A 144179-nucleotide genomic window follows, 5' to 3' on the forward strand; every position below is an offset into this window, starting at 1 on the left:
CTAGAACCTTCTTAAAAATAAGTCCGGGACCAGACAGATTTTCTATTGGTTTCTACCAAAATCCTTGTAAATTATAATCACAAATGGATGACAATTGTATAACTACTAAGGTCCCAGTTCAGGAAAGTGTCCTTCAGAACAGCACTAAATCACATGTTTAACTTTAAGTTTCAATGGGAATTAAGCACTTGCTTAAGTGAAGCATGTCTGCTGCTCCCTTTCAGACAGTTTCTCATCTGTGTGTTCTCTTATTTTTCCTCCAAGCTTGCCTAGCACTACTTTCAGCATCTTTAATTAAATCTCAATCTTTCTTCCTCCCCCACACCACTTTTCTGTTCTAGTTTTCCTGTCCTCCTCTGTGTCTCATCATCTTCTCTCCTGGCTTCAGCTACCACCTCTATGCTGCTGATTCCCAAATCACAGAATCATAATATTGTAGGGCTGGAGGATACCTTGAGAGGTCATCTAGTCCAGCCCCCTGAATTGAGGCAAGACCTAAACTAACCCTGACAGGTGTTAGTCTAACATCTTAGTAGCCAATGATGGGGATCCACAACCTCCCTTGAAAAACCTATTCCAGTGCTTAACTATCTTTATAGTTAGAAAGTTTTTCCTAATATATAATCTAAATCTCACTTGCTGCAGATTTTGCCCACTACTTCTTGTCCTTCCTTCAATGGACATGGAGAACGATTGATACCCATCCTCTTTATAACAGCCCTTAACCTATTTGAATAATGTTATTAGGTTTCCCCCCCTCAGTCTTCTTTTCTCAAGACTAGACATGCCCAGTTTTTTGTTTTTTTTTAACCTTTCCTCAGAGGTAATGTTTTCCAAAGCTTATCATTTTCGTAGCTCTCCTCTGAATTCCCCTCAATTTGTTCACATCTTTGCTGAACTGGACACAGTACTCCAGCTGAGGCCTCACCTGTGCCAAGTAGTGTGGGATAATTACCCCAGGTCTTACAGATGAGACTTCTGTTAATATAGAATGGTAGTGTTTTCACAACTGCATCACACTGTTGGCTCATATTCAATATGTCATCCACTATTCTTTTCAGCAGTACTACTGCCTAGCCAGTTATTCCCCATTTTGTAGTAGTACATTTGATTTTTCCTTCCTAAGTGACATGCTTTGCACTTGTCTTTATTGAATTTCACCTTATTGATTTCAGACCAATTTGTCAAGGTGATTTTAAATTATAATCTTGTCCTCCAAAGCTATTACAGCCCCTCCCAGCTTGGTGTCATCAGCATACTTTCTACTCTATTATCCAAGTCATTAATAAAAATAATGAATAGTATCAGACCCAGACAGACCTCTGTGGGACCCCCACTAGATACATCCCTCCCATTGTGGTAAAAAGTCATTGATAACTACTCTTTTAGTATGGTCTTGCACCCACTTTATAATTTTATCTGAACCATGTTTCCCTAGTTTATGAGAACGTCATGTGGGAGTGTGTCAAAAGCCTTACTAAAATCAAGATGTATCCCATATACAGCTTTCCCCTTTTCCACTAGATCAGTAACCCAGTCAGAAAAGGAAATTAGACTGATTTAGCATGATTTGTTCTTGACAAATCCATGTTGGCTATTACTTATAAGCCTGTTATCCTTTAGGAGCTTACAAATTGATTTAATAATTTGTTCCAGTATCTTCTACTTCTCTGCAGTCAGCTGCTTCATTTAGTCTTTTATCTCTAGCTGCCTCTGGCATTTCTGTTTGCAAGTCCAGCCCCCAATTTCAAACAAGGTCTCTAAAACTGAACTTTTATTTTCCCCCTCCTAATCTAAATTCCCACTAAACTGTGCCACCACACAGCAGGCTATAAAGGGTCATGCAGGTGTGCAGCCACAGGGAACTGGAGAGGAGAGAGGTAGGGGATGGACAGGGAGGGGAGCAAGTTGGAGCATGCAGGGCTGCCATGGACTTCGGCCCTGGAACTGCTGCCAGCAGGGAGAGGGCTGTGACCAGAGAACTTCCCCTGGGGAGTTCTCTGGCCCCAGGGCAGCCTGAACCCCAAACCCCTCATCCCCGGCATCACCCCAGAGCCTGCACCCCCCAGCCAGAGCCCTCATCCCCCTGCAGCCCAAGTCCAACCCTCTACCCTAGCCCTGAGCCTCCTCCCGCACCCCAAACCCCCAGCATGAGCCCTCACCCCCCCCACACCCCAACCCTCTGCCCCAGCCCTAGCCCTGAGCCCCCTTCCATACTCCGAATTCTCAACTCCACCCCACCGCACATTACCTCCATAGTGGTGCACATAACAAAATTCATTCCACAGATGGATATAAAAAAATTAGAGGGAACATTGCTCCTAATCCCTATATCCTTGACTAACTATAACCCTCTCCTGACGGTCTTTCCTATCTAATGTCTATTCACTAACCTGTGTGCCTTTCCTATCTGAAATTGGTGTGAAAAACCACACTACTAGAGTCACCTTTCTCTCCCACTGCTTCAGCCACCTCAATTCCTGAATCTCTCTATTGGCTTCCTGTCTTTACTATACCAAACTAAAGAGTTCCATTCCCCTTTTCAAGCCCCAACCACAATCACACACACTTCTCAAATCTTATTGACCAGGACCATCTCCACACCACAAACTTTTCCTAAGCCACATGCCTTACCTTTTCCCCTCATTTCTCCCTTCTCTGATTCACACATCTTATTTTATCTTGCTGTACGACACAGTCCTTTTCTAAGCACCGTTTTCCTCCTTCAGATGCATCTTTAAGATGCATCTTTAAGACACACCTCTGCAGGAAACCCCTCCTTTCTTTCTTCCACTCATCATTAATAATCTCCTGTAAAAGGATGACAGGATCATCTTGCTGCCCCACCCTGTTTGTGGGTGTTGGAATCCTGCCAGAACTGGAGCTTCATCACGGTTTACTCATCGATGCAGGTACAACCCATTAAATTCCACTGCTCCTGGGGAGAAGGCTTGACTTGAGTCAAGACACCTAAGTCCTTCCATTACTTCTTCTAGATAATAGGAATAATTTCACTAAATTGATTGGCAACAAAAATGATTAGGGGTTTGGAATGGGACCCATATGAGGAGAGTGTAAAGAGGCTAGGACTTTTCAGCTTGGAAAAGAGGAGACTAAGGGGGGATCTGATAGAGGTATATAAAATCATGAGTGGTGTGGAGAAAGTGAATAAGGAAAAGTTATTTACTTATTTCCATAATGTAAGAACTAGGGGTCACCAAATGAAATTAATGGGTAGCAGGTTTAAAACAAATAAAAGGAAGTTCTTCTTCACTCAGCACATAGTCAACCTGTGGAACTCCTTGCCTGAGGAGGTTGTGAAGGCTAGGACTATAACAGGGTTTAAAAAGAGAACTGAATAAATTCATGGATGTTAAGTCCATTAATGGCTATTAGCCAGGATGGGTAAGGAATGGTATCCCTAGCCTCTGTTTGTCAGAGTGGAGATGGATGGCAGGAGAGAGATCACTTGATCATTACCTGTTAGGTTCACTCCCTCTGGGACACCTGGCATTGGCCACTGGCAGTAGACAGGATATTGGGTTGGATGGACCTTTGATGTGACCCAGTATGGCCATTCTTATGTTCACTTACCTTTGTAAATCATTTTGAGAGCTACAGCTGAAAATCTATTTAATATGTATGAAAAGTTATGATGACATGCAATAGGTAGTGTTTTATAATAGTGGGAAGGATTTTAGTCATCTGTTGACAAAATGGTTCTCAGAAGCTCCATCATAAGTTGTTCTCCAAAGAATTTAAGACATTCTCTTAATTCTATGTTTCTGTTCCCGAGATGCACATTTGCACTCTTAGTCAGGGTATTACGACCTCATGTTTGTTATTTACTGGACTTAAATGAAAATCTTATCTAAAACTTTACAATTTTTAGTTTGGGGGAGGAAAAACCAGGAGAGGGGAATTTGGCAACAATGGTAATATTTATACTACATACAAGGATGACAGTGGTATGGTAAACTAGACGGCTAAAAGGATTAGTAATAGAACCTTGAACACCATAATTGCTTGGCAGTAATTGAAAATGGTTACCATCTGATCACTGTTTGGTCTCCTTTCCCAGTTTAACATACAAGAATGTAAAAATTGCCATAACAGATCAAACACTGGTTCCTCTGGTTCAGCAGCCTGTCACCACCAGTAATCAGATGATGTGGGGAAAAAACCCATAACAGATGATAATGAGATAACCTATACATAGACGTTTCTCCCGCCTCCAGTCTTTTGCTTTGAAGTAGAATGGTTAATATCAGTTATTTTTGGTCTGGTGCCAAACCACCATAAATATTCTTATCCATACCAATGTCTAGTCCTTTGGTTCCTGCTAAGCTCTCATTGTTTAAAATATTGTGTTGCAGGGAGCTTTCACAAGTAGAGATTCTGACATGCTGTACCTTTAAGTAGCACCCTGTAACCCCCATATTCATTATTCATGTATAGTAGTGATAGTTCATACAAAGCTTGCCATGTAAGATATCAGATGAAAGGTCATAATCTGCTGAAACTCATTGTTCTGTCAAACTATGTATATTGGTAGTGTGTATGAAGCTATGCAAGTTTGCTGTATGGTTATTGAAATATGCTGCGAGTTTGGGAGTTGCCCACTGCTAATTCTCCAGTGACAACAAAGGAGGTGACCCACATTATGGTGGCTGTTAAATGACCATTAATCAGCAAAGAAGCTGTAAATAAGGGATTTACAAGAGTTGTGTAAGCATGACAATGGGGATTGCTTAACTGAGTCAGCAAGGCCCACCAGGCCATGTCTGGGCTAGTATTTTCCAGACAGACTATAAAATAAGGGACAGTGGCATCATGTGAGCACCTCTCTGAAGTCAACAAGAACGCTGGGAAGACAGACTTGAACTGAGGAGACTGTTCCCAGGCTGAGAAGGAAAGTCAGCTGGTGTATTAAGGACTGTAACCTACCTACAACATCCAGTGGGGTGAGAAAAACTGCTTAATCCAGATACTGCTTAGACTAAGGCTACATTTATACTACAAAGATAAAGTCCACCTACGTTAGGTTGACTTATGGCCACCGTATTAATTGCTGCTGTGGCTGATGTCCACACTGCCCTCCTTCTGTTAGTAGTGTGCACCCTCCCCAGGAGCGCTTCCAACTGACTGAAGGGGGGCAATCTGGGGGACTGAGAACTAGGGCTTGCAGCTCCTCGCTGGGGCTTCTCGCCTCTGATGGGGAGGTCCATCCAGCTGCCCTGCTCCCACTTGGGAGCAGGGAGCCCGGGCACAGCCCAAGCTGGGAGCCTGGGTGGCAGCCTGGTTTGGAGTGGAGACTGGGCAGCTGCCCAGGAGCCAGCATTTTTGTCAATTTCACGGCTCCCGTAGAGTCACGAAATTGACACAAATGACAGCCAATCGCGGATGTAAGGACACTGCATCATCCTAACTACACCAACGTAAGTCCTGTGCCCCAGGTGGTTTTATTATGGCAGCATAGCAGGGGCGTTACATTGGCAGGAGGAGCATTTTAGTGTGCAAACCTCCACTGTTTTGACAAAAGCTGACTTCTGTTGACAAAACAGCGTAGTATAGACAAGGCCTAATAAGGTTTAGTATTTAGACTGAGTGCTTTTTTTATTTTCTTGAGTAAGTGTCTGACCTTTATGTCTACCACTAGTAAACACTAACTACAAAAAGATAAAACATTAAAGTAAATTAAAATCAACTGAGTTTAACATGCTTGGGAAATCTGCTCAGGTTACAAAGGCTGGTGGCATGCCCACTTTCCTTTGATGAAGTGGCAAACTAATTAGTAAGTTTGCATGTTCAAGAGAAGGTCTTGAGCAGTGTCAGATGCTATTTCTGGGCTGGAAGACTTGGGAGATTTGCAGGTGTTTCCCTATGTACAGTTCATTAGGGGCTTGAGGAGTCTTCATGCAACTTAACTGGGTGTGCCCTGCATGCTGGTGGCTGAGTGATAGCAGCTGGAGGGGTTTGCTGCTTGTCACTGGCAAGGCATTGTGGAGAGACAACCCAGGTTGGGAAGTTAAGGGGGCACAGCTGTCCCACAGTTCCAGGTTGCACCCTGCTGGTCCCATCACAGTGATACATAGTAAAAAGCCAAAAAAAAAAATCTTAAATTTGAAATTTGTCATAATATCATTGAATAGCCTCTTGTTCTAGAATTGAGAGAGGGGGAACAAGAGCTCCTGATGTTTTTTTCCTAAGTTAATTATTGCATCTATGTTTAAGTTAGTGTATATTTCTATCATGTCACCGCTGATTTGTCTCTTCACTTTGTATAGTCCAATTTTTTTGGATTTCCTCTCACAGGGTGGTCTTTCCATGCCCCAATTTTTTTTGAGGAGTTTCCTCAGACCACATCATAAAACTAGCATCTGTTCGGCTGTCCCTGAAGAAAGGCAACAACTGTGTGAATAGGGAGACAACCCTTACAGCCCTCAGAATATTCCCTCAAAGGCCCATGGATAAGGGAAACTTGCACAGCCCCTGGTTAGGCTGAGCCTGCTCTTTAGAGAGGATTTTATTTATGTCTCTCAAGAGGGATAGCTCAGTGGTTTGAGTGTTGGCCTGCTAAACCCTGGTTGTGAGTTCAGTCCTTGAGGGGACCATTTAGGGATCTGGGGCAAAAATTGGGGATTGGTCCTGCTTTGAGCAGGGGGTTGGACTAGGTGACCTTCTGAGGTCCCTTCCAACCATGATATTCTATGATCTATATCAGGATGACATGTTTCATGGGTTCCAAGCTCAGGTGTTGTTCAAGGGTATTAATGTAGGTGTGTGGAATCAGAAATGTACCTTCCTATGCATGGTCTTGGGGAAGGGAAAAAACTTAATGGAACTCTCCACTAACACCTTTGAGCTGCCACCATGGGCATGCACATTCTCTGGCAACTGGGAGTGCCGAGATTGACTCACCCAAGCATGCTGCAGCCAAGTGAGGCAACAGCAGTCAGCTTGCAACTTCAGGTAAAGCCATGCTTTGATGTTAATTCTGAGCCGCTGCCAGTTAGTGTGAAAAGTACAGTTACTAATTTTATAGTATGGCATTCTCTATAAAAATATCTGAAAACTGCTTTACTGAAAAATTTCTCTAGAGGTCAGTAGAGCAACAACAATGAAGCTATGAAATTAAACCTACATAAGAAAGTTCTAAAAGCCCAGTTCATTGTCCATGCACCTTTATCAAAAGTGATTTGTTCTTGGAATTTTAACAGTTCTGTTTTAATCTGATGCTGAAACATCAGTATGTTTGACCCTCCCTGGGGATGAATCTGAAGATTTCTTTACAATATATCTTTACCTCCAGAGAGGTTGATTAAGGGACTGTATTGGATCTCAGAAGTTATGGGGCCTGATTTTTCACCCAGATCTCTAGTGGAAGGCAAGAGGAGCAACAGCTGTACCTCAGACTTCATGCTTGCTCTTTGACAAGTCACTCTATTGGGGGGCGAACTGAGGCACTAAGTAAAGTGGGATAAGGGCCTACATTTTCAAACATGGTAAGTGAGTTTTGGGTGTCCAAGTTGAGCTGCTTCATAGGGGCCTGATTTTCAGAAGATGGCCCCATTTAAGTTGCTTCAAACCCTGGGCACTTTTGAAAACTGGCAAAAGATTCTTTCACATGGGGCCACCAGCTCACACAAAAGTGACCACCACACAAGCCTACAAATCAACATTGGAGTAGAACTTATTCAGCAGCTTTGATATGTAACCTGACCAAATACATTTTTTTCCTAATTTGTTTTTCAATAAAAATAAACTAAACAGCGTAGGCAAACATTACAGCAAAAACCCCTTTTGGACTTCAGGCACCATTTATCAAAACTAGGGACCAAATTAAGCCTGAGGATTCAGACGCAAGTGCAACTGCAGTGGAAGTTTGAGCCACATTCAGTAAGGATGACAAGCAGCTGTAAGTGACAATACAATAGATCTCACACCAATGTGTAAAACTAAAGCAATTTATGCACCAATTGAGTGGAAGCGTGTATGCATGGGTTCATGAGAAAAAAGCAACTGCAGGGAGTGTAAGATAGTCATCCTAACTTTCTCCTTTGCCTGTATCTGCTCCAATGTTCCTGGGAACAAATTAAGCTCTGGCATAAAATTTACATAGGAGTCACATACTGCCAAGGTTCAATTTAATCCCCACAGCATATTAGATCAGCAAAAGGTACACATTTTACAAACCTAGTGAGAATGCACCTTTGGTGAAGGCTACATTACTTAGCCATTCACGCTCATTTTCTGAGCAGCTTTCACTGGTCATTTACACCAACATCACTTAACAGTCAAGTTCCAATCTTACATTTACCTGTGTAAATCCCAGGTACTTCCTCAGCAGGGTCAGTTTGGATTTACACCAGTTCATCTGAGACAAGAGTGTGGCTGTTGGCTCTATTTTTATTCAGATTTACAACTGAATGATTGAGTGGTGTCCTCCTGTGCGTAGGACACGGGCTCATGATGATTAGACTCCCAGGGTCTCCAGAAACTAGGTATCTGACCTTAGGCAATTTAACCTTCCCCACACACAAAAAACCCTCTGAACCTCAGTTTATTCATCTGCAGAATGGGGTCAAATACTTGCCTTCATCACAGTGTTTTGAAACTTAGTGTTTGTAAACTTCCTCATGTAAGAATGGCTGTAGAATTCATCTATAAAGAATTTCTTGTTCACAGAAATTCTCAGCACTGTTCACCAAAGTATTTCTTCCTCATCCATATCTTTGGGGATCTCCTCTTCATGTGGGGCTGGGATAAGTTATCAGTTGTTCCTCTACTATTGTCGGCTGCCTCTGTGTATGCTTGAAAGCTTGTCTGTCACCAACAGAAGCTGGTCCAACAACAGCAGCAAAAAGATTACACTTCACCTACCTTCTCTCTCTGTGGAGTCACCTGCAGTCCCCCCAAACAGCTGAACTCATCCTCCTCCCATTCCAATAAGGACAAAAGATAAGCTTTACAGATTAAAGATAAGGTTAAAGCTGTAGAACAATAGCAGAATCAACCTAGTCCTACTCCCTAGAACAAGAATCAAGTTAGTTTTTCCTTGACATGTAAGAAACTTCAATCCTTAACTTTTCCTTTTCCCAATGGCTCAAACAGACAATGCATAGTAGATTCTTTAGCTGTCTCTCTCAAAAGTAGTAGGCATTCACAATGATAATGTAGGTTTCCCTGTTCTTACAATTGACAGCCTTTCACAAACGCTGGAAAATTTCTTGCTCTGTAGTTATTGTTTCCCATTTATCTGCATGCTTTTTTCCCCAGTTGTAAAGAACCCGAAAGATAAAACTGCTGTAATAGCAGGTCTTGGAAGGTCAGGTGTATGCCATCTGCAATCAGCAGTATTTATCTGCAGCCTCTTTAAGCCAAGAACATTAACTTGTGGCTGCCCCAGTACAAACTGGTTTCTTGTTTTGGATCCAAAATAAAAATTCAGAAAAAATGCACTTGAAGAATAATTTCTCTCCTTCTTAACCATTACAGTCTTTGAGCCTGTGCTCATATTGAACTAGGGTATGTCTGTCAAACTTCCTTTTCCTTCTCAAAAAGAAAAAAGTCAACCTTTGGTTTGACACAGCCCATGATGCATGCACAGATTCTACAAGAAATCATTTAGCCCCAGTGAAAGGATTTGATAGATTGTGACTAAAGGAGAAAGTCACGTCAGAGGTAAAGAGGAGACAGAAAAGAATGTTCCCCTGGTTGTTACTAGTGTACTAACAAAGTTGGATCCACCTTAACTGGGGAAACAATTGTAAATATTTTGAATATGCATTGTCTCAAAGCACCTCAAGTCTGTTCTTTTTCGTTTATTCGTTTTCTCCCCAGATTGACACGGTTTTCCTTTTGACAAGGAAGCTAGGCTTGTAGCCTAGAGTCATTGCAACAGTCTCATACAGCCACACGATTCTGATCTAAAATGACAGAGTAAATCCAGAATGAGAGTCAGTGGAGTTACGCTGGTGTAACTGAGAACAGCATCTGGCCCATGAACTTGAAACACCCTAGGTTAGTATTGACAGTAAACTTCAAGTGAAAGAGTTACTCCACTGACTAGTGGAGTTACATCTCTGTAAACCTGGGTGAACAGTGTCCGATTCTGTAGTGCTGGATTTACATTTGTGATCAACTCTGCATTCACCATACATTTCACTCGTATAAAAGCTCGGAACTGGACCTTATACCCCATCCATCTGATATATCCCAAACCACGGTATCCAGGTTCCATATCCAAAATGGAACGTATCTTAAAGAATTTTGCAGCAGTTTCAAGTGCCTAGCATTGTTACTGAAGAAAATAATGGATACCAGCAAACATGAAAAAGCTAACTAGACCCTGCAGCCAATCGATCCCCGGCCACAAGAGCTGCTGCTTCAATAGGTGCGTGTCAAGGTGTGAGCAGTCCTTGCACGTGTGTGGGGCACTGGCTGTGCCCACCTTAACTTCCCCAGTCAGGGCAGCAAGGGGTTCACTTTAATTAGCAAGGAGAAGCCGACATACACTAACAAATGGCATGTACCTTTCAATAGGGTTTCACAACAGGAGAAAACAAAAACCGTTCATAAGGTCCTCACTTTAGAGCCTTGAGGCAGATCTCAAAACTAACAATTCCAAGTCTCTAGTTAGGGCAGCCTCCCTACAGTCTGAGAGGAAGCAACCACCACCCATTGCAGCCTACATAGCTTCTACTCCCCCTTGTCTTGTTCAGCATCCTCTTCCTGTTTATATAGCACAGAACAGGGCCTTCCGATTATACACTTGGCTGTTCTAGCTATAGGCTTAAGCTTATCCCTTAAGGGAGTAATATGCTCCTTTCACAACGTCCAAATGAAGAGGGGAGGAATGAAGGAAGCTAATAGGCAGAGAGCAAATCTAATTGTTTTTTCATACTCTTCCCCCCCACCACCCCATTTGTATCTTTTCTTGTTTTTGTTTTTAAATTGTAACTGGTAAATGATTGAGCAAAATAGGGTTAATTTAATTCAGTTGTGATAGGATTACATATTTTTGCATGGGAAGGGAGATTAAATTCACAAGGATCAAGGATTTATCAAAATAAACTGTTTAAATCAAAAGCAGCTCTACAAATCAACATTTTATTCTACAACCCATAGTCATGGGAGTACTCGCATGACAAAGGGCTGCAGTATGGTCTTTAATTTGTAAATAAAATTGGTAGTGAGCATTTGTTTCAAGCAGGTTCTTGAGCTTTTTCACAGTATGGACTGCAGTTTAATAAAGAGATTGTCCATGAGACAACCACCACCCTCCTTTCAGCCAGGATTACGTAATAGCCCAGCGACAACTAGAATTTTTTAAGTGGAAAAGTCCTAGTAGGAAAGTAATGATACTTTGAGCTGTTTTTAATGCTATTTAACAGCTGGAAACAAAATACAAAAAGGAGCCCGTACTACGTGACTAACCAGGTCACCAGCACAGTGCTCCTTAAACCACCAGTGGTTCACTGACCACACAATTTAAGAACCACTGGTTTAGATAATTGACTCTGGGTGCTGTTGCATGAAAATTGGCATAATGATACTTACCTTCCTTTGTAAAGTTTTGAGATCCAATGAAGGGGAGCTAAGTATTATTGGTTTAAATACACACACACCCCCCACCATGGAAACTGTTGCACTCATTTTTGTTGTCCGTTTATTTCAATAAATGCAAACCAGCTTTGCAGTGAGCAGTGAAGTGACATGTGAATCCCCCCCACCCCCAAACCTCCATAACATTATTAGGTGCCATGAAGTTTTATTACAGGCTTGCTGAGGGTAGGGTGACCAGACAGCAAGTGTGAAAAATCGGGATGGGGTGGGGGGCAATAGGTGCCTCTATAAGACGAAGCCCCAAATATAGGGATCATCCCTATAAAATCAGGACATTTGGTCCCCCTAGCTGAGGGCTCCTGGCACCCTTTACTACTGACTGCTTCCTCAAGTCAGTCTTGAACAAAGGAGCCCTTCTGAAACTCTCAGTAATTATGCAGCCCACAGCCAACTGCTATCAAAGAAGGGCTTCGTTCTTTTTAATTGCTGCATTTGAGATGTCCGGTAACCATTTCAACAGCCATTCTAGCAGTGATGAGATAGAATGGGAGGATCCCTGTTCTGGGATCCTTGTTTGGGTTGACCAAGATCCTTTAGTGAGTCAGTCCAATAGAAGGGATTGCCGGATTCTCCACTCTACACAGAAATTCTCTGTAAGTTCTTAGTTTCATAAACAAAACAAAAGCAAAAATCTTATCAAAACACATCAGCCAAGTTCTAGTCAACAAAAAACCAACCAATTATTTCAGAGCTCTATTTAGCTGGGGCTAAAGACGATACCACTTTCTTCCTGGCTCAGCAATTGACCAGCTGTGGGACCTAGGGCAAGTCACTTCACAACTTTGTCTCAGGTTTTCCTCCCACGTCAGTAAAATAGGGATAATGATGCCCACATCCTTTGTCAAGTGCATTGAGTTCTGCTAGCTACTTAAGTGCCAGGTAATTATTATTCAGGGTCATGTACACTGACTGCAGTTTATATTCTACATCCTGAGAGCGAGAACGCAACTAAATACAGTACCATAAGTAGGGCAGGTTTAAGCAGAGGGAAGGGAAGAGCGGCGAAGAAAACAAACCCTTACAACAGAATTAAAGATTTTCTTTAAAAAAAAGGTTTTAGCCATTACATTTGCAAATACATTGTTTCAATTATGAACCATTACTGTGCCATCTTTCTGACAAATGGTTTAGGAAGATTTGGGGGGGGGGGGGGGAGAGAGGGATCAGGGCCTTAAGTAGTGAGTCTGCGTTCAGTTTCTGACTATAACCGAATAACTAACACTGTATCAGTCACTCTGAGCACAAAGGTTTGTGTTCTCTGTGTGCGCTTCAGTTTTGGGGTATCGTATCCAATATGAGAATTCGAATAGGCACAAGTTCGGCTAACCTGGGAACCTGTTGATAGTTGAGCAACCTTTACTGAAATTTACCGTTCACAGAGCTGTGCTTCCAATTCCCAAGCTGTAGAATAGGGATCACATTGCAGAAGTCAGCCTTTTCACTACATTTTGTTTCACTGGTTTGGGGATTTGAAATTTCATTTTAGGGAGCAAACGTACAGCAAAATTTTAGAACATTAAAAATTTGCAATACAAATCCAAATTTACCAACAAAATGTTTGAAATTTGGAAATATAAAGGGCACATTGTAGGTAACTGGTGGTTGGTAGTTTGGGCAATCTGTTTTGTAAAGGGTTTCAGAGCTTCATGTAAAAAACACGACGTAAGAGGGAAACAAATCGGTTATTAGTATCCAATCACAGAATGGGCAATGCCACCCTCTCCCCTTGATTCTGGGTTGGCCCTTTAAGTTTCTTGGCCCTTCGTGCCTAGAAGTGAGGCTAGAACCAAGTTATTGCTAGGCATCCCTGCTTCCAGCTTGAGTAAGGAAGCAGAGAAATGACCACCCCCCACACACAGATTTCCCTGTTCTGTGCCCAGGATGATGGGGGGCAGGGGGAGAACAATTCACTATCACAAGGCTTCTACAATGCCTGGCCAGAATATTGGGGGGTGGGGGGGGAAGATGAGACATGAAATGCTTCTGGGCTTCTGCAATTGGGGTAGGAGGGAGAGTACACATAAGAGTGGCAGTTGCTACATCTGTTCTATAGATGTAACCAGATCTCAGGGCTGCCTTTCATCTACAGGCCAATGAATGCCAAAACTATGCCCCCTGAAGCACTGTGGTCAGTACAGGGCAGACTCCTCCGTCATTGCCCTCCCGTACCACAGCACAAGCTGCCAGTGTACATCTGCCTCCCAACCCAGTGGGCTAGAAAGCAAATCAGCCTCCTATGGCCTCTCCCTGCTCTAAATAGGATCAAGTCAAATTTTAAAATGTTAAAAAGCTCTGAACTGTACCAAGCTCATGAAATGGGGAAAGGAGCCTTCTGATCCAGAGAGGTAATAAGTTGTGCTTTTACTGATACACGGGTGTCTATACAGCTACCATCACACATCACCTCTCAAGTGGTGTTTCCCCTACAGGGAAGGGGAAGCAGCAGGGACACAAACCTTCAAAGTGAGATTGAGTGTTTTTCTAGGAGGCCCAGATAGGGTAAATAAGGGCTGTGAAGGAATTTGACTGTCAACTGGACAGAGGGGGATTGTTTTGAGAGTGAGAAGAGGGAGGAAATTGCTTGTTGTGTGTGAGCAAGTGTACATGTGACTCATCTTTTAGATTGTAAACTCCTCCAGGTAGGGACTAGTTTCTGTTTATGCAGTGCCTAGCACAATAGGATCCCACAGCATCGAGTGCTGGTCACTTAACAGGATACTGGAGCAGGGTGTGGTAATACCCATGTTCTCTTGCTCTAACCACTATTCATAGTAATAATGATGGTGTTTATGGGAAAAGGCTAGTATCCTGGAGGTGTCACTATGGTGAACTGTAGTGTTTGGATCAGTACTCGAGAACACTGCAGTACTGTATTATTGTAATGGCAGACTACTCTCCCTCCCTTCAGGATAGACCAGATTAGGCAAATTGCACTACAGTTACTCCCCTTTTATACATTTGTGCCACTAAATATTTTCAAGCGACAGCCATTGTCCAAATATTTTTGGAGAGACAGACCGGTAACTGAATTTACCGGTTGAGTAATGCATAACATTGTCACAGCTGTAAGCAGCTTAGTTTTACTCTTTCCAAAGTAACAGGCACTAGGCAACAATTAGTTTGAGGCAGCTCTGGTTTGTTTCTGTAATCCTGATCACCCAAAGACTTGCTTCAGGGTTGTATATATGCTGGCTAGTAATGGTCAGCAGATGGAAGGTTGCTTGCTGCAGAAACCCTCCTATGAACAATTTCAGGCTGCCACAGCTGCTCAGCAACTATGAAAATAAGCCCCTTTGCTTTTACTGCATCCACTACTTTGAAGTGATGCACTATGCCACGAAGCTCTTGTGAATGATCCATACTACCAAAGAAACAGGGGAGACCAACAGTAGCAAGATGTCAAAGAGCAAAGAAATCATTCAAGGCAGTATTTTGAAGGGCGCACTGTGTTGTCTTCCCATTCTGGCCCGCTCATTTTTTTGGTGGGAGGTATTAAGGGGGAATAAAGAAAAAAAAATCACATGTCCTGAGATTCTCTTGCCAGAAGTATAAGCCTTACTTGAACACTCAGTATCAATATCTACAGCATGCAACTGAAGGGAATAAAGGTTAAGGTGTCTAATTACACACCAAAAGCATTTAAAATTTATAAAACTGGGATAAGGGTGTGTCAAATATAAAGGGAAGGGTAACCACCTTTCTGTCCCCAGTGCTATAAAATCCCTCCTGGCCAGAGGCAAAACCCTTTCATCTGTAAAGGGTTAAGAAGCTAAGAACCTCGCTGGCACCTGACCAATGAGCAGACAAGATACTTTCAAAGCTGGGGTAAGGGAGGGAATAAAGGGTCTGTCTGTGATGCTTTTGCCAGGAACAGATCAGGAATGCAGCTCAGAACCCCTGTAAAAAGTTAAGTAATCTAGCTAGAAATGCGTTAGATTTGTTTAATGGCTGGTAAAATAGCTGTGCTGAATGGAATGTATATTCCTGTTTGTGTGTCTTTTTGTAACTTAAGGTTTTGCCTAGAGGGATTCTCTATGTTTTGAATCTGATTACCCTGTAAGGTATTTACCATCCTGATTTTTACAAAGGTGATTCTTTTACTTTCTGTAATTAAAAGTCGTCTTTTAAGAACCCGATTGATTTTTCATTCTTCTTAAGATCCAAGGGTTTGGGTCTGTGTTCACCTGTACAAATTGGTGAGGATTTTTATCAAGCCTTCCCCAGGAAAGGGGGTGTAGGGCTTGGGGGGATATTTGGGGGAAAGACTTCTCCAAGTGGGCTCTTTCCCTGTTCTTTGTTTAACATGCTTGGTGGAGGCAGCATAGGGTTCAAGGACAAGGCAAAGTTTGTACCTTGAGAAAGTTTTTAACCTAAGATGGTTAAGAATAAGCTTAGGGGGTCTTTCATGCAGGTTCCCACATCTGTACCCTAGAGATCAGAGTGGGGAAGGAACCTTGACAGGGTGCTTTTAAGACAAATACATTAATCTGAGATCATACTGAGGAAGTTGCTGCCACACCTATATAGTCATAGCTTAATTCAGTGACAGCATTACTTCCTATCAGAGAAGCAGTGTGGTCCAGGGGATAGTTTCATCCTTATTATATCACCTTGCACTGATAAGCGCTGTTCATTCTGAACTACAGGCCTACCTTTGAAAGGTGATCTCCATTTTTACATCCATAAATAGTAGCTGCTATGTTATGCTGGCAAACAGTAGCATACAAATACTAGCAAAAGATACACACACAACTACTAAAACGGCAACTAGGTTCACACTGAAAAAAGCAGAAAGTCAGACCCTAAAATACAGCATCATGGCAAAGCAGCCATCTCTGCTTTGGATGGGAGTAGTATCCAATTAGTACATTGAGCAACTGTGGGAGAGAAAGGTGTAAGAAATTTTTGATCAAGGACACTGTGGCAAATCCATACACTTACAAAAAGTAACATTGGATCATGTGTTCCCAGAGCTGACAGGACCTCAGTTATTAGTGGTCATGTAGGAGACTCACAAGATGTACAAGTGCCTACAAAAGATGAAAGGCTGAGCACATTTTGTCATGGTCTGGAACTGATGGCTTCCATCCAAGTGTTTCAGACTTGAAGCTTAGAATACAAAGCCATACCAATCCAGATTTCATACATTTATAATTTAAATTCAAATAACCCTATGAAGTTAGAGGGAAAACATTTAAGGCAATTACGTTATGAGGCACCATGATGTATTGTCAGAATGAGAGGCAGGAGTGCTATTCACAACTCTGCAACTGGCTTACTGAACCAGCTACGTAGCCTCTGTTTCCCAATCTGAAAAGCAACAGTACTTACCTGGCTTTGTAAAACACAGATCCACACATGGCAGAACCTAAACACACACCACATATTAAATACTTGACAAAGAAATAATTTAGAAATATTTGAATGCAGTGGCTTACTGGAAGCAGTACTTAGAGCTGGCCAGACTCAATTCCATATCATGACAACTTTCACGGTTTCTAGAGTTTTCTGTTCTGCATTAGAACAAACCACCCCTTTCAAGCATTTCCACAAAATGAAATGGTCTCAAGATGGACAGGTTTCTCTCCAAGTGAGATTCCAACCCGGACCTCAAACCTTCCCAACAAAAAATTTAGACAAAAACAGGTACGTCGCCGTGAAACGTTTAGACTTTCATTAAACAGCATTTTCACACACAAAAATTTAACTGGAAGTGCTCACCAGCCCTGGTACTTAAAATTGAGAAAAATCTCATTGAGGTCAAAGATTAGCTTGTCCTCAAGGTTAGCCACTGTGGTTCCTATCTCTGTTCAGCATGAGCCACAAATGCATACCTCCCATAAAAATGCATGAATAGGAAGGTTAGTTTTGCAAACTTCAGGAAATTGCTTCATGAGTCAATTCTGGAAAAAGCTATAGCTAACCTACTGCAGTAACAGCAAAACAATTTGGCCAGTTCAACGCCGTGTTAACGGTCTGAATATAAGTGCATGATTTTTGCATGTGGCTATCTGGTTTGGCTAGAAGCAAAAAAGCCCCAAACCTATGTTCAGTTTGATACTGTAGTGTTTTGAGTTCTGACTAGATTGTTAAATAAATTCTGTTGGGGGGAGGAAAAGGGAGAACTTGTAGGGGTGCCAAGGCATGTGAATCAATGATTGGAACCTGATAACATCTGTGTCAGTCTAAATAAACCTGGTTGCTATAATCTCTAGCACTCCAGCTTGGTGTATCCCAGAAGTTTGTTTGCAGGGGCCTCAATCCTCCAGAGGAAACTGAAAATTGCAAATAAAGTGTTTTTCACAAGATAATTTCCCTGTTGTGACTTTCCCTCTGCCCCTCAACTGGGTTCAGGAATTTACTTTCTGAATTTTAAGTGGTGGTCTCTAAAATCTGATTTCTTGCCTCAGTTTTGGTAGCTGTCCAGAGACTTCAGGGGCTGTGGACGAAGTAAAACGCTTTTTAAAAAAGCGCATTGTATCAGCTGACAATGCTGCAGCTCATATTTTGTATGGCAAAAAGGTGATACAGACAGGGCGGATCTTATGGAGGAGGGAGTTCAAGCTGTAAGTACCTACCTCACTGGTGCTCCTGATGTAACACTTCAGTCTTTCCAAGAAGTTTGAGTCTTCCAGCTCCTTGTGCTTCCATTGACTAATATTGGACAGACTAGCACTTACAAAGTTGTTTTCCTCCCCTCCTATTGAGGATCAAATACCTATATCATTTGCTAGCCAATCACACAGTGGTATCTGAGATTAGCCAGCAAAGAGGGACTAAGTAAAGTTCAGACAGAGTTTGATGGGTCTTTTGCTTTAAGAATTCTCAAATGCAATAGGACAGTTATGGCTTTCCACTAAGATTGCTATGGTGGTACACATAATACAGCTGTACAGGTTGCATATTTGCTGCTTTGTTAAGACCTGTGCTTAAAAACAATGCGGGTTATTCTTAAATCACAACTTTCAACATAGTGGGGAGTCATTGTGGGACTGGTGTCCCAAAAAGAATCCCAGGACTTTTGGCTGACTCAAATATATTGGTAGCGAAGATTTGATTCCAAGGCTTGCTTCTACAGTTTAATTAGCTCAAGGGTATGAATACGGGGCTTTATTACAGCATAATGCCAACTTGTTATTTCTGAGATGTTAATTCTGCATATGACCCTGCTGTTAATGACTTCTGAATGAGGGGAAGAGCTTCTTACAAGAAACTGATCTAAAAATGGTCTTTGGAAGTGATGGATATTTGTATTTTAGTTATGCCCATTGGCAAGATTTGTATACTTAGTGGGCTCTGCCTCAACACACCATCCACAGGTGTTGTAGAATAGTGGCCAGGGATTGTCAAAAGCACTGAAGTTAGATACTTCCAAGCCTCGTCAGTTATCACATGCTGTAGTATATCCCTGTGCATGGAGCAGATGTTACCTAACAGATGGCATGAGGACTAGTAGTGTTAGCATGAAAGTACTGAAGCTTAACTCAGAAAGATTAGAATGCATTAATGATTAGTATTAAGCCAGAGTTATTAGAATACAGGATTGCTTCTTAAGTCAGTAGATGGAGGATTACATACTAGTCGCAATGGAGTACGAATAGGAACGAAATGGAAGGGACCATAGATGTGTAAAAGCCGATGGGCAATTGACTGTAACACCCTTTGCACTTCTGTAGTGTCTTCCAGCAGACACGGTCACAGTACTTCATGGAAATCTTCAGTTATACACCACTCTCGGAACAGGCACAGAGAGGTTAAGCAACTTGAAGGAAAGACTCTGGTAAAGCCAGGAAAAGGACCCAGATCCTCCTGTGCTTTAGGCATAAGCCTATACTCCCTTGATTTTAATGAAAAAATAATTCAACTTCAGGAAGCTTTATGAAATATTGGCACAATTCCAACATACATGGTTTCCTCAGATCTCTAGTGTAGAACATCCTGGTTTCTTGGTGTTATTTGTACAGCGTTACTTTAGAGCAAGTTGTTACGTTCTCTTGCTACTTGGCATTCCTTTGCTGACACGAGGAGGGGTAAACTGGTATTACACAGGTTTCAGAGTAACAGCCGTGTTAGTCTGTATTCGCAAAAAGAAAAGGAGTACTTGTGGCACCTTAGAGACTAACCAATTTATTTGAGCATAAGCTTTCGTGAGCTACAGCTCACTTCTATACTTTCCACAGTATGCATCCGATGAAGTGAGCTGTAGCTCACGAAAGCTTATGCTCAAATAAATTGGTTAGTCTCTAAGGTGCCACAAGTACTCCTTTTCTTTTTGGTATTACACAAAATGCAGCACCTATTATTCAGGTCTGTTCTCCAGCCTTTTCAAATGTACATTACTCAGACTGACTAGTGTAGCATTAAGATAGAATTCAGTTTGGTTTACATATGGTAGAAAAAACTTCTAGAATACTCAGTTATGAGCGGTGGAGTCAGCGGCCATATTATGAGCGGTGGAGTCAGCGGCCATATTAGAACAACTTGTTTTTTTTTACATCAATTAACATTGCACAAGTACTTAAAAAATGGAAGTTTATTTGTCTTTCAATGGCTCAAATAGCAAATAAAAAGAATTGGGTAAGGCATCAGCCTAAGACAAGTGACATTTCCCGTGTCCATTAGCTTCATTACACCTCAGTTCCCAGTACACATTTCTCAAAGCAAAGTCAGTGTTAGTGGTTAGACTCCCTGGTTAAATAGACTGAAAATGAGTACACAGTAAAGATGAAGACTGGCCTACTTGACTAGAGTTACATGAGTAACTTTAATTCTGCACATGGTAGTCTACTAAATGTACATACAAAATTCCTTATGGATAAATACTTAACATGACAAATGTAATTTTTAAAGAGCTGAGTCCCTACAGCATCTATTTGTTAGCGTGTAAAGTACACATTTGTTACTTAGTTTGCTTGAATGCATTTTTGACTGTCAGTTATAGGTTTACACATGTAAAAGAGTAATAGTTTGTGGAATCAATCTACCCCTTCCTGCTCAGATCCTGGCTTATTTTTAGCCAGAAGATACTGAACACTAACCATGGGCTAGTATTCTTTTGTTTGCTGACACAGGTGAGGCAACACATTTTATTTGGAGAATCTGGACGCAGCTAGTAAGTGTTTGTCCTACAAAGCATATTTGATAACACTAACTAGAAAAGGCTGCTACAATGCTCCCCATTCTGAACACAAACTAGACTATACAGTACAAAACTTCCCAGTAGCTTCCAAACCACCACATCATGTTCCCATAGCTTAGTATCATGAGGACAAAAGAAGAAGTTACTGAGGACACACCAGAATTTCCCAAACACCCTAATGCAAAACACATTAGCTCTACTGAATGAGCTCCACTCTGCCCAACTCAGGGAGTTAAAAATCCAGACACCTACAGACATTAACTACTTGCAAAACGGTAGTTCCAAAGTGCCAGCATGTTAAGTGGTAAGTGCCCATTTCAGGCTTAACTGCCATACAACCTTGTAACCTCAACCGTACATGTAGATTCCAACCCCTTAATTTTAAACTACCATATTGTTTACTAAATCACAGGTGACAATATGCTCTGGGCTATTCAAAATATCCAGAGTATGGCACACATTAAGATCAGACACTGCTAGCAGACAGCTAGTTAGGAAGACCGTTCACACAACTGCACTCCAAACTAAAGGATATTCTCCCACACTGATGCCCGGGGATGCATCTGTCTCAATGCATCAAGATGAAAATATAGCCTTAACTACGCAATCTGCTATTTCTAGGTTTTGAAATTAAGGCATATTCAAATGTTTCCATTTAAAAATGTACACCACTTTAAATTAATCCGATAATGCAGATCCACAAGGGAATGACTCAATATAACTGTATGCAGATACACTGCCTGAATCATTGTCTCTTCTGTAATTTGCATAACTCATCATGGCAAAACAGCTGTATACCAGTTTGGTATCATGTTCACAATTGTAATTTGCAAGGCAGTAGAAGACAAGACAAAGTTGAAGATTTAGTGATACAAAATTTATGCTTTACAAGAAACCACAGAAAGTAATACTTCCTTCTGTTTACTGTTAAAGACTGCCTATGAAATACTACATTCAGAAGAACAATGATGGTAGGCAATTATGAAATGGGTTGAACTTTGCTTCTCTTGAAGCCACATTACATTTTTTTCAGTGAATTTAACTCAGTGCTGTTCCAATTCATGCTTTTAGTGATATATTATGATTTCCAAAATGTTAAATTTCAGTCATTGAAGCCTTTGATGGCATGCTTATAAATTATGATTATTAGCATGGTCAAGGAAGGAAAGGAGTTGGGCCTTTGATTATAAAATACAACATCTTTCTCTGATTCTCTTAGCTAGGCTTTTCCTTTTCTTCTTTCCATTCTTCTCTTTGCTGTCTTCCATCTTTCTGGCTCTAATTTCTCTCATTAAATCAAAAAATACCTAAAAAGAAAATAAAAGTTAGTTTACATGTCAATGCACTTATAACATGAACACGTGCTAATTTAGGTAACTTCACATAAATATGATTACTTGAGATCATGTGTCTGGATCAAAGTCAGCTAAACACAGTATGTCTAGGTAAAAGGGACAAATCAGCCCTAAGCAAATCCTGCAAGAGAATTATCTTACTCTTTCTAGCCAAAAAAGCTGCATATCCTTTGAAGACAAGAGGGAGTGAGGCTAGCTGCCCCCACTGAGCTGCATGTGCTCCTGGGATGCTTATATGAGCTCCATAAGAGCTGAACTTCCAGCCTGAAGCATAACTCTGCCGTCCCATGCCCCCATGCATGAGATTTCAAGTTTATTTCCATTTCCTACTAATCAGACGGAAGAAAAAAATCCTTTGCAGTTCACATTACAATACCAGAGATGTGAAAGACAAGCAGAATATCTAATTTTCAAAGTATCGTATTAGAGACTTAAACAAAACATTTAGTATTGGTTTTCCAGGGCCCATCCACATTTTAGTCAAAAATGCAATTAGAGTTCTGTTGAGGATTGGATATATCTATATTATGAAGGGCCCAGTATGGTTCCTTGAGATTAGAGTTAGAAGAAACCACCAGTCTAGAAACAACTTCATTATCCAATGCAAACTGATAAGTTATCAAGCCTCAAGTAAACGGTCTTTAAAATAATTAAGCCTTAAGTTACAGCCCAAAAGCAAGTCTTTTGGAAGGCGAATGGAATAGCATGCTGGAGAAATTTGAGATCTCTACAAGTTTGGCGAAGAATGCAATTCTTCAAGAGCCCACTGTCAATTCAGGCTTTTGTAAGACTGCTTCAAGACGACTGAAATGAACGATGCGAAGCACAAAGGGGCACTGAATTGGTCAGCTTCCAGGTGCTACAAGAACATTATTCTCACCTTTGCAAGTTGACTTCAATAGGCATATGAGAGCAACGGACTGCCCTATTCTATGCAGTTTTCCTTTTGGCAACAAGTTCTCTATTTTCAACTGAGATCCGCCTTTTCTGGCAGTCCACAGAGCATTGTGAAGCCATATTGTAGGAGAGTAGGGTGATCTCTTCTGAAGTGGTGCACAGAGTGAGCTAGAAAACCAGAGTTCTGTATATCCCACTACAGTACTCTTGTTCTATAGTTATGTTCTACATAGAATTACATTTAAGAAATTAGGTTTCAGAGTTGCAGCTGTGTTAGTCTGTATCCGCAAAAAGAAAAGGACTTGTGGCACCTTAGAAACTAACAAATTTGAGCATAGGCTTTCGTGAGCTACAGCTCACTTCATCAGTTGCATCCGATGAAGTGAGCTGTAGCTCACGAAAGCTTATGCTCAAATAAATTGGTTAGTCTCTAAGGTGCCACAAGTACTCCTTTTATTTAAGAAATTAGTATGTGATCCAGGTGATGATTAAAAACGTAATGAGCAGGACTGTTACCCGTGTTATCCTTAAGGTGTTTGAGGAAAGAATATCAAGGTTCCGTTGACAAAAATGAGCACAACTATATACTATATGAAATTTTCATTAAGAAATAGATAAAATGGCCTTTACTTCTAACTTTGGCTTGAGTTACTCATGTATCTAAAAAGATAAAGGAGTACTTGTGGCACCTTAGAGACTAACCAATTTATTTGAGCATAAGCTTTCATGAGCTACAGCTCACTTCATTGGATGCATAAAACATGTATCTAAATCTGTGCTATGAGAGTTTGACATAATCCTCAACTTGCTTAAGTAAATGATACAGTATTTAGCTGCCTAGGATACTTAACCTACTTCTGAAAATGCATTTAAGAGTGAAGAGCCTTCCTGGCACATTGTATAGCTTTGCCAGTGCATCTAAATTCTGGACTACAGCACTCAGCTTTGGATGATGAGAGAACCTTGTGTCAGATACCAAGCTATTCCTCTGATTTGTCCGCTGCAAGGGATTTTGTAATTTAAGATACCATTTTGTGGGCTGGTTTCCATTTCACCACGAAGTCTGAAAATCTTCACAAACTTGTAAGGGCCATGGTTTAAGTGCTTATAGAGCTGGAGATAGAGCTGCCCTTTATGGCAAATCATGTGTTGATCTCGAGAGAGCTGGAGTGTTAAAGTAAAATTAGTTTTGTGTCATTAAAGGATGCACAGGGAGATTGTGTCTGAATTGGCAATTTTGTAAGGCAGTTGGTATCTATCATAGCAATTCCATGCACTAAGAACTAGTACATGCCAATTTCTGTTCTACTGAAGTGTGACCTGATTGTGTTTTGCTGCATGTAAGTGAACTGCACTTAGCCACTGACCCAAAGACACTAAATTACCATTTGAAAAACTGTTGCAGAACCAGTTGCTCTAGTTAAGAGTTAAAGGGAAAAAACAAACTTGATGGTAGACAAAACCATTATTCCAAAACAGTCCACTTTCCATGTTAGGCCATCAATTTGCAACTGGTGACCTGACTGACATCTTAGATATGATGATTTCCACTGGGGATTTTTCAACAGCGTGATCAGATTTGTATGTAGGTCACCAGAGAGGAGAAGTTAGCACATTAATCTAAGCTACTCAATTCCTTTCTCTCAAATGCATTTGCTTTCCACAAGGCAAAATACTGTTAGCAACCCAATACTGTGAATTTCAAAAGAGTTACTGAAATTTAGAGTGCAAGACATTAATTCTTAACATGAAATTTAACCAGTTTTACTTTTGGAGACCAGATTCAAGCATTGTCCCCCATCTCATTGCTTTTGTCTCACAATAAATGGTGACTACACGGGTCTTTTCTTGCCCATTTCTGAACCAGGCTGCTTCTCTGTATCCCTTGACCCTCATGCTGCAGTTCTCAGTACAATCTAAGCGGTGAGCCATTCATTCTCTCTCGTCCATGCCCAGATAGAGTCTGGGACTGAGGGAGATCAAAATCCTTCCCCTATAAAGCCATTCAGAACGTCAATGAACAGTCCAGCCAGCGTTCTTCCCTTCCTAGAGGCTACCAGTCTTCTGGTCACATTCAAAGTTTAGGAAAGTACTGAAAAACAAAAATGTCTAGGCCAAGATTGACTCATTACCAATCCCTTGAGACAGCCTGACTTGCCTCCTCAACTACCCCTTCAAAATCTAGCCACGATTGTTAAACCATTTAGTGAACTGGTGGTCTGTTCAGTTCCAAACTGTTGAGAAAGTAAGGATCCAGAGTGCATGGAAACTCGGCTATCCACACTTGAGGATGCCCCTTTAGAACATGGTTGAAGCACACTGAAGGGGCAATGCTGGCAAGCTTAATAGTTCCATCATCATTCTTGTACCTGTTCAGTGGTTAAAGGAGATACAGATCTCTACAGCAGTTGGTCCAGGATTATTCACAAGCATACAATTTAGCTTTTCATGACACATGAAAGTAGATATGGAAAGCAGTATCCATGAAAGATGATTCAGGGCTTTTACAGAACCTTGATTTTTAATATTTTGCACTTAAAGGTCATTACCTTGTCAACATTAGCTCGCGTTTTAGCAGAAGTTTCCACATAGTTAACGTTCCACTGATCAGCTCTGTTCTTGGCTTCCTCTACAGAAACTTGCCTTTTATCTTCCAAATCTGATTTATTACCAACCAGCAGAAAGGGAACATTCTCATCTTCTTTTACTCTTAAAATCTGCTCCCTGAAGGAGGAGGAAAGGAAGAACATTAAAATCTACAGAGGTATTCTTCCCAGAAAAGTCCACAAAAAAGGGGAGCATTTTTATTTTTAACTTGCTACAGTGAATGCTCATTTACTCCTTTTAGAAAGTTTAGAGGGTGTGCAGTGTGCAACTACATCATTGTTCACTCAAACTATGACCCACTATAATCTTTTCAGCAGTACTAACCACCTAGCCAGTTACTCCCCATTTGAGTAGTCAGGCATTTGATTTTTCCTTCCCATGTGTAGTACTTCCCACTTGTCCTTACTGAATTTCATCTTGTTAATTACAGACCAAATCTTCAATTTGTCAAGGTGGTTTTGAATTCTGATCCTGTTCTCCGAAGTGTTTGCAATCCCTCCCAGCTTGGTTTCATCCACAAGTGTTCTCCACTCCACTGTCCAAATTAATGAAAGTATTTAATAGTATCTGACCCAGGACAACCCCCCCCCCAAGGACCTCACTAGATCTGCCTTCCCAGTTTGGCAGAGAGCCCCTGATAACTCTGAACAAAGATCCTTCAATCAGTTCTGCACCCCCCCTCCTTATAGTAGTTTCATCATGTACTTGATCTGTTTAAAGAGTTAACCTACAAGAAACTCCATGCCAACATCCTGCTCAAATCCTCTCTGAAAGCAGACAGCTCTAAACAATAAGTTTCCAGAAGACATACAAACGTGAGTTTTAAAAAAAGTGAAATTCAACTATGCCTCAAAGCAAAGACATATTATGCATGTTAGATAAATTGATGGATATTCCCTTTAATAACTAAGGCATACCAGTTGCTACAATAGATTCCACTCAATTGAGTGAAGAAAAAAAGCAGAACCTGCTAGCAACCACTAAAAAGCCCACATGTATAGCCCAAGTGTATACAGCTTCTACAAAAAGGAATTGAACTAGTAAGCTAACATTATGGGGAAACTGCCCTGTTAGAGCTCTGTGCCCTAACCAACCACACAGTTTTACAGAAAAGGCAATCAAGTTTCCAAACTTCCTGTCACAATGTCCTTCCTTCGTGTTCTGCTCAACAGCATTCCCTCAGATTGATCAGCAATGCCTAGGAGCTCAGATATAGACTGCTCCCAAACACAGCATGGTAGTATTCTTTTAGCATAAATATTAAAATGTGAAACCTGCTCTAGAGATTTCTTCCAATAGACAAAGAATAGTCTTACAGATGAGCTGAAAAGGATTAAGTTCTCTACCCTGCAACCTCTCCCCTCCATGCCCAAACTAAATATCAGAAATACCAGGGGCTGTTTTTTCCCCCCGTTTCTGTTGTGTGTTTCAGCATGTATATATTGCCAATTCACTTTAGCTGGAAGTGTACTGTTTGAATCTTTAATAAACATTCTTTGTCTGAAGTTAGTGTAACATTTATTTAACATGACTAAGACTGTTTTGATGACAGTTTCTTCCTCTTATAGCTCAACATATATTTCATTTCACTAGTTCTAGTCAATTTTGCAAAGCAGACAAGATCTGAAATTCTAATTTAATAAGGAGTTGAAAACCATTCATGCCTCCTTTATACATCAAAAGTAGCAAGAAAGGACAAACCCATATCCCCTCCTCTCTTCCAGGCCACCTTTAAAGTTTTCCTTAGGCTGATTTCCAGTACTAATTTTGTTTTGACCCATGAAGATATGTTTAGTAGGCACCAACTGTGTAACTGTTACCTTGTTCCTCATCTCTCGTCTTATACTTAGACTGGAAGCTGAGCCAGATACCATTTTTAATCTGTATAGTGCCTAGCACACTGCAGCCTTAGGCCAGGGGTGGGCACAACCTTCCCTACCCAGCCCTCCATACAAACAGTCTGGCCCCTGCCCCCTATCTGCCCCCCCAAACCCTCCCCATCGGACCACCTCTGCTCCCTGACTGCCCACCAGGAACCTCTGCCCCTTATCCAACCCCCATGATCCCCACCCCCTTACCACGCCACTCTGAGCAGCAGGAGCTCTGAGCCAGCCACACCGCCCAGCCGGAGCCAGCCATACCACTGCGCTGCCCGGCAGGAGGGGCGGACCAGAACACTAGTGGCAAGGCAAGCGGAGGCTGCGGGGGATGAGGGGACAACAGGGGAGAGGCTGGGGGCTAGCCTCCCTGACTGGGAGCTCGGGGCCGGGCAGGACAGTCCTGCAGCCCGGATGTGGCCCACAGGCCGTAGTTTGCCCACCTCTGCCCTAGGCACTACCACAACACACACAGGCAACCTAGTTCTGCTGCTCCCTCGGGCGCTTCAGACACTTTTCACAACATTAAATGATTTAAAGAGGTTTTTGACCTTTGACTTGCCAGTTAAACTGAGCACCTATAAGTTACTAGTGCCTGTTTAATACTAACGTTATCATTTCACTATACTACTAATGATGTAACCCATCACCCATACTTAGTATTTTTCCTATTGTGCAGCATGCCTGAGAGCATTCTTAAATTGATACTGTGTGTTTCATATGGTAGATAAGTCATTTTTATTGATTTTGCTTCTACAACACTTCTAAAATAAGTTACTTTCAACAAAATGAGTTGCCTTATCCAGTTCTGTAGCTGGGTTCTGGAAAATTTAGTGTCAGATTAATTAAAAGAAGGGACTCTTATTCTAAATACAGATGCAACAGGTTCTTGTTTCATTAGACCAAGCTGAAGTAGTTCCAGAGCAGAGGTTCTCCAACTGTGGTCTGTGGACCACCAGTGTTCCACAAGCTCCATTCAGGTGGTCCGTGGATCTTTCCCTCTAAGGTGCGTGTGTCCGTGGCCGCACACGAGAGAATGAGGGGCAACCCACCTAATTAGTGGAGCCATGCAGGCATGGCTCCACTAATTAGATGCCTGGATCCTGGAGAAGATGCACATGTAAGGTGGGGTGGTGGCCTTAGGTGGAATAGGAGGCAGGTGGGAGGGGTCAGTGGGGTGAGAATTTGGGACATGCAGGGCTGTGGTGGCCAGAGAAAAAGGCAACTTTTCCCAACCCCAGCTCGGGGGCTGCCGTGCTGGGGGACAGAGGGCACATCCATTGCATTAGAAAGGTAAGACAACTGGTATTAAAATAGGAATTATGGGCTTATTTGTAGAATGGAAAAAAGTTTGTATAGCGCTTTTATCCAAAGTGCTTTATAAGAGTTAATGGTACAAACATTTGGAAAGATCATGAAGTGGTCCACCGAGACCCTCAGCAATTTTCAAGTGGTTCACGGGAAAAAGGTTTGAGAACCACTGTTTTAGAGCAAGTAGTAGAGAACTTGTTTCTGCAGCTACTGCTGAAGCCTAATGCTATCTGCATATATTACAAGACTCAGTTTTTCTGTCTGCATGGGGTTTTTTGGGGGGGGGAGTGAATCCCTTCTGACAGAGTAACTTACTATTTGTAATATGTTGCTGCAACTGCCTTGAAGTTGTAATGTAATCTGCCATATTCTGAACTGAAGAAAGTTACTTGCTCTTTAAAATTGCTTCAGCTTAGACATTCCTCATGCAGCTTAGTCACATCCTTTCAGACTGAATGGATGGGGATATATGCACAACTGAAGAGGAAGGTATTTTCTTGACTTTAGGGCACAATTTTAATATTTAGCATTTTAATTACTGTTTTAGCAATGGTATCACACCATCCACTTGCAATGCTCTTTAGTTTCATCCTCAACCCACAGACTCCTATTCAGATCATTCTCCCTCACTTGAAGAGGATGCTTCAAGAGATTGACTGCTTGTGCCTTGCATTTCTTCTGCCGTTACCAGTTTGGAACCTTGTGGGCTGTCTCCCCAAGAGACTTACTTTGGTTTTCTCTTGGAAGAGTGTTAAAATTCCAGGGGAAACTAAATAGCTATAAAGAGCTGTTTACTCCTTTTCACGGCCTGGCCTTGCTAGATTGCACTGGGGAAGTTTGTTTTGTTTATTTTGAGGAAGCTGGTTAAATGGAATGCTTACTTAGCGGTTTTTGATGGCACTTTATTTCCAAGAACAGAAGGTAAATATTTAGCTCAACTGTTGATCCCTTGCAGCTCCAAACGTTGGGGCCCACAGGAACAAACAAGATCGCATCGACAACGATACTTCAGTACCTTCTACTTATTTATAACTACTTAATAGTAAAAGCATTTGAGTAATCTCATTATCCTTAGAACATTCTCTATTGATGTCCATGGTTGGATGAACATCAATAACCACCCTCACGAAGTCATTGTGAAGTGCTGTGTAATGTTGCCAACACAGTAACTACTGTTAGAGCCAATAGTACCAACTCAGTATGGAAAACTTGTTAGCCAGAGCCCACGAATTTGGAGAATAAATCCTGCCACATGCTGCTCTCCAGGATACTTATTTTTCACACAGAAACTGAGTATGTGACCTTTTGCACAACGTATATTCTAGCACATAGCAGCCAGATGTGCAATCACTGGTCTCTGTTCACTCCTATTGGTACTTGACAGGTTAAACAGGGAAGAGAACCAAAAAAGAACATGGTAGAGAACTACAATGGGTAGAACAAGCAGAGAGTAAACTAACAGCCCTGGGACAAATGCAGTTTGGGATCCAAACTGCACAGTAGCTGTGCAACCTACAAGACAGTCTGGCGCTTACTATTTATTGGTAAGTGTGGTCAGGCCCATCAGTTTGGATAGTAGTGCATCTGTTTATGAGTCAGTTCAAGTGCCCAAAAGCCAATGAATTACATAGGCAGGCAGTCTTTTGAACCTTGCCACGTACCTGCTCTGACAGTAGTACTAAAGCTTTGTTTCATAGCATCTTAAAGACATTGGGCCAAAAATACCTGATCAGCAGAGGAAAAAACACACATGGCTGCTGTAAGTCTTGATGTCAGACAATACACAAGGGTGCAGTCTATACAAACTTTCATAGATATGAAACAGCAAAAAAAGGACTACAATAAAAGTTATTGTAAAAGAGGAATCTGACAGGTGATCAAGACCTTATTTTATGAGCTCACTAAAATATACATAAATGTGTAATTTCCCCATCAGTTTACCTGAAGTCTGCTGTAGCTGCAAAAGATTCCAGCTCTGTGATAGAGAAGACACACAGAAATCCCTCTCCACTTCGGAAGTAGTTGTCTCTAATTGCAGCATAGTCCTCCTGGCCTGCTGTATCTAATATGTCTATTTGGACTTCTTCCCCATCCAGAACTACCTTTTTTCTGTAGCTGTCTGCTTTGGTAGGTTCATAGTCTTCCACAAACTAAAAACAAAGGAACAGTATAGGATAAAGCCATATTAATATTCCCAAATAAGTGTCTAAAATAAACAAACATCTCCATCTGGATTTTTAATGTAAATACTAGATGAAGTAAGTTTTTCTGGGTCAGTAACAACTACATAACTCATTTATTCAGGCCATAAGAGTACCTACATTATGGTCAAATGAAGACTTGACAAAAATTAAGTCAAGCCCATCTCATGCCAGCAAAATAAGATGCTCTGTGAGGTGTATGGGCACCAGAGGTTTTCACTTCCTGCTATTACCCAAAAATAAAAATTCACACAATTTAGGGCATCTTGTCTCAGTTTCTGTAGTATTCTAGAGCATCAGCATTATACTTTTGTTGTCTGAATGTCAGAATGTCAAGCTGATTTTGAATGGAATTGGAATATTGTTTATTTCTTGCAAGTACTCTGAAGTCACTTAAGGCTATGTCTACACTGTACACGCCTTATGGTGGCATTTAGAATATATACATTGCAATTCCCTTTAGCATGTATATAAAAAGCAATACAGACCATGAGGCACTCCTTAGGCAAACACATGCCTGAATCTTTGGGGTATTTACCCTACATGGCTTTCTATATGCTCAAGCAGTGCCTCCCCATCTATAGAGCTATTTTTAGCAGTATAGTTCCCCCTGCCACCCAAGCCTTTCCGCCAACAGGTGTAGCTACACACCACACTGTGGATGCGGCTGGCTTTTCACTGCCGAGCATAGCTATGCATACCCTACACAGTGCCACCAGTGGTGCGCACTATAGAAGTGCCCTAAGACTACTTAGCAAATCCATGGTAGTATTTTGCCTTGACAAGTGGTAAGGGAGAACAGGAATCCCATTTCTAATCTTTCAAAGAAGAGGTTGAGGAGCATCCCTTAATAGGGTGCAGATCCCTTCTGAACCAAATCTCCTTGATGAAGGTTGTCTAGAGCCCTGAGCAGATACAAAATCTGCATATATCCGCAGATTTGCAGGGTTCTAAGGAGGTCATTAGAACATACAATAGTTGTTTATATAAAGAGTTTGGGAAGGATTACTGAAGACAGGGAAAAAAAGCACACTAACTTAGTTTTTGTGCTGTTGCAGAAGCTAGAGTTACTCATTCAAAGTATGCCCTCAAGTACGATCAAGAACTTGTATGTGCAGAAATTGTTAAAGCTGTAATAGTCAAAAGGAACTTAAAGCCTCAGTTTTGGTAATGGGAGAACCAAAGCTTTTTGAAGTTTAAACACTTGAATACAGCTCGAACAACATTAGTGACTGCAAGGCTCAAATAAGGTAGGGAATACTACTCTATGAGCTCTAACAGGGCGAATTGACAAGTGATCTGAAAAACTACTGACTTACGCTTTGACTAGATTTATAATCTCAAAAAGGGAAGCGAGTTCAAGAAATCCTAAACATTTTTATATTCAACTTAATGGGTAATTCATATAATAAAGCTTTCAATTCGTCAAGCTAGTTTATTTGGACTCTTCAAAAACTAGTTTTAAATGACCATATCAATAAGCTTAATGCTATTCAACAGCCATTTCATCACTTATTTCTGAAAATGAAGTAGGATGCAAGACATTTTTATTGTAAAGTTAGATTCTTACCTCATCATACATGAACTGCAGTGTTAAAGCAGATTTTCCTACACCACCACTTCCCACCATGATTACTTTGTGTAAAGCCAAAGAATTCTGACCTTTGGGCTTATTTGCAGCCATTTTTGGATTGCAGCTATGTGACAGATGTAAACAGAATCTAGAAGGGGAAATAAAGTACTTCCATTAGTTAATGCTTGTGTACTGTTTAAACAGATTAGTTTCAGGGACATATGTATTCAAGGAACTTGTTTCAGTTATCCTTAGTTTTCTTTGAGTGATTGTAAGGTATGTGCTGCATGTCTATATGGTTCCTACTATTTTCACAACAATGATGGAGATTATCTGTTTAAAAAAACACCACCAACAAACAAGGAAAGCCCTCTCCCATGGAACAGCAGTGCAAACTAGCCAAAAGTTGAGATCAAAATCTATCACCTGCTTGTGGAGTACAGCATGTTTTCTTGAATGCGGTAAGAGTCATTTGTGTGGTCAAACTAGCAATACTTTTAAGCAAGTTTTCTCTGACGAAAACTCACTCATTATCACACAAGAAAACAAGCTGTACTATACCAGCAAAGGAAGGAAATGAGAACTCCTAGTAAATTAAGAGTGCAGTTAGCATAGTCTTTGAATGTAAAGTGAAAAACCCAGATCTGAATACAACTTAACCCCTTACCATCAAATGGCATAGTTGTGGCAAAAAGTGGAAGAGCTTAAAGTATATTTTAGTTTAGAACCAAATCAATTTGCAGCCTTATGATGCAAAATGCTATTACTGTGCATTCAAGTACTACATTAGGGCCCAACTGTTTACAGCAAGTAAACTCACGTATTATAGGAAGTCAGCAAAGGGTCATTCAAACTCCAGTAGATCTTTGTGCTCCTTTAGTTCGGTCCCTTCCTGATGGTTTAGGTGAGTGAGTACCATCCTGGCCCCTTGTTCAAGGGGGACTGGACAGTTCCCTTTAGAGTCAGCCAGTGCACTCCTAAAACAAGAGGGGGTCTACTATATAGAAGTGAGGTGTTCCCATCCTTCTAAAATATTAATGTTTTGATTCCTTCACTCTCCTTTGCTCCTTGGATTAAAATACCAAGTTGCAAACTCATCTTCAGATGGTGCAGGCTTGGGGGGAAGGCAGCGGCGCCACTAGGACCCAGAGTGTAGAAAATTGTGTCTGCTGCTGGTGCACATGTATTCTCTGCTCTAGATGCAGAGATGATGGAGTGCTGTGCTAGAAGGAGGACACAAGAGACATAACAGGCAGGCGAAAAGGTGAGAGGGAACAAAGCAGCAGGAGCTGTAGGAAGAGAGGAGGAGGAGCCTCTATGTACCTCGCTAGCATCTCCAGGAGCCTGAACTGATTAACAGCTTCTCAGGGAGCTTCCTATTTCCTACCTCTTCCCTGCGCCCACTTGAGGAGAACAGGCAGTCAACTGAAGTAGTTGGAGCCAGTTAGGCCCTTAAGACACTGATATCTTCCCTCACTCAGGCCCTGCTACCAGCCTGCTTATTTGTCCTTCAATTGAGTGTTGAGAGCCACTATAGCTAGCATAGAACAGCTGTCATGAGTGAAAGAAAACACACCCCTCTGGGGCAGCATTCAGAAAAAGAAAGCAAAGGAAGCTTTCTATCTAGCTTTCTACACTGGTGAGGCCTCATCTGGAGTACTGTGTCCAGTTTTGGGCCCCACACTACAAGAAGGATGTGGATAAATTGGAGAGAGTCCAGCGAAGGGCAACAAAAATGATTAGGGGTCTAGAGCACATGACTTATGAGGAGAGGCTGAGGGAGCTGGGATTGTTTAGTCTGCAGAAGAGAAGAATGAGGGGGGATTTGATAGCTGCTTTCAACTACCTGAAAGGGGGTTCCAAAGAGGATGGCTCTAGACTGTTCTCAATGGTAGCAGATGACAGAACGAGGAGTAATGGTCTCAAGTTGCAATGGGGGAGGTTTAGATTGGATATTAGGAAAAACTTTTTCACTAAGAGGGTGGTGAAACACTGGAATGCGTTACCTAGGGAGGTGGTAGAATCTCCTTCCTTAGAGGTTTTTAAGGTCAGGCTTGACAAAGCCCTGGCTGGGATGATTTAACTGGGAATTGGTCCTGCTTCGAGCAGGGGGTTGGACTAGATGACCTTCTGGGGTCTCTTCCAACCCTGATATTCTATGATTCTATGATTGAAGCAGGAAGGAGCTCTCCTGAGATATATAGACATGTTCAGGGTGAGCCTTCTGGCCCCAGTGAGGATGTGATTGGTGAGGAGATGCCTGATCTTCCAGTAAGTCAGAGTGCAGGTGACCTGGCAGCTACTGCAGCATCCATATCTCCATCTCAAATGGATGTAACCATGCACATTCCTGAAGAAAAGTGTAGATCAGAGAAGAGTGTAGATCAGAGCAAGGAACAGCTGCTGGTGAGTTTAGTTCCTTAAGTTTAGATGATACAGGACTATAGACCCACTTGAGCAGTAGCCTGGGGGACTTCCTTGTACTGCATGGGCCACAGCAAGTGAAAAAAAACTTCTATTTTCATTGTCTTTGGGGAACATGACGTTTGCATCCAACACATTACTGGCATGAAATCCCCAATGGTGACAAAGTAGAGAGGCCATGGCTTATGTACTCAAAGACCCAGAATGCTGCCCACTGCTTTTGTTGCAAACTCTTCCAGTCAAATGTTCCAGCCACATGGGTTCTACAGGAACAAAGGCCTGGACAAAATCTGACTAGAAATCTGGCATGCCATGAGAAGGCAGCAAATCACCAGAAAGCATTCCATAGGTGTAAAGAGCTTGAGATGAGACTAAGGTTAAAGGCCACCATAGATGATCAGCATCAAGAGAAAATTGCATCAGAGTCTCTTTACTGGCAAAATGTTCTGAAAAGGCTCATTGCCACCCAAAACCAGATCAGCTGAATGTCCCAAACAATGGAACTTCCTTAAAATTGTGGAGCTGATGGTTAAGTTTGATGCTGTGCTCCAGGAGCATCTAAGAAGAGTCACCAACCAAAAAATGTACACACACCACTACCTTGGAAAAAATTCCAAATGAGATCACACAGTTACTGGCAACAAAAGTCAAACAGAAGATTGTGGCAGATCTGAAGTCAGCAAGATATTACTCTTATTCTTGACTGCACACCTGACATCAGCTATACGGAACAAATGACTATGTTGCGTTTTGTAACAGAACCTAGTGAAAATGTCCCTGCAATGGTGACTATCAGAGTATTTTCTAGAATTTATTGACACTGATACTACAGGAGCTGATATGACAAATGTGCTTCTTAAAAAGCTGGAAGATATGAAAATGATAGCTGACATGAGAGGTCAGGGCTACGATAATGGTGCCAACATGAGAGGAAAGAACAGAGTAGTGCAGACACAGATCAGAGGGTTAGACCCTCAAGTTTTTTGTCCCATGCAGTTCTCATTCATTGAACTTGGTGGTCAGTGTGCAGCATCAGCTTCTAATGTGGCTGCTGAATTTTTTTAATTTAATTCAAAGCATCTATGTATTTTTCTCTGCATCAACTCATCGATGGCAAATTTTGAAGCAACATCTGCGAACGTCCTTTCTGACACTGAAACCAGACTGCCACATGATGGGAAAGTTGAGTGGAGGCGATAAATCCCATCAAACACCAAATTGGGAAGATAGAGGATGCCATAGTTACCATTATGGAGGATAATGCTATGACAGGAACTGTTCGTGGGAGAACAGTGGCAGAGGGAAATGGAATCACCAGAAACATACGTAACTTCAAATTTCTTTCTGTGTTGCTTGGCGTTGTGGTATGACATACTGTTTGAAATAAATTTTGTAAGCAAGAGACTAAGGTGTTGACCTTGATACATCTGGAGCAATGGAACAACTGGACAAAGCAAAGTCATACCTACAGTCTTACCGGTCAGATGAGGGATTTCAAAACGTTCTGAAGAGTGCACAGAAGTTGGCCGAGGAACTTCACACTGAAGCGGTTTTCCCACCCATTCAAGAATACAAGAGTCACCAAAGACGACGACATTTTGATTATGAGGCACAGGATAATCCCCTAAGAGACCCCAAACAACAATTCAAAGTTGAATTCTTTAACCAGGTGCTAGATTGTGCAATCCAGTCAGTTCAAGAATGTTTCATGCAGCTCAAGGAACACAGCAATATATTTGGGATGTTGTATGATATTCCAAAACTCTTCACTATACCTGAAGACCTACACCAGCAAGGCAGGGCACTAGAGACAGTGCTGACACATGACGACATGCACGATATTGATGTGAGTGATTCAGGTGATCAACTGAAAGCCCTTTCAAGATACATTTCAGCAGGATCAACTCCAAAGGCTGTTCTGGAATATATGTGCACAAAGATGACGACCACCCTCTTTCCAAATGCTTTTGTTGCTCTGTGCATACTTCTAACACTTCCTGTAACCGTTGCCAGTGGAGAATGCAGCTTCTCCAAGCTGAAGTTAATAAAAACACATCTACGCTCCACAGTGACACAGGAGAGGCTGGTCGGTCTTGCAATGATCTCAGTAGAGCACGAGCTGGCCCAGACTGCGGGCCTTCAGTACCTTCTTGCAAACAAGAAGGTACGGAAAGCACCACTGATTATTCAAACAGATAAAAATGCCAGTGTTTACTATGCAGACAAGAAAAGTTAACACTTAGATTTGCTGTTCAGGCGTTTGAAAGTTACTTAAAATTTTTGAACAAGGCATTTTAAGTTGTTCTTTCTCCTTTATTGGGGTAGGTAGCAGAGCAGTACTATGGGAGGAGGAGAACAGGAAGAAGGCAGAATTGAGACCTTTCAAAGTTTTGGCCCAAGCAAGGGGGCATGGGGGCATCATTTGAGCTCCCTGCCTCAGGTGCCAAAATGTTGTGAGCCAGCCCTGGTAATATCCAACAACTACAGAGTGACAATATTTCTGTTTTTTACAGAGTCAATTTTGGATGAAGACGTGTATACATTTAAAGCCTGACAAAGTACTTATGTCAGCATAAACTGTCACTCAGGGCTGTGAATAAACCACCCCCCCCCCCATGCCATAGTTACATCAACATAAGTGTTCGTGTGCACAGCGCTATGTCAGCAGGAGAATTTCTCCAGTCGACATAGCTTCTGCCATTTGCAGAAGCGGGTTTTTATGTCAATGGGAGAGCTCTCTCCCATAGGCAGAGTCCTCACCAGACAGGGTGCAGCTGTGCTGCTGCAGTGCTGTATGGGTAGACATGGTCTTACAGCAAATAAGACTGGACACTTCATGCTAATCTCTAAGAAAAAAAATCTTTCCTACAGACACTGGGTGAGTAGTTCAGCTGAATTCAATGGGACTACTGACATGCACATGTTTCTGCAGGCCATAATTACTGCCAATACCTAGGAATTTCTGATTGACTGTTAGGACTTGGCTACACTTACATTGTATAGCGCTCTAACTTGCTGGCTCAGAGGTGTGGAGGTGGATTACCAGGAGCGATGGGAGACCTCTCTACCACACTTGCACTTCAAAGCACTGCCGCAGGAGCGCTCCCGCGACAGCGCTTTGAAGTTTCCAGTGTAGCCATGCCCTTAGACTACGGTGTCTTTGAAGGCATCTGCAATACTTTAAAGAGATGGTCAACTAGGAAATTCACATTTGTCCAAAAGCGACACCACTTTAAGAGTACTATACCTGGGAGTAATTGTTAGTTTCAAATTACTTTGTGATAGCACTTTGTCTGTAATCATTGTTTCCTCTATAGTCTATTGTTTAAAGGCCATTAAAATTTATATGCAAGCAGAAAAATCCTTAAGTATTCGCAATTAAAAGAGTGTCAGAAGCTTTTTTTGTAGTCAAGTCATTTTCAAAACCCTTGACAGTGTCCCTAAAAGCTTAACAGCTTGAATCAAGGAAATAGGTGCGAACTTAAATCAGATTGGCTAACCAATTAGCACCATGGTCTTTGAGTCACCACATCATCCTAGTTATTGCGGCGCATTTCAAGTACCAGTGAATTGCATTCCTACAAATGGATGAGACGAAGATTAACTTAGATACAAATTTTGCTATATAGAGTTTAAGTCTTAGAGATCATTTAAGTTTGTCATATACGATTACAATATAGTATTGTTTGCTATGGGAAGAGTTCCCAGGTCAGTATTCAGTTTTTGTATTAAGGTCTTAATTAAATTAGTAATCCAGAAAACAGCTCAACTAACTAAACTAGCATGTGCTGAACACCTAAAAGGACTAAGGGAGGAGTTTAAAAAACAGGAAATTAAGAGTCAGCTTTGAAAAATGCAAGCTAGACCGTGGAAACACATTCTGGAACAAACATTCCATGAGACAAAGCTGAAAAGCACCAATATTAGAAGAAACCTGAGAAGCCACAGCAAATTATGGAGGTGCCTGGTAGCAGCTCCATACTTATGGCCACATTTGACAGAGGACTAGCGAGGTTTCCTCTAGAAGTACGTGGCCAACCAGTGTGAAGTTTCACAGTTTTTAATTCCATTTGAATTCATGTAGTTTGGTTTTTTATACATTTAATAGTATATTAATCAGGGCTCTGGCTGAAGTGTTCCCTGGGCAGCCCTACTTTTCATTGACATAGAAAGAAAAGGGTTATCTACATAAGCCATGGTAAAGAGGTCTGTCCCAACTTGATCTGGTGCAGTGGGTAGTTTTTCAATGTTGGATTCAGGCCCCTTTGGTTATTATCCATGCTAACTGAAAGCTTATACACTGCACACAAGCCTGATTGATGAGGGCTGAGCATACAAAGCCATATCATTATGAGTTACACTTGATTTCATTCTACAGCAGAGAAGAGTTCATGTGCAGCTCCTGATGGAAGACAGACCTCTGAGGGGGATAATGCAGTTGCTGACTGTGTCCACTTCTCCACCCACTCCATTAATAAAGACCCAGTAAGATTTTTAAAAGCTTCATTTTGAAGCATTTAGAGTTGCTACATTGCTCACCCCTACCCCACACCTGATAAGCTTACAAAAGCAACTAAATTAAGGCAAGACAACCATTCCTTCATCCACAAGGACATAGCTTACCAGCACAGCCATACAACGTAAGGTCTGGTGCATTGTCTACCTGAGGGAAATCTGCCTTCCCTCACCCCCTTCTGCAGAGCCCTTCACCATATTTTTCCCCTCACACTGCTAGGTGTGGATCTCTGTAGTAACTGGCTGTGTTTGAAGAGAGAAAAAAATCTAGTAAGTGCATATATGCAGGAAAGGTGAAACGTAGTAATACTTATGGTTGTGATGTGTGGTACTGGGAAGGTGTGTGTTTGTGGCCGGAAAAGTAGAACTCAACTGGCTTAACTTAGTTTCCTTTTGTGGAAGTAGGTATCCTGTGTAGCAACCATTACTGCTTCAAAAGTGTTGTATTGTAGTACCATGTCACAATGCCCACTGTGTGTAAAGGCACAATGTCATCTCCTTATTCCCTACAAGTTCTCAGATCCTACCTCCTCATTCCGTTCCATGCACCTCAATACCAGGAAAATGACAGGCCAGAGTTCAGAAAGCAATGAAAAGCGTATTGTCGAAACCACAGGTTCCCAAACTTGGTTAGTGGCTTGTTCAGGGTAAGCCCCTGGTGGGCCGTGAGACGCTTTGTTTACTTTTATTTAATAGTGTTAAATATATTTAAAAGTTTTTAATTTATAAAGGAGGGGTTGCACTCAGAGGCTTGCTATGTGAAAGGGGTCATCAGTACGGAAGTTTGAGAACCACCGACATACACCGTAAGTCTTCAGGAAATGTCCCTCTTGGGAGTTATTGGGTAGAAACAAGGGTCTGATGGGAACTATAAAGAGACTATCGGACTACATGGTGTTTAAAGCTTTATTAGAACCTATTCCTATAGTGCTTAAATGCATTAGTTACAGAAAAATTTACAGACTATAAAATGCATATTTGCTTCTTCCTTGATGCATGCCTGACTCTTGCACTGACAAATTTTCAAGAGGCACAAGCTCCAAAAAATGCCTCCCAGTTTATCAGGAAAAAGTCCTCCCACTCAGCACGCTGTGTTCCAATTTAGGTTCAACAAGTCCATGAGGAGAAAATGTTGGGTAAGTTAAGCTTTATTGAAGCATGAAGCACGCTTGTTCGTTTCAGAATCTTCTCATTTGTAGGAATAAATTCCTTGTATTAGACTAGAGTAAGTAGGACAAAAGTTTCAGAAAGTAACAGCAAAATAGAATTAGCTATAAAACGTGGGCATCTGACCCATGGAGATAAATTACAATGTGAACTTACATTCAAGATTTCTGGTAGGATTTTTTCACATGACTTGTCAGTTATTTCTTTCCTCTGAGGTCTCTCAATGCACTATACCTGCTGAGCTTTGTCTTAGTCCTCTCCCTTTTGGACTATCTTCATAGGAAATTAGGCACACCCATTCCTTACAAGGGCCTCATTCCTTTCTCTACTAGCTGAAAAATGTAAACAAAGGAAACATGACCACGAGCAACCCCTTTGTTCATGGCAGTGATGTCATTTTTGCCTTGCTGGAGTAAGCTCCCCCATCTTATTGAAATAAAGAAAATTTCTAGAACAAGTTGAGAACTCTGTTAGCTAGTTTGGAATAATAAATGTATTCTGGATTCAAGTTTAACAGGAATCACTTTCAAGTTATACTGGTGAGTTCTCATGCCTGCACCTCAGAACTCCCCTCCTGTGTGCCTACGAACACAGTAAAACCTCAGTTTGATGTCCCTATCTACTTAACCCAATACCTAATCTTATTTTGGCTCCTTGAAAGCTAGTGGGGGGGAGGGTTAGTAGTACAAAAGCATGGGGTTAGAAATTGAGGTATTCATGTTTGTGACATGAATACTGATGTCAGATTCTCCAGTGACAGAAGGATTTATATGATCACTGCATAGTTTAGAAGTAGCCAAAACTTATGAAAATTCCTTTGCTGTGACTGTCTGGCAGCGAACCTAGACACAGTTTGCCATCTTCATACTCTGTAGTTGAGAAAACATGGTTGTGGAAATCTGAACCCTGCAGATAAAGTTCAGGAAATCACAAAGGCAGTTATGGGATCAGTAACTGCAGAATGTTGTGGATGAGAATTACATTTTTAGTACAAGATTTTAATTTTCAGCCACTGTAACACATTCAGGTGGCTTGTCAGTGCATAAAGAGGAATCTCAAATCTTAACACAGTATACTGAGGATACAGAATTTGCTAAATTAACAGGGCTGGCAACCTGAGAATACTTCTAATTTATATGACATTGAGAGAAATGGAAATCATTCAAACATCTAAATTAAAGAAGCTCTTCAGGGAGTTTCCAGTTTGCTTCTCATATGTCCCAATAAGCTGTAAAGTTTCTGATGTCCTGCTATCCTATTCAGACTAATGATACCATCACAAGTTCCTGGATCATTTTGGGTATCAGAGTTAGAGTAAAAGTTTATAACAGCAAAGGAAAAAAAACTTCGTATACACTGACTGCATAGAATAGGTTTTCTAACAGAATAAAAGATTTGCTTTGGGATAACACCTAAACATGAAAGTCAAAAATTACCCAGGTCATTTATTCACTGCAGGAGTTAATTACACTGCTACAGAATGCAGTTCTTTAACCAGCTCTGCTTCACAATTACCTGAGTTTCTGGTAAACTGCCTATTGTTGGCCAACCAATGCGAGGTCTTAATTCCATAAAGTTGAGTGTAATGTGTTAGCTTGAATGCTGCATCCAGCTACATGGAATATTTCAGGGAGTGTTCTAGACCGGAACAGGTAGAACCCTATTAGTTTGGTGATAAAGCCAAAAGAGGGAAATTGGGAACATTAAGTCCCTTGAATCTAGTTACAGCCAGCAGCTTCAACCACATTGTAATGAGAATGGGGGACACTGAGGTTTTGAGAGATGGGGGAATGGAAGGAGCCTCTGGGAAGTGGCATGAGCTCAGCCTACAGAAGCAACTGATATAAAGGTGCTTTATGACTGGTTTAGCTCATTTCCCTTCCTGCACAGTAGTAAGCTACACTGGTATAGAGTACCTTTATACTGATAATTGTGTCCACTTTGGGCAGTTGTACCAGTATAGTTAAAGCCTACAGGACCCAAGCATTTTTAAACATTCTGATTTAAGCCGCTCAATTTTGGAGGCATGATTTTTGAATACTTGGGGTTGACAGCTATTCCAACTAGTACTAGTTTAGTTAAACTGGTGAGAATCTGTGTGGAACCTTTTGGTTTAGCTTAATCCTGGTCCTAATTAATTTAAAATAACCCTAAATAAGCCATTTAAACCACAATAAGTATCCACATAGGGATTTGCAGTATTTTAGATTGTCTAAATTCAGTTAAAAAAGCCGCATCCTTCCATACAGAGAAAGACTATACAAATCCCAGGTACATAAGGTCATGTGTCTTGTCATCTTACCAAAAGACTTCGAGTCATGCTCAGCCCAAGATCATCTGCATCATCCTTCTTTGGGATTTAAATCGGCTTCCACTGCACAGGATAATCAACGCATGGGTGACAGTTCACAAGCTCCCACAGGTGCCTGCAGCTCTACTGTTCTTTAAAGTTCAGAGCTCAACTCCTCACTATCACTGAGGCATTAACAGAGACAAGACAAGTGTCCATTCTACCTGGATGTTTCCTAGTAATGCAGCTGGTTGAGTACCTTTAAACGTCAACTCCTTTGGGGAGCCAAGAGTTAGAATTAAGCAGCAACTTCCTAAATGAAAGGAGGTGTATTTTTCCAAGATACTGAACCAAGTCATTGTTAAACTAAGACAGTCTTGGCACACTACAAGAGAAGATTTCTGAGAAATATTTCATTAAGCTACTTCCTCAGTCCCATCTAAAACAGCAGGAAAATTACTGACTGTTCAAACTTTTTCATAGAATGGACATTAAGGTTCTAAAATTTGAGACCTAAGTGTTCAACTTAGGTGTGCAGAAAAGGGTGCAAATAAGTTGTTAGTTTACTTATAAGCTATTCATGCAAGAGTTAGCAATGCCCCTCTGTTAGTAACGGTTAAAGTTGTGAACAAAACAGGCATTTCCTAGTTAACAATTGCTTCAGATGTTCAAATCTATAGTAATTACAGTAGATATGGTTCCAAGTTCTTCCACTGTTGACAGGCTAACATCATATACATAACCTTTGCCCTCCCATTACTTTATGAACTTCCTTGTACATATAACAAGGTGGGTTTTCCAGTCACGTAAAGGATATTTCAGGCATCTAGGCCTTTGCAGACCAGGCTTACTATATTTTGTGCATTTGAAGTAGATCCCAAACCACCACCACCACATTTTGGACTGAAGTTCCAAATTCTGTACCTTTCAGATATTAATTTTAAATTTAGTCTGTACATGCTTGTGATTTGATGTCAAGCTTACATTTGATCATTTCAAATTTGTCACCACAGCACCTCAAAAGCTTTAGCAGTTTTTTCATTATATTTTATCCTACAGTAAATATGAAAAGAATCACCCCAATGGACGGTAAAGCTAATTGTTTTATCACAACCTTGTCAAGGTGCCCCACAAAATGCCAAAAAATATAATACGGTGATTTCATAGTGGAGCCACGCAGTGATTAGAACAAAACCTAAAGGCATCAAATGTGAAGAGATGGCCTGAGATGACAAGGAACAGGCACCATATCCTAGGAGTCCTAAAAGTAAAGGATTGGTTACATACAGTGAAACTATAGGAAAACAGTGTAAATTAGCACTAGCTGAATACTCAAGCTGATTTCTAACCAGTTTTCCTAGTACTCCATGGCATATTTGCAAGACTTTGTACAACCAAGTTGGTAAGAACTAAAATGGAAAAGGTCAAACAGGATAGGACTAAGGTTACTTCCAAGAGCAAGCTTACTTTAGCAGCCCAGGCAACTTTAAAAGCAACAAAAAAACAAAAAATCCACAGGTATCTCCAGACATGACAGTTTACATGTTACTAACTTGTGTCTAGGTCTGTGCGCACAAAAGATAAGTATACTAATTAAAGAACATTGGCTGTGTCCTAGCTTCCCCCATGTAAATTCATCCTAGGAAGCGGCAGTGCCAAATTCAACATACACTAATTTTCTTAAGGCATTTGAAGATTACTAGTAAAATGGTGGGCAAGTCTATGCTTGTTTTAAGGCCACAAATCTACAAATTTACAAGCAAAATCACATTGGAAAGATCCATCGTGAAGAACTCTGAAAATATGAGAGGCATCATAATGTTCAGAACAGTTCTCTCTACATAAACCATAACCAATTCTTAGACAAGCGTGCTCAATATAAAGTAGTTCATATGATATGTTGTCAGATCCACAGGATCTGTGCTATGCCCTACCTTTTAAACAGACCCCTGATCCCCCTTCAGCGTGCCAGACCCTACAAAGTGTCCCACTATTCCCTAAACAGTAGGCCACATGGCCACACTGCTGCCCCAAGACTGAGCATCTGGGATCCAGCATTCCTCTTTCACACCATGAGCTCTAACTAGTAAGTCCAACAGAAAAACTCTTGTTCAGGGACATTTTGCCCTTTTCAGAGATCAATGCACCTATCTGTCATGACACCAGACAGCCTTTTGAAAACAGAGTAGGGTTTTTTGTGCATTTGTTTTTTTAAAGTAAACTGGAACACATTACTGGGAAGTTTTTAGGTTAGTAGTCTATAGAAGCAAAGGGTAAGACTGAGCCAGGGCTCTCCATGGAACCATTTTAGTTTCCTCTCTGGTTCTGTCCCTGTGTATCTCAGTCCCAGAGAAAAGAAAAGGAGTACTTGTGGCACCTTAGAGACTAATAAATTTGAGCATAAGCTTTCGTGAGCTACAGTTCACTTCATCGGATGCATTCAGTGGAAAATATAGTGGGGAGATTTTCCACTGAATGCATCTGATGAAGTGAGCTGTAGCTCACCAAAGCTTATGCTCTAATAAATTTGTTAGTCTAAGGTGCCACAAGTACTCCTTTTCTGTTTGTGAATACAGACTAACACGGCTGCTACTCTGAAAGCAGTCCCAGATAAGCGGTCATGTCTGTCAATGCCAGCTCTTAGCCTGTCACTTCTTGGTCCATTGTTCTCTTCCTGCTGACCCATGCTGACTTCACATTGTTTTCTATTTTTAGGTGTCAAATATTCATGGGGTTCATGTCTTTCTAGATCCTCCATTAATATAGGTCAGTGTCAGCCAGTCCTTAATGACCCATTTACCCCCCTCCCCCCCCCACAGTTGTGACATAGCCACCTCATGTCTCCTGTTCTGCACCGAAAGAGCAACTTAACCCTTTTGCATCCACTGGGTATCAATCCCTAATCAAGTCACTACCATGCATGAAAACGACCGAAAATTCCCACTTTTTCCACATAGGAAGAGTAACAGTGACATGAACACAGCCAGAAGTGTCAGTTCAAGAACAGTTGCATATATACCACCTGTATTTGATGCTTGATCAAGGACAGCACAAAAAGCAGTCTATTTTGTGACTAAACTAGGGCTGTCAAACGATTAAAAAAATTAAGCATGATTACTAAAATTGCAATTAATAGTGCAATCATGCTGTTAAATAGACCACCATTTATTTAAATATTTTTGGGTGTTTTCCACATTTTCAAATAAATTGATTTCAGTTACACAGAATACAAAGTGTACAGTGCTCACTTTATATTTTTATTACAAATATTTGCTCTGTAAAAATGATAAAGCAAATAGTATTTCAATTCACCTCATACAAGTACTGTAGTGCAATTTCTTTATCATGAAAGTGCAACTTACAAGTGTTACCTAACTGCACTCAAAAATTAAACAATGTAAAACAAGTCCACTCAGTCCTACTTCTTGTTCAGCCAATTGCTAAGAGAAACAAGTTGGTTTACATTTACAGGAGATCATGCTGCCCACTTAATTACAATTTCACCTGAAACTGAGAACAGGTGTTCACATGGCATGGCAAGATATTTATATGCCACATGCACTAAGATTCATATGCCTCTTTTCAGCCATGGTTCCAGAGGACATGCTTCCATGCTGATGACACTTGTTAAAATGTTAACTAACTTCTTGACAATTCTCCCCCAAGGAGTTCAGTATGTTTCCTGCTTTGCTTTACCCGCATTTGCCATATAATTTCATATTATAGCAGCCTCAGGTGATGACCCAGCACATGTTCATTCTAAGAACACTTTCATTGCAAATTTGACAAATGCAAAGATACCAATGTTAAATTTCTAAAGATCGCTACAGCACTCGACTCAAGATTTAAGAATATGAAGTGCCTTCCAAAAAATCTAAGGGTGAGGTGTGGAGCATGCTTTCAGAAGTCTTAGAAAAGCAGCACTCTGATGCAGAAGCTACAGAACCCAAACCACCAAAAAAGAAAGTCGACCTTTTGCTGTTGGCATCTGCATCAGATGAAAACGACACACTGCTTTGGATAGTTATCAAGCAGAACCTGTCATCAGCATGGATGCATGTCCTCTGGAATGGTGGTTGGAGCATCAAGGGACAAATGAATCTTTAGCTCATCTGGTATGTAAATGTCTTGTGACGCTGGCTACAACAGTGCCATGCAAAGGCCTGCTTCTTGCTTTCAGATGACATTGTAAACAAGAAGCAGGCAGCATTATCTTCTGCAAATGGTAACCAAATTTGTTTGAGTGATTGGCTGAACAAGAAGTAGGACTGATTCGACTTGTAGGCATTAAAGTTTTACTTTCTTTTGAATGCAGGTTTTTGTACATCTACATTTGTAAGTTCAACTTTCATGATAAAGAGATTGCACTACAGTATTTGTATTAGGTGAATTGAAAAAATAATTTACAGTGCAAATAAAAATATGAAGTGAGCACTGTACACTTTGTATTCTGTGTTGTAATTGAAATGGATATATTTGAAAAAGAGAAACATCCCAAAATATTGACTAAATTTCAATTGGTATTCTATTGTTTAACAGCACGATTAATCATGATTGAGTTAATTGCTTGAGTTAACTGCAATCAACAGCCCTAGAACACACACAAAATCAACACATGGAAATCTGATCTTGCATTCTGCAAGTACAGTCTTGTGGCCATGAAGTTAATCCTGCCTAGATGCAGGAGGAAAGACCAAGAAGGGGACCATATAAATACGTGCCTCATGTGTTTTCCTGGAAGAATACTTAAACTAGATCTCAAGACATGCATGTTTGTTGCCCAAGCTTTGCTCCCCACTTATTTGAATGGCAGGAAGAGAGGCATGTGAAAGTGTCTGATTATCTTCTCAAAGAGAGTATTTTCATAGTGTCATGAAACTACTGTAGTTTTATTCCACATTCCTATACATACAAAAGCTATGTCACATTGACAATCAAACTCCTTCTGAAGACTCCCAATTGCTTTAACACTATTACTGTTTAGTTTTCCAAAGTAATACTCTGGAACATTAACAGTTAGATACACTAAGAATGTCCCAAGATCAGGAACAATGTGAATTACTGACCACCACAAATATTAATGCCAATATTTGTACTTTGCTTGAATGAAAAAGTTTAACCCCATCAGGCTGAATTGCACCTTACTAGATAAAATGAAAGTTTGTTCGTAAGTTCTAAGACCATAAAGGACCACTGATCTACCCAGAATGCCTGTATAACACAGGCCAAATAAGTCTATCAGGTGAAGTTATCCATGAAGTTTGTACAAGTTCCATCATGTGATAGCTAATAAAATCAAGAACTTGTTCTACTCAGGCAAAGGCCAGAACACAAATGGAAGTTACTACACCTAACAAGTCTACAATATGCCAAAAACCTTGGTGAATTCAGTAGTGTTTAGCCAACCTACAGTAGGACTGGTTCACAGTGTTTGGTTCTGGCACTTACAATGGCATTGCTTGGCTATTTTTACATATACACAACATAGCATGTCACAATGAAAACCAATTCTAATGTTATTAGAAGTGAGTGAATAATTTTGCTTAGTTAGCAATCCATATGGTATTAGGACAAAACCATCAAAACACATGACCCTCCTTAACACTTTCAGGATATTTGTACAGACTATGAAATTAAGCATCAGATTTATATAAATTAATAGAAATTGTGGCAAATGACCAATGCTACTGTGGTGCGTCCCGTGCTTTTCCTTAGCATGGTGGATCAGGTGCTCCCCCTTGCCCCTATTCTTGGGCATTGTGGGTTCTGCTCGTGCCCTAGTGGGGGAGGAAGAAGAGTGGGGAAAGGACCTGCCCCCTACCCTGGGTTCCAGCCCCTGCAGCTTTGCGGGCTGCCTACCCTCTTTCTGCTTGGGCAGAAATACTGGTTAACAGTATTCCTCCAACTCTAGTCAACTCTCCTTCCTCTCCCTTGTCTGACTGAAGCAGGGGGGTTTATTAGGTCTTGGGCAGGGCCTTAAGTGGCTCCAGGTGCTCTAATTACCCTGTACTAACCTCTCCTTAGTCCACAGAGAATAAGACTGATCTTCCTAGGGCTTATATACCTCCCATCCATCACTCTCCTGCTGCCCTCTGGCCCTCCTAGATCACAAAGTAGAGAGGTCATTTAGTCCAGCCCCCTGCACTGAGAATCAGGTATACCTACAGTCTAACTCAGGGGTGGGCAAACTTTGGCCTGAGGGCCACACTGGGGTGCAAAACTGTATGGAGGGCCAGGTAGGGAAAGCTGTGCCTCCCCAAAGAGCCTGGACCCTGCCCCCCTCAGACTCTCTCCCCCCCACTCCTTGTCCCCTGACTGCTCCCTCCCAAGACCTCTGCCGCTAACCCCCCAGCACTCCACCCCCATCTAACCTCTGCCCTATCCAGCCGCCCCTGTTCCCCATCCCCTGACCATCCACTCCCAGGACCCCCCACCCCTAATTGCCCTCCCTGGGACCCCACCATCCCTGGCCCCCTTACCAGCCCCCAGAACCCTCTGCCCCTAATCTCCCCCCCCCCCCGGCCCCCTTACCATGCTGCTCAGAGCAGCACATCTGGGAGCTGTGCCGGAGTGAGACATGCTGCTTAGAGCGCTGCCCGCACAGTAGCATAGCTGTGGGGCAGGGGGGACAGCAGGGAAGGGGCCGGGCAGGATGGTCCCATGGGCCGGATGTGGCCCAAGGGCTGTAGTTTGCCCACCTCTGGTCTAACCTGTTCTTAAAACACTTTCAATGATGGGGATTCCACAACTTCTCTTGGAAGTCTGCTCCAGTGCATAACTATTCTTAGAGAGTGAGTTTTTGCTATTAAGTAAACAATTACTTCTTGTCCTACCTTCAGCAGACATGGAGAACAATTGATTTGTGAATGTAATTCTCAATTTCTCAAGGTTTAGATTAAACACTTTCAAATTAATGGTTTTTGGGTAGATGCCAAATCTATTTCTGTTCACAGCTCCAAATATGATGGGTCTCAATCATAACTGGGTGCTCCTGTAAACAGTACTCAAAAAGCAAACATCTATTTTAGTGGCTACAGAGATTGATAAAAGGGGCCGGAAACAAGTGCTCTTGAAAATGCCAACACTTTTGCATGGAAGGTTGTAGTGCAGGAAATGCTGGCATGTGGGACAGGGCTCCTTTTGTTACCCAATCCATGTTAAGATGATGCCACCAAATTAATGTTCTATGAATGTTATGTTGCGAAGTGTTACAGCTGGCCTACATGTCTGCTAGTTATTGAATGTGTAGAGTACAATATACATGGCATTCATCTTTCAACTAAGTGGAATCCAGTGTAGAGTTCTACTGGATTGTGTTTCCCAAGATTGCTAATTTTTTCAGAGCAAATATCCAGCTACAGTAACTGAATTTCACTAGTGAACTCTCACTTGAGAGAACAGGTTACTCTATTAAAGAAAAAAAAAAATCAAAGACTACCATCCAATTACAAGCAAAAAAGAGTGACTACCTCACGATACTAGTGTAAACTCAGTACTTATTCAGCCTTAACATGTATTTGTTTGATAACTCTCCATCTACTATTTTACACACAAGTCAGTGGCAAACTGCTTTTCCTGAAATTCTAGATATTGATTTTTTCATTCATGGCCAACAGGATTTCATTATGAGGGCTTTACTGAGCACACAGGTTGCTTTGCATGGGGAGTGTAGACACACCAAGACTTACAATTAACCTTTGAATACTTGGCTCAAGAGCACAAGCAGTCACATAACATTACAGCATACAACTACGGATGTAAGAGGAAATCAGAACACAGCCTAATCTCTCCCTTCCTGAATTTTTAGTGTTGCCCAAAGGGCTAAACTAAAACCTTTTCAAGCTAGATTTGAAGTTAACCTACAGTTTCTTGGTAATGAAAATTACCCATCCAAATAGATGTAAAAGCTATGATATATGTCATTGATTCAAATTCTACTGTGAGGCCTAAGCAAGGTTCAAGATAAATTTGGCAGTCATAGGATACCATGTAATAGCTAATTTACAAGCTGTGAGCCCTAAGACATGCTGGGGGTGGAATCAAAAGTATTAGATCTGAAATTTGTCCTAGAAGGAAGCTGTAGATTAATAGTCCAAGGGTAGTTTATATATTAGTGTCCTGAACACTATATTAGGTGGTTTTGCTCTTTTCCCTGACAGAAATAAAGATAGGAAAGTTGGTTTTCCTCTCAGTACTATAGTAGAGCTTTCCAAATGTAATTGCTTGCATATTACACTAAAGATGAGGGGGGAATTCAATTTAAATATCTGACACCATCTTCCTACAGGAATTTTAAAAAGTGAAAGCACTACAATATCTGCATTTAAAGAATCACTTACATTTTAAACCAAAGAGATCATATTTATTAACTGAAACAGAACCTGAAACCTGCAACACATTATCAATAATTTAAGAATGATCTGCTAGAACTTACAACTTAATTATTGGACAAAACATCTTTAGACAGTTTAAGGTTACTTAAGGATTGGGTGCCAAAGCCTGCAAGATACATTTAGAAGAACAAAAGAACAGCCATACTGGGTCACATCCTTAGTCCAGCTAGCCCAGTATCTGACAGTGGACAGATACTTCAGAGGGAATGAACAGAACTGGGCAATTAGAGTGATCCTTCCCCCTTCATCCTGACCCAGTTTGTGCCAGTCAGAGGCTTAGAGACACCCAAAGCATGGGGTTGCATCCTTGACAAACTTGGCTAATAGCCATTGATGGACCTATCATCCTGAACTTTAACCCAGTAGTACTATTGGCCTTCACAACATCCCCTGGCAACGAGTTCCACAGGTTGACTGTACACTGTGTGAAGTAGTATTTCCTTTTGTTTTAAACCTGTTACCCAATTAATGTCCGACCCTGTGGTTCTTGTGTACTGTGAAGGGGCAAACACTTCCCTATTTACTTACTCCACACTGTTCATTATTTTATAGATCTCTCATATCCACCTTTCGTCATCTCTTTCCTAAGAGAAATGGTGCCAGTCTTTCTAATCTCCCCTGATACGGAAGCTGTTTCGTATCCCTAATAAATTTGTATTGCCCTTCTTAGCACCTTTTCTAGTTCTAATATTTTTCAGATGGGATGACCAGAACTGCACATAGTATTCAAAATGTGGGAATAATATGGATTAATATAGTGGCACTGATATTTTCTGTATTATCTATCCCTTTCCTAATGGTTCCTAACATTGATTGTTTTTTTGACTGCTGCTGCACACTGAGCAGATGTTTTCAGGGAACTATCCATGAGGACTCCAAGATCTCTCTTGAGTGATAACAGCTAATTTAGACCCCATCATTTTATATATAAAAAGTAGATAATTTTTTCTCCCCACATGCATAACTTAGCACTTAACACTGTCATCTGCTGTTTTGTCACTAGCCACAGGGAGATCCCTTTGTAACTCTTTGCACTCCGTTTTAGATTAACTCTCTAGAGTAAAAAGAAAAGGAGTACTTGTGGCACCTTAGAGACTAACAAATTTATTTGAGCATAAGCTTTCGTGAGCTACATCTAGAGTAATTTAGTATTCTCTGCAACTTTGCCACCTCATGATTCACCCCTTTTCCCATATCAGGTCAGGAACCAGTACAGATCCTTGGGGGATCCTGCTATTTACTACTTTCCATTGTGAAGACTGATCATTTAATTCCTGTCTTTTATTTCCTATCTTAACCAGTTACTGATCCAGGAGAGGATCTTCCCTATTATCCATGACTGCCTACTTTGCTTAAGAGCCTTTGATGAGGGACCTTGTTTAAATGGAGCTTTCTGAAAGCCCAAGTACCCTATATCAACTGGATCACCTTTGTCCACACACTTGACCCCCCCACCCCACCCCAAATTCTAATGTATTGGTGAAACATTTTCCTTCACAAAAGGTGTGTTGACTCTTCTCCAGCATACATGTAGCTGATGATTGGAAACTATGGAAAAGAACAAAATTAGTCTGGTACTGAAGTTAGGCTTACAGATCTGCAATTTTTGCCCCTGAACCTTTTATTGAAAAATCGGCACCACATTGGAGAACTGATCATCTGGTACAGATGTGGATTTAAGCGATACAATATGTACCACAGTTAGTTCTGCAATTTCATATTTGAGTTCCTTCAGAACTCTTGGTGAATGCAGTCTGCTCTGTGAATTACAGTTTATCAATTTTTTCCGAAACTTCCTCTACTGACCTCAATTTGCAACAGTTCCTCACATCTGTCACCTAAAAAGAATGGCTTGAGTGTGGGGGGATCTCCCCATATCCTCTGCAGAGGAGACAAATGCAAGGAAATAATTTGGTTTCTCTGCAATGACCTCGTCTTCCTTGATTGCTCTGTTAGCACCTTGATTGTCCAAGGGCTCCACTGCCTGTTTGGCAGACTTCCTACATCTGATGTAAAAAAATGTGTTGTGTCCTTAGCTAGCTGCTCTTCCAATTCTTTCTTAGCCTGCCTTATTACACTTTTACAAGACTTTTTCCTCACTAGCATATGACTTCCAGTTTTTAAAGGATGCTTTTTTGCCTCTGCCTCTTAATCTGTTTAGCTCTGGCATCATTTGGTCCTTTTTTTTTTAAATTTGGGGTACACAATTAGTTTGAGCCTGCAACCCACTTGGAGAGGAGTGAATTCTTTGAGAAATGACCACATTTTAAGAGTGAACAAGGTTAAACCAATAGCAGACATGGTACCCTAGACTAGCATCTCAAACTTTGCCGTTATTAGTTAATACTAGAAAATGCCCCATTTTGTTCTGCCCAAAAATATAACAGTTCATGAGTTAAGCAGCATTAGACACGGACCAAATTAGATTTTTATAAGAACATTTCTACTCTGAAAATTCCTTAAATGCCACCCTCTTACACAAGTCCATCCTTTAGTCATCTACTTAACTGAAATGTTTTCACTGTTTTAATCCTGCTACTGCTACATAGCCAACTACCAAAATGCAAGCTGAATTCTATTCCTTCTCATGCAACAGATTTACTAGAAGCCCACCATTTATACCTGTACAATCCTCATACTTTTCATGGGGTTTCAGACACAACACTAGGAGCCATAGGATCTGCAGAACCTTTTGCATTGGTGCTGGAGGAGAAGGAATGAACATGAGTTGAATTTCTAGCTAGGCTTTTACATGCCATACATCCAAGTGCTTGGACTTTGTATTAAACCAGTATTGCACCTAGCTGAAAGCTAGTTTCAGTTTTCTGACTGGGCTTATTGGATAGCCTTTTCTGCAAAATGGCTCTCTCCTACATGAAGTTTGGAAATGTTTCCATTAAACCTACTTCCATGAGCAAATCAGAGTTTTCATTCTGGTGAGAAAAGGGGCATATTTTCCTGAAGTATGTTGGGTTTCAAACTAGTGGAAAAGCCAAGGAAGAGTGGCTTTATGCCAGTTGGGATATTTCTACTGCATATAATTTTAAACACCTAGAAGTTTTTGTAGAATCAATTCTGCTTCAATTCCCCCTCCCCACAATAGAAAATTATGTTTTCCATCAAATACATTACCTCCTGATTACTGAAACCTTACCAAGAAACTCCAGCTCAGACTATAGTTAAAATCCATTTGAAAGAAAGACATAAGTGGCTGTTACAATATAAAACTGTTTTTCCAAGAGTTAACCCCTAAACTTTGTAATTGCAAATGACAGCCTTTATAGAGTCCTACACTTTAAGGTCAGAAGTAAGTCAGACACTTTAAGGTAGTCTAGTCTGACTTCCTGTACAACACAGGCCACAGAATCTCACCCACCCACTCCTGTAATAAATCCCTAACCTATGTCTGAACTACTGAAGTCCTCAAATCATGGTATAAAGACTTCAAGGTGCAGAGAATCCTCCAGCAAGTGACCCGTGCTCCACACTGCAGAGGAAGGAGAAAAACCTCCAGGGCCTCTGCCAATCTGCCCTGGAGGACAATTACTTCCCGACCCCAAATATGGCAATCAGCTAAACCCTGAGCATGTGGGCAACACTCACCAGGCAGACACCCAGGAAACAACTCTCGGTAGTAACTCAGATCCTACCCATCTAACAACCCATCACAGGCCATTAGGCATATTTACCGCTAATAGTCAAAGATCAATTAATTGCCAGAATTAGACTCTCCCATCATGCCATCCCCTCCATAAACTTATCAAGCTTTGTCTTGAAGCCAGATATGTCTTTTGCCCCCACTGCTCCCCTTGGAAGGCTGTTCCAGAACTTCACTCCTCTGATGGAGAGAAACCTTGGTCTAATTTCAAAGTCTAAACTTCCTGATGGCCAGTTTATATCCATTTGTTCTTGTGTCCACATTGGTGCTGAGCTTAAATAATTCTTCCTCCCTGGTGTTTATCCCTCCGATATATTTATAGAGAGCAATCATATCTCCCCTCAGCCTTCTTTTGCTTAGGCTAAAGAAGCCAAGCTCCTTGCGTCTCCTTTCATAAGAGAAGTTTTCCATTTCTCAGATCATCCTAGTAGCCCTTCTCTGTACCTGTTCCAGTTTGAATTCATCCTTCTTAAACATGGGAGACCAGAACTGCACACAGTATTCCAGATGAGGTCTCACAAGTGCCTTGTATAACGGTACTAACACCTCCTTATCTCCACTGGAAATACCTCGCCTGATGCATCCCAAGACCGCATTAGCTTTTTTCACGGCCATATCACATTGGCTGCTCATACTCATCCTGTGATCAACCAATACTCTGAGGTAGTCGTCCTCCTCTGTTACTTCCAACTGATGTGTCCCCAGCTTATAACAAAATTTTATTAATCCCTAAATGCATGACCTTGCACTTTTTACTATTGAATTTCAACCTATTACTCCAGTTTACAAGGTCATCCAGATTTTCTTGTATGATATCCTGGTCCTTCTCTGTATTGGCAATACCTCCCAGCTTCATATAGTTTGCAAACTTTATTAGCACACTCTCAATTTTCGTGCCAAGGTCAGTAATAAGAATAAGACTGGTCCCAAAACGGATCCCTGAGGAACTCCACTAGTAACCTCCCTCCAGCCTGACAGTTAACCTTTCAGTATGACCCATTGTAGTCTCCCCTTTAACCAGTTCCTTATCACCTTTCAATTTTCATATTGATTCCCATCTTTTCCAATTTAACTAATAATTCCCCATGTGGCACCATATCAAATGCCTTACTGAAATCGAGGTAAATTAGATCCACTGCATTTCCTTTGTCTAAAAAAATCTGTTAATTTCTCAAAGAAGGAGATCAGGTTGGTTTGGAATGATCTACCTTTTGTAAAACCATGTTGTATTTTGTCCCATTTACCATTGATCTCAATGTCCTTAACTACTTTCTCCTTCAAAATTTTTTCCAAGACCTTGCATACTATAGACGTCAAATGAACAGGCCTTTAGTTACCTGGATCATGTTTTTTCCTTTGTTAAAAATAGGAACTATGTTAGCAATTCTCCAGTCATACGGTACAACCCCTGAGTTTACAGATTCATGAAATTGCAAGTCCATTAGCAAGAATTTTTAATGTGCCAGTCCCTTTAATATTCTTGAATGAAGATTACCTGGGCCCCCCGATTTAGTCCCATTAAGCTGTTAGAGTTTGGCTTCTACCTCCGATGTGGTAATATCTACCTTCATATCCTCATTCCCATTCGTTATCCTGCAATTATCCCATAACTCCTCATTAAAGACAGAGGCAAAATATTTGTTTAGATATTGGGCCATGCCTAGATTATCCTTAACATCCACTCCATCCTCTGTGGTTAGTGGTCCCACCTCTGTTTTCTTCTTATTTGACTATAGAACCTTTTACTATTTGTTTTAATTCCCTTTGCAAGGTCCAACTCTACATGGTTTTTGGCCTCTCACTTTATCCCTACATTTTCTGACCTCAATAAGGTAGCTTTTCTTGCTGATCCCTCCCATCTTCCACTCCTTGTAAGGTGTCTTTTCTTAATCACCTCTCCGAGATGCTTGCTCATCCAGCTTGGTCTACAACTGCCTATGAATTTTTCCCCCTTTCTTGGGATGCAGGCTTCTAATAGTTTCTGCAATTTTGACTTTAAGTAATTCCAGACCTCCTCCGCCTTTAGATCCACAAGGTCTTCAGTCCAAGCCACTTCCCTAACTAATTTCCTTCATTTTTTGAAGTTAGTCCTTTTGAAATCAAAAACCCTGGTCACAGATCTGTTTGTTTATCCTTCCACTTAGTTTGAACTGAATTACCTCATGATCACTTGAACCAAGGTTGTCCCCTACAACCATGTCTTCTATGAGGTCTTCACTACTCACCAAAAATCTAAAATGGCATCCCCTCCTGTTGGTTCAGCAACTACTTGGTGAAGGAATTCATGAGCTATCGCATCCAGGAAAAACTGAGCCCTACTATTGTTACTAGCACTTGTCCTCCAGTCTATATCTGGGAAGTTAAAGCCTCCCATGATCATACAATTCCCATTAATGTTTTTAATGAAGTAAATACTATCCATATCCAAATCAGATCCTGGTGGTCTATAGTCCAAGCACTATTCCAGGGGAGGATCTAGTAGCTTTCTTCCCCAATGTGATTTTTGCCCAGACAGACTCGGGTCTTATCCATTCCATCACTTCTTATTTCTTTAGTCTACCTCATCATCAATATACAATGCTACTCCACCACCTTTGCCTTTATTTCTGTCTTTCCTAAACAGCACATACCCTTCAATACCTGTACTCCAGTCATGACTACTATTCCACCATGTTTCTGTTATCCATATATCATCTGGTTTCACTTCCTACACCAGGATGTCTAGTTCCTCCATTTTGTTACCTAGGCTCCTCGCATTGGTATACAAACATCTTAATTTTTGCTGTTTGGCTTTGCTCACATTCTTTACCCGATTAGGCCCAGACATTCTACTGCCAGTATCACCTATTAGACTGGTATCTACACTACCCTTCCTCATGTCCATTCACCTACCCACGGCTGTATCCTTTACTTTGTTTTTTTCCCTCTAAGTGTTAAAATCCGGCATGGAGATTGCCTGGACATCTCCCAATCATCTCCCCCAAATTCCTAGTTTAAAGCTCTCTTAATCAGTTGTGCCAGCCTCCATCCTAGAAGTCTATTTCCCTCCCTACTCAGGTGAAGTCTATCCCAAGAGAAATGTCCTCTGTCCATGAATGCCTCCCAGTGGCCATACATCCTAAAGCCTTCCTTATAGCACCACTGCCTGAGCCATCTGTTTATCATCATAATCTTGTCACACCTTTGTTGCCCTTCTCCACGAACAGGCAGAATCCCACTGAAGATCTGAGCCTTGATTTCCTTAACAGTCTTCCCCAGCCTGGCATAGTCTCCCTTGATATGTTCCAGCAAGAATCTAGCTGTATCATTTTTTCCCACATGAAGGGCAATCAGTGGATTCTTTTCCACTCCAGTTAGGATCCTCTTCAGCCACAGGTCCACATCCCGTATCTTAGCACCTGGCAGACAGCACACCCTTCTGTTCTCTGGATCAGCTCTGGTTACAGGCCTGTCTATTCTTCTCAGTAAGGAGTCCAGTCTTTGGTCCTGCTTCTATCTGCAAGTCTGAGCTTTTCCCTTCAGGCTTCTCATGTCTTTGCTCCATCATCTGCTCAAACCCCCTTCTATTACTCAACCAAAGTTTCTACCTGCATCTCCAATCCTCAGATCTTTTCTTCCATCAGCTCTATCAGGTGGCACTTCATGCAGATGAAGCTCTTCAGGTACCCCCTCCAGGATCATGTACATACCACAGCTTCCACATCCAGTCATCTTCATTGTGTCTTCCACTGCTTGGGTCACTACCACTGCTGCCTCTGGATCTGTCATAGCCTTCCCACCTAAATCCTGTTAGTCCAGGAAACACAAACCAAACCACCACCACCCACAGCAAAAAAACCCCAACAAGCACCACAACACTGCCAGAACACTACACACTCCCTTCACTAGCCTGGCTGTTCTTCTGCCTGGTTCTCCTAGTCTTCCCCCAAACTCCCCTTGCGAACTCCCCTGTTTATAGCTCTGTTTGCTGACTCCTGTGCAGCTGCAGGTGCTGCTGCTGATGACTGGCTGACATGTCACTCACTTTGAAAAGTGATCCTGACAAAAAGCCACACACAACTTTTCATAGGCTTATTTACATGGGTAATGGTCAAGTGTCTATTTGATTCCTGCCCTTACATGCATTTCTGGATGTAGAAAATGAATTTGCAAAATACAGATTCCTGAAGAGAAGACTAAATAAGGTCATGCAAAGTATGTATTTCAACATGCTCCCTTAACTGACATATGTAAGTACCTCATTAACGCCCAGGTTCAAGGCTCTTTGCGATAATTTATAAGTATCCACTAGGTAACATTCCATTTACTATAAATATTTAAGGCACCTGTGTGACGTTATTGTCATAATCTGGGACTGTCTAGATCATCGTTGCAACCAAGGTCCTGTAGTGGCACCAAATCTTATATAAGGGGGTCAAATGAGGTGTCTAAGACAAGGTTATGGTTTGCTGATTATAATTATGCCATCCATGTGTGTGTATCATTTTTGTAGTTGAAGTTATGAATATTGGCTCTATACTGTCTGTATTTCAAGCTTACACTATGCTTCTGGGTGACACCCCAGACAAGTTGGTGTCAGCTCTGCCTAGCCTGCTTGGTGGCCCATTAAGGACCATCAGCTATACAACTGACCCACTGAGAGACGGCAGACACGCCTTGTGACTCAGCAAGGTATGCAGGGATATGCCTATGGCCAGAACACTGAGGTTTTTCCATGCCATGTGGTGGACAGCTTGTCTTTGGAACAAAGAAAGAAAGACCACATGGCAAGAGAATATAAAAAGCTCCTGCTGCTCCTCCATCTTGTCTTCAATCCTGCTTCTTACCTCTGGAGGAACTTTGCTACACTGAAGCATTGAACAAAGGACTGATGACCATCCCAGCTGTGGATGTACTCCAGAGACTTGATTTGAATCTGTAGTTTATTCTGTCACTGCTACAAGCCTGAACAAAGAACTTTACCATTACTGTATGTAATTGATTCCATTTAACTGATTCTCGCTCTCATCTATATATTTTTTCCTTTTATGAATAAACCTTTAGATTTTAAATTCTAAAGGATTGGCAACAGAGTGATTTGTATATTGACCTGGGTCTGGGGCTTGGTCCTTTGGGATCGAGAGAACCCTTATTATTTTACTGGGGTATTGGTTTTCATAACCATTTGTCCCCATAACGAGTGGCACTGGAAAACTGGAGTGTCTAAGGGAATTGCTTGTGTGACTTGTGGTTAGCCAGTGGGGTAAAACCAAAGTCTTCTCTGTTTGGCTGGGCTGGTTTGGTTTGCCTTGGTGTGCATAGAAACCCCAGCCTTGGGCTGTAACTGCCCTGCTTTAGCAATTTGTCCTGAATCGGCATGCTCAGTTGGGTCCCGCCAGAACCAGCATCATTACAACCTGTCACGATGAAGCAGTGGTTGTGCAAGCACTCAAGAACTCCATAGTTAAAACCAAACCTTTTTACAGTTTGTAGTCTATAATTGAATCAAGTTCCTCCCATGTGTGTTGCCTCCTTTTGCTAGCAGGACAGAGTGAGACAGGGTCCTGACACTTCTCTACTTGGCAATGCACTCCATTAACTTCCAGTAAGACAAAAGAATGCTAGGTTTTACATGTCTGACACGCAACTCTGATATTTGGCTAAAGCTATCAATTTCCTCAAACAGGAAGTTGGACAAAATACAATTGAAAAACTAAGTCAATTTTCCAGCCACTTCTTGCAATCAACATTTAACTTGCACTTGTAGCTTAGTTTGAAAAAAAAACAAAAAAACAAACCTTTAAAATGTCAGAGCTTGTCTGAGTTTGTGTGTCTTAGTTGTCATCTTTGGTTAGATTCAGTTCTAGAGTTGTTAGTGGAGGAGAAAGTTTTAAAGCACATTTTCAGCAGCTGTAGATCCCAGAAGCTTCATATGTATTTACAAGGTTCTTACATGCTTGGGCAAATTATCTTAATTTTCCATGTGACTAGACTAACATCAGGAAAAAATTTTAGTCTCTTCCCTTTCTGAAGACAGTTTAGTCTTATTTGACGCCTGGAAAGAATCAGTTCACTCACTCAGTTTCATTGTTCGAGTTACCATACTATGCTGTCTCGTGTGTAGTTCTCATCTAATTCAAGGGTCATGAGATTTACATTTTTCTGTAGCTGTGCATGCTAAAAGTTTTGGTTTTAATTTAAAAGTACTACAAGGCATTTAGCCAATCGGATACAAGTTTACATGTCAAGGAAGAAACCAATTTGATATTACAAAGTCTCCCAACAGTTACATGTTTTTTTCCCTTTCCTTGGTTATCGTAAGGATGAAGAGTACTGATAGTGTTGGTCCTAGGACAGATTCAAACTGTTGTCATAGTTAAACATTAACATTTAGCATTAAGATGAAAACTGGGTTACTTAGCAGCAAGTTTCCAAATAAGATTGCCCATCAAAACATGAAGTTATTTAGAAACTTAGGCCCAGATAATGCAATGACAGCATCTACCTGGGCAGATGCTATTACAAGATAAAAGCTGAAGTTGCTAGGAAAAAAACAAAAACTGAATTTTAAAACCTGTTTTCCACAAAGTTACTAGCATCTTACCTTGCTATATTTGTGTTGTAACATCAGCTGACTGTTTTGAGTAAAGAGGATAGGAATAAGCCTCTAGTTTAATAGTTTTGGAATAAGTTTAAAATGCTTTTTAAAACTTAGTCTTTTTCAGACAAGTCTATTCAGCTATTCCACTGTTATGCTGTAGTGAATATAAAACAAATGAGTACTGAGACAAGCCAACAGAAGAGGAAGGAAAATCCACACTGGTACAACTTCCTTATCCCCACCCATTTATATTTATACACACTGGAGTTTTAGTATTTAACAGGAAAAGGACAATCAAGAAAGAAATAGCACTCTAAGGCGGAAGTCCCCACAGCATTTAGATGTAAAATATTGATTTATTGAATATGATAGTGACATTTCCTCTTGTTCTTGCGCTGCACAATATTCATTAGGAAAAGAGTCTTTCTAGCCCTCACTAACATGACCCCTTTTAGAGGGCAAATTTCTTCAACAGGAAGAAACCATTTGGCCCAACATGACTGTTCTTCAGAAACTCTAAATCCTACTTTATCATAGAGCTCAGTCCTCTTCAGAAGTGCATGTAGGTGCCTTACATTCTCCACTTCAGTTTTCTTCCAAGTCTGTGACAGGTTCAGTCACAGAAACCCCCTTGGGACTGTTACCTGACATGCTGAAATTACATCTGAGCCCATTTTCTCTGCCAGCTTGGGACTCCAGAACCTTGCCTTGTTGAGCCAGACATGCTAGCCTGCTGCAACACAGTCCCAGGTCTGGTCCACACCCCCAAAGCTGCAGACTAAGTGACCTGCTGAGCAGTTTTTGGTTATCTCCAACATCCAGCTCCCAATGGGATCCAAACCCCAAATAAATCGGTTTTACACTGTATAAAGCTTATACAGGGTAAACTCAAATTGTCCGCCCTCCATAACACTGATGAGAGATATGCACAGCTGTTTGCTTCCCCAGGTATCAATCACTTACTCTGGATTCAACAAACAAGTGATTTTATTAAGAAAAAGTGGTTTCAAGTCATAACAGACAGAACAAAATAAGTTACCAAGCAAAACAAAAACACCAACAAGTCTAAGCTTAATACATTAAGGAACTGTTTACAGGTATATCTCACGCTCAGAGATGGTCCAATAAGCTTCTTTCACAGACTAGATGCCTTCCTAGTCTGGATCCAATCATTTCTCCTGGTACAGTCCTTGGTTTAGTTCCAGCTCAGGTGGTAACTAGAGGTTCTCTCATGACTGAGAGCCACCTTTGTTCTGTTCCACACCCTTTTATAGCTTTGGCCCAAGGCGGGAATCTTGTCTCTCTGGGTCCCCACCCCTCCTTCTAAATGGAAAAGTACGAGATTTAAGATGGATTTCAGCTTCATGTCACATGATCACATGTCACATGACCCCCCGCCTCCATTCTTCCTGGGCTGGCTTACAAACACAGGAAGGCTTGCAAGTAAACAGAGCCAATTTACAACCAATTGTCCTAGTCAATGGGAGCCATCAAGATTTTAAACCACCATCAATGCCTTACATTTTGCATAATTACAATAGGACCCCAGGTTATACTTTATATTTCTAGCTTCAGATAGAAGAATGATACATACAAATAGGAGGAATATATATATAACCTTACAAGAGACCTTTTGCATAAAACATTCCAGTTACATTGTATTTACACTCATAAGCATATTTCCATAACACACATGAGTGCAACGTCAGTCTCTATTTGCTACCGTCTATAGAGAATGTATCTTGCTTCTATGCCATCTTTGACAGTGAGCTCAGATCCTTCAAAGTAGGCTGAGTTATGCTTCATTAGTTCATGGATTGACTTACACAAATATCCAAGGTGCCAACGTAAGAGGTGCTAGCAATTAAGTAGGTGGCACTCCTATGAACTGTACTGCATACAATATTCTATCATGAAAAAACTGTTTAAGACTAAAAGCAAGGATTTACATCAGCTTTAGACCTAAGAGCAGCACAAGCTATAAATAAGCAGAGTCATATGCTTACACCAGTTTTTATTTTATAGGGTACTTAGACTTGTGATTCCAACCTTTAAGAACATAGTTTGCTCATCTGTTCTATGATCATGGGTTAGCTTATTGACTTCATGTTTACACTCTTGATTAAAAGTCAAGATTTGAACTGCAGTAGTATTCAGACCCCAGTCACCATCAGGGCCCCACTAAGCCGAAGTCTGTGCAATTACATAGTAAGAATCACTGTCCCGATCAGTTTGCAGGTTACAAAACTTGATCTCACAGAAGCCAGCCATAAAGAGGGAATTTCGTGGGTTTAAAGAGTTGTTTGTGCTTAAAGTTTTTGAAGCAAAGCTTTAAAGATTCAGGTGATGTATTACTTAAGTGGTATGTTAACAATGGAAAATTCTGGTAATGCTAACATAACTTGCTAGAACAAGTGTCCTTTAATAATTTTCATGCCAAGATAATTCTCACTGCTTGATTTGTTTAGTACCAGGGGAGCCAGAATTAGAGACGCAAGCCGCCGCTACGATCCAGGACCGGCTTTAAGGATCCAAAAGCTGTATTGGGCGAACCGCTCCAAGGCCATGAGGGAGATCCTAGATGGGCCCTCACCCTACTGCACGATCCCATCTGAATGTCTCTGCAGCTTCTTCAAGGATGTATTCGACTGCATAGCCCAGAGTGACACGCAGCGCCCAGAGGGCCTCCGCCCCCTGCCCTGCATCGATGAAGCAGGTGTCCTGGAAACTGACTATACACCCAAGGAAGTAATGGCCAGACTCTCAAAAACAAAAAACACAGCTCCTGGGAAATACGGCATCCCCCACAGCCTCCCGAAAAAGCAAGATCCCAGCTGCCTGGTCCTCGCCACGCTCTTCAACCAGTGCAAGCGATTCTGCCGCACTCCCAGCTCCTGGAAGAAGGCCATGACGGTACTGGCGTACAAGAAGGGAGAGCGGGATGACCCCAGCAACTAGAGGCCCATCTCCCTCTGCTCCATGATGTACAAGCTCTACGCCAGCTGCCTGGCGTCAAGGATCACGGAGTGGTTGGTGAGTAGGGGAGCCATCAGCTCCATCCAGAAAGGCTTCATGTCCTGCGAGGGCTGCTATGAACACAACTTTGTACTCCAAACCACCATCAAAACGGTCAGAAGGGAGCGGAGGCAGTGTGCAATAGCTGGGTCGACCCAGCTAACGCCTTTAGGGCCATGCCCCACCACCACATCTTTGCCACGCTCCAGGAGTTTGGGATGCCAGAGAACTTCCTTCATGTGATCTGAGAAGTGTACGAGGGATGCAGCACCACCACTTGCTCGGTCGAAGGGGAGACTGCTGAGATCCTGATCCGGAGAGGAGTTAAGCAGGGCTGTCCCCCCAGCCCCATCATCTTTAACCTCGCCATGGAGACGTTGCTGTGAGCAATCTCCAATTGCACAGATGGCTTCAACCTCCACGGTGAGAGGGTGAATGTCCTGGCCGCAGATGACCCAGAGAGCCTCCAACATATTCTAGATGCCACCAGCCGAGCTGCCAACTGGATGGGGCTCTGCTTCAATGCAAAGAAGTGCGCAACTCTCCACATCAACGGCAGCAAAAGAGACTCTGTGCAGACAACGGGGTTCCAGATCCAGGGCGAGCCAGTCATCCCCCTGGCAGAGGGGCAGGCATACCAGCACCTTGGCATGCCAACGGGTTTCCGTGTCCGGCAGACACCAGAGGACGCCATCCAGGAGATCTTGCAGGACACCGCCAAAATAGACGCCTCCTTGCTAGCACCGTGGCAGAAGATAAATGCCCTCAGCACCTTCCTGATCCCCTGCATCTCGTTTGTCCTAAGGGGATCTGCTGTGGCAAAGGTACCCCTCAACAAGGGAGACAAGATTGTCTGGCAGCTGGTGAAGTGGCTGTTCCTTCCCCAGAGAGCCAGCAAAGAGCTGGTCTACATCACCCATAGGCATGGCAGTGCCAACATCCCCCGCATGGGCAACCTGTGTGACAGTGCGGTGATCACCCACGCCTTCCGCCTACTGACGTGACCCGATGCCATGGTAAGGAACATTGCCGCAAACACCCTCCATGACGCGACAAGGAAGTGGACTGGCAGAGCCCCCTCCAACCAAGACATCGCGACATTGCTTCACTGTGGTCCCGCACTTGCAATGCCACGCACCGCCTGGGGAAGCGCATCGGCTGCTGCTGGGAGCGATGCGAGGAGCGCCAGGAGCTGGGAGTCCTGGTGCCGCAGATCAGGTCCGACAACACCACCGTCACCCCGAGCGCCGGGGCATGCTGGAGAGGACCCTGAAGGCAGCCATCCACTCACTGTACATGGAAACCCTGAAGCGTAAACCGGACCAGGGTAAAGCCTTGGAACTGACCAGCAAGTGGGACGCCAGCAACCACTTCCTCGCTGGGGATGGCTTCACCCGTTTCGCTGACTGGCGGTTCATCCACCGTGCCCAGCTCAACTGCGTCCCGCTCAACAGAGCCGTCCGCCACGGAAACCGAGACAAGCATTGCAGGAAGTGCGGCTACTCCAACAAGGCCCTGCCCCACGTCCTGTGTAGCTGCAAGCCCCACTCCAGAGCCTAGCAGCTGCACCACAATGCCATCCAGAATCGCCTGGTGAAAGCCATCACACCACACCTTGGGGTGGTCACCCTGAACTGTGCCATCCCCGGTACTGACAGCCAGTTGCAACCTGATGGGGTAGTCACTGACGAGGCCCGGAAAAAGATCATCCTCGTCAACGTCACAGTCTCCATTGAGAACAGGATCCCGGCCTTCCGTGAAGCCCGAGCTCGTAAGCTGGAAAAATACGCCCCCCCGGCCGACACCCTGAAAGCAAAGGGCTATGAGGTACAGATGGATGCCCTGATCATCGGAGCCCTGGGCCCTTGGGACCCCTGCAACGAGCATGTGCTGTGGACCTGTGGGATCAGTCGACGCTATGCACAGCTCATGCAGTGCCTCGTGGTCTCGGACACCACCTGATGGTCCGGGGATATCTACATCGAACACATCACCAGCCACCGACAGTACCAGGAGGTGAGCCAGAACGACATTCTGCATCAACTATGAGAAAGGGACCGAGAGACTTTTTCCATTGGACCATTATCAACTGGAACCATAAACTCACTGAACATTAAATCTCAAACGAGGGCAATTCCATCCTCATGCTCATCATTGTATCCACTCATACTCCACACCTGAACATAGCCATTATATGAACATACCCCCATATCTCAATGTCTGTACTTTGACCCGTTAACCTTTTACCCCCAATCGGGGATATTGCAGATTATGTATTCCTTTCGCCACCCGATCCTAAACTGAATTTTGCACCTCTTGATAATCTGTACCTTATTCCCTGACAACCAGAAACTTCTACGCTTAAACTTTGTACCGTTTTCTTTTTATTTTAACATCTTAATAAAATTATTAAATCTGACCTCCAATGTGCTCTCATTTTGATAGCCTTGAGTAACAAATGACAGGCAAAGTGATTAAGGGCCAGATTCTGCCAGCCTTGGTTTGTATAGTACCTCAGGCCACTAGAAACTTCCACTAGCATAGCTTTGCTAGTCTGAAGTGTGATTTGCAACAGACAGTTGTGCCAGCAAAGTGCCCTAGTGTAAACCAAGTTATACCAGCAAGACTGTTTCTCAGTACAGCATTTCTTGGAGGATGAAATATATTGGCAGAGGCACAGCTTTTGGGGTATAATCTGCATTTGCAACTATAAGCACTTTGTCAGTATAGGACACTGGTATAGCTATACTGGCAAAGCCTCCCAAGCGTAGGTAGACCTGCCAGTCAAGTTACTACTACATCCGTGCAATTTAGAATAAAACAGATTCTCTTGTTAATAGTATTTATACTCTATTTTAAACCCTATGTGCCATTTTACACCCTCCATTTGCAACCCCACCTATAAGGCCACTACCAGCAACCTTCATAATACCATAACTGTCACAAGTTTTATTTAAAAGATAAATAGAAACCTGGATTTCTAGGACTGTTCAGGGAGAAAAATATCTTCTGTGAATTCCACTGGTATTAATCCAACATATATTGGAAAAAGTAAAAAAAACAAGGAATACTTGTGGCACCTTACAGACTAACATTTATTTGGACATAAGCATTCGTGAGCTAAAATCCACTTCATCGGATACATGCAGTAGAAAATACAGTAGGAAGAGAGATATATAGATATACACACACAGAGACAATCCATCAAGGTGGGCTATTATCAGCAGGAGAAAAAAATCTTTTGTAGTGATGATCACGATGGCCCATTTCAAACAGTTGACAAGAAGGTGTGAGTAACAGTAGGGAAAAAATTAGCATGGGGAAATAGTTTTTACTTTGTGTAATGACCCATCCACTCCCACTCTTTATTCAAGCCTAATTTAATGGTGTCCAGTTTTCAGATCAATTCCAATTCTGCAGTTTCTCGGAGTCTGTTTTTGAAGTTGTTTCGTTGGAGAATTGAGAACTTCCTATTGTATTTTCCACTGCATGCATCTGATGAAGTGGGTTTTTTTTTTTTGCTGATACAGACTAACAGCTACCACTCTAAAACCTGGATAAAGAGTGTTTTTGTTAACTATAAAATAGTTGGATCCAAAACACTGGAAGTCAAATAATGTTTGCAGAGTGCTATGCAACCAACCCTCTTTACTACAGCTTATGCCGCAAAAGGGTGATGCTGATTTCTTACATTCCACCCTTCCCCTCCCACCCAACTTCATTTTTGAGATTTTCCTTCACAACACCTGCTTCTGCTGTTACTGAGCTTTTGCAAGACTCCGCAGTACAAAACTGACTTGATTGTTGTCAGTTTCACTGCTGCCACAGAGATTTGAGAAACTGAAAACAAATGTGTCTCTGATCAGTTCACTTTTGTGGCTTGTGGAATCTCAGAAGCATTGGTAAAAGGCATAAGAGCCAGCTGTCTGCAGACCCAGAGAGACTATGCTCCCCGGGCTAAACATTTAAATGAAAATTTAGACTGCAGCCAATAGCACTTGCTTATGAGACTTTCCTACTTGCCAAGAGTAGATTTTCACCAAGCCCCCAAGAGCCAGAGTAATCATGAAATAGCTATTTTCTTTGCTAGAATAATTCAGAAGGTATGAAATGTTTTGGGGAAGCTATCAATTTACATTTAGAAAATCTGCCACAATGTTATACAAGTTTACTTTGTTCTTGTTAATATATTGTCATTGAAACCTACATATTTTTGTGCCTATCACTTCTTCTCCATTAGAATTCTGAGGTTGCTGAGAAAGAATGCTGCCAGTTTCCAAAAAGGTCCTCAAAGCAACTTTTAGCACATATGACAGCATAACATGCTAATCCTCAATTTATTAGTTTGCCATGCCTCAGTTTCTAACAGCCCTTTGCACCAGCAGTAATTTCTCACGTTAGATATAAAATGTAACATGTTTAAAGACAATCGCATACATGAAAATGTAATGCTCCCCATGTCTTGTAAGTTATTTTAGTCAGTTGAGGGGGCATTTTCATGTTTTAAAGAATATATTCAGGGACGTTGGAGTGCAGTACACCTAGCAGAAGACAAAAGAGGGATTAAAAAAACAAACTGTTCTTATGGCAGTGAACAAATACTTAAGCAAGATTTGGGCTGTAGCCATCTCCAAACTCTTCTAACATCCAATTGCTCCTATCTTGCCTTTCCTTAATAGATTTTATCCAGCATTACTTTCTCCCCTCTCCCCATTTTGTGAGGGGTCTATTCGTAAATATGTTCCCATGAAGAGGTCTTTCCTCTTGTTCCCACAGAGTTTATGCATGGTGACACCATATGAGATGGCCAGATGTGTTTGTGGTTTCTATCATTCTCTCCCCAATGCTGCTTCAGTTGGTGAAACTGGACATGTGGAGGATAAACAATCCATTGTGAAGGAAAAAGCAATGCAACAACATTGGTTCTTTTATTAGATAGTTAACTAGGGCATTCTAATCCGTTATTTGTGGACATTGTTGAAATATGTCTAATTCTTAAGATGTATATTAGTGCATCATGAAACTGCATCCTTCCCCTCAATTAGGCAGAACCCAAGCTGACTGAAAGCAAGCTCAAATGAGTCCACGATAGAAAGAGAATAATTCACTATTCTGTCTTCCATAATCCAGTTATTTCACTCTACCACTGGCTCGGTTTGCCAGGTGTTTTATTTTTTAGGAGTGGGAGAAATTATTTTGTCCCTATAAAAATGGGGGACAGAAAACAGAAGCCCCAACACTGATAATACACATTTCTAAAGTAATCCAAATGGTGGAAACTGTTACCTTTAACACGTAGGGTCACAAGAGTGAAATATAAAGGAAAATCTACATTAAACTTCCAGAAGGAAATCCTCAGGAGTCACTCAATATTTCCTCGTTATATTCCAACTACTAAGACTTTTGCAGAAGTTTAACATAAATTTGTTGAGGTGCCTCCTGTTCAGTGAATGAAATGGGGAAGGGGAGAGAAATCTACCTCTCTTTTAACTACCAGTCTAATGATAGCCCTTGTGAAACAAACTAGCATCTGCATTCCTTTCAACTACCATCTTCCTCCTGAAATTAAACAATTCACTGTTCTGGATAAACCCCCTTTGCATTTCAACCTTGATTAACCCCACACAGCCCAAATTTAAAATCTTAGATGGGAAATGTTGCTGTGGAAACAGAGCTAGAAATATTAACAGCACATTTGGCTGATAGATTGATATGCTTATACAAAAAGCCAGATGTGAACATTTCTACTGATGTTGAGCACTGTATAAAGACGACTGTTGGAGGGCTGTATATTACCCAACCCTCTTGTGAGGGCATCACCTGCTGTAATCATTTTCCTGGCTGAAAAGAAATTCTGAGATAGGACATGAAATTTTGAGGTAGTTTCCAACTCAGAATTTCCCAACACATGAATTTTGACCATCAGTTCCTACCAATACATTTCAATGATACCGCTACACATGCATATTCTTGTATTCAAGCCAGAATATTACAGTAAAAGAAGCAGTGCTCAGAATCAGAGTTGGTTAATGTACATCAAACCTCCAAACACTTAGCACACATGATCACTACAGACAAACGTATCCCTGACCAGTATATCATGGAATACAAGTCTGTTGGAATTGCATTTCTGAAGGGATTCAAACAGAATAAGAAACTCAGTATTTTTGGCTGAAGTTATGCAAATAAGTTCTCAAATACATGCAAAGGTATATATAAATACAAGACTGATTCATTATAAGCCTAATCAAGCAAATGGAAATGTAAAGTTTTAAGAATTTAGGAAACGCAATATACATACTTAGTATTCCTTCCTATGGTTTTAGTTATGCAGGACATTACAGTTAAAGATCAATGAGATTAAGACCACACAAAAGAACCACTGACCATTAAGTTTTTACAGTAAACGGCTCTTAAATGCAGCCTAAGATGGTGATGAACACAACACCCTAGAATTCAGTTGCTCTGACAGATTTCGGTCAGTTTTTGAAGGCGAGACTAGCTATCAGAAGACACACACCGAAGTACGCTTAGAACAAAAAAAGCATTCCTACATGGATAAAATAGGCGCTCTCCATTGTTCAAGCGGAGGTGTGGCCCGCTGTTTGTAGATTAGCCACCTGGGTTACTCAAGTTTTATTGTTCTAATGTTCAAATACAAGCTTGGCTTAAAGCCATTTTTAAAACCGAGTGAATCAATCAAACCCGAACTATTAAAGCGTTACAGCAAAGACCCCTGATTTCAGGCAACTCATTTCCAGCTTCATCCGAGTACACGCACACGCCAAACAAGATCAAGGGTAGGAGTTTCTGGGACGAGGTCCCCACCCATTCCCGCAGCGGACGGCCCAGCACGTTCACGCCAAGGCTGGCCAGGGAGCGCCCAGCTCCGGACAGCAAATGAGAGACGGCCGGCGGGAATGAATGAGCCTTCCCGGCAGGGGCAGCCCCAGCGTCGGACACTGCCGCAGCGGGACCGGCCGGGAAGCCACCCCGGGAGGGGCAGGGCGCCGGGAGGCTTTTAACCTTCAGGGGACGGGGATTTCAGGTCGCGCCCCGCGGGAGGCACCGACCCACCCAGCCCCATTGACACAAGCGGGCTGGGACCGGGAGGAACCGCCTAAGGCGCCGCAGCCAGAGTCTCCGGGGAGGGGCCGTGCGGGGTGAAGCCCCGGAGCGAGTCACCCGGGGCCACCGAGCCCTCTCCGGTGTGTGCGGGGTGGGGGGCGACCACCGGCCCCTCCGCCTGGACTCACCTGCCCGGCTGTGGCGGCGGCTCTGCTGAGCGAGTCTCGCGCCCACCCCCGACTCCTCCTCCGGCCGCCGCGCTCAGAAACGGCTTCGCGCTGGGCTGAGGGGGGCGGGGAAGCGTCCGCCCAGCTGCGGAGAGACTCTGGCTCCGCGCAGGGGCTGCAACCAGCACCCGCCACACAGGGCTGCTTCCGGGGACCGGCCGGGCCCGGGTGGAACCTGCTTCCGGGTAGGGGTGGAGCCACGCAGGCAGGGACTTCCGGGGGAAGCAGAGCAACAGTACTTCGTACTATAAGGGAAGCTGTGAGGCCGCGGCCTCTCTAATAGGCTGGGACGGAGGGGCGGGACTATGGGAGGGGCGGGGCTTGCGTGGGGACTCGGAACGAAAGGGGAGGAGCTAATTCTGCGTGGCGGGGGCGGGGTTTGGGAGGAGCTGGGAAGAAGGGAGCGTACCCAAGGTGAGGGGAACTAGGGGCGGGGCTGTGGAGGGGCGGGGCTGGTGCTCACACGCTGGCCCCGTATGCTGAGCTGTGGGCTGAGAGAGAAGCATGGGAGGAAATCCCAAATCTCCCTTCCTCTTCCCCCCCCGCAAAAAATGTTTCCAGCCTTTTAATAAATTTTAATAAATTCTTGCAAAGAAAACTGTCCCAGTTAAGTGCTGCCTTCCTGGATCTGCAGACAGCCTGCCGAACTAGCTCGCCACAATTTGTGGGCTGCCCCCATTCAGCTCAATGTAGCGTTAACTCTGGAATATAATGGTGTCCTGTTGTAATGTTACTGTTATTAATTCATTCTCCCCTGATCTGTTCAACAGCATATACAAACTACGGTGGGGGAGCATCAGCAAAGCTCCACGCTTCCTGCCCACCCCAGTCTAACTTCCAACTTCTGAATCTTTTAAATTGCACAAAAGGGTTTTCTGCCCAAACTCTCCACGATGTGGTGGGAGTGCACCCTACTGCTAAGTATAATTTGAGCCCCAAATTTCATGATTTTGTGTGTGTTTTTAAGTTATTTTTATCTCAATTTTATTAAAATTGTCAGGTTTCAGACTATATCACAAATTAATTAGAGACAAATAATATAACATCTGTGAAGTAATAATTGGCATGTATTATATAATAGTACAGGTATTAACGCCTGATCAACACACAGGACTTTTAAAGTGATTGTGCAGTTATTAGAAAATAGCCCTAAGCAAAAGAAAATAGAAGGCAATAATAAAAGGTGGGAGGAAGAAGGAAATCCCCCGGTATGCAGACAGGGGACTTCTTACTGGGCACACTCAGTGTTATCTTTAATTGTTGATTGGAACTTGGCTTAAGAAGCAGTTAAAAAAAATCCAAGTTAGGTTGATAGATGAGAAGAGATAGTAAGAATGCAAAAAGTACAATATGGAGGGAAAAAAGAAAACTGGGAAAAGCATACATTCCAAGCTCCCAATCCAATCATCAAAGTATTTCCTGCACGTACTCAGGAAGTCTGCACAGATGTTAATTAGCAGCAACACAGTTTTAGATTAGAACATAACAGCCTGATTTTCGGTCTGCCCTTAACCGAGCCTCCCTTTTACACATGGCAATAACTTGGACAATTGCATACAAAACAAGAACAACAGGGATCTAGCATCAGTTTATCACAGAAAGAGAGGCAGTGTCTCTTTGAGGCTGGACCCAGGCCATTTAGGGATTTTTAGAGGCCAAAACCAGCTTAGTGGGTTTGTTTCTGAGTTTTGCAAAATGAGATTTCATATCAGAGTTGTATTGTATTTCTTAATGAAAAACTTGTAAATACTAGATATAGCATGAGACATCAGCCATCTTGATCAGATGTAGTAGGGTGCATGATATCAGCAATCTTCTGGTTCCATTAGTGGATCACTTTCTTAACTGCAAGCATGTAAACTTGCTTTATGTGTACATACTTCCATATCTAAGAAGCTGGAGGTTACATTATCTGTGAATACTAGTAACTAACTCTCTTGATTTCTTTGTGTATTACACATTCAAAGTTAAATTAGATTTCTCTTAGAGCGAGTACTAGTGGATTTTTTTTAAGATACCCACCTGACTCTGATGATCAGCCAGAAATCCTACTATGGTCAGAACAGGCTTTTCAGGCTAGAGAGTTAATCAAGACTACCATGGTCTATCTATAATCTTCTGTTTAGAACAGAGGTGGGCAAACTATGGCCTGTGGGCCACATCCAGCCTGCAGGACCATCCTGCACGGCCCCTGAGCTCCTGGCCCGGGAGGCTGTTCCCACCCCCGCCCACCGCAGCCATGCCGCCACGCGGCTCAATGCTCTGGGCAACAGGGCTGCAGAGCCCAGCCTGACCCGGTGCTCTGTGCTGCGCGGCGCAGCTGCCTGTCCTGGTGCAGGTGTGCTGCCAGCCATGGGTGCTCCAGGCAGCGCGGTAAGAGGGCAGGGAGTGTGTGTGGGGGGGTTGGATAGAGGGCAGGGGAGTTTGGGGGGTAGTCAGGGGCGTGGATAGGGGTCAGGGCTGTCAGAGGGCAGGGAACAGGGGTTGAATGGGGGCAGGGGTCCCAGAGGGGTACTCAGGAAGGAGAGGAGGGGTTGGATAGGGCAGTGGGGGGGGGGTCAGGGGACAGGGAGCAGGGGGTGGGGGGGCAGTCAGGAAGGAGAGGGGGCGTTGAATGGGGTGGTGGTGGGCACTTAGGGGCAGGGGGCAGTTAGGGGTGAGGGGTCCAGGGGTGGTCAGGGAGAAGGGGTGGTTGGATGGGGCGGCGGGGAGCAGTTGGGGCGGGGGGTCTGGGGGTGGTCAGGGGAACGAGAGTGTGGGGGGGCAGGGGTCCCCGGGGGGGTCATAAGGGAACGGGGGGGTTGGATGGGGAAGGAGTCCTGGGGGGGGCCGTCAGGGGGCAAGAAGAGGGGTGCTTGGATAGGGGACAGGGCCAGGCCATGCCTGACTGTCTGGGGAGGCACAGCCTCTCCATACAATTTCAGAAACCCAATGCGGCCCTCAGGCCAAAAAGCTTGCCCACCCCTGGTTTAGAAGGTAAGGGTCATATCTGAGAAGACCACGGTTTTAAACCAAAACCTGTGAAATCTTTCATTAGATTGTCATAAGATGTTGAGAACAGAAGTGTGTTTGGAGTGGGTTTTGATATCTGGTGGGGGCGGGGTGTATGTGTGTTAGTGACTGGGAGGAACAGTTTGGGGCACGTGTCATTAATTTTAAAAAGATTATTATTTTTAGTGAGGGTAAAAAAGACCAGAGCTTTCCTCAAGGGGACAGAGAAGCAGGGGAAAGATATTCAAAAGACTGAATTTAGCTACAGTGAGAAGGTGAGAAGGAAGGGGTAGTCAGAAGTTGAGATGGTTCTATATTTTGTGGTCACTCAGTGCCCAATCAGAGCAGAATGATTTACAGTAGCCAAGCAAAACACAGAGATAATAGGAGGAGACCACATTTCAGTGTTATAACAATATCTCAGGGGAGCTCCTTGTTAACTCCTTCATAACCATATCTTGTACTAATAAACCCTTGATTTAAACATAAATTTGTTTCAAAATTAAGAACAGCACAATTTAGTCCCATTATGTAAACACTAAACCCTGTTATATTTTCGAAAGTGAGTCCCTGTCTCTATGTTTGGCTTATCAAACTGTAACACTTCAGTAGTCTAGTCGTTCAGGACATCACTGGTAATTAGAGCTGGCTGAAAATTTTTGAACACTGTTTCAACAATGGATGCAGAGGATGGTGATGCGGGGGGGGGGGAGAGATTTGTGCAAAAATAATGAGGCGGGATGTGCAAAAAAATTTTTAAAAAATATTTTGACCAGCTGTAGAGCTGGTTGAACATTTTATAATATTTAACACTGATCTCTGTTCTCACTTTTCTCCACAATGTCAAATCCTAGGCATTTAGCCAGTGTTTGGTCAATCTTTCCCTGGGATGTAGCTTCTTTGGCATCCCTGTTTATTATGAGCTAATTTTTGCATCTCCCATAGAGCTTTAGAAAATGTGTGGTACGATATCACAACATGGGAACAGTCCAATGAAGTCATTCTAATAAAATGCTCAATCCTATGAGCATGTTCATCCACACAAACTGACCTATTTTTAACCCTGCAAAACTAAATCAGAGAAATCTGATAACCTGGGGCTAAATATCACCAAATCTATGGAAAGCAGAGGAAAACAGATGCAAAACATTCTGCATGTTTCACCCTGGGGAGAAATTCATACATTATCTGCTTCTTAGGAGTGGGAATAGTAGCAGCATGGAAGGAATAGGAGTATGACCTTGTATATGGACACAGCCGAGGGATAGCAGGGGATCCCAAGGCTGCAGATCTTGGAGCATCTGTATAGAATGTGTCCTCTTTGATAATGCCAGCCACCCACCTCAGCAGGTGGGAAACTTGATGGCACTGGCTTCATTTGGGACAGCCCCAGCTGAACAAGGAAGAAGAACACCAGGTGAGGGAATGCAGGGTGTCCCTTCCCTTCAGAGTCTCTAGCCACTCATTCACTAGCTTAGGGAGCTGATTGGTCCCTTGCCCTCCTTTTTCATTAATTTAAACCCTAGCAGAGGCCATCTAAAGTCTCTTCTGGCTCTGTTTCAGCAGCTCTATCCTTCTTGCCCTGAACTGATAGCCTCAGAGCTGTGTTCTACAGATACTGTGAGTGACCGATCACCTGTTTTGGGGTGAGAGACAACTTTTTTCATCCCAGGGGGTCAAACTGGCAAAGGCCTAAAGAAGTTTTTCATTTTCCTCACCAGATCCTGGAGGTGCAGTTTAAATTAAATAGGAATAGGATTTAATAACTAATGATAGTAGTCGGTAAGGATGTTAGTTCATTGCAGCTTGTGGCCAGTTTCTAGTGTGATTAAAAGGCTAAAAGGAATGGTTCCCAGAAGTAAAAGACCTGGGATTTCACTGATGGGCCTCAGAGGGTAGGGGAAGATCTTGTGGTCTTTGTGGGCTGAGGTCCCCACTTTAGTATGCTATGTCCCCCTTGAGTGGCACGTAGGACTCAGAATAGTGAGCTGAGTCCTAGTGGTAGGCTGAGGAGAATCTGCCCTGAGTTATATGGTAGGAGCCCTGTAACCCCTGAACTAGAACCACTTAACATGCCTGGGAGATAAGAGTATGGTAACAGGGTGGGTAGCGCCTCTCCTCTGTGTTAAGTTTAATAACGTTGCAGTGCGCCACTTAAAATGCATCCCTGTGTTTGTCCTCTTTGTCATTGTGTCTCTATCAAAATAGCCATGGTCTTCTCACATGGAACTGTGACTGAGTCAGCGCTGTGCTGTTGTTGGTTCTCTGTTCTGCAACTTTGCACTACCCTCCTGTAATGAGGCTGGGAGAAGCTGTGAATCAGATGTTAATGCTGCCTAGAGTGACTGCCCCCTAGCTTCACGATCTCCTTCCAGTCAGCCATGCACCCTGAAATCCCATGGAGCTCCAAATATCCATTGTGGTAGTGAAAGGGCTGCTAATAGTAATGCCGGGCTGAGAGTCAGCATGGTATACTGCAACTGTTCTCAGTCTTTTGTGTTTCCTTATCCCTCTTAACGGGTAATCATCCTCATTCACTTCCCACTGTACAGAAGGAAGGGACCTCTCCCACTGAAGTCAATGGAAATCCCATTTAAATCAGTGGAAGTCTTTTAATTGATTGTAGTGAGAATTGGATCACGTCTTAAAAAGCAACTATTTTCCCATTAAATAAACATCTATGATTTTATTGACTCTTTTGCCTGTTAGATAATAGTCATAGTTCTGCCAGCTGTCAATCATTTGAGATGACATATGTCATTTTTGTCCTGCAGCCCAAACGAAAAAGTTTTATATTTCATGGTAACAAAACCTATTTCACAATATCTTTTTCCCCTTTCTGATTTAAAACTGAATATTTTTGAAAAGTGGGAAATGTGAGCATAGCTAACTTGCCATCTGGTCACACATTAGCAGTGATTGTACTTCTGTGGTTCATTAAACATTCGGATGCATGCAAAACACAAGATAAGAGTTTACTGCAGTTCTTAAACACAGACAGAATCTTAAAGGAAAACATGGAGCTTCCATATTTCCCATTGAATTCAGCATCCAGTTCTAACACTACAACTCCACTTTAATCTAGATTTATATATCAATTAATCTTCTGTATGCTTTTACAAAACAAACTTCTTTACTTATGTAACAAATATATTTTTTCACTATTTATGTTTGTTTAATTTTTGCATTTCACTCAGTTTATAAAATGAAAATAGATTAGTCAATTTTATGTTTGCTTAGAGTCATTTAATAATCAATTTCACTTTCAGGTTCTCATGCAAACATGGGGTTGCAAAGGCTTCAGTGGAACACTTACTGGGTTGTTTGTTTCTTAAATTGTTCCACTGGGATTTTTTTGAAAAAATGTCATGGGAATATTTCTCTTGGTGTTAGGTTTTGTAAGAAGTTATTTCTATAAACCCAAGGTCCTGATTCTCCCCTACCTTGCATCTGTGTAATTATTTACACCTGTGATAGGGGAGTGTAAAAAATAAGCTTTCTAACCTAAGATCAACAGAAATATTTCTGTGAAAGTCTATTCAATTCTCTGGACCAGTTTAAAACACAAGGTGCAAGGCAGTGAGAATCAGGTCCTGCCTGTCTTTACAGCTGTGAACTAGGATTTCTAGGCATGTGGCAATTGTCTGTTTTTGTCTACCAGCACATGTACTAGCACATATGTGTGTATACAAAACATGCATGGAAATGTTTAGTGTGTAACTAACCACAGATTTATACAATTTTATATTTGTCAGGTCTGATGTTGCATAATAATTTAAATATTAAGAATGCTACACTGAGAACTTCAGTTGTTTTAAATAATTTGATGCTATGCAGTATAAAGATCATGCCATAATGCCTGTGATAAACCCTGCTGTGCTATTCCAGTACAGAGTATGAAATTCAAAGCAGCAAAAGCTTTTCTCTTTCAATTTATCTTCGTATTATAATACACAGTATATATACACACACAAAATATATATAATTTAAGACTGTAATTTTAGCCTAGGGTTGTGGTGACATACATGAATGAGCCACTCTCATCGGAAAATGCAGTCTGTGCAGCTTTACCATGCAAAAAATGCCAATTTTTCCTGTAAGATTTCTATAAATCCATGAGGGTTGAATATTGCACTATTTATCTAGGGAGCAAAACAGAAAGAGGATAGAAACTACTGACTGCTTTTGAGAGCAACCTCCTATTCCAGCAGAAAATGTATATGCTGGGGATCTTCTGTGTCTGTGGGTGGGCAGGCATTTCCATTGGAAGATATTGTTGAACTATAATCACTATGGGGGTGGTAGTATTTCCTAGGCATGAATTGCTTTTCCTCTTTTAAGACTGGTGCACAATTATATTAAGTTTAACGTGCCTTTTATATTTAAAGTAATAAGTGTGTAGGAGGGGGTTTGCTTGCAGATTAATTGACACCTTACGAAACAGTATTGAAGGAAATAAACCACTAATCTCAAGGACTGTGTGTTCTGGAGCAGTCTTACCCAATGAAAAATGTAAATGGCTAGAAAGTTTCAACTTCCTCTGTCCAATATTATGCACGAATAATAATAAATCAAAATATGTATTGTCTAGCTATGAACATTTTAATATTTCTAAACAGTGTAACAGTGAGAGAAGCAACATGGCCTAGTGAATTATGCACTACTATGGAACTCAAGTGACCTCATTTCTGTTGTCTGGCTTGGATGTGGGATCTTGACAAGACACTTTGGCCCAGAACCTCAGAGGTCTTTAGGTGGCTAACTCCCACTGAAATCAATAGGAGTTTGATACCTAAATACCTTTGAGGATCTTGGCCTTCGCCTCTCTGGGCTCCTGTTTCCCTTCCCTCCCTTTCTCTGATTTATCTATTTATAGTATATATATTTTATCTTTAGGGCAGGGATGGTCTCTTACACTTTTGCACAGCACCAGGCACAACGGGATCTGGATATCAATCAGTTGGGGTGCTACTGAAATGCAAACAAATAATAAAAATTAGATATGTTCAGGATGCAAAATTCAGGTCCAGATTGTGAACACCCCAAATCTTTGTGGTGGTATTACTGTAATAAATTGCAGGGTAATGAGATAAATTGCATTTATCATCTGCACTCTGCCCAATAATCTCTCTCTGCTGTATAACTTCTAGCATTCCAAAACTTCAGGTATACTTAAAATAAAACCCATTTTTCTTGTCCCGAAATGTTTTCTTCTTTGAATGTATAGAGCTCAGAAGCCTCTGAGATGCAATGTCAAATACTTAGTTCAGGAGTACTGGCAAGTTTAAAGCTAGATATTTCATGAATCATCAGGGCTAGGAGGGGTAGTTTCTTCTCACTAGATGTAATCCTCTACTTTCAATGGGATATAGCACTTGACAGGCTGTGAGAAATCAGAACAGAGAAATTACAACATTATGACTATAAAAGCTATTTGAGAAAATGTTATGAGTTTCTGGAAAGACATTAGGTAATAGTTACTTTGTAAGTTTATAGCACATAGAGATGATGTGATAATGAGGTATGGTATAAAGATTTTACTGGTACTGGTTTGGAGTGACCTACATAGCTCACTCATGGCTCCATCACGCCTCAATAATATGTTCATCCCAAAACTATACCAATAAAACTTTTATATGCATCACATACAGTTTCTCTTTTTCTCTGCATATAGAGAGAAAGAGAGAGAGGATCCTAGTCAAGTTCAACCAGAACATTTCAGTCTGAAGACTCCTTTCCAACCCACTATTGGCCCAACAGTAGCTTAAGTCCACTGGCTTAAAGTAGACCCTCTGTCCTTTCAGCTGTCCCTTTTCTACCATGATAATACCATAAAAATATGGTCAATACAATAAATTCATGTTTCTGCTCTTAAATTTGTATGAATTTTCTTGCTATTTCTTGTTTCTTTCATTTCTATAGCTGTATTTTCTTTTCTCTCTATTCCATTTTTTCCTCTTCTGCATTTTCATGTTTTTGCTCAATCACTAATTATTTTACATCCTTTCCCTTTGTGTTAGCCCATTCTTTTTCACCAGCTATTTCTTTCTTCCTTCATGTCTTCCTCACCTTGTCTCTATTCTAATGTGGCCTAGTGGATAGAGTACTGGATTTAATCTTAGAAAAGCTAGGTTCAGGACCTACCTCTACAGCTAGATGACCTCAAGCAAGTCATTTTCCTGTCCGGTGCCTCTATTTTCCCATCTGTAAAATGGGGATGACACTGACCTCTTTGAAAGCTACAGATGAAAAGCACCGTGTAAGAGCTTGGTATTATTATGCTGTGAGGTCTTGCCACCCTACCTCCTTGCCTCTGTCCCCCAAGTGATCTCTATCCCTCCTACCGATAGCCCTGTCTGAATTTCCATCTCAGTTCTCCCTCGATCTTCCATTTATTTTCTCTCCCAGATGTACCATTTTCAATTTGGACCTAAAACATATCCTTGTAATTTTAATTCTGCTCCGTTCTGCACTACCATGTTAAGCTGAGCCTGATTGCATGCCCATTTCATTCAGCTGGAGCTAATCCATGGACTTCAGTGGGTGTTGGATCAGGCCATTTGTGAGTAGTTCCACTGGTTTCAACTGAATAAGGTACTACTCAACATGAATAAAAGTGGCAGAATCTGGCCCTTAATTATTAAAATTCTGTAGTAAAGATTAGAAGGACTAGAGATGGCAGATGAGCAAGAAAGTAGTTCCTGTACCAGTAATCAGTCATTCCTGTGGCCCCTAAGACCTTGCCAAGAAAACTCCCCCCCCCCTCTGTATATCTATATCTATCTATCCATCTATCTATCTATATCAGGGTCTGTGTTCCCCTTCCACATGGGAGAGGTGATCCAAGCAATGAATATTCGGGGACAGCAATGCTGCCATCATGCACGATAGTTTGACACCTCCCAATTATTCCCAGATTGAAAAATAGGTCTATTAGATAAACTAGTGTAATTTCATTTTTACATTCATGATCATTTGCCACAAAGCTATTTTTGTCCCATGTCTGCCTAGAAAACCTTAGCCTTCCAACAGATGGGATTCTGTGATAATGATAGGTGAGAGAAAAGGAAGCAGCCAAAGCTTAGCAGTGTTACGTGGCTCACACTGTAGACTTTGAGTGCTAAGAGTCTGATTTTATAAGTTATGAAGTGAAATTGAATCAGGCTATATAGTTCTAGTGAAGTGAAATACAGGCATTGAGATTTTGATACTGGGGGGGGGGGAGTCCTTTCTCATGTACAAAATACTTATTACTGTAATTGTAGATAAGAAGTAGTGAGTAAATGAAGGATAAAAAGCTACAGTGTAGTGTTGATGACCTTTAGCCATAACGGTCTAGGCAGTGACCTTCTTCTTGAAAGCTAAGCAGGGTTGAGTTTGGATAGTGCTAACATGGAAGACTGGCCATGCTATGTTAGGAAATGGTGGTGGCTGTTCAGTAGTTTTGGTGGATATTGACGAATGCTCCAGCAAGATGCAGGAGGGCATTATTCTGTCTTTTGGATGAGATTTAAAACTAGGTTCTAACCATTTCTGATTATTATATGTTCCATGACACTTTTTGAAAGAACAGGGTGTTAACCCTTATGTCCTGGCCAAATATCAGCTCAGGCAATCATATTTTGTATACCTAAATATCTTCTGTAGTTTCAAATGTACACAGTGGCTTTTACCCACTGTCCTAAATTATTTGTGTAAAGTACTGTGAGCTGTTATGCAGCTGTTGTATTCCAATCCACCACCATCCAACTGAGGACTTTCATTTAGAAAGCGCTTTTTTCCTCTCTTGGGAAAAGAACTGAGAAAGTATTTGAACAAGTCTGATAAGAAATGTTACCGATTTATTGTTTATGTGTAAGCTTCATATGCAAAGTTTCTATATTGGGCATATTATTAATATAAAAACAATCCACTAATGTTACATTTAAAAAAATCAAAATCTCAGAACCTTTTCCAAATTGCTCTTATTAAAAATATTGTTTAGTGTGAACAAGAGGCCAAATTTTGCCCCTATTGCACTGTCACAAATCTGGAGTAACTTCACTGAAGCCAATAGTTATTTTGGATTCATGATGGTGTATTGATTGAGAATGTGTATTGATCCTTTTGCAGAAAACAAGAACAAGGGGACATTCAATGAAAAGGGAAAACTAATACATTCAAACCTGATAAAAGAAAGTACTTTTTCACTGGATGCACAATTATCCTGTGAACCTCATTGTCCCAAGATATCATCGAGGCCAGGAGCTTAGCAGGATTTGGAAAAGTATAACAAGACAAACCAGAGTAATAACCTTGTCTCTTTCATATACTGGGATCAACATGGCTACAACAACACAGCAACCAGAGTAATAATAGTAATTACTAATTTATAAAAGAGCTCTGGAAGAGATATAAACCCACAAGCGTTGGGGCATAAACCAACCTCTAACTATTCAGATTTAGGAGGATGCTTTCCCTGAGGGGAGGTTATTCCACAACTACTCACTGCAAGGTTTCTTCATCAGAAGCTGCTGGTACCTACCACAGTCACAGACAGGCTGCTAGACTAGATGGGGGCCTGCTGCTCTGAGCTGGTATGGCAATTCCAATCATTTCATGTATCGAGAATAGAGTTTGGCCTGCTGCCTTTAATTTTTTTAACAACACAGTTTAATTATTTCATTTCTGTAATTCTATAACTGGCTTCTTTTTAATTATTTAACATTTCTAACTCTGCTCTTGAGTACGATAACTTGATACGACAGCTCTGTACATGTCTGAACAATACCTTGATGTGAGGTGCTTTCAATCAATATATAAGCTCCCCTTACTCATGTGTAATGATAGCGCACATTATTATTTTTATGTAGCCAAACAGAGAAGCACTGTTCCGAGACAAGCAGCATCCCTACAAAGGGTTGGTGACAAAACATCCATATTCAGGCAGCAAAAAATATAATATCTAAATAAAGTGATGAAAATTCAAGCCCAGTAGAAAAGATTCTTTTATCCTCTTTTACAAAAATGTCTAAAGTGAATTTTAAGCTTATGAACAGTGCTAGATTGAGAGCACTGGAGGTTTAAATCTCTATTCTCAGAGCAGCTGCTACCAGAGAAGGCAAGCAGCACAAACCTTCTCACTATATTTTGGAGGCATTCTCTTCTGTAGGGTGAGAGGGCAATTCATTCTGCATGCTCATTCAAAGCCTGATCAAATCTCATCAAAGTCAATGGAAAAACTCTCTAACTTCAGTGGGCTTTGGATCAGGCCCAGGAGCCTTGGCCTCTCTGATGAAAATTATCACTGAAGTACTCGGTACTGCTAATTGTTGTGGTGTATTATGTGACGTACATCTATGTTCAGTAAAATTAGATTGAGATTTCAACTCATTTCACTCAGGCCATCAAACAGGTCTTGGCTAGTAGGAAGCCCATTTTTCAGTAAGAAATACAAACAAATCTGAGCCAAAGAATAATTCTCTGGAATTGCTGAAAACATATTGGCCTAAATTTTCAAAAAGATGTCCTATTAAAGCTGGCAATTATATTGGAAGTCACTTCAAAAAATTTCAAACTGTAGCTCTTCAGAGTTTAAGACTAAAGTATACCTAATAAGAATACAGAAACATTTGGGTAGCTGGGCATTCACTTAATTACATCTTCAGCATAACTGAGCACCTCATTTTGCCAACTGTGACTTAAGCATGTAACTTCATCCTGCTGCATGCTTAAAATACATTTGTTTGTATTCTGTGGTTCTGGCACCTGTCCTGGTATTTGTGGGATAAGGCCTTGATTTTCAAAGGTTTGTCCCACTTCCCACAAGACTGTTAGGCCCTGATCATAGGCATAGTTTGACTTCTATATTTGGGGGCGGGAGGGCCGTTCCAGTCAGGCCAAAGAAGCTGCACAGGGGAAATTCCAAGCCTGCCTGATGCTTGCAGTTGGGGGGGGGGGGGCAATGCCCCTCTGCCACCCTCAAACTAGGCCCATGGCCTGATCCTGCAAACGCTTACTTCATAACTTTGAGTTATCCTACTGAAGTCAATAGGACTGTTCACATCCTACTCATGCACTTAAGTGTTTGCGGGACCTGTACCTTTATATGTTATGAGTCTGACTTCACAGCATGTGTGGTGATAATGGTGTGAAGGCATTGTTTAAAAAGAACAAAGGTAAATAGTACCATACATCTAAACAATACTATATGATGTAGACAAGACACATTCAGGCAGTACTGCATTCCTTCCAGTGTTGGGCTGCCCTTTCAGAGCAAAGACTCCATAACTCCTCTGTTTAGGGACCAAGTTTAAGGACAGTACTTGAGATTAAGCCTGGTGATGGGGGACCACTGCCCATCCCTTGTGCTCTATATGGGAGTGGTGCAGGTCCTTGAGGCTCACAGAGGAAGTATGAAGAGAAATAGTGGAAGCTGGCCTGGGGAACAGCTGTTGGTCCCCAAATCCAGGGGCAGTTGTACACCATGCAAATGGCATGGAGGGTTACATCCTTTACTCCAGCTCCTAGACTGGAAGGGCAGCTCTGGTGTGGGAGCATAACTGCTTTATTATGAATTCCTCCCCCGTGTGTTTATATATTCTTCCTCCTGGGGCACAAAAGGATGGGAGGCAGTACTTTCCCTGGGGGGAACTGAAATCAGAGGGGTATTTAAATTTACAGGGAGGGGTTGGAAAATGACTAAACTGGCAACACTGGGAAGGAGTGTAGGGAAATGCCTGATGGGGAGCAAGGAGGGGTGTTGCTGGGTGTGTTGCGATCTCTGTTACCTCGGGGGTGGAACAAAATAGGAAGGTTGAGCTTTTGCTTTGTCTCCTCTCCTAAGGCTGGGCTAAGGAACGGGCATTTTGCTGTCGCTGAGCTTCCATTTCCCTGTTCTGAGGGATAGAGGCGGTAGGGGATTTTGCCGTGCGCTCGGCTCTCCCTCGGGAAGGGGCGGGGATAGGGTTTTACTGTGTGTGAGAGAGGCATTTAAAAATCTCCGCCGTTCAACTTGTCGGCCCTACTGGAGAGAGCAGCAGCAGCAGCCCCCGGCTTGGGGCGGGGGAAGTCCCTGCTCAGGCTGAGGGCTGCGCTGGGTGTGGGGGAGACTCACGGGCTCTTCACGTGCCCTCTGCGGCTCCGGCTCATTAGGAAGCATTTCCCGTGAATGGGTCACAGCTGCTGCTGCTGCAAGTATCTGGGGGAGCGAGGACCCAGCCCCGCAAACAGCCTGGAGATGCAGAGGGTGCTGGGGACGCAGCTTCTCCCCGGTCCCCAGGAGAGGAGCGAGCAGGAGTCCCTCCGCTCCTGGCCCCAGCCAGGTTCCTGCGGCAGGGAGGCAGGGTCCCAGGGTGCTGCTGGTAAATGAGCGTGGCCCGGGGGCGTGCTGGCCCTGAGAGGAAAGCACAGTGGGGCTGGGGCTCTGCTCGCCCCTGAGGTTTGCCCAGGCTGGGGGTTTTACGCGGAGCGGAGTAGACCGGGAAGATGTGGTTGCCTTGTTTACCCGCAGACCGCTTCCACATGTTCGGTACTTGGGATCGGAGCTCTTGCTTTCCCCCAGCCTCTCGGAGCTGCTAGTGTGTCACCCTCCAGTCCGTGCCGTTTGTATTCTGAGGGTGCATTGCACACCCGGCCCCAAATCCCTCCCCCGTGGGTAGTGTGCTTGCACTGAATGCAGTGGGGGCAGGCAGCTGTGCGCAACTCGGAAAGCGACGTGTAAACAGTCCCTCTGATGTGAGGGGTGCACACACAACCTCCCTTCTAATCCCCACCTGTGAGCTGGGGGAAGGGAGAGGAATTTCCTCCCCTCTGATACTATTCTAGAAAGCTTGCAATGTGGTTATGAGCTCGAGCAATTAGGGTGATAGGAAGATATTTCCCTTCTCCGGCTGTTGGGGGTGACTTTCTCTCTTGGGTGAGAAGAACATTCTTTTTGTGTTTGGAATGCTCCTCGTTGCTCCCAGTGACATTTATTGTCAGGATAGTTCCTGGATCTTCCTACCTGAGCTCTGTTTCCCACCACTGATCCCCGTCCAGTGCCACAGAGGGGGAACCAGTTTGAATGCTTCCTATACCCATCCCATAATCTTCTGGTGGAGCTAACTAATGCTTAAGTGATCAGAGTGTGGGGTCAGGTATCAGCTGTCAATGGGTGCAGCTGCTGTTGCCCCACTTCCCCCCGCCCCTCTCAGATCCTCCTGTTGTTTGGAAGGCCCTGGTGGCCTGCTCTCCAGAGGGGAGTGATTGACCCCACCATTGCTACCATTGTTGGGTCTCTCCTGGCTAGTTGGCTGGCTGCTGGTTGTGTCCTGGAGGAGGAAGGGGAGCTGCAGGACATCGTAGAGGGGGGTACTGTTACTGGACTGAGTGACTGTATCGTCTCTGCTCCTGTGGTGGTGGTTGCTGTTTTGTTGTGGAGAGAGTGGGGAGCGGCCTGGTCAAGAGGTGCAGCACTGCGGTGGCTTAGCTGCCCGGGCCCTGATCCCAGTGTGGTTCCTGCTCCTCTTCCCCTGTCACTGCTGGCCTCGGGGTGGACTTGTTTCCTTTTTCCACTGACAGCCCCTGGGAGGTGGTTTTTGTTTTCCCTTCTCCCTGTCCATCAGGGGCTGCCTTTCTCCCTCTGCTCTCACCCCTTTTGCCAGGGATCAAGACAGGTCTGCTCCCTGTTTGCCGATCTCAGTAGGCTAATTAAGCCTTAAGTCTTCAGTGAGCTCCATGTTGGCATGTGGTTCTGTCCACATGGAGCTCAGGGCAGGGTCAAGGCCTCAATGTTTGTAATGTCAGTGTGCAATGGGAACACACACGTGCCAAATTATTCATGGGTCCAGCAAGTCACTTTAATATATGGCAGACTTGTCCATGCTTTTTTATTTGGAGTCTACATTTGCCTGCACAAAACCCCTGAAAGATGTAGAAAAACAAAACTAACACACAGAACTGCACCCTGAGAAATTTTAACACTGCCTATTGACTAAATTCTTGTACACAAAATTCAAATCCATCTTTCCTCTGCTTTCTTACTTGAAGTACAACATCTATGAACTTATCTATACAGTTTAAGTAGAATGGGTATAATGAATGAACTATTTTTTTTTACTGATAAAGTAACTTGTAGAATACAGTATTGCGTGTGTTAGAAAATTGCAAAATATTTTCCAGATCCTGTGAAGCTTATTTCAACAAATGCTTTAATGGACAAGCTGCATCTAAAATATGCACAAAAACCATGGATTGAAACTCTGAAACTTGTACGTCTTTGCATGGTAAGAAATATCAGCAAGTTTGTTGGCAGCTGGATAAGATGAGGGTGTTTGACCAAAGGGCAAATAACAGAAATGTCTCTAACTAATCTGAAATTTTTCTTGGACTTTTTTTATTTATTTATTTATTTATTTTTTTTCAGGTGAAGCTTTTTCATGGAGCTTTCTTACACCTACGAAAGCCTGACTTCTGTTTGTTTTACAGCAATTGACATGGATACTTTAAAACAGTGCAGGGCATTGCTTTTCATTAACTCTTTTGGGCCAAATGCAGGCCTCATTAGGTAATCTTAGCAACTTTCATAATATTTCTTAGGGGCTTGAGGTCTTCACTCAGTTTTTGACTTCAGTGGGAGTTGGCCTCCGTAAAGAATGAGTGAGCCCTAAGGTTGTGACCCCACAACTCTTAGACACCTCTTTAACTCTACGCAATGTGAATAGTCCCAGTTAAGCATGTGCATAAATCATTGCCGGATTGGGACCTACGTAAGGAGCTCAGGATTGGCCATTCGTGTGGGATTGCGGGTCAGCTGGGAGGCTTCTACTTAGATTATTTTTTATAATTTTAACTTTTAAGGTACTAGTGGTTTTGGTTCTCCATGTTGGTTACTGAATTTAAGTGTCTCCTTGTATAAATAATGGTGGCTCCAGCACAGTCATGAATACTGCCTAGAAGTAGCAAATCACATTTGTGTCCATGTCCTCCTTCTACCCTCGTTATTAATATTTAACTAAAATATCCTCTTAACAAAAATGAGAACATAATTTTGCTGATTGATTTTGGAGGTTTCTAGACTGTGCCTGCCAGCAAGGAGGCTTGGAGATCCTAATTTCTAATTAACGTCACATTTTCAAATATAACTTGGCCCCTGATCCTGTAAATGCTTACCCAAAGGAGTCCTTACTTAGTGCTCATTCATTTCTTTTACTCAGACACACTCTTCCTGAAGCCAAGAACTCAGACTTCTGGATTGGCCCCTAGGAAGCCTGGTGAAAGTAGCTCAGATTATCAAACAAGGCCTGCATTTGGCCCAAAGAGTTTATGGATAGCAGGCTTTGTGCTATTTTAAGTACTTAGACTGTTAGCTCTTTGTTCTCTGTTTGTACGGCACCGAGTAAAGTGGGGTCCTTCTCCGCAACTTGGGTTTGTAGGTGCTATGGTAATACAAATAATTAAAAAAGGCTTTATGTCAATTGCTACAGTATTAGGGTGTCAATCCATTTAGTTCAAAGGGATTACTCTAGAGCTGAGTATTATTATTACTCATGTGCATAAAGTACTCGTGTGTAAGAGTTTGCAGAATCAGAGCCGTGGTGAACTGCTTTCACCTTCATGTGAAATTATAGAATTCTTTTTGGCGTGAAATAGCTGCTGCTTTTTATTTTGGATTGGGTTTGAATTTTTCTAATTCATACACAGAATCCAGTTTCTTTTTGACTGGTGATGTTTGGAATGATCCTTTTTCCTCCTCTATTGTGCTAGGATAAACCACCTCGAAGTTCCATTCCTGTTACCCCACATCATCCTCTACTCTCTTGCTTGGAGAAGATACAGAGGACTTTAAATGGTAACAAGATACAAGAAAATTCATAATCCATTGTTGAACATTCCATGAAATTGCCTGTATCGGGGTGGGGGGGGGGGGGAAGGTACGAGGAGAGAGCAGTGGGGTTGGGCACTACCGCGATTTGAATAGAGGCTTCCCATCAGGATTAAGATTCTATTGTGCTAGGAACTGTATAAAGACAGAGGGTAGATTCAATCCCAAAGACATTACAGATTAATATTTAGGTTGAAGTTGGGTTAAAACAATTCTAAAATCCTGATCTTGAGAATTAACTCCTTCCAATAAATCATTCTTCTTCCAATAAAATCTTCCATAATCTCCTTCCAATAAAACATTGGTTAATGTTTATTATTAATGAAAAATGTTATCTCTTGTATTATCTACACTAGTTAAATCATACTTTCTGAAGCCAAAAATTGCCATTTTTCCTAAAATTAAAATCTGATTAAATAATTTCCCCTTTTCAGCTAAATCTTTGTCTACTGTGATGACCAGATTGGAATTTTTATCCAAACAAAGGGGGTAAGTTTGTTTATGCATTAAATGTAAATGAAACAGAACTGCCTCAAATCCAGTGAGAATTACCATATGAATGACAACATTTTTTTTGAACTTTCTTGACTTGACATTCTAATGAGCTGTGTTATGTGGAACAAAAAGAGGATATGTAACTGTCCCCTTTTAATAGGGTGACCATACAGAAAGCGTGAAAAATCAGGACGGGGGGTGGGGGGGTAATACGTGCCTATATAAGGAAAAGCCTCAAATATCAGGGTTGTCGCTATAAAATCAGGACATCTGGTCACCCTACCTCTTAATGAGTTGTTTGTGGCATTTTTAGAAGTGGTTGTTCTGGTGGGGTTGAGGAAGTCATGCAAAGACTAAGGTAAATATTTGCTGAACACATTAATAATGCAAATCACAGAGGAGAAGATCATAAGTATATTCTCTGGTTGGGTAGTTATCAGATGCTAAGCCAAGGAACAGCTATTTTAGAGCAGTGAACATTTCCAAATAAAATAAACTAGCCTTCTTTCTTCACACAACAAAACTTCCAGGTATACAATGCTTTTTCCTTTTCTATAGGTTGAAATCTCACATAAGCCCCAATGGGACAGTTTGCTATCTAACATCAGACATGTTCTATGTAGAAGTTCAGTTGGAGAAAGATGGAAAGGTGATAGATGTAAAATTGGCTCACCTTGGAGAAGCTCCTGTGGTAAAGTTGATGTGTTTTCTTTTTTTTTTTCTTTTTTTCCTTTTTTTTTTTTTTTTTTAATCATGCTCCTTGTGTAACAAAACAATCTTGTTTTTATGGCTCTTTTTTCTGAAAGTGACTCATAATGGGATCCTTGTAACTGGCTGGAAAAACACCAACTAAGATACTTCTCTGCTACTGAACAAACTTCCATTAGACTGTTACACTAGCTGGCATAAATATACCTGTATACCTAAATGTATTGATAATGTGAGTCTAGTTCCTAGAAGACACGAGTCCACATAGCAATTGATACTTCTTGGAATCCTTTTTAGCATTCTAAATGACAGTGATTCAACAGGTAGGCAGGCTGAGCTATTCTCCTAGTTAGATAATGGTTTTTGCACCGCGTTTTACATCTTCACAGTACTATAATGTGTTGGAGGGAGCTCTTGTGAGTTTTGTTAAAATTCTACCACCAAGCATAAGGGAAGAGTAGGGTGACTTCTCTGTTTCTTTCTTCCTCTTTAAATATTGTCACATCCAGACCTTCCACCAGGTATCTATCCCTTCTTAAAGCCCTACAAAAGTTGAACACTTATGTTCAACATACTAAATATATTCCTCAAGTGCTAAGAATTCCAGTAAAGTGCAGTTTAATTATTGTTAAAACAACGAGGAGTCCTTGTGGCACCTTAGAGACTAACAAATTTATTTGAGCATAAGCTTTCATGGGCTAGAACCCACTATGAGAGAGGATTTCTCAGCCATCTTCAATACACGTGCACACATTCCTGCTAATGGGGATTATTACAGGGGAGTCTTCTGGGGGCCCCTTGTTAAAATAGTGATAGAACATCACTGTGTGTGTGTGTGTGTGTGTGTGTGTATATTAGGTGAAACAACCTGGTGGGTAAAGTGTGGAGAACCTTGCGCTGCTGCTGTCAGTGCTGTTGTTCTGTGGCTAAACGGAAGTGTGGAGGACTTTAGGGCTGTCAGCCCAAAAATCTGAAAAGAATACAAATTAACTCAAAATAAACGGGAACAAATGTGCCTAGTGAGGAAAATCAGTCATTTATATTGAGTTATCTTATTAAGAATGGAAGTACATATTCAGAAAACTGCAGCACAATAGATGCCAATAAAAAACTGGCAAATGCATTTTGGAAATAGAATTTATCTTGGGTAGTTGTCAGTCACACAGCCACTCTTTTCCTAGTATTCTCATATTAAGATTCTAGCATAACTAACTATATAATATGATTTTGATTTCTTGGAGGAAATTTTGTTGAGTAAAATAATGAAGAATAATGTTGTTGTCACCAGTAAAATGTTTACAGAGGTATTTCATAAAGGGTGCTAGGAAAGTCTCTGACCTTTTCATTTATTTTTTTTCTCTAGGTTTGTGGTGATCTAGTACAGCTTCTAAGGTATAGACTTGCTTAGAATTCCTTGGCTGATTGGAAGGGAATTATTGAATAGTCCTGAACCTATTCTGAAAATAATTTCTGAAACATTTAAGTTAGCAATGTATTTTAAAGGAAATAATACAAGCGTTTTCTCTTCTAAACATCAATATCAGTAAGCTACATATTGCTGAAAACTTCATTTTTTTTTAAAAAAATAATTTTGTATTTTTAAGTATGAAACCAAAAGTGTTTTAATTTCTTTCTTCCTTCTTATCAAGGTCCATGTTTAAACATATCTATATTAAAAATATAAAAAAATCAGCTTTAATGCTTCATATTAGAGGGCTTTTTTGTTTTTAATTTTTTATAGCCTGTAAAATAAAGGGAAGGAAATACCTTTTGCCTGCAGTTTGTATGTTCACTTCTGGAGTAACTGCTTGTGTAAGCAGATGCAACTCCATTAAATTCAACAATGTGTATTGGCTTTTTCTATCACCTGAACACGCACAATATGTAGCCCTGCAGTCCTTATAAGATAAATACACAACACAGTTTAAACTCTTGTTTATCAAAGAGTGGACAAACTATAGTTTTGGCTAGTAATGAAACACATGGATTCTTAAAATTATTTTCCAGATATTATTGCTACATAGATTAGCTTTTGTTGTATTCAGACCCTGAACTGACACTCCCTAGATTTTTTTTTTTTCTTTTCTTCAGTTCTTCATCAATCATCTACTGTGGCAGTGCAAATAAATCAGAATAATCTGTTCTGTTTCTTTTTCATAATGTAAAGGGGAGAAAGCGTCTTCACATTTCCACTAGTGATATTTCTAGAGGACGTTGTGCAATGGATTTAAAAATTCTTACTGCCAAATATTTCTTGACCTGTTTAAACGTTTCCTGTTCCGAAAGTGACCTTCATTTTAAAGGCCAGATGAAAAGCTCATTAGATTTTAAAATCTACTTAAAAAAACAAATTTGGTCAACTGCTCTTTCCAATGAGTATATTTCAGTGACTGTGGTATCTCACATAAGTGTGTGTGTGGTTTTTTTTTTTTTTTTTTTTTTTTTACTGGAATAAAAAGGACAAGGATGGGTGAGAAATGGAAGACAGAGGATACTTCTGCCCTTCTACCCGAGGGCCTGCATTGCACATTGGTCATCTTAAACATTATTTGTCTTAAACTGAACGATTAACATTTTTAATTTCATACATATATCTAGTTGAGTTCAGAACTTTCTTTTTCTCTCTCTCTCACTCGTTCACCTTTGGTAATAGTACCTTTATAAAGTGCATCAAATGTTTTGCTCCCAAATTATGATCTTAAAAGATGTGTAGTTACAATATGTAGTGATAAGGGGAAAAGTACATTAAACCACCCCGCTAGAGTATACCATTCAATCTAACTCCATCTCAGATATTCATTTACTTTATGGTCTTTAATTGGCAAATGGTGGACCCTATTGTAAATGTTATAAAAATGGAGAAGTATTATTACATCTTTTACATTTGTGGGCCTCAAAACACTGGTGAAATAAGATTAATAAATGTGCCTGTGAAGTACGGAAGTATTGCTATCTCCATGTTTTAGATGGGGAAAACTGAGGCAGAGATAAATTAAATGGTTTGCTTAAGTTTCTGGTTGGAGAAAGAATTTGGTCTGGTGGTGAAGTCAGGAGATGGAGTCATATTCCTGGCCCTAACGCTAACTTGTTGTGTATCCTCGGGTAAATTGAAACACAACTTGCCCGATCCCATTTACCTCTGTGTTTCAGTTTACTCATTCAGACTGTTTAAAAATTTGTCTATTTCACAGGGGTGTTATGAGATCTAGTGTGAATAGAAAACCTGGAGATGTTTTGATGAAATAACTATCTGTGGAGTTCATTGTATTATGGGGGAGCGTTAGTGCACAACTAACTGTATTGAAATGTCAAGAAGTGCTGTTTCTAGCTGATAAGTTACCTCTCCAGCTGTCGGATACGTATACCGTGCGTGTTGATTGCTTTCATTGATGCATACTTGAGTAATGTCAGATTTAATTGCATTGCTTTGTGCCTTAGTCAAGACTTCACATTTCCTGATATATTCTTAAAAAAAATACATTCTTAACAACGTTGTGAGATGCCAAATACTATAACCAGGTTAACATCACTGTTTCTATGCACCATATGAAATATTTCCACCTCACTGTATAAAGCTGTATGGTGTGTTTCATTCATCTTTGGTATTTTGGCTGTAATAATTGTTCTTTATTGTTAGGATGAAGAATTATGATGCCTTTGGAAAGATTCTAGAAGGCCTGTTAAATCTGTATCAGATTCCAGGAAATAGGTTGTATCTCTTAAATACAATTATCATTTATTTGTCAATTATTTAATTTTTAATAATCCGTATTCTCTTTTCTAGTGACATGAAAGCTAAGGTATATCTCGCCTTGCAATCTTTGGAAAAAGATCTCTATTCAATGTCCCTTCTGTACAGGTAATCTTGAGTACATAATGCCTTTGGTTCATATTTTTTTGCAATATGAAATTATTAAATTGGTATAATAGAATTGCTCACAGCTGTATACATGGATATTGGGTTTTCTCCCGATGGGAAGCTAGAAATCTTTGCCATGGTGTCAACTGCTCTTGGTGCAGTCTTTCTAGGGGTCCCAGCTTTCTCCTACTGGTCCCCTTCAATTCACCTATAATTAGACCAGTCCATACATTTTATAACCTAAACTGAGTCTACCAACCGTTTAACATCCAGGTTCCCAGGTCTTCCAGTCTTCTTTTGTCTCCTTGTCTGTTTCTTAGAGGCAGCCTGGCATGGTGCTGTTGCCCCTCTGCTATCCCAGGCCTTTCTGCCTCCCTTGTCCTTTCACAGAACCATAGAAGATTAGGATTGGAAGAGACCTCGAGGTCATCTAGTCCAACCCCCTGCTCAAAGCAGGACCAACCCCAGCTAAATCATCCCAGGCAAGGCTTTGTCAAGCTGGGCCTTAAAAACCTCTAAGGAACAAACTCATACACCCCTCCTCTGCCCCAACCCCCTGCATGCAATTTCCCCACCCAGATGTGGCCATCAGGCCCAAAAGTTTGCCCACCCCTACTGTAAGGCATGAATCTTATTCACCAATGGGCAGATTTGTCCTCCGCCAACCATGTGTCCTAGATAATGGGCTTCCCGTTTTCCTATCAAGCATTTAGCGGGGTTAGCCATTAACTTAGCTTCCCTCAGGGATTGGAGAATGGAGGCTACCTTATTCAGGTGGGAATCCCAATTCTTGCTATAAATGACTGTCATTCAAGTACACTACCACATCAGATGTTGAAAAGTAGCTGCTGCCCCATATAACCTGGAGGGTATTGTCCTAAAATGAAATAGGCCGAGCAGCATAGAAAAAGCTGTCTTCTGCTGAGAGTCTGGCCTTAAGGGGATCTGCTAGTACTCCTTCATCAAATCCAGAGTGGTAATATACTAGGCTTCTCCCAACCAGTATAAGAGTTCATCTACCCATGGCATGAGGTAGGCATCAGATTCTGGAACTGCGTTCCCCTCTCTGAAGACTATACAGAAACACAGTGAGCTGACTGGCTTTAGAATCAGCACAATAGGACTCCTCCAGTCACTTTGGGATTCCTCTATTACCCCAAGTTCTAAAATGGTCCTGAACTCTTTCTTGATGATTCCCCTCAATTTGTCGGGGACTGGTGAGAGCCCTTTCTGTATTACTTTAACAAGTTCTATATTAATGTGATGGTGGGCCATGGATGTTTTTGTGGGGTGGTGCTGAGAATACTTTTGGAAAAGCGGCCACCAGTTGGAATGCCTGTTCCTTTTGCTTCAGGTTTAGGTTCTCTGAGGGGCACTGAGCTTTCTTTTAGGCAGTCATTAATTTAGGATACCAATTCTGGTTCCTCAGCATGATGAACAGGTTTTCCCTGGCTCTCCAGGGCTTCCTCAAATTTACATGGTAAACTTGTTCCTTTTTTTTTTCTTTTCCCTGGTGGTTTGACTAAATGATCCACAGTTCCTACCTTCTTTACCACCTCACAAGGACCTTGCCACTTGGCCATTAGCTTTGATTCAGGCTTGGAAGAAGTAGTAGAACTATGTTGCCCATCTGGGAGGCATGCATTCGTGCCCCTTTCTTATAATGTTGTTGTTCCTACGCTTCTCTGTGGTTTTCTCTAGCCTGTGCCCCCATAGCCTCCAATCTGTCCCATAACTTTAAGACGGGGTCAGCAACCTTTCAGAAGTGGTGTGCTGAGTCTTCATTTATTCACTCTAATTCAAGGTTTTGCATGCCACTAATACATTTTAACGTTTTTAGAAGGTCTCTTTCTATAAGTCTATAATATATAACTAAACTATTGTTGTGTGTAAAGTAAATAAGGTTTTAAAAATGTTTAAGAAGCTTCATTTAAAATTAAATTAAAACGCAGAGCCCCCCGAACCTGTGGCCAGGACCCAGGCAGTGTGAGTGCCACTGAAAATCAGCTCGCGTGCCGCAGGTTGCCTACCCCTGCTTTAAGACATAATTGTACTATGTGTTCAGCTCTTGGAACCTGGCTTTTCCATGTTTCCCATACCAGGTCTCGTATGCCTCTTGCCCAGATAGCAGTTTGCATGGTGATGCTTGAGATATTTCCCTGATGGTAGAGAATAGGGTCAAGAGTAGTCGGTCCCAATGTCGAGTGCCTGGATAATGAATTTATTGAGCATTCTCCTGAGCATCTGATTAAATCTCTCCTCTAGGCCATCCATCTGCAGATGGTACACAGATGAGCATAATGCTTTGACTTTCAGTAGTTCCCAGACCTCTCTCATCAGCCAGGATGTGAAATTTGTTCCCTGGTCTGTCAGGATCTCTTTGGGAATCTCTACCCGTGTGAAGACCTTCAACAACTCATTAGTGATAGTCTTGGCATTCGTATACTGGAGCGGCATGGCATAGTCCACAATAACAAGTATATGTTGGTGTCCAAAGTGGCCCTTCTGTAGGGGATCTATAAGCAGAGCTAGTGCTAGGCATAAGTAGATTAAGCAATTGCTTAGGGCCCCGAGCATCTTAAGGGGGCCTGCTGAACTTGCGTGTTTTAGTATTGTGTGTGGTTGGGGCGGGGGGGGGAACATATTCCTGCTTAGGGTCCCCAATAGACTAGCAGGGGCTCTGCTATAAGATCAATTCCTACTCATTCAAATGAGATCTTCACCAAAGGAAGGGATACTAGTAGAGCCTGCTGGACTCAGTCTGTGGCCACTAATTAGCATTTGGGGTGTGATGCACAGAAATTCTTGACTTCTTTTAAGGACCCCTGGCCAAGAGTATCAGTCCAGGATCCTAGAATGTGTCTTGTCCTTTCCAAGATGCCCTGCACACGGAGTTGTGTGCGTGCTAAATTTAGACGCTTGCAATGATATACCTGGGGTATTAGTAGTTGCGTCCATATCTCCTGCACTTGCGTAGACCAGGACAAGCAATACAACAAGTCTGCCTTAAAGGCAAAATAGGGGTATTCCTGTGTCCTCAGGGGATCCACCCTTTCATAGTCTTATCACTGCTACTTGTTGTCCATAGCAGTAACAGGTTATCAAGTCTGTCCTTTGTCTTCTAGCAGCTGGGAGGAAGCATCCTCCTTCCAACTTTCACTGGGCCTTTGTTCCTGTGTAGGCTGGGGACGAGAGGCTGGTGGGATGCCTAAAATGGTGGGCCTGCTATCTCAGGGAAATCTTACCCACAGACCCTGAGAGGGCTGCCTGTAACCTGTCCTGTCCAGAAACCAGTCAGCTGCCTGTGTTCTCCTGGGGCTTACCCAATAAGGCCATCCTGACTTGTTCATAGTTCTGGGCACTGCATCGTCAAGTACCGGTATGCTGCCAGGGCATCCCCAATGAGGCGTGGAGCAAGCCGATTGCCCACGGGGCTGGAGGCGATTGAGAGGCCATGGCCACCCTTTCAAAAGTTACCCAGAATGACTCTGGGCCATCGATTGTTAACATTTTGGAAAGTGTCTAGATTGGAATGGCTCCCTGAAGTATGGGAGAGACATTTCCTCTATGGGCGGAGCCCTGAGTAGCAGCAGCTGGTGCTAGTTCTGCCATCTGTTGCTACAACTGTTGCTGGTGTGGTGCCATCTGTTCGAACCATTGCTGTGTCTGCTGCTGTTGTCCTTGTGAGTCAGCCAGCCATTGCTGGAGCTGATTTATCTCCATAGCTTCTGTGAATATAAATATATAACTACTCCTCTTTTTTTTTTTTTTTTTTTTTTTAAAAAGCTTCCTTTTTCTGCAGGGACAGTTGAGGTCAATCCCCAATTCTGGTACCACATTGTCGACTGCCCTTGGTGCAGTCTCTCTAAGGGTTCAAGGTTTCTCTTAACTGGTCCCCTTCAATTTGCCTCCCATTAGATCTGTCCATAAATTAACCTAAATTGAGTCTGTCAGCCCTTAAACTCCAGGCTTGCAGTTGTCTCTTGTCTCCTTTGTCCAGTTTCTTAGAGGCAGCCTGGTGTGAGACTGTTGCCCCTCTGCTATCTCAGAACTTTCTGCCTCCTTTTTCCTCTCTGTTCTTGTGAAGCACTGGAATGGGTTACCTTGGGGGGAGGTGGAATCTCCTTCCTTAGAAGTTTTCAAGGTCAGGCTTGACAAAGCGCTGGCTGGGATGATTTAGCTGGGGATTGGCCCTGCTTTGAGCAGGGGGTTGGACTACTAGATGACCTCCTGAGGTCCCTTCCAACCTCGATATTATATGATTCTTTTATAGCTGGGCTTGTTTTTCACCTGTGGGTTCATGCCTTGGCAACTGTGCAGGGGTATGGACATCCTGATTGCCTGTGAACAGGGAAGACTCTTCTCCCGTCTGCCTATGCACGGTATGGGGTTTGTAAAATATATTACAAATAGGCATTCTGAAATGAAGACAGACATATGGCCAGATTCTCAACTGGTTTAAGCTCCACTGATTTTGAAAACAAAGTGATTTATGCCAGCTTAATATGTTGCTCGGTGTTTAGTGAAATGGGGTTACAAATTTATTCATATTAAAGTTGCACTGTTCTCACAGATAGGTACCCTTACAGTCCAAATGCATAACTTGTCTGTTTGTCCAGTTCTTAGACTTGCATGTCTGAGAGACAAGGTGGGTGAGGTAATATCTTTTATTGGTCCAATAAAAGATATTACCTCATCTACCTGGTCTCTCTAATATCCTTGGACCAACAAAGCTCCAACACCACTGCACGTCTAAGACAGACTTGGCTATGCCATGAATTATAATCTTCCTTATCATTGTGCTTGGTAAACTGTCCCCTCCTATAGGTGTAGTTCCCAGTTTGGGGCCAGCAGTAGGGCTTTTTCTTTTTTGGTGGGGGCCACCTGGCTGCAGTGTCTGAATTTTGGGGGCAGGGTGCAAGGAGGTGTCCTAAGTAAAAATGCCTTAAGTGTGAGAGTCTCTGTGGGAATCGGGAGTTGTGGTTATAAGTTTCAAGATAGGGAAAGATAGGTTAAAGCTTCCACAATGTCTAAACTTCCACTGTGACTAAACTAAGCTAGAGAAAGGAAAATAAGCTAGAGCAGTAGTTCTCAACCAGGGGTATGTTTACCCCTGTGGCTACTTAAAGGTCTTCCGGGGGTACTCAACTCCTCTAGATCAATGTTTCTCAACCTGGGGCTTGCAGCCCCAAGGGTGGTCATGGGATAGGTTTAGGGAGGTCACAAATGCAGGGCTGGCATGAGGAGGTGACAAGCAGGGTAACTGCCCAGGGCCCCACGGCACACAGACCCCCTGCGAAGCTAAGTTACATGCTTCAGCCTCAGGTGGCAGGGCTTCAGCTTCACTGCCAGGTGGCAGGGCTTGGGCTCCAGCCCTGGGGCGGCAGGCCTTATGCTTCAGGTAAGGCTCACATGTGAACTGCAGGCTCAAGTATCATACTGAAATGTAAGTACAATATTTATATTCCAATTGATTTATTTTATAATTGTATGGTAAAAATGAAAAAGTAAGCAATTTTTCAGGAATAGTGTGCTGTGTAGCTTTTGGGGGCCTCACAGTCTATCCAAGCTCTAGCAATGAGATTGGAGGTGGCTAAGGAAAAACTTGCCACCAGACCAGTTTACACCCTCGAAATTTGTTGAACAAATTCCCCCTTTTCCAGAAGCATGTGTGTGCGTGGCGGACGGGGATAGAGAGGGTGGTGCCTGTGACACTAAGCACCCCTGTAGTCACACCCTATACACTATTGTAATAATCTTTGTACAAAATATGCCTTGAAGAGTATCACTTGAAAACTAATAACTCTCACAGGGCAATAATATCATGGCAAAATATATGTAGCAATATTATATGTACAGTTATGAAATCCACCTGTACATAGGTGCCGACTTCCCCAGTTCCTGGGGGGTGCTCAAGCCCCACTCCGCCCCAGGTCCTGCTCCCTCCCCCCCGCCACCTCCTGAATGCCACTGAACAGCTGATTGTGGAAGGCAGGAGGTGCTGGGATGGAGGTGGAGGAGCTGATCCGTGGGGCTGCTCGTAGGTGTGGCACACCCATGGAGTCGGCACCTATGTCCCTATATGATGTTGTTAGCACATGTTCAAAACCACACAGCCCTGCCTAGGCAGAAGTTGTTAAATAGGTCTATCCTAAACAAAGGAATGTGTGTTTACTTCAATTTACATATAAGTAATAAACAGGGTCCTCCAGAAAGCATGGGGAGTAGATGGCAGGAGACCAAGCAAATTTGCATTTTAGTTAGATTAAGTTTTAGACTTTTAGATGCATATTTTCACTTTTATTTGCTGGTAACTATTTCTAACTTTCTCTTACACTTGAATTCACTTAAAATCCTATCTTCTTTTGTTAAACACGTTTCATTTTTTTTTAATACAAACCAATCCAGTGCTGTGTTTCAACTGAACTGTTCAGTAATCCAAGTTAAAGTGGCAGATCGTTGACTATCAACTCTTTACAGGAGAAACCATTCTTAATACCTAAACTGGCCAAGAGAGGGCTGGATGGTGCAGAAGACACGTTTTTGGGTAAATTCAGTACTGGAAGTGTGTTGGGGTCACCCTGCAAGTAGTAACCAAGGCTGCTGGAAGCCAGAGTGTGACTGGTATGTTGCTGACAGGCCGCTGGACCAGAGCTGCAGCTATACTCAGTCACTCAGGGTGTGACCTGCATGCTAGCAGGCTGTTTGTGAGCAGCCCAGGTTGGGAGCTACAAGAGCAAAGCATTGTGAGGCACCCAAGATTTCAGGGCAGGTGGTGGTACAACCCCTCATTGGTCTGGATTGCACCCCAGAATGTGACTGAGCCTCCTTTCTGGGAGCCCTGAAAATTGAAGAGACTGTTCTGGAGACTTGTCTACTTGACTAGCTTCATCAAACAAGGCCCTGCTGTAACGTGAGAACATACAATTAGACTATTTTAGCATAGTGTTTCCTTATTAAGAACAGTCATTTCTTTTTGAGCTAACATGCTATGTCCTCACTAGTCACAAATCTGTCAGCAAATATCCCGAGCAGTTAACTATGAATTGATGAGTAAGCTATTTGTATGGCTGGGTAGATCTTTCAGCCTGTTACCATTTTGCAGCTCATTATTAAATACTTGCACTGTACATGAGTTGAAGTTAGGGAGGGATAACTCAGTGGTTTGAACATTGGCTTGCTAAACCCAGGGTTGTGAGTTCAATCCTTAAGGGGGCCATTTAGGGATCTGGGGCAAAAATTGGGGATTGGTCCTACTTGGAGCAGGAGGTTGGACTAGATGACCTCCTGAGGTCTCTTCTAACCCTGATATTCTGTGGGGGGAGGGATAGCTCAGTGGTTTGAGCATTGGCCTGCTAAACCCAGGGTTGTGAGTTCAATCCTTGAGGGGGCCATTTAGGGATCTGGGGCAAAAATTGGGGATTGGTCCTGCTTTGAGCAGGGGGTTGGACTAGATGACCTCCTGAGGTCCCTTCCAACCCTGGTATTCTATGATTCTAAGTGTGTGAGTCTTACTTGAGTACCGGTTTATCGAAGTCACTTATACTTCCTCCCACCTTGTCCTTGCAGTACTGTCTGTCATTCCAGTACTTTCATCACCCCTCTCCCCCACCCCTTTAGAGCCAGGGGTGTACAAAACCAAAACGTGTAGGCTTGCTGCATATTTAAAATTTGACAAAGGAGCAGAGTGGGCCCCAGCTGAAGCTGGAAATACAAGTGTTAAGACCATGCATGATGCCACTAAGAGACGTAGGGCAGTGGTGAGTTGACTGAGAGAATTTCTGAAAACTACCATAGAACTGCACAAAACCTAAAGCCAAGGCAATCAAAAGAGAAGAGAGAATATTTAATGGAGTGAAATGGCTTTATATTGATTTAAATAGCACTGTCTCTCAAGAACCACTGATCTGTGTGTATTTTGTAAAAAAATTAGAACACAAGATGTAAACAGAGTTACGGAAGTACTTCATGGAAAAGCAGGACACCTTGTGCCAAGAACTGGAGGTAATTTTTTTGTTTTAGATTTAAAAAAACAAACCCCAACTTGAGTAAACAGTGTGCCCACAGCAAAGATCCTTCAGTACTGAGCTGCATCATTAGCTATATTTATTATTTGTTTTGAAGTAATGCTTAATGGGGGTTCTGTATTCCTGGGCACTGTACATTTACAGTAATGAAAAGATGCTCTGGGGACCATATAGCTAGCATATTCCAGCAGCCTGATATCACACCAGCTTAAAAACAGTGCTGCTAATTTTCTGATGTCATGTGGGGAATTTTGGGAGTAACTATGAGACTCACCATAGTTGCAACAGTGATACTGTTGCTTGCCTAAAAAGGGGACTAACTTGAATTGATGGGTTTTAACACCTTGTTCTAGATCATCATAGATTGTAGTCAACAGGGGCCTTGGGCTTTAACTGTCAGAATTCAGACATTTGCATAAAATGTATTGTGAATACATGTTTTTGCTATGCAGAGCTATTGCTCAGCTCCATATGAAAGTCCCTTGTCTATGTATTATTGCTTTCTTTCCTCCCCCAAGCAGATGAGTCAATTTTTAAGAAATTTTATTTGTGTATTCCAGTTGGATGTTCTTTCCAAATTCTAACATTTAAATATTCGTATTAAGAAGAGAGATTAAAATATTGCTAAATTCAATTGCTAAATTTTCAAGTCTGAATATGAGGCTCTGTAACAATTGAAGTATAATAGACCTTTCAAAATATTAAATTGATTCTATACATTTTCTCATTGAGATTTTAGCAGTAAAATATAATTCAACACTATAATGACTTGAACATTACTTACAAATATAAGTTTTTTGAGGGTGTATTTTTACATTTGCACCCAGTTCTCTCAAGGATTTTTTTTTTTTAACTGCCAGCTCAAAATTGATGATGTTTTGTAGTAAGCAACTGTAATTTTTAATTCTACTTCAGGGACCCCTATGAACATTGAATATTATCTATCTCCCTATCAAGTTCTGGAAGAAGAGCTGAATCCTGGTAAAAATGGATAAACAGTAAAAATTTAAAATAGCTTATTTTTTTTAACTGGACTTTAGTTGTTACAGTTGTAGTCTGAAAAGAATCAAGTATAGTTAAAGGGTGAACTCGCACAGTGAAGTAACTATCTTTCTACAATATGCGTTCCCTTTTGACCAGAAGATTGCTAAATGAAATTGGAAACAATTTAGGGCATAGATTCTACTTCTTGTAAAAGTTTCGCTACATGCAAGTTCATATGTAAAAAGGTTCCTTGTAAGTTGAACAATTATAGAAATACCATTCCAGGCGTTGGTTCTTCATGATTGGCACTAAGGTGGGAACAAATTAACTTGTAAACTGCTTCTTTAGCAGAGTCCAGAAAGATGCATATAGTTTGCGGCAAACAGAGCCCTGTGATGCACTTATTTAGTGCAGGGACGTGATCATTCAGGAAACTGGAGACTTTGCCACTTCTAGGTTGCTGGTACTAATAAAGATGAGCATGGGAGCAACCAAAAGTCATTCAGTAACCTGTGTGAAATGGAACTGGTGGTCTTTTGGTCCTTAGTGAAGAGATGTTCATGTCACAAAAGAGCATCAGCTATGATGGTCAAATTGGCATCTTTGGCAATCTGGGTTAAGGCAGTCTTTGGCTAGGTGATGGAGATCTTGCGTTGTAGCTGTCTAGGTTGTGCCTGCACAATAGATGACCTGAAATACACCAGGCCTTCTAGTCTGGCATCTTTCACCAGCACTATGTTCATCTATATTTTCATAGGGGAGAAAAAATGCACTGACTCATATCTGTCTTCTCTCTTCCTTCAGGCTCCCAAGTATGTGGAATAAAAGTATTTGTAACTGTTGGAAGTTCAAACACAACACACAAACTTCCCATTTCTCCGTTAATTGTGGATTCTCAGGCAGGAGATGGGTGAGATTCAAAGGCACGATTGACATTTCTGAACATAAAAATGGACTTTCAAATCATTGACATTAAACCCTGACATCATTTGTATTGATCCTATGATCATATAATAGAGATGCAAACCCACTATTAGACAAGAGCAACACTACTGTATTGACGGCATTATCCGTCTTTGGAGTACTCTGCATAATCAGATGACTGTTTTCCCAAAAGAGTTTAAAATTATGTCCAAGTTCATATTAACTGTATGAATTCCATGGGATCATATTAAGATCAGAAAGGATCAATGAGATGACTTTGTCTGACCTCCTTTACAACATAGACCATAGAACTTCATCCAGTGACTGCTGCATCAAGCCCCTAACTTTTTAGATTTAATTAGGGTATATAAATTAAGTGTATTGTAATTAAATTGTGTAATATTTTAAACTGTTTGCATGACCATTCCTAGGACAGGTTTCAGAGTAGCAGCCATGTTAGTATGTATTCGCAAAAAGAAAAGGAGTACTTGTGGCACCTTAGAGACTAACAAATTTATTTGAGCATAAGCTTTCGTGAGCTACAGCTCACTTCATCGGATGCATTCAGTGGAAAATACAGTGGGAAGATTTTTATATACACCCCTCACTGTTCCTCAGACGTTCTTGTCAACTGCTGGAAATGGCCTACCTTGATTATCGCTACAAAAGGTTCCCCCCCCCTTCACCCCCGCGTGCTCTCCTGCTGGTAATAGCTCATCTTAAGTGATCACTCTCGTTACAATTTTCAGAGTAACAGCCGTGTTAGTCTGTATTCGCAAAAAGAAAAGGAGTACTTGTGGCACCTTAGAGACTAACCAATTTACAGAGCTGGCTGTATTTCAAGGAATCCCTGTTGAGGTTACAAGGACAAACCATCCCGATGAGTCGAAAGAATAGTAAATATGGCAGGCGACCAGCTTGGCTTAATGGTGAAATCCTAGCGGATCTTAAACATAAAAAAGAAGCTTACAAGAAGTGGAAGGTTGGACATATGACCAGGGAAGAGTATAAAAATATTGCTCGGGCATGTAGGAATGAAATCAGGAGGGCCAAATCGCACCTGGAGCTGCAGCTAGCAAGGGATGTCAAGAGTAACAAGAAGGGTTTCTTCAGGTATGTTGGCAACAAGAAGAAAGCCAAGGAAAGTGTGGGCCCCTTACTGAATGAGGGAGGCAACCTAGTGACAGAGGATGTGGAAAAAGCTAATGTGCTCAATGCTTTTTTTGCCTCTGTCTTCACTAACAAGGACAGCTCCCAGACTGCTGCGCTGGGCATCGCAACATGGGGAGTAGATGGCCAGCCCTCTGTGGAGAAAGAGGTGGTTAGGGACTATTTAGAAAAGCTGGACGTGCACAAGTCCATGGGGCCGGATGAGTTGCATCCGAGAGTGCTAAAGGAATTGGCGGATGTGATTGCAGAGCCATTGGCCATTACCTTTGAAAACTCGTGGCGAACGGGGGAAGTCCCAGATGACTGGAAAAAGGCTAATGTAGTGCCAATCTTTAAAAAAGGGAAGGAGGAGGATCCTGGGAACTACAGGCCAGTCAGCCTCACCTCAGTCCCTGGAAAAATCATGGAGTAGGTCCTCAAGGAATCAATCCTGAAGCACTTACATGAGAGTAAAGTGATCAGGAACAGTCAGCATGGATTCACCAAGGGAAGGTCATGCCTGACTAATCTAATCGCCTTCTATGATGAGATTACTGATTCTATGGATGAAGGGAAAGCAGTGGATATATTTGTTTCTTGACTTTAGCAAAGCTTTTGACACGGTCTCCCACAGTATTCTTGTCAGCAAGTTAAATAAGTATGGGCTGGATGAATGTACTATAAGGTGGGTAGAAAGTTGGCTAGATTGTCAGGCTCAATGGGTAGTGATCAATGGCTCTGTCATAAATATAAAGGGAAGGGTAAACCCCTTTAAAATCCCTCCTGGCCAGAGGAAATCTCCTCTCACCTGTAAAGGGTTAAGAAGCTAAAGGTAACCTCGCTGGCACCTGACCAAAATGACCAATGAGGAGACAAGATACTTTCAAAAGCTGGGAGGAGGGAGAGAAACAAAGGGGTATGTGTGTCTGTCTATATTTTGTCTTTGCCGGAGATAGACCAGGAATGAAGCCTTAGAACTTTTAATAAGTAATCTAGCTAGGTATGTGTTAGATTATGATTTCTTTAAATGGCTGAGAAAAGAATTGTGCTGAATAGAATAACTATTTCTGTCTGTGTATCTTTTTTGTAACTTAAGGTTTTTGCCTAGAGGGGTTCTCTATGTTTTGAATCTAATTACCCTGTAAGGTATTTACCATCCTGATTTTACAGGGGGGATTTCTTATTTCTAATTCCTTCTATTTTTATTAAAAGTCTTCTTGTAAGAAAACTGAATGCTTTTTCATTGTTCTCAGATCCAGGGGTTTGGGTCTGTGGTCACCTATGCAAATTGGTGAGGCTTTTTATCCAACATTTCCCAGGAAAGGGAGGGTGCAAGTGTTGGGAGGATTGTTCATTGTTCTTAAGATCCAAGGGTCTGGGTCTGTAGTCACCTAGGCAAATTGGTGAGGCTTTTTACCAAACCTTGTCCAGGAAGTAGGGTGCAAGGTTTTTGGGAAGTATTTTGGGGGGAAAGACGTGTCCAAACAGCTCTTCCCCAGTAACCAGTATTTGTTTGGTGGTGGTAGCGGCCAATCCAAGGACAAAAGGGTGGAATATTTTGTACCTTGGGGAAGTTTTGACCTAAGCTGGTAAAGATAAGCTTAGGAGGTTTTTCATGCAGGTCCCCACATCTGTACCCTAGAGTTCAGAGTGGGGGAGGGACCTTGACAGGCTCCATGTCTAGTTTGGCAGCTGGTGTCAAGTGGAGTGCCCCAGGGGTCGGTCCTGGGGCTGGTTTTGTTCAATATCTTCATAAATGATCTGGAGGATGGTGTGGATTGCACTCTTAGCAAATTTGCGGATGATACTAAACTGGGAGGAGTGGTAGATACGTTGGAGGGCAGGGATAGGATACAGAGGGACCTAGACAAATTGGAGGATTGGGCCAAAAGAAATCTGATGAGGTTCAATAAGGATAAGTGCAGGGTCCTGCACTTAGGACGGAAGAACCCAATGCACAGCTACAGACTAGGGACCGAATGGCTAGGCAGCAGTTCTGCGGACCTAGGGGTTACAGTGGACGAGAAGCTGGATATGAGTCAGCAGTGTGCCCTTGTTGCCAAGAAGGCCAATGGCATTTTGGGATGTATAAGTAGGGGCATAGCGAGCAGATCGAGGGACGTGATCGTTCCCCTCTATTCGACATTGGTGAGGCCTCATCTGGAGTACTGTGTCCAGTTTTGGGCCCCACACTACAAGAAGGATGTGGATAAATTGGAGAGAGTCCAGCGAAGGGCAACAAAAATGATTAGGGGTCTGGAACACATGACTTATGAGGAGAGGCTGAGGGAACTGGGATTGTTTAGTCTGCAGAAGAGAAGAATGAGGGGGGATTTGATAGCTGCTTTCAACTACCTGAGAGGTGGTTCCAAAGAGGATGGTTCTAGACTATTCTCAGTGGTAGAAGAGGACAGGACAAGGAGTAATGGTCTCAAGTTGCAGTGGGGGAGGTTTAGGTTGGATATTAGGAAAAACTTTTTCACTAGGAGGGTGGTGAAACACTTGAATGCGTTACCTAGGGAGGTGGTAGAATCTCCTTCCTTAGAAGTTTTTAAGGTCAGGCTTGACAAAGCCCTGGCTGGGATGATTTAATTGGGGATTGGTCCTGCTTTGAGCAGGGGGTTGGACTAGATGACCTCCTGAGGTCCCTTCCAACCCTGATATTCTATGAGCTTTCGTGAGCTACAGCTCACTTGACGTGAGCTGTAGCTCACGAAAGCTCATGCTCAAATAAATTGGTTAGTCTCTAAGGTGCCACAAGTACTCCTTTTCTTGTTACAGTGTGTATGGTAACACCCATTGTTTCATGTTCTCTATGTACATAAATCTCCCCAGTGTATTTTCCACTGAATGCATCCTTTGACGTGAGCTGTAGCTCACAAAAGCTTATGCTCAAATTTATTTGTTAGTCTCTAATGTGTCACAAGTACTCCTTTTCTTATTCCTAGGACAGCATCATTTAATCTGACTGTCTGAACAGGTAATACAAGGGGTAGGCTTGAGGGGAAACTCCCCTCACCCCCTACAGAAAATGAACCACAGAGCACCAATTTACAGCAAGAATCCTTGTATACTGCTCTGCCTGGTTTTTTTTGGCTCACCTTCCTTCTCTGTCAATCTTCATATAGACTTTGCTTTATGACATCTAGTCTATACTTGCATTTTCCAGAGGGAGATTTTTCTTGAGGTGGGAAGAGTATCATCTATACCATTTTACCCGGACACTAAGAGTCCTTGTCACACCAGTGTTGTCTTTAACAAGCTTGCCTTTCTACCCTTTCTTTCCCAGCAACCCTGTTTTTTTACCACTGACTGATGAACTCAGCATGGATTTGTCAGCTTGCTTTTTCTTGACGTTTCATCAGCCTTTTCCTATGTCTTCATCCAATATTCAAGAGATACAGAAGTTTACAGGCATGTTTAATTATCTGTAAGATTAAATATTTTTGAGTATTCTACATAGCTTTTCCTTTTTACCCCCCTCATGCTAATTTTGCAGGAGATGTCCAGATTTTCTACCTTCTCTGTGAAAGGAATACTAATCAGAGAATTTTCTATCGGCTCAGATGTGATAATCACATTATTAATGTGATAATCATGTAAATGTGACCTGACATTGGATAAAAATATGCAGAGGGGGCAAGTATAGAAATGACAATATAAGGAGGATGGATAGTCTTGTGAGTAAGGCACTGGACTGGGACATGAGAAATCAGGATTTAATATGAAGCTATGATAGACTTCCTGTGTGATCATGGTCAAGTTTCTGTGCCTCAATTCCCAGTCTGTAAAATGGGGGTATATACGTCCCTATGTTCTTTATGATGACTCTGTAAAAATGGAATGAACATTTTCCATGTCTCATGAATAATTACAAATTAATCCAGAAATACTAATTTAAAAATTATCTGGCTTTAGGAGTTCTGATTGATGGACTGAAGCTAGCTTCTCTTCATGCATTGATTGTTCAATTTACCCTTAATGATGAGTACAAGGAAGATCTGTCCATGAATAATTCTTGCTTCTTTGTGGTATGTATGTTCTGACTTTTGATACATGCAAGTCATTTTGCTCTTATTCTTTGTCTGCATTTATGTGGCGAAGTAAACACTTTTTGTCTGTCAGTAAGCAATGCCAATATTCAGGAATCCTGACATAACTGAATGTCCGTCAGGGAGTATATTATTCCAGTTTTTTTTTACCTCTGTCAACCTGCTTACTTTTAAACAATTTAAGGCAATTTAACACCTTCGTAAAGGTGACAAAGGAGACACTGTTTTGTGTATAGTAACTGGAGTCATGTCAATTGTATCTGGTGATGGTGGTGATAAATTTAGTTAGGCTAAATGCTTTATCTCCCACTTTCCTTCTAATTTCTTGAAAAGCAGAATTTGTCAGTGACTAGTCTCAAATCTGAGATCCTCCAGTATATCCAAGATGCTTCCCAGCTAGATTTTCATTTTAAAATAGATCCTGTCACTCCATTTTAAATCTGATTAAAAATAGAATTCCCTACTGCACAACCATAAGAGTAGTGAATTTACGATTTGTTATAGTCTTTATTACAATGAATGGGAGAAAGAAGAGTGTAAAATATTAGTCACCCCTTCAGTTAATTTGATTATACATAAATTTAACTGATTTCTTTTTGAAATGTTTTTTCTGAGTTTTGTTTTTTGGTACATAGTGGTTAAAATAATAGTTTCAGAGGTTTCAGAGTGGTAGCCGTGTTAGTCTGTGTCAGCAAAAACAACGAGGACTCCTTGTGGCACCTAGTTTGTATTATGTTAGCTCCTAGACTGAGGGTCTTTTGCATATTTACAAACTACTTGAAAATAACCTTAAACATAAATGATAAAGACTGCCCAGACTTAGTACTGGTGTAAGATGTTGGCAGGACAGCCCTGGTAGGTGAAAGCCTCTTTATCTACGGAGCTGTGGCAGGGGTAATTTCCCACATCATCCGCTTTGCTAGCATGCCTTAATTCTGAAAGGGGGAGAAGAGGGCACTTCCTCTACAGATAACAGGGGTATCTACATGGCCCATGTAGTTCTTGGTCGCCGCAGTATGGTGGCTGTGCAGGGCAATGGTGGGTGAGTTTACAGTGTGATAGCTGCAACTGAGATCCACCAAAGGCCTCCTCTTTAGAGGCCACTACATATCCATTAGATGGAAATAACTTTAATCTCTACAGAGCTGTGCTGGATATGGGTGAGAGACTCTGTAGCTTATTAGCAATGCCCTAAGGCATCCAGTTTCCTACCAAGTGCTTATGTTGCACCTTCAAGAATGAAGACTTTCTTTCTAGAAAAATAAGCTTATTAAATTCGGTGCTGACCTTTTTGGAGCTTACACAGGGAGGGTCTTCCTCTCTCTCTCTCTGGACACAGGATAAAAGATTCTACACCTGACCCTGCTCAATTGCTCCTTAATATGCACTCAATTAAGTGCACTGCCCTGCTCTTAAAGCAGCAGCTCCCATTTGACCAAGACAGAAACAGTAAGGTTATGTCTACACAGCAAATGAAGGTGTGATTGTAGTTTGGGTAATAATAGTGAAGACACGGCAGCATGGACTTCAGTGTCAAATAACAACCCAAGTAGGTGTCTAGGGTCTCCAGAGGGCTTGTGCTAAGGTGGGCTAAGATGCCGCATCTTCACTACCACTGTTACTTATGCTAGTGTGGATTTTCTTATGCTTGCTACAATCATACTTTCATTTGCTACACAAATATGCTCTAAAATTACATTAAAACAAATATCACATCTAAATAAACTTCCAAATACGTTTTGGAACATAAAATTGCTTCAACAATTATTCCAGAGTCTTCACACTAAAAAGGTCAGATCACCTTTTTCTCCTCAAATGAGTCACTAGATGGGTTTGAACCCGCACCCTTTATATCGGCCCATGAACTTCTTCTAATTTGGCTATAGGAGCAATCAGTGGCAGAAACAAGTTATTTGGTAGTTGGACCACCCCAAGGTGGTAGATGCAATACATGCTCTGCTAGTCAGTTACACGACTGTTTGAGAGACAGTATGGAACACTGGCATGATTGGGGCCCTAGTGGGGGCCAGCTATGGTCACTCCATTAGGGTGAACTGCAAAGAATGGGGCAGATAGTCCTCATAAAGCTGGTATATTCCAATACTTAGATTTACCAAGCCAGCATAAAACAGCTTCTTTATTATCTTCCTGGTAACTCAGAAGTCCAAACAACACAGTTCCCTTAAAGTGATCCAGCCTCAGGTTTCCCTCCAGGTACCCATGTCAAATATGATGATCATTTCTGTAAATCTTAGTTCATCATATAAAAGAAAAGGTTCTACCAATGCCGAAGGATCGGACACATGACCTCCCAGGTTATTGAATATTCTAAATCTTACCCAAATACACACTACAGCCAATTCTTACTAACTAAATTAAAATTTTATTAAAAAACGAGAGAGAGAGTATGGTTAAAAGATCAATATACATACAGACATGAGTTCAATTCATTTAGGTGCAGATTCATAGCAGAGATGATGAGCTTTGTAGTTGCAAAGAGTTCTTTTAGAAATAGTTCATAGGTTATCGTCCAATGTCCAAGTATCATATTCAGGACGTACCAGCATAACTGGGACCTGAGTCTTCCCCTGATGAAGCCTAAGCAGATTTGAGATGACAGAATCGGGACCCAAGGATCTTTTATACAATTTCATGTCTTTTGACAAGTTGGAGTTCAAAAGGTAATTAGCATGACTTTGAAGGAGGTCCATCACTGGTACTTGGCTATAGAATTAACATAAGGCAATTTGTTTGTTCCTCCACCATTCACAGATTATTTGTATTCATCTCTTTTTGAAATGTATAGCAGAGTTATCCTGTGTTTTACAACTCATTTAAATGCTAGGATTTTCTTTTGATCTCTGAATTATCAGAATACAGCGTAGATAGGGACTGTTGATTCCATTGTCGGCCCTACTCATGCATACGTAAATACACAAAAACACAAACATCTCCCCACGTGTCTTTTGAGGGTTATTTATTTTGCACGATCTTTCACCCTTTCTAGCCATGCGTCAGAACTGGTTATCAGGATTCCTGACTCTGGGAAAAGTGTGCTAAAGAGATAGCACAGCTAAGCACATTTCTTCTGAAAGGCAGTATGGGAAAGTGAATGAGATCAGGGTCTGTCAGGTGAGAGCACTCTGTCCATGGCTTGGCCTGAAATGTCCTCTCTTTCTGTTATTTTACCTGTATAATGACTGACTGATACTAGGTTCTCCTAAATTAAAGGTAAAAGGCTGTTAATTTCTCTCTGACTTTCACTGCCCTTACAAGAACAACTGAGACTAGAACTCATGGTCTCTTGGTGTGAAGCTCAGTGCAGATTATCCTATGTTAAAAGGTATTTTGCAGGAGAGGGGCTTGGTCTCAGTTGACTCAGTTTCTGAGTGATATTTTCCAGGTGCAGCCAGGGATTTCAGATTTGACAAATGTGTGCCCCACAAAAGACTTTTTTGGTGCCAGATCCATTGTAACATTCTGGTATCGGGACTAGCCATCTTGTCTTTCCAAGTTTCCATTCCTCACAAAAATAAGTTTTTCTTCATCAGTCTCTTCCAGATTGCCCGAAGCACGGTTATTTCATAAATAAGGGCACAGAGAAATCGGGTATAACAGGAGCCCTTGTCAGTAAAATTCCATTTACCCATCCAAAGTGTGTGCCTGCTATAATTGAGATCCTTCGGCATCAAGCGACATATAACACTCTTATTGGCAGCTGTGTCTCTGAGAACACTACAAACGAAGGTAAATTGTATGTTACGAAGTACAGCATGTTTCTCTGTAATTGGTTTTGTATTTGTATTTGTATTTTGTAAGTTGGACGTCCCCACCACAGCAGGTGCATTTTCCAAATCCACTGCTATTTACAAATTGTTTGAAATGACTGAACTTTTTATCAGCATTCTTAATTTTTGTGTAGGGCTCTGTAGGCTAATTATTTTCAAGTAGCACACCCATGTTTGACCCAATATTTAGTTTCCAGAGGCACAAACTGAACTGCAGAGTGACCATAATTAGATTCTGAGATGTCAGCGTTTTTGAAGGGCTAATGTGTAATTCACTTAAATGGGGCTAAGCTTAAATAAACCAAGTTATTAAATAAAGTTACTGCCTTACAGATTGCTCAGAGCTGCTTTATTTTGAAGTGTCTCCACAAAAGGGCACTAGCTTTTCCATCTCATTCCAGCATCCTATGGGAGAGAGTTTAGCCTGTGGTAAGTGTGGAATATTCAACACTGCTATTTCTTTGTATCACGTTTACAAATATCTTTGTTCTGTCAGGACATGGGTTTCAATTGTAAATGTGCACAGTGTACTGTGAATCTCCTAAATCTTCCTAAGCTTTACTCTTCTGCATGTTTATGTATATAAATAAACTGGAAATGCTTTGTTAAGGTTGCCCAGCTCAAAACAAAGAGTCAGGAAATGTAAAAGAATTAAGGCCCTGGTTCTGGAATGCATTGAACATGGGTAGACAGACTCCCATACCCCCATGGAGCTCCACTGAAATAAGTGAGATTGGGGCTTATAGTTCCTACAGCAATAGTATTTGAGCTATATGAGCACATTCTGTTTGTTATGGTAAATATAACCATTAATATTAAATGTTACATGTCTTAATTTCCATACTTGGATCAAAGGGAAATGTTCAGGGGTTGTAAATAATATTGCTAGACCTTTGTCAACACACACAATTTTGAAATGTCCATATTTTTTCCTATTCAGTGGTAGCTGATGTCTTGAGCTCCAGACAAATCAGATGCAGTCTTCATACAAATCCTCAAGATGTATCTCTAAATTGCTGCAATGACTTTATCACAAGAGTCATGGAGCGGTAAGTGTTCTACTCTAAAATGTTTGGGACCCATATAAATTGTCTATTAATTGTAATAATTTTTATGCATATTCAGAAAAAATGTAAAAACTACCATCCCTATGATCAAATGAACTTGTTGTCTTTTTGCATTTACTAAAGTATATTTTTAGTTCTCAAAGAAAGGTGTCACTTTTTTCTTTGCATATTGTATTTATTCATTTACCCAATTTGAATGAGTGATATGTTCATTTACGCTAGCAGTTCTTGTGTCTGCAACTAAGACTTCTTTACAGTAGGAAGTGGGAAAAAACATTTTGCAAGTTAGACATTTATTTTTATCCTCTTGAAAGGGGCCCAGTGCTAAGCTGTAGATACATCTGCTTAGTCACACAACAGGTACAGCAGAAGTAGCTGCAGTGCAAGTTTTCCCATGCTGTCTTAGCATCATGTGCCTCCTGCTTTTCCAGAGGGCACCACCTCTGTGGAGTGAGCAGTTCATTTTCCATGTCTATTCAATTCTTCCCTTCTCTACTGAGATGAAGGATCTAAATTGTGTGGGGCTGCTATGGAATGAACATGCATACACTAAGTGGACTGAGACCACTAATTCATTTCATGTAGGTCAGTAAACAGCTGTCCAATTGGCCGTAAGTTTGATGTAGGCTGGACTTGAACCATGAATTTAAGCAACAAGATATGGAAAATTGCTGCTGCAGCTAGAGCATTGTACATTTGGGCTCCTGCTAGTGCTAATTCTGGTTCAGCTGAACTAGTGGTAGAGAAGGTAGAAACCCCCTTTTTTGTAAAAATGGCCCTAATGTGGATAAGAAGTCAGGACTGAGGCTCTGTATTCTTTTAAAACTTCATACAACACATGAGAATGATCTTAAAATCTATAGTTTTCTAATTGTAAGGTGAATGCTGTCAACTTAAGCGCTCATTAAAAGTAAAACTGTAAATCCCAAACTTGGAACTACCTAAGAGTATGTCTACACTATGAAATTAGGTCGATATTATAGAAGTCAATTTTTAGAAATCGATTTTATACAGTTGATTTGCCTATGTCCACACTAAGCGCATTAAGTCGGTGGAGCGTGTCCTCACTACTGTGGCTAGCATGGACTTACGGAGCGGTGCACTGTGTGTAGCTTTCCCACAGTCTCCGCCGCCCCTTAGAATTCTGGGTTAAGCTCCCAATGCCTGATGGGGCAAAAACATTGTCGCGGGTGGTTTTGGGTACGTGTCGTCAGTCGCCCCTGCCTCAGTGAAAGCAATGGCAGCCTTTTTTTTTCATGCCGACGCCATACTGCTTTCAGCAGATGGTGCAGTAGGACTGCTAACTGTTGTCATCCACCTCTTCCCCTGCAACTCTCTGCTCTGCCGCTATTGTCTCAATAGCTAATTTCTCCATGCTGTCTGTCATGGGCTCCCGGACACGTGTGATCTTCCTCAGGAAATGTGTGCGGTGATAAACCGTCATCGTCCACCGCTTCCGCTGCAACTCTGCTCTCATGAATCCACCTCGCAGGTCCTCTCGTTCTCTATAAATATCTATTGTCAGCCACTGCTTCCGCTGCAACTCTGCTCTCCTGCAGACTCCATACCACGGCAAGCATGGAGCCTGCTCAGATCACTGCGGCAGTTATGAGCATTGTAAACACCTCACGCATTATCCTACGGTATGTGCAGAACCAGAATTTGCAAAAGCAGGCGAGGAGGTGACAGCAGCACGGTGATGAGGACACGGACACAGACTTCTCTCAAAGTATGGGCCCTGGCAATTTGGACATCCTGGTGGCAAAGGGGCAGGCTCATGCTGTGGAATGTTGATTCTGGACCCGTGAAACAAGCACAGACTGGTGGGACCACATAGTGTTGCAGGTCTGGGATGATTCCCAGTGGCTGTGAAACTTTTGCGTGCGTTAAGGGCACCTTCATGGAACTTTGTGACTTGCTTTCCCCTGCCCTGAAGCACAAGAATACCAAGATGAGAGCAGCCCTCACAGTTCAGAAGCAAGTGGCGATAGCCCTGTGGAACCTTGCAACGCCAGACAGCTACCGGTCAGTCGGGAATCGGTTTGGAGTGGGCAAATCTACTGTGGGGGCTGCTGTGATCCAAGTAGCCAACGCAATCACTGAGCTGCTGCTATCAAGGGTAGTGACCCTGGGAAATGTGCAGGTCATAGTGGATGGCTTTGCTGCAGTGGGGTTCCCTAACTATGGTGGGGCGATAGATGGAATGCATATCCCTATCTTGGGACCGGACCACCTTGGCAGCCAGTACGTAAACCGCAAGGGGTACTTTTCAATGGTGCTGCAAGCACTGGTGGATCACCAGGGACGTTTTACCGACATCAACGTGGGATGGCCAGGAAAGGTACATGACGCTCGCATCTTCAGGAACTCTGGTCTATTTGAACAGCTGACCAGACCAGAAAATAACTGTTGGGGATGTTGAAATGCCTATAGTTATCCTTGGGGACCCAGCCTACCCCTTAATGCCATGGCTCATGAAGCTGTACGCAGGCACCCTGGCTAGTAGTAAGGAGCTGTTCAACTATAGGCTGAGCAAGTGCAGAATGGTGGTAGAATGTGCATTTGGACGTTTAAAAGCACGCTGGTGCAGTTTACTGACTCGGTAAGACCTCAGCGAAACCAATATTCCCATTGTTATTGCTGCTTGCTGTGTGCTCTGCAATATCTGAGGGCAAGGGGGAGACGTTTATGGCGGGGTGGGAGGTTGAGGCAAATCTCCTGGCCACTGATTACGTGCAGCCAGACACCAGGGTGATTAGAAGAGCACAGCAGGGTGCGGTGCGCATCAGAGAAGCTTTGAAAACCAGTTTCACGACTGGCCATGCTACGGTGTGACAGTTCTGTTTTTTTTCTCCTTGATGAAAACCCACCCCCTTGGTTCACTCCACTTCCCTGCAAGCCAACCGCCCTCCCCGCTTTGATCACCGCTTGCAGAGGCAATAAAGTCATTGTTTCAAAATCATGCATTCTTTATTTAATTCATCACACAAATAGGGGGATATCTGCCAAGGTAGCCCAGGAGGAGTGGAAGAGGAGGGAAGCATGGGCTAGGGTAGGGGAGGAAGGAAGGACAAGACCACACTGCACTTCAAAACTTCTTAAATGCCAGCCTTTTGTTGCTTGGACAGTCCTCTGGGATGGAGTGGTTGGGTGTCCAAAGTGGGGGGGCCCCCCCATGCCCACATTCTTGGGCGTCTGTGTAAGGAGGCTATGAAACTTGGGGAGGAGGGCGGGCGGTTACACAGAGGCTGCAGCTGCAGTCTGTGCTCCTGCTGCCTTTCCCCCAGTAGCCTCAGCATTGCATCCTGCCACCTCTCATCTTGCTCGTCCCTCCTGTCCTCGTGTTCATTTTCCGCTTTCCTGGACTCTGCCATCGTTGGCCTTCATGCATTCTTTCAGTGCCGGAGGACTGCATGAGCTCAGAGAACATCTCATCACGAGTGCGCTTTTTTTTTTTTTTTTTTTTTTTTTTTTTTTTTTAAAACAGTGGCTGAGACTGAGTGGTTAATGTTGTAGTGACTAATGTTCTCAACTCCTTTTTCCCCCTCAGTTGTATGTCTGTCCCTCTCGTCATGAGAGCTATTTTCAAGAATGCTGTCACAATGAAAGTTGATGGTGAAATACAAAATATGGACATTATCTCTGAGCAAAATCCTGAAGTGACCTGCAAGCAAACTGCATCTTCTAACAGTACTGGAGCAAATCTTTCTGGAGCCAGCATGCAAAATTCTGGTATGGAGGCAAGCAGCTCCACGGCCAGTACTGAGTGTGCGATTTGTGATATATCAGTATAACTAAAGTAAATACTCATCTGATGTTTACTGTGGTTCCATGTCACTTTTTTGTAGTGTCTTGAGACAATATCTATTGATTGATCAAACAGAGGAGACTTTGGCAAGATCAATACTTATGTCTAGCAGGATTTCCTCTTAGAATTAAATCTTTTCAACCCTGCAGATTGCTAAATGCAAAAAAAGTTAAAATAGTTTAATATAAATGCAAACTTTGAAAAGTGAAATGATCACTACTGTAGCAACCTTACTTTAACCCATAATGCATATATGGGCATGTAGTTTAGGTGGTTGTTTCTTAAATATTTGTAGGTGTACATATAACATGCAATGTAGCCAAGTTATATTGCTGTAACCTTAATGTTTTTTTCTTTGTGCGGTTCCATTTATTAAACCATGATGTTGCATTTACATTTTTTTAAAATGTAATGGAAAAATTTGTTAGAAAGGTAGAAGGACAAAGGAACTATTGTTTGAAACAGTCTGCTAGTAAGCTATTTTGTGCACAAGTGCAATTTTATGCAAATGAGTTTTGACTTCTTTGCACCATTCCCCATGTTAAATTCACTCAAAAGTGGAACTGTGCAGTAAATGAAAAGCTCCGCCCGACCCCCCCCCCCCCCCCCCCGGTATTGGTTTAATGTCCTCTTTCTGCAAAAAGAGTTCTGGATAACAGAGGGAGTTTAGGTAATACAGTTGTGCAATAAAATAATTTTGCAAACAAATGGCTATGTAACCTTTTTAGTTTTAAATTCTGCCCAATGACTTGTCTTCATGGAGGATTAGCCTGATATTAGGCTTGAATTCAGTTGTTGGAGTGCAAAAATGTTATAGCAGAATTGTGGGGTTTTTTTGTTAACTACTCTCAAATCCACTGAATGTGGGTGATAAGCAAACCATCCAAATTTGTTTTTGGCCTCTGACTAACCATACTTTCAACCAGATGAAAACTTATGTAGTGGCAACTTAACAGGTATAGATAGTGAGAAGTCCTACTCAGCATTCTTGTCTTGTAGGTGCTAGAATTGATTTATATGGTGAGAAATGTGCATAAGACAGTACTGAACAAATGAATACTGACGTACTAAACAAAACCAGACTTCATGCCCAGAAGAATTTGCAGTCTGCTTAAACAAGAACAATAGAAAGTGACAAATGCAGTGTGTTAGGATAAATAAGGAGACAGCCATAAGAAATGTGGCAGGTTATAGGAGTAGTGCGTAGAAAATTGTAGCTGATATGCCTGTGACACACAGACCCCTTGGCAAAGGGTCCCCTGTTCAACTAGTCTCAGACCAGACAAACTTACTACACCAAATATACTGCTTCCAGGGTATTTGTCCATAAAAAGTAAAATCTCTATTGAAAGCATGCAACTTATCAATGCTATGAGTACAGTTATATTTATTGCTTAAATATTACATAACTGGAAACAGCTGAAGGAGCAGAAAAACATTCTTTGAAGCCTGAAAGAGTGTGATCAATCATGTCTCAGTAGATAAGGCAGAGGATGGAGAACAGATATTGTAATTGTATAAGAACCATTTTAGTGGAGGGGCAAGGCCAAGTCCGATTTCAGGGAAACTGATATGCCAGGCAGTAGGAGCATAAAGCACCTTTTTGAAGTTTAAAGAGGAAAAAGGGTGGCAATTGCATTTTAAAAAAAAAAAAATCTCATAGCACACAGTTTTTTAAAAAAAATTGAATTACATATTAAAATAAGTTAACAAGGCCTACAACGAGGCTAAAAGTTCCATCCACAAGCGACTCTGGTCCTGTGATAACCTTATTATCTAGCTTCCATTCTGGTTTTCCCCTAAGATGTAGAATAAACTTTCATTTTTGTTACCTGGTATAATTTAATGCCTTAAGGATTTGCAACTCTTGTGCAGATTACCAGTCCATCTAATCCAGTCTCTTGTCTGCCACAGAAGGTGATCATGTTGGTGTTTCAAAGGAAGATGAGAACCCTAGATATGGCAAAAAATTTAGTATTCCTCCAATACCCAAAATAAGGATGAGATAGAGGGAAAATAATTCTCCTCACCAACACAAGCAAAACCCACTTCACTCATTTGGCAGGGCAGGTACTATTGCCCATAAGTTGAATTCAGGGTCAGCTGTTGCTGTGCATAACCACATCAAAAGGCACAGTGAGTCTCCACAGCTTCACCCCCATCACTTCCCAAGCAAGCCACAAAATCCCCACCCCTCTATCTCTGCAGAGAGCTGTATTCTGGCTCTGCACTTCACACAGTAGTTGTGCTGCATTTTGAGTACCTCACAGCTATAGCAGAACTGGCCTACATCCTCTGTTGTATGTAGTCAAATGTACAGTGCCAAAGCTGGCTGGCAATTTTTTTTAAACCCTTAACAATCAGATGCATTGCCACAAGTGGCAAAAATCATCCAAGATTTTCTAACTATATAATTGATATCCAGTGACTCTAAACAGATTTTAAAATGATATTCAAGACAAATGCAGTCTTGCGTAGATCCTCTTGCCTTTGGTAGTTTAAGGAGCTTTCTTGGAAAGTTACACATATGGCAGGCACTGGTTTAGGAAGGAATATGCTCCAGTACACTACAGTTCTACTTTAAATAGAAAAACTGAAGTGAATTGCCCAGTCTTAATAGTTACAGCTTGGTTAAAACAGTGGTGAGGGAAGAGCTTTTTGTGTTTTAACCACCTGCTTCAGATGAAGTTTCGTCCTTGGTACTGCAACCAGTTTCAGTGAAGTGATGCTCTGAAAGCAGAGCTAACTACACCAGAGATTTGTGATACACAATTTGATGTAATGCAAGACTTTATTCTATTTTGACCAAATTAAATTGGCAAAACATCATGCAAATATTTAAACAGAAAGGAGCACATACTGCTTATTTCTGTATGTGCAGTTCCTACTTGTTTGAAGGAGCTCTCCACCCAGACTACCTTCTAAACCAGAGAGGGGCAAACTATGGCCCGCAGGCCCCATCCAGCCCACAGGACCCTTCCCTCTAGCCCCCAAGCTCCTGCCAGGGAGCGAGGTCAGGACAGGCTTGTGGAGGAGCCAGGCCAACTCGCCAGCAGTGCGGTGAGCAGGGTGGAGCCTAGCCCCTGGCCCCTCCCTGCTGCCCTCACAGTCACAGCTCCCCCAGTACCTGGACAGCATGGCTGCAGCTACAGCCAGTCAGCACCGCTATAGCACCACCAGACCTGGTGCTCCAAGGCGGCACAGTCAGGAGGCATTCCCAGGGATGGGGGAGGAGAGCGAGGAGCATTAGGGGTTGCAGGGAGGGCAGTCAAGGGGCCTGGGCCCTGCTGCTGGGGACAGGGGCAGAGCAAGCCAGGGCCCCCCCTCCACCACCATGAGCATGCTTGGCCCCTGTCCCCAGCAGCTAAGCTCAGACATGGAGCAAGCCCTGCTTGACTGCCAGGGGGAGCAGCCAAATGAGCAGAGGAAACGCACAGGGAAAGGACTGAGTCCCCCTTTCCCGCACCCTACAGGTAACATGGGGGAGGGAGAGCAGGGAGGGTTGGATGGGGGCAGGGAGACTCCAGGGGGGGCAGTCAGGGGGTGGGGAGCAAGGGGGATTGGATAAGGGACGGGTATCTTGGGGGGATGGTCAGGGGGCAGAGAGTAGGGGTGTTTGGATAGGATGCAGGAGTCCCTGGGAGCAGTCAGGGGTGGGGAGCAGGGAGGGCTGGATGGGGGTTCCTGGAGGCTGGATGGGGGCAGAGTCCAGGCCACGCCACACTGTTTGGGGCAGCATAGCCTCCCCCCCCCCAGCCTTCCCTACATGGCCACCATACAATTTTTGTACCCTAGGGCCAAAACATTTGCCCACCCCTGTTCTAAACCAAATAGCAATGTTTACTTTCATTTTTGGTCCTCTAGGAGCAATTGTTTTCTAGGGATAAGACTAAAGAATCATTCAGTTCCATTTCTGAAAGAGAATATTAAAAAGGGCATGTTAAATAAATTAAGAGGAAAATGTTAGACTCCCAGACAGAGTAGCAGACACATTAGTGCCCACTACAGCGTTATTAAGACAGCTGTGCATTTGTGTATATGAAGTATTCTCCACCTCTGCAAGTTAAATTAGGTATGAAAGCAACCTTTTTTTTTTTTTTTTGGCCAACAACTGAGGTATAACATATGATGAGAGCAAGGGTTGTTTTATTAGATTTTAAAGGGAAACATTAGAATCAGATCACTACATTCCCATGAAATTAAATGACTAGTATGACCATCACCCTTTGAGCCACAAATAAAATACAAGCCTGTCAAGTTGGTTCTTAGAATTGGCTTCCATTTGGCACAAGAGAAAAGTTAGCTTTCCAGTTGTTGGACATGCTGTAATATGTCCAGTGACAAGCCTAGCTGCTCTCCTAAGCAGGCGGTCTCTTCTTTAAGCCAAGCGAGGGTTGGCCTTTCAGAATGTGTGTGTTCTTTTGTCCTCCTCCAACTGTCAGACTGCAAGGAGTCAGACCCACCATTACTCCTGCAAGAGTTTTCACTCAACTCAGACTCATTATCACAGAGTCTTCCAGTTTCAGTTGCATCAAATTCATTCTCCACTGGAATTGTATGACTAAGGTCCATGTCCTGAACAGAATCCAATAACTCTCCAAGGTGGGGCTGTGGACTGATAGTATTCATATACTTAAGCACACATTTTTCATACTTGCCAACTTCAGCCAGGAGGTTATTTATCTTACTCAGCAAAGCAGAAATTTGTCCATTAAGGTGACACCAAGACAAGAGTGCACTGAAAAGAAAAACAAAACAGGTGGAAATAAAAGTGATTCTGTACTCCTTCAGTGAGTTGCATGTTTGCTTGAGGTTGGGTGAAAAGGTGACCAAAGTTAAAAAGTAATTCCATTTTTGTGTGTACATTTCATGCATGTGTGTTTCAGGAAAGTTTAACAGGAAAAGCTGAATATTCAGCCAAAAGTGTAGATTCAGATAACTCACTGAACCACTAAGATCCTGTTAATTTCAAGTGAGGAATGGGAGGAGGGCTAAGAATTACCTCACTACATTTTTGGTTCTGAAGAACAATTGTAATAGCAACAGCCACTATCACATAGTAGTGTAGTTCCTACTACACTACTATGTGTAGATGATTGCATCGGGTTATGTACTCTTGCATCCAAGGGCAGAACTGTGCTCCACAAGGATGCCTCAGCTAACAGAGCCAAGGGTAAGAAATGCTGAGGCAGAGGTCTCAGTGACAGGACCATGGCCCATACCTGAGAAAATCAGACTGACCTCTAGAATGACTGTTCTGATTAAAATGCAAGACAAACTTTTTTGCTAAAGCCTTCGCAGGTAACGGCGTCTTTCTCATGGCCAATTTTCAGTTAGTGCTACCTAAAGAATTATGCCTGGTACTCATAGCATAGCATTTTAGGAATATTTTACATAATATAATCTGAAGTATGAAGTGACTAAGTAAAATTTTCCAAAGCACCTAGATGACTTGGGAGTCTAAATTCAATTTACTTTCAGTTTTTAAAATGGGATTTTAGCTCCAAAGTCACTTTTGAAAGTATTACCCTAAGTCTTCTCAGCAGTTGACGAACAGTAGATCCAGATTTTCATATAAACACACCACAGTCTCAAAGCTTCAACATTTACCTAAGGATCCCTTTGAGTTGGCCACAGGTCATCATCATCTCAGCACCCTGTTTGTAACCCCGATTGAAACCCTGCTGAAGTGAAAGCTCTTTCCCAGCCTCAACACCATCTCTATAACCTTCCTGTAAGCAAGACGAAAGGTTACTGATGTCAGTAATCCAGCTACAAGCAGAGATTATTTTACAAGAAATTATATACAAGAGCTCAAATCTATACAAATATTCAGGTTCTTGGAATGTGTCTTTCTAATTTGGCTAGATGCATGCAAAACTTGTATACTGTACCGTCCAGCAGAAATGAGAGAATCACAAAACTAGAAGAACAAAACAAACTTTTCTTGGTGTTTTATAAACATGGTCATTTTGACTCCCTTTTTCAGAACTATATACAGTGAGGTCAAAATAATTGACTGTACTATAAAAATGTTTCTTTTGTCTACACACATAGTAACATGGATTAGAACAGCAATTCTTGTCCTCTTCCATACTGCAACCTCAAGTTTCAACAGCAAAAAAGTTTCAGGACCCCTTTTACCATCTTGCCACAAAAAAGGAATGGCAGTCACCACCCCCAGGCTGAGAAGCTATGAATGAAAATATAGAACTTGCTCTCCGAGATGTACTATTTTCTGCTCAAGGAAATTGGAGATGGTGGAATTTCAACTATGAAAATATCAGATGTGGTAATACAAGGAGCTAGCATCAGGAGTATCTTGAAACAGCAGAATAAAGTTTCCTTGAAGTAGCCAAAATCCAGATGCCTTTTTCAAAGAACAATGCTCTGTCTAGGCCAGTGGTTTTCAACCGTTTTTCATTTGCAGATCCCTAAAAAATTTCAAATGGAGGTGCTGAGCCCTTTGGAAATCTTAGACATAGTCTGCAGACAACCACAGGTTGAAAACTATTGCTCTAGTCCCACAGCAGTATCCTCCCTAATCTATGGCCCCGACCATAGCTTCCCCTTCCACCCGTTATTTTGATCAGATGTTCATCACCCAAGAGTGGAAGTTTAATGTTCCCGGCACCATGACTCATAGTGAGGCTATATTTATTAAGAGTTTATCCAATGCCCATTAAAGTAAATGGCATGAGATCAAATCCTAAGAGTCTAATACAATACCAGTTGAAGTTGGAGTTTTGCCCTTCGTCTGACCCTGCAGGATTTTAAGATTTCTTTGTTAAAATGAGCCTTCATAAAAATTAATTTTTCACTGTTATTTTCAGTTCTATAGGAAGACAAATTAGAGGAATTACTATATATTGGTTACTATAGGGCTACAACGAACTGCTGATTTTTAATCTGGACCTGCCATTGATTTAAGTGGTGATTTCCACTATTTAAAAAAATGCTAAGATATGGCTCATACATCTTCATTTGCCTTGTTTAATTATATCACTCATAATTTACAAATACAGATCTCCTATCATGATACACCTGGTCTGAGTCTGGACTTTGTTCTGGTTAAATTCCATCTCTCTCTCTCTAGCCAGACAAACCAGATACCTGATAACACATGGCATTTATAGAATCATAGAACTGGAAGGGACCTCGAGAGGTCATCTAGTCCAGTCCCCTGCACTTGTGTCAGGACTAAATTTTCTAGACCACTGGTTCTCAAAGCCGGTCCGCCGCTTGTTCAGGGAAAGCCCCTGGCGGGCCGGACCGGTTTGTTTACCTGCCGCATCTGCAGGTTCGGCTGATCGCGGCTTCAGGCCAAGGGGGGCTCCGGGAAGTAGCACGGGCCAAGGGAGGTGCTGGCTGCCCTTCCCGCAGCCCCCATTGGCCTGGAGCGGCGAACCGCAGCCAGTGGGAGCAGTGATCGGCTGAACCTGAGGACGTGGCAGGTAAACAAACTGGTCCAGCCCGCCAGGGGCTTTCCCTGAACAAGCGGTGGACCGGCTTTGAGAACCACTGATCTAGACCATTCCTGACAGGTGTTTGTCTAACCTGCTCTTAAAAATCTCCAATGATGGAGATTCCACAACCTCCCTAGGCAATTTAGTCCAGTTCTTAACGACCCTGGCAGGAAGTTTTTCCTAATGTCCAACCTAAACCTCCCTTGCTGCAATTTAAGCCCATTGCTTCTTGTCCTATCCTCAGAGGTTAAGAAAAACAATTTTTCTTCCTCCTCCTGGTAACAATCTTTTTTCATACTTGAATATATATATGGGCACTTTACATGTTCAATGTACTATGCAAACTCATTAATACTCATAGCACACTTGGGAGATAGAAACATATTATTTCCTCATTTTATAGCTGGAGCAAATGTACTCAAGGCCAAAGAGCAGGCCAGTGGCAGAACTGAGATTAGAATTCAGAAGATTCTTCCTGCCAACCTGACCTCCCACTTTTGTCTTTTCAAAGGGAAACTGTGGCCAGGGACCATTTTGCTCTCACTGTGATCTCCATCAATCAGGTGAACAGTTGCATAACTAAATTTGCATATTTTTGCCTCTGATGATCTAACCTCCTATTGAGGTTCAGGAATTTATACAAAGAACACCCATGAGTAGTTGGGGGAGTTACAAACATAAATACAGTATGCACCAAGAGCAGATTAGATATACAGAATTTTGGCTACAATTTCTCAATTTGCAGGCACTCTCCCCCTAGAAGAATCTCAAGTGTGTTCTGGTTGGTAACATTTCCTTAATAACTTGCTCAGTTTTTATTTTCATATGGAACAAATTGATCTACAATAACTTTTAAACAGCCATCCTCCATTTTCCCTTAAATCACTCATGCAGGTATCAATTTATGTATGAAAGAAAATGGCCAAAAGGCTACTAAAAATAAAGTAATGGTTATAAAAATTACTTTGACTCTTTTCTCCATGGTGCTCTTCCATTCTTTCTGCACTAGATGCAGTTCATCAGCATCTTCATCAAACACGTCCTCACTGGGCCGGCTGACTGCAGCTTTCACCCACGACATTGTAGTAGTAACAACAAGGATTCCAGTACATGTGGTAAAAGTGTGAGAATCTGAGCAGTTCTTCCTCCCGAGCATCAAGTTAAAGTCACAGGCAGCATGTACAGGTTTTGAGGAAAAGTAACTAAAGAACCAGAGATCCTAGAACTTGGACGCACTTTACTATCACAGTACACCTGTAGAGATAAACAAATCAGACTGTCAAAGAAAAGCCACCTTGTAAGGTCATAATTTCAGCCATCTCTTAATTTCTTTGTTTCCAATAACAGTAACACACATATAGAGATCAAACTTACCATCCCTATTTTAGCATCTTTTATGCCTCGATTAGAAAGATTTCTTTATATTTTGAGTAAAAGGATTAGCTGTTTCCAGCTGAAGTTTATTAAAGATTAAAAGACTAAGTGGTTTTTTTTAACTTTTGTACTGAATAAAGCACAGAGAGGCTAAAATGACTTGGTTGGATCTGTGCAATCCAGAAAATGCAGCCACTCGAAAATGGCTTAAGAGAATTACAGCAAAGTCTGTTTTATGGACTCCACTTCCAATATGCAGTCTTCATCGTAAGCAACAACTTCCAAAGTTTTTAGTATTATTTTGTTCAATCTTTAGGGAGGGGAGATGCTCTAGTAGTTAAAAGACAAGACTGGGGATCCAAGAATCCTGGCTCCTGTTCAAAGTCACACACATCACCAAACTGAGTCACTTAATGTATTTATGCCTCAGTTTCCCCATCTGGAAAACATGGATAATACACATATTGCCATCTCACAGAATTGTTATCAGGCTTAAGGTATTCATGTCTGTAAAGCGCTTTGCAATCACAGAATGGAAGGTGCTATGTAAGTGTTGGATCATATTAAAAAAGTTCTGTATTAAAATCACAAATGAGTTTGATTCCCCATAGTTTAAATTCCAGGGTATTACTAATTAAGAGGTCTCTTGGGTTTTAGTATTGTTTCTCTCCCTCTATGTGTGAAACTTGCAAGCTGCTAATTGTGTTAGTACATTCTCAGACAGTGTCTGTTCTCAAAGCAATTCACAGAGAGAGAGAGAGAGAGACTCAAAGCAATACTCTAACAACAGAAACAGCACCCAGAGACTCCCCGTCCTTTTGTTGTATTAACAATTGTGATTAAAATAGAGAGATAGATGGATGCTTGGTGTGGATAATAACTGAATGATCAGGGAGGTGCCAGCCTAAGAATCCAGTGTGCATCGGCTGAAGAAGGCGTCAAGTGGAAATAAACAGAGGACCTCCCCGGAGGGCAGACTGGAATCCACCCAACAACCTCAAGAATGGGAGAACCAAAGAACAAGATAACATCTAGCAGCATGGAGCCGTCAGGAATGTGCTATCTGCTGATTGATTCAGCAACAGAATGATGAAGCAATTCCCATAGACTGGCATAGGAAGAAATTCCTATAAAAATAGACTCTAAAAAGTGAGAACTTTGGGGTCTGTTTCTGCAAACCAACTTCCAGGAGCATCAGATGAGCATCTGACAAGGCCCTGTTCCCTCCTCATGTCCAGGCCACCTGGCCAGTGGCTTGGCATGAGCAACTCTAAGGCTGGTAACTATGATAACAACCTTGCGAACCTGTGTGTGTGTGTTTGTATGAATGAATGTGTGAATAAATATGAGATTGAATGGAATGTTATAGCTATAACTAACTGCTTACTGTGATTCTTTCTGTATTCACAATAAATGTGGTATTTTGCCTTTTTCCCTTTGATAAGATCCTGCTGGTTTTTATTTTATTGGTACAACATAAGTACCAAATATTATAGTTTAATTAAACCACCATCACTAAATGACCTGTTTTTATTGGTCCCTTAAGTACTTTCACAGCAGTCCCCAAAATTGGAAAAGCTAATAAAAAAAGTGCAGGGGCAGAAGGAAAGAAAGAGCATTAAACAGGAAGAAAAGAGGTCCAATAGGTCAAAGATCAATTGACTTGAACTGAAAAGAAAGTCAGAGAGGATCACTGGCTGAAATTTAGAAGACTGCTCCATAGACTGGCCCCCTGGATAACGGGACAACACAAGGAAAGCCTGAGGACAGAAATAGTAATTCCACTCCAATGCCCTATTTATTACGCCACCCTGCTTCTTCTGGGACAAAGCAATAAAGCAGACTGGAGGGACTGATGAGAGATGTATACAATACAGATATGTCTGTCCACTTGCATTCCTCTGTTACTGATAAGAGAGGTGTGGTGGTACACATTTTCATATACAAAAGAAAAGGAGTACTTGTGGCACCTTAGAGACTAACAAATTTATTTGAGCATAAGCTTTCGTGAGCTACAGCTCACTTCATCAGATGCATTCAGTGGAAAATACAGTGGGGAGATTTATATACACAGAGAACATGAAACAATGGGTGTTACCATACACACTGTAACAAGAGTGATCACTTAAGGTGAGCTATTACCAGCGGGGGGTGTGTGTGTGTGTGTGTGTGTGAACGGACGGACGACACACCTTTTGTAGTGACAATCAAGGTGGGCCATTTCCAGCAGTTGACAAGAACATCTGAGGAACGATGGGAGTGGGATAAACACGGGGAAATAGTTTTACGTTGTGTAATGACCCATCCACTCTCTCTCCTGCTGGTAATAGCACTTCTTAAGTGATCACTCTCGTTACAGTGTGTATGGTAACATCCATTGTTTCATGTTCTCTATGTATATAAATCTCCCCACTGTATTTTCCACTGAATGCATCCAATGAAGTGAGCTGTAGCTCACGAAAGCTTATGCTCAAATAAATTTGTTAGTCTCTAAGGTGCCACAAGTACTCCTTTTCTTTTTGCGAATACAGACTAACACGGTGGCTACTCCGAAACCTGTCATTTTCATATACAGGCACCCATGTTATCTTCAATCCGCTCCCGTTCCCAAAAGTCACACTTTTCCCACTCCCTTCCCCTATTATCACAATGCTTTCCTAGTAAACACTTTGAGACAAAGAGCACAATATGCAAGGAGAAAATAGTTTCTGTTGTCCTGTGTGCTTCACTCAATTCCTTTCCCCACACCAGGGCCACAGGAAGAGAGATAAGATGCATTACTAACCCCAAGCATTTAAAAATTATGAATGAGACCTCAAAATAAAATATTCACAATCCAGCTGTCTTAAAAATAATATATTTTGGGTTCACTTTATTTGCCTTTTGATGCTGGACCCTTTAGAGTTTGCATTTTCAAGTCGTCCCTCCCCCTTCCTCCCCAACCATGCGGATTAGATTTTTTTTTTTTTTAAGTGAAAGCCGAGACCCTTGGCTAACAGCACGATTACAGCCGCTGGGTATCAAGAAATATGGCGTCATAACTAAATACTTGGCATGAGAGTTGGCAGTCCTGAGGACCATCATCAAACCAAACCGGTCAAAAATCCCCCCGGACAAAAGTAAATTCACTCACATGAGATGAAAACAAACCAAACACTCCCCAGGACAGATATTTTAGTTATGTTTGTATTTCTGATCTACTTCCCACATGTTATCCAGGGGGCCATCGTACATTGTGCCACACGCCGGCATTTGTACTTCTGGGGGCTCCTAATTCTGTAGTAGAAGGCGGCTTCCCCCCACCCAGTTTGTGCCTGATCATTTCACAGAGACAAATTCAACCTCAGACACACACACACACACGCGCGCGGACAGAGCCTCCTCTTTCAGGCGGGGGAACTGAGATTTCTCTCCCTCCAGCGCCGACTCGCTCAACCTGCTACCCCCGCACGGTCACCCCTTACCACGAGGGCAGATTCTTCTGCCAGGGCTAGTAGCCCCCCTTGCTCGCAGGCCCCGGTGGAGAACAGAGCGCGGCCATTTTGTCTAAGGGCACGCTACCTTCACACCCACTGGAAGCAAAGGGGGGGAACAGCAGCCATCTTTGCTAAGGGCGGCCTCACCGCCACCCCCCGCGGCAGAGGATGCAGGGAAATGGGCGGCCATCTTAACAGACCGGGCTTCACACCCACTTGAGGCAATTGGGGGGGAGGAGAGAGGAGTTGGCGGCCATCTTTAATAAGGGCAAAAATCGTTCCTGGTCAGCCGCAGCTCGAAAATAGCGGCCATGGCGTCGCCTTCTCGTCAGGAGGCGGGGCTGGGGCTGCGGCTGCGCGGGCCCTGGGGCAGCTCCCGGGTTCTACGGCCAGCTTGACACGCTTGTGCCCGGTGGCCGGGAGCGCCTCAGACCCTTGCGGTGGGGAGGGGAGGTAACCGTGGCAACAGGGATTAAATCCCGGCCAGAGAGGACGCGCCCCGGGGAGCGGAGCTGGGGCAGCAGCTGCAGCTCACCTCACCCCCGCCCCTCCCAGTCATGAGACAGACTTAAAAATAATAAGATTTAAAGACAGATAAAGGAGTGACTAAAACATGAGTTCTTTTCCTTTGTCTTTTGAGCCTTAAAGGTGCACGTGGATCACGCTTTCAAATGTGCTCCATTATCAGGAAGTGCAAAATGCAAAAAAAAAAAAAAAAAAAAGGTTGAAATTCTCATCTAATCACTTGACTCCAGGAGGTGGGTCTCTAAGAAACACCAATATTGTGCTAGGGTTGCCGCCTGTCTGGGTTTTACCTACACAGTCCACTTTTTGGCTTTTGTCTCTGGGTGCCCAGGTGCCTGGTTTTCAACAGGACACCAAAATCCTGGTTCCGGGGTGTGGGGGAAGGCGCCGGACCATTAACCTTTGCTGGCCCCTGCTCAGCTGGAGCTGCCTCCTACCTGCCTCCTACCTTGGGGGGGAGATGGGGCGGGGCCTCAGGAGTCTGGTTACCAGCAATTAGAAAAGTGGCACTCCTACCTGAGATTCATGCTAAAATTCTCAAGAGCTGGCAATGCTGCGCGTGACCTGCCTCTGGAAACCAACCTCGCTGCGGTTTTTTTTTGCCATTGCCATTGCCAGTCCCCAAAGACCACCTGATGCCACAAGTGGATCATGGGGCCAACAGCTTGACTCACAGGGACTGTGTGATGATTCGTGGTGCCCTTGAGCTGTCAATATGGATTGTGTAGTGCCTAGAACCACTATGGAGACAATACTAATGTGTCTGATGCTCCGATGTGAACATCATAGAGGGAACTGGGGATAGAACAGAGTCACTTTATACCCTTAGCTGTGTCTGTGAAATGCATGATGCCACAAAACTATCTAGGAAAATTCACTCTCCAGATCTGCAAAAACAAGACCTCAACATCCCAAAACCAAAAACCAACTAACTCCCCAAGCTCCCATGATCATACTGTGACAATGAGGGTCCAGACATCACAAGGGGAGAACAGGGGATTTGAACCCTAAAGAATAAGTAGTTGAATTAACTGATTATATAAAATGTTATTGTACTATAAAAGTATATTGAGTCAGGTCTTTTATGAAAGCTTGTAATGTTCTGAACTTGATGGTCATTATGAGATATGTCTACAGACCGTGGTAATATATTTATGTATTTGTGTAGATATACAACTCTGCTCATAACTTGTTCTGCAACATTCAGATCCACGTCACACCAGGGCAGTTAGGCAGGGAGGGGCTGCCTCCCCAACCCGAGGCAACTAGCTCCAAGCACCTATTATTGTACAACCCTGGAAGGACAAATGATGGGCCATTAGAGTTAATGGGAAAATGTTGAAACATTCTGGCTAGAATTTCCCCAATCTGAATAACCATGAATCATCATAGTCAGAGAAAGAGAGGGGAAAAAAGGAGAAATCCTTCTAAAAAAGAAGGGGTTTGAACTGAAGACTATCCAGAAACTGAGGCCTGGTGTACACGACACAGGTCGACGTGAGGCAGGTTACATTGACCCAATTATGTCAACGTATGCACTACAGCCTTGTCCCTCAGATGTAAGTGCCCTACTACACCAACATTATAACTCCATCTCCATGAGAGCCATAAGGCTTATGTCTCAGCAGAGCTAGTGAAAAATCACAGGTGACAAGACAGTGCTTGGAGTCACATAGGCGAGTCACATGTCCATGCATGACTCCACTTAGAGTAGGAAGCCATTACCTGTACCCTAGACAGAACGTTCACAAGACAGTCCATTCAGTGTAGATGGGCATCTTCCATTGTGAGTTAAGTGTCATTTTGATGAGCCACTTAATCTGAATAGTCTCTCCAAGATGTGCTGGCTAATTACCTTGTGGATGTTACCCCAGGAGCAAACATTTGAAATCCAGGTATAGAGCCAATACTCATAACTTCAAATACAAAAATGATACATTTATACAAATAGCAGAATTATATTCAGCGAGTCATAACCTTTCCACAGACACCTTACTTGACAACCTTTGTACAAGATTTGTTGCAAATATATAACAGTGGTTGCAACAATGACCTATATGGTCATATTTTAATCAGATAATGTCACCCAAGGGCAAAAAGGATTTGCCAGACAGGATCAGTCCATCAGATTAGATATGCTGCTTCTCATACTGGCTTAAACCATACATGATGCTCTAGATAAGCCACGGCTTCTCATCAACAACTAACTTCCTCCCTTTCACTCATTAATATCCATCTTTCTTTAGTTCATCCAGCCAATTCTACAAAACAGGAGACAAATAGTTAGTTCTGGCTCCTATTTTCAAAAGAAATACAAACAATTCAATTACAATTGTTAGTAAAGTTTACAGGATTAGAGCTCAAGTGAAAGAAGCAGGCAAAGGTTGAGTGTTTTTACACTTGGTATTTGGGCTGCTCTGGGGGTTGATGCAGCCCCTGGCATAAATTAAAATAGCCAAGGGCTCTCTATTGTCTGCTTTGCAGTTCAGGACAGCCCAGACTCTCACTACAAAAACTTTTATTGCAATCCTCTATTGCCCCTGGGACATCACTTGTGCTAAGGCTTATGATGGGACCATGGTAGGGCCACTTACAGTGACTCTATGCTGTACATGTGCTGGGGAAATTCTACTCTAACTGTGATATGTTGTAGCAGTGTATGGGGCTGAGGTAGGGGATGGACTTAAGTGATGGTTGAGTTCAGTGCAGGGACAATGATAGCTCAGGGAAAGAAGAATAGAACCAGATGAGTAAATAAGCCGCTGTTGAGCAGTGTGAAGTGTGGAGAACCTCAAGGAATAATATAATCAACAGTGTTACTGCAAGGGTTTGGGCACACCAGTCCTTCCTAGATGTTTGGTGGTTTGGTGGCTTTCTGTGTACCGTGAGTTTAGAGACAAGGGATATAGACTCATCAGGCTCTAAAGGCTCTTGAGTAACAGATCATTACTGTTCTAAAGCTGCCAGAAACCAAACGGTGCAATGACCCTAGGCACAATGACTTTAAGTTACAATAAAGAATCAATCCAACAGTTCCTAAACCCGGCCCCTATGGGCAATATGGTACAAGGATATAAAGGTAACCGTGTCTCACTATATACATCCTCCAGTCTGCAGGCCATTGCCCTATATCCTCCTGCCAATAATGAGATGTGGGTGCCCAGCTCTCACGTTGCCTGATCCCCAGCCTTCCCTCTACAGGTAGCTCCCATGCTGCTGTCTCCAGTCTGCTACTCCTGCTCACATGCAGCCTACGGGTACACTACAGATGCTATGGCTGCACAGCTACAGTGCTACAGTAGCACCATTGTGTAGACACGTGCTACAGTGACAAAAAGTTTTTTTTCCATTGGTGTAGTTAATCCACCCCCTCAAGAGGCGGTAACTAGGCTGATGGAAGAATTAGGGTGACCAGATGTCCTTATTTTATAGGGACAATCCTGATATTCAGGGCTTTGTCTTATATCTGGTCACCCTAGGAACAATTCTTCCACTGACCTAGTGGTGTCTATAAGCAGCTTAGGTTGCCTTAACTACGTCCCTGCACGGTGTAGCTAGGGAGATCTAAGTTTTAGGTGTAGAGGCCAGGCCTATGGTTCCCTCCTGAGCCTGGTCCCTCTCTGACCTCAGCATATTATTTATTTTTCTTGTACACTGGTGATTATGGAGCGTTCTACTAGCTTGATGTTGAGCTAGGTCATTCAGTGACCTCCACTGTCTAGATCCTTTCCCTCCAGCCCCATCAGGGAGGATGGAAGATACCCAGTAGTGAGCCAGCAGGGTTAATTTGAATGCCATAGACTTAATGTGGTTTTAAATATTGCATCTCCTAGCACAGGACGCAACACCTGAAATTAACCAACAAAAGGGTTAAAACTGAACCCCTAGATAGGGTGACCAGACACCAAATGTGAAAAATCGGGACGGGGGTGGGAGGGTAACAGGAGCCTATATAAGAAAAAGACCCAAAAATCAGGACTGTCCCTATAAAATCGGGACACCTGGTCACCCTATCCCTAGTGATAATTATGGTATGTCATGGGAACATGTATATTACCTAGCTCTTTCATAGCACCTTCTATTCAGAAATCTCAACGTACTGGACAAGCATTAACAAATCAATTCACACAACACTCCTGTGAGGAAGGTAAAGGATACTGTACTTAGGAAACATTTCACCTCCCTTTGGGACTATTTCCCTTGCTTAACAGCTCCCAGCACCACGGCACAACAGTTTAGGACAAAATATCCCACTGAAAGTGGAGGAAGAATATAGAGAAGTGGAATTTAGCTATCAGAGCTGGAATTTTGCCTGGATACCAGGGCTAACACCCTAACTTTTGCAACTTTTGACATTAAACTATGGCCTCGATTTACTCAAAGGGAGCAATGTTACTTCTGAATCACCAGAAGTATTTGTTTCCTCACCTACACTAAGCTTTTTCCTGCCCACATGCTGACCCATTTGTTTTGTGAGATCCATAGTACAAGACTAAAGCTGCAGGTTGTATATCCCCCCGCCCCCATATTCCCTATTATTAAACAACATCTAAACTAGTTTGTCCTTGAACTTTGCCACAATTTTCTGCCATCTCCACCCCAACGCTCCCAATCATTTAAAAAAGAAGGGGAAGTTATTCTTTCCCTTCTCCTCGTATTACAAAAGAAAGTGACATTTGCCAGTCTATTTTAAACAAAGGTGTAGAACAACCTTGTTATTCTTCCTTCTTGCAGAATCATAACCACTTTAGGACCTACTATTGAATATTCTACAGACAACAGAGAGGTTTGGCTTTTGCTGAATTCTAAGTGGGAATGGATAAGCATGAAAATAAAATATTTTCCACCCCACCCCCGCATTTCCCCCAGACTTGCTTTGAGCTTCCCAAGGGAAACCAGCCTCACAGCTTGAAAAACTCTAGTCTGAACTGTGTGTTCAACATAGCAGCTGATACAGTTTATTAATACTGACTTACTTTGCCTCATCCAGTCAATTTCCTTGATTTGCTTCTAAAATAATTGGGTTTTGTTCAGCCCATAGATACTTTTCATGTTCAGTCTGGAATTTATATTAACGTATATTATATTATTAAATACACACCTCCCGATATTCCTAACTGTTTACAGGGATAAAAACTGAAATCTTATTACAATGAGAGCTATTCATCATGAAATTATAATGCATGAATAGGCAAATATTACAGCAATAAGGAGAAGATATACATTGTAATATGATAAATACTAACATTTTAGTTGTTTACTTGTGGCTATAGTTTTAATACTGGCAATGCCTCTTGCTATTCCTCAAGTCCCCAAAACACTGAAAAGACCATATATCTGTGGCTTACAGATATCCCTCAGTTTGGAGCTATTGTCTCTGTCTCTTTACTTATGTTTCTTGACACGTAGAGCTGGCTTGCTGTGTTTGCACAATCATTGATCTGGATGTGCAAATAATGATTGTAAATGTAATTGATCTGAGGAAAATGCTTTATTCCTGTAGTGAATTTCCCTGAAGAATCATATATTTAGTCAAATCACACTGCCTTTACATCACAAAACTTGCTGTGTTTCACAGGAGAGAAATGGCAGCTTTTTTCCTTTGGCTTTTTAGAAGACAAGTTACTCTCTCTTTTTATTCTTTGTATAAACTCAGGCAAATGTTGAGAGAGACCACAAGAATAGCAATTGTATAATGCTGATGTACTTGACTGAACTGGATGTAACAGGGCTAAAAAGTATAAAAGATAAACCGTGGAATACTGATTTCATTTCTAGCTATATCCATTAAAACAGTTCTAAGTATCAGAGGGGTAGTCGCGTTAGTCTGTATCCACAAAAACAACTGTTTTTAAAACAGTTCTGAGAGTGGTAGTGGACAGTTCCCGAAAGAACTAGTTAGAATATGACATTACCACTCTTCTGGATTCCAATCTCAGTCCTGTATGGTACTGAGGTGCTCAGCCCTTCACAACTGTCATTGATGTCAATATGAGTTGAAGGAGCACCCCTCTTTACGGGATCAGGATCCAGCTAAGCAAAAAACAATCATGCCATAGTGCATGTCCTGAAGATTACTGGCTAGCTAGGAAGAGTTTAACCCATAGTTATTCATGCCTTTGGTCCTTTGCATTTTTTCACAGGAATTATATATGTATAGCTACATCCAATCGTCTGTGTATATTTTGCCAGTTGCATTTTCCCAGAGGTCAAAACAAAACCAGTTCTATCTACAGTACACAAGAACTTTTCTGGTGTAATTATTATGGGCCAGAGTCTGTCACCTTCATTCACTCTGAGACGTACCTTATTACACAAGTAGTAATTGATTTCAGTGGCTCTACTCATGGAGTAAAGCAGGGGTGGCGAACCTGTGGCTCTGGAGCCACATGCGGCTCTTCAGAAGTTAATACGTGGCTCCTTGTAAAGGCACCGACTCCGGTGCTGGTGCTACAAGTGCCAACTTTCCAACGTGTCAGGGGGTGCTCACTGCTCAACCCCTGGCTCTTTGACAGGCACTGCCCCCACTCCACCCCTTCCCGCCCCCTCCCCTGAGCCTGCTGTGCCCTTGCTCCTCCCCTCTCCCCCCCAGCGCCTCCTGCACACCACGAAACAGGTGCAGGGAGGGAGGGGAAGGCGCTGATTGGTGGGGCTGCCGGTGGGTGAGAGGCGCTGGGAGAGCGGGTGTGGGGGAGTGGATGAGGGGCTGCTGACATATTACTGTGGCTCTTTGGCAATGTACATTGGTAAATTCTGGCTCCTTCTCAGGCTCAGGTTGGCCACCCCTGGAGTAAGGTATCACTCAGCAGGAGGTACAGCAAGGGTACAGAATCTGAACTTTTGTTATGACCCCTTTTAGACAGGACCAGATTTTCAGCAGTTCAGTAGTCTCTAGTTCTTTAAGAATTTTCAAACTGTGGTGATCATATGTTAGGGCCCAAACTTTTGGTGATCATATTACATACTATTGGCCTGATCTTGCCTTCCTTTGCTCATCCAAAATTTCCAGTGACTGCAGGGGAGGCTTGGGGAAATCAGGCTTGGCCTCTCACACTTTCAATAGCAACAACTCTTCAGAAAACTGGGATAGTCTTTAGTTTTGCATGAAATCAAGTACGTGCAAATCAAGTACGTGCCTTTGAGGGGCTGGGTAGAGATTTTATAATTACTTAGTGCATTAGCTACCTCACTTATTCATCACTCAACTGCTGTATGAGGAATGAGGTAATTGTATATTATCAAACGAAAACATATTTTCCATCCCATAATTATATGGGACTAAATTCAGAGGTGAGGTGTTCGGTGCTAGAAGTTATTGGTTAGTGGGTCTAATGGAAACTAATTTGGGGCAACTTACAGACTGAGAGGCTGCAAGGAATAAAGATAAATTCTGTGGCCTGTGTTGTGCAGGAGGTCAGACTAGATGATCATAATGGTCCTTTCTGACCTAAATATCTATGAATCTATGAATTTACACTTTCATACACCCTTGTTAGTTGCTTTTACTGCTACTTCCCATATATGCGTCACTTCTGAATTTGCCTCATATAGGCTATTGCTCTGTAATATCTTTAGCTGCACATTACAAAGGAGGTGAAAAATGGTGTTTGCAATGGGAACTGGGTTGTAACCTTAATGATGTAGAGATTCCAAACTGATGGCACTATTGGGTAAAACTATCACAATGTCACGTGCCTGTGGATTAGTGTCCATGTTTATATGTATTATTTATAGATGAACTATCAGGTATGATTGACAGTCAGTTCCAACTGGGAACTTTAGCAAAAATGCATAAGTGAAATTTCCTAGAGATGTTTTAGGGTGGTTCTAAATAGCCTGACTAACTTAATTCTCTCTGTTTAAGAGCTGTCATATTCTACTCAGGAGCATCTTTTTTTCAGGATTTTTAGCAGAAACATTTCCATTTTAATAAAAAGACTGATTTAATAATTTAGCTAAGCAAAACCCAGAGCTTCTCAGAAAACCTGTTTAGCACATATGAAATTGCTACCATTGTTTTTTCTAATGGCATGAGAACAAGCAGTTTATAAATACTTTAGTGATATGCTGAGGACTGCATTTTATCCTCATGGAATGCTATGTCAAAAGAAAATTCTCAGAATATATTAAGGCAGTGACACAGTATAAGTTATGGTTTCTTGAAAACCTGAAATATTTACCCATCTCTCACACCCACATCCATTCATTTGACAATGTCTGCTTTTCTGAATTACCACCTCTAAACATCACCGATTTTCAATTCTCAAAGGACGACACCTAAAGTTTGTATGTCAAACAATAAGTATATGCCTGTGTGTTTGTGTTTTATAGGTATGTATTTTTACTCTGCTATCTTTGTGCCTCTTATTGAGACTCCAAAAAGATCAGGGGCATATTTCAAATTCACATCAATAAGGACTCCAGGGTCTGTTATAAGGTTTTCATTCAACTCCATCCCTTAGAATCTTGTAAGTAATCTCTTGGATATCCTACAGGCTCTCTTTCATAAAGCTTTTAACACAGAGTTGAGCAGGTTGCGTGTCTGAAGTTGCCTGATTGAAATGCCAATATTCTACTCTCTGTGCTCTGAAATTTACTATCACAATAAAACAGACACCTTCCCCTGCATACCAAACTGAGCTGGCTATGAAGAACAACCACTGAAACCCCACATTGATTTCATGGATCTGGTTTAATTGATAGCAGCACTCAATTCTTTCTACTGTCTTATTCCATTCATTGTCTCCCTCTCCTGGCAGTTCAGACTGGACTCACTATACAGCAAATCTGATACCGAATTGCTGCAATTCTCCACCCTGCAAAGAAAGGAGTCAAATTATTGTTGGATGATAAATAACTAATCTCTTTATTTTTCCCTCCAATTCTTTTTGGTATTATTTACACTCCCCTCCGCCCCGCACACAATTGCCTCTAATGAGGGACAGTATGATGCATTGCTTGAGACAACGGGGGCTAAATGCGGTGACCCAAGAGGTCCCTATCAGTCCTATGTTCCTGTGATGGTGTGGATTGATGGCATGCATTTCCCTTCCTGAACCCCAAATCATTGGGGCTAGAACTGGTAGAATACTGTAAAAATATTTTTTAATAACTTATTAAATGATTGATGTGGGGGGGAGAAATCACAATTTATTTGAATATTAGTCAACCACCTACAATGCTGGTCAAGTAATTTTAAAAAGCGTGCGACTAATTATTTCAGTTACTGAAGGCACAAAAATTTGTTGACTATGTTATTTGTAAATATTATCCAACCAGCTCTAATCAGGAACTTGACGGGGATGCCAGAGGAGATGTGGACCTGCTGGTTTGAGCAGAGTTGCTGAGGCAGCAACTACAGGGGAGAGAAATATATACCATACTCCATATGATGAACTGGTATCTGTGTCGATAAACTCCTCTGCACACAGCTGCAGGCCAAAACGGGGTGTACTCTGTGTGTGTGTGGCAGAGGTGAGGGGCAGCACAGGAGACTGAGAAAGGCTGGGGCAGTAGTGCTGCTGAACCCACATCCCACTGTAGAAATTAGGAGTACAGAAGCAGTTGGCTTGAAAAGAAATGGTACTTGTGAGAGGGGCAATAATAGAACTTTGCTACTGCTGTACACACAAGACGGTGACTTCGGGGGGCGGGGGGCGGGAGAAGTAGGATACATACAGGGGGAAAAATTAACATTTCCTAAGTTGTAAGGACTTTTTTGCAGTTCTAATGTTCTTGTAATGTGATACTGATTATACAGAAGAATGTTAATGTATTCATGGCACAAATCCAGTTTGAATCATGTCTTTGACCCTTATTATAGTAGTGTCTACAGAGCCCCAACTGAGATCAGAGCCCTGTGGTGGCAGACATCATGTGTAGGATGAGGAAGGGAATGCGTTTTTCCTGTATTTGTTGTGCTAAGTGCTGTTCAAGTCCTGGTCCATGTCCGGCACTCCTAGTCACTAGAGTAACACAAAGAAATAAAAACAATAATAATACTAATAAACTCTTTGATCATCATCTAAAATAGTTACTTTGTTCAGAGCTAAAAATAGCTCTTAATCTTACTTGTTAATAAAACAATGAAAGCTAGACCCCTCCTCCAGTGGGGTTCCAGGGCAGGGGTCATATCACCAGTATAGAGCATACCAGCATACAGGCATCACTTGGGTTGGGAGCCAACAAGGGTATATATCAGGAACTGCCAGACAAACAAAAAAGGTCTATTAGTTATGTGCTGGATGCCACTTTCCTCCCATCAGTCAGCATTCAAACCCATAACTCTAAAATTGCTGGATCTTTTTCTAAGCATTTGCGAGCACCCTGTTAAGTGGAATACAGATCATGCATAAGACTATCTACACGTTATAAAGCCCTTGGTAAGAATTTGGTAATATGGCATTCACTAGCATGCTTTACACTACGTTACTAAATTATATAGCAGCATATATTACTCATTCATTAAATATAAATAAATAATTTAAAAATTATCCTTAATTTATAGTGCTACTGAAATTACATCCCATCCCTCTGAATACACATGGGGAACTTTCTGTTTAATTTCTTCATTCCAAATTCCTCATTACAGTCAGCAGTATTAAAAGAAAATTGAAGAATAGTGGATAAATCATTATGTATTTATTTATTTTGTCAGGAAAAAAGAAGGAGACTCTTTGTCACGAGACTGAAACAATTCTAGGTAGACTGTACTTTGTCTCTTGGATCTTCCTCGTCTGCCATTTGTAAGAAGAGGCAATGTTTATTTCCCTTTTCATCCAGCTGGCTCTGATAGCAAATTTGTGAGGAATCAGGGACATGGCTTTGGCCTCTTGCCCATCCCCCTTGCAGTGCTAGCCAAGTGCAGTCCTTGGATGAAATCCTGATCCCACTGAAGTCAATGGCAAAATGTCTACTGACATCAATGGGGCAGATTTTCAACCTTTGTGCTCAAGTGCGAGGCACAATCTAGCCATTAGTATTTAACTGCAAGGCATTTTTTGTGTAGGAATGGTTTTTAAAATGTTCAAAAAATTATTACACGTCTAGTGGTTCAGGCCAAATGGATGACAATAGATTTTAGATTATTCATGAAGAAAAGTGAACTTCCTTGGTGTCCTGGAGGCTTGGTCTGTCCAGCAGGGGTTGCCCCCATTTGCCCAGTGGGGGGTTGATGCACCCTGTCATCAAGATTCCCTGCTAAGTCAAGTGATCACGATCACCAACTCTAGATTCCTGGGTGGGGCAGAGCACACTGTCAGTGTATAGACTCTGAGCCTCCTGGCTGGGGCAAACAATAGCAGTTTGGGGGCTCTAACCCCCCGGATGGAGCAGAGCAAACAAACAGTCTATATCAAGAGTCCCCAGCAGCCATGCCTAGTGGCAAGTGCAGGTGGTTGGAGTTGGGGAAGCTGGGCCCACCCTACTATACCAGGTTCTGACACAGGGCCCTATGAAGCTGGTACACTTCCTAGGAAGGGTTCAAGCCTTGGCTCCTAAACACATTCCCTGGGTCACTTCTACCATACAGCCCATGTCGGGCATCTCCTCAGCTGGCAGCCCCTCAGCGGCCCCATCAGTCTCCATGGTTGCCTGTCCCTTCACAGCCTCAGCAATCTGGAGAGTCGACGGTTCCTCTGACAGTCCTCCGACTGAGCTGTGCTGAAGGGGTGCTGAAACAAATTTTATAGTGGAGGTGCTGAGAGCCATTGACCCAAACCCTGTATATAATGGAAACCACTTCAAGCTAGGGGGTTCTCCAGCACCCCAAACACCCGTAGTTCCAGCACCTATGCTGGGCTGTCTCCTTTTATCTGTCCCCTCGACCTGGAGCATGCACAGCAGGGGTGAGGAGGGGGCTTGGTCTTTTGGGCCCACAGCAATTGGTCAGCTTCCGGTTGGGCCAGTGTGGGGCTGATACACCCAATGGCATGTATAATAATTTCACATCAGCCTAATTAATTTATATCAGACATTCGCTTTGGGTCTGGTAACGTGGCTTGATTCTTCCTCTGCAGGACACACGTTATTTATATTCTGTAGGGAGAAAAAAAGTGAGCCTAAATAAGAGTTAGGTATTAATTAGAGAGTTTATGGGAGTGTTCAACCTACAGAATATATGGTAGAATTCACCCTGAACTGAATCTTTGTGGCTGAATATCATGTCTGTTATGAGACTGCATGAGACGTGGTGACACAACCTTAAGTATAATGTTACATACTCCCTTTTTATATTAATCTTTTTCTCTATAACTTAAAGCTAAGAACATGAACTTTTAAAAGTTAATATAACAAGGTTTCATTTATTGATAGGATACAAATGTACACACCATGGTGCAGTAAAATAAAAAGTGCAACAAATGTATTGAATGAAATTTAAGACTTATGCTGCAAAATAAAGAGTTTCATAAAGTGTTTTTTTTGGGGGAAGGAGGAAGTAGTTAGATTGTGAAAATTAATCACACTGTGCACAGTGTCACATTTGCAGTGAGTGATGTTTTGCCAAATAATTCTTCTGTTGCTTTGTTTGCATACATAGTAGATTGATAATGAATCAGTGTTTGAGATTTTTGGCTCACATCTCATTTGTGTTTACCCCTGCTAGATGGTCTTCATGTGTCATTGTATTTCTCAGAAGGTTCCTTGATTGCTGAGGTTTGAGCATGCAGATTATGATGATGTATTATAAACCAAACGAGCAAAGTGAAATATTAAACATC

General features: G+C 42.1%; 3 protein-coding genes across 3 annotated transcripts; 1 reads left to right on the plus strand and 2 right to left on the minus strand.

The window, feature by feature from the left end:
* Window positions 1-20170: 20170 nt before the first annotated feature.
* Window positions 20171-72118, minus strand: RALA (RAS like proto-oncogene A). Its single transcript, XM_074945313.1, has 5 exons — window positions 71887-72118; window positions 32586-32736; window positions 30756-30964; window positions 25569-25743; window positions 20171-22074 (listed from the first exon to the last, which is right to left on the minus strand). The coding sequence occupies exons 2-5, from the start codon at window positions 32697-32699 to the stop codon at window positions 21952-21954; spliced, it is 621 nt and encodes a 206-aa protein (XP_074801414.1). The 5' UTR covers window positions 32700-32736; window positions 71887-72118; the 3' UTR covers window positions 20171-21951.
* A 14017-nt stretch (window positions 72119-86135) lies between these two features.
* LOC141982862 (mediator of RNA polymerase II transcription subunit 1-like) lies at window positions 86136-119210 on the plus strand. Its single transcript, XM_074945314.1, has 17 exons — window positions 86136-86258; window positions 88057-88160; window positions 89641-89725; window positions 90193-90247; window positions 90812-90944; window positions 92325-92353; window positions 94599-94670; window positions 94746-94820; window positions 102754-102824; window positions 103763-103828; window positions 104636-104741; window positions 109194-109318; window positions 109823-109935; window positions 113508-113703; window positions 114078-114173; window positions 114685-114793; window positions 118362-119210. The coding sequence occupies exons 2-17, from the start codon at window positions 88089-88091 to the stop codon at window positions 118603-118605; spliced, it is 1647 nt and encodes a 548-aa protein (XP_074801415.1). The 5' UTR covers window positions 86136-86258; window positions 88057-88088; the 3' UTR covers window positions 118606-119210.
* A 2983-nt stretch (window positions 119211-122193) lies between these two features.
* Window positions 122194-131081, minus strand: YAE1 (YAE1 maturation factor of ABCE1). The gene is made up of 4 exons (XM_074943250.1): window positions 130924-131081; window positions 127050-127339; window positions 124230-124351; window positions 122194-123357 (listed from the first exon to the last, which is right to left on the minus strand). The coding sequence occupies exons 2-4, from the start codon at window positions 127239-127241 to the stop codon at window positions 122919-122921; spliced, it is 753 nt and encodes a 250-aa protein (XP_074799351.1). The 5' UTR covers window positions 127242-127339; window positions 130924-131081; the 3' UTR covers window positions 122194-122918.
* Window positions 131082-144179: the final 13098 nt, after the last annotated feature.

Source organism: Natator depressus, chromosome 2 (assembly GCF_965152275.1).
Source record: "Natator depressus isolate rNatDep1 chromosome 2, rNatDep2.hap1, whole genome shotgun sequence".
Classification (NCBI taxonomy): Eukaryota; Metazoa; Chordata; order Testudines; family Cheloniidae; genus Natator; species Natator depressus.

What these genes read in the sequence shown, in the direction of transcription:
- LOC141982862 (XM_074945314.1), top strand. Translation starts at nt 88,089, where the DNA reads ATGGACAAGCTGCATCTAAAATATGCACAAAAACCATGGATTGAAACT. An exon ending in CCTTGTGCCAAGAACTGGAG is followed by an intron (nt 102,825 to 103,762) that starts GTAATTTTTTTG and finishes ATTCTACTTCAG; the next exon opens with GGACCCCTATGAACATTGAA. An exon ending in GGAAGAAGAGCTGAATCCTG is followed by an intron (nt 103,829 to 104,635) that starts GTAAAAATGGAT and finishes CTCTTCCTTCAG; the next exon opens with GCTCCCAAGTATGTGGAATA.
- YAE1 (XM_074943250.1), bottom strand. Translation starts at nt 127,241, where the DNA reads ATGCTCGGGAGGAAGAACTGCTCAGATTCTCACACTTTTACCACATGT. An exon ending in CCATGGAGAAAAGAGTCAAA is followed by an intron (nt 124,352 to 127,049) that starts GTAATTTTTATA and finishes TCTTGCTTACAG; the next exon opens with GAAGGTTATAGAGATGGTGT. An exon ending in CAACTCAAAGGGATCCTTAG is followed by an intron (nt 123,358 to 124,229) that starts GTAAATGTTGAA and finishes TTTTCTTTTCAG; the next exon opens with TGCACTCTTGTCTTGGTGTC.
- RALA (XM_074945313.1), bottom strand. Translation starts at nt 32,699, where the DNA reads ATGGCTGCAAATAAGCCCAAAGGTCAGAATTCTTTGGCTTTACACAAA. An exon ending in GCAGCTACAGCAGACTTCAG is followed by an intron (nt 25,744 to 30,755) that starts GTAAACTGATGG and finishes CTCCTCCTTCAG; the next exon opens with GGAGCAGATTTTAAGAGTAA. An exon ending in CGCGAGCTAATGTTGACAAG is followed by an intron (nt 22,075 to 25,568) that starts GTAATGACCTTT and finishes TTTTCTTTTTAG; the next exon opens with GTATTTTTTGATTTAATGAG.